At 48.5% G+C, this 144,179-nt stretch overlaps 2 protein-coding genes across 2 annotated transcripts; both read left to right on the forward strand.

The window, feature by feature from the left end:
* Positions 1–9,141: 9,141 nt before the first annotated feature.
* Positions 9,142–75,700, forward strand: AVPR2 (arginine vasopressin receptor 2). The gene is made up of 3 exons (XM_086940239.1): positions 9,142–9,190; positions 51,168–52,068; positions 75,155–75,700. The coding sequence occupies exons 2-3, from the start codon at positions 51,168–51,170 to the stop codon at positions 75,355–75,357; spliced, it is 1,104 nt and encodes a 367-aa protein (XP_086796365.1). The 5' UTR covers positions 9,142–9,190; the 3' UTR covers positions 75,358–75,700.
* Positions 75,701–98,899: 23,199 nt separating this feature from the next.
* On the forward strand, positions 98,900–136,975 carry LOC147684338 (caveolin-2-like). Its single transcript, XM_086942332.1, has 3 exons — positions 98,900–99,488; positions 103,647–103,834; positions 136,543–136,975. Exons 1-3 carry the CDS (start codon positions 99,336–99,338, stop codon positions 136,691–136,693), a joined length of 492 nt encoding a protein of 163 aa, XP_086798458.1. The 5' UTR covers positions 98,900–99,335; the 3' UTR covers positions 136,694–136,975.
* Positions 136,976–144,179: the final 7,204 nt, after the last annotated feature.

Raw genomic sequence — 144,179 nt, forward strand, 5'->3', positions numbered from 1 at the left:
CATAAGTTTGCGAGCGCAAAATGTAAATTCCCGAGCGCGAGCTGCCGCTCGGGTAGTATTTCTACCCGAGCTGTAGGAATACCAACACAAACTTGAGTTCGCACTGCACTCAGCCACTCGCGGAACTTCGTGGCATTTTTTGTAACTTTGCGGAGTTCCGCGTAGCAAAACTCCGTGAACTACGCCCAGGCCTGAAATGCACCCCGATGTGGGGACGTATTTCTCACTACAATACTCGCACAAACACCACAACTGGCGCCAACAACAGCTGCTCGCATTCTGGTTGCTGCGTTGAACCAGGACTCCAATGTTGCCTACACTGTGGCATAATTATGCCACGTGGGGCAATTTGAAAAATTCCGCATAGCAAGATTAATGCAAAATTCGCAAGCCCATGACGGCACATTGAACATTTCATCCCAGTGTAGTTTTTGCGCCTGATTTGTCATTTGAAGTGGTGTGGAATCACATCACATCCAAGATTTTCCCCAAGCAGACAAACCCGCCAGAACTTGCACAGGGATTGCTCGTAAAGAGACAAAATTTAAATTAATCAAGGGCTCCCACCCAAATACCGGGCCACTCGTCATGAGGGCCTGTGACATTATGCACAGGGGAGCCATGCCGGAGAGAGGTTTACATTCATCTCCCCGTTCGGAGGAAATATTATGATGCAGCGTTTCGAAATGGAAATGTTCTTACAATGCAGGTGAAACTGCGCTGGGCTGTAAGGAAAGATTAACCAGTACTCTTCATACCTTCGGTAAAACAAGAAAAACTTCCCAGATCTTTGTACACCTTCATCTCCAAGATGCTTCCTTCCCGCCTCTGCTTTTATTTAACAACCTATTGCATTCTGGGAGTTGTAGTCTTGGTTCCGTTAATTATGTAGTTTGGGATAAACTATCAGATGAGCCCGTGTTGTAAAGTTTACTCCATCACTTCTGAGTCCTCGAGGACATTAAGGGGCGGATTTACAACAAAGTAATGCAGCAGGTAATTTTGCTGCGCCGTGCGGCGTTAGTTTGGAAAGCACAGCGATGCGACATATTTAGAAGAATATGACGCATCTCTGAGCTTCCCCTGCCCTGGCACACAAACTGCAGCCATGCGCCGTCACCCCTGCACTATGGTGCAAGGATGCCTGCGTCATTGGGAGATTGTTTTTGTGCGGGAAGGGGCCCCTTCCAGCACAAAAACAATCTCAAGAGGCGTATTCCTCTTTCAATGCGTTCTGTAGAACGCAGCACGCATTGAAAGAGGAAAAAACAAGGAGAAATGAAAACATTTCTCCTCGTTGCGCCTCACTACGCCACCCCTAGGGCGGCGTAGCATTCAGACCCATCTCCAGATTTATGATTTCTTGTAAATCTGGAGATGTGTCTTGTTCCATGGGTGTTGTGTGGGAACACCCACAGCAACACCCATGGAACGCCCCTTCCACACACAGTGCTGCGTGTGAAGGGGCCATATTTACAAGGAGAGGAAAAGTCACGCAGGGTGGCTTTTCTCTCCTTGTAAATATGGAGGAGCCCCCTGCGCCACCAGTACGTCACAAAAAGTGATGAAGTGGTGGCACAGGGGGCTTGTAAATCTGCCCCTGATTCATCTGAGCGCATTGACTGTGGTGGAGAGCACGGTGCTGTGCGTAAGGGGGGGGGGGGGGTTGTGTCAGTCTGTAGGGCTCAGTCCTTGTACACCTCAGGACTTGGGTCAGCCTGCCTGCCTCCCCCCCCCCCCCATCTCCCCCCAGGATTCTACCACTGCCTGAGGGCAGCTCTGCATATCTCTGATGAACAGCAAAAGAAACTTCTGTGGTTTTCTGTCGCCCAACTCCTGCAAAGTTCCCCCCACCCCCAGGAACAACTTAAGGATTTTGGGGACCCTGAGCCAAACATATTTTGGGGGCCCCTGTTCAGAACAGCTTTGCTTTGAATGTTTGATCCAGTTTCAGCTATTACATGCCATCTTTGACCAGGTCACTGCAGTGCACAGGCACACTTGACCAAATGTAAAATGTGCTAACATTTAGGGTCAGATTTACGTTTCCTGGCGCACGCCTGCAAATCAGCAGGGATGCGCCAGGAAAGATGCGTGACGCAAGTTTACCCTTGCACCACCACAGATGCGCCACATTTACAATGCGGCGCATCATGGCGCATGGATAAACAGATGCGGTCACATCTGCAGGCGTAAGGTTAGCGCCGTGCTTGAGTTGTGTCGCAGGCGCGACGCAACTCCAGCACCGTTCCAACCTGGCCTATCCACAACATGGTGCGTCACTCCTTCAGCCTGCTTCAAGCAGGCGCAGGGTTTTGATGCAACATTGCGGTAAAAGTGACCCAGTGAAATCTTGTAGATTTCACTGCGTCGCTTTTACGTGGCTTTCCGGCGACGGAACGTCCACCCTGCGCCAGAACGCCCACATGAAACCTGACGCAGGCTTCATGTGGCGCAGGGCTTTACAACGTGACGCACCTCCCTAGATGCGTCACGTTGTAAAAAAGGCACAACGTTACGCATGGTTTATGCGCTACTGTGTCACAAAAGTGACGCAACAGCCGTGTAAAAGTGTTGCAAGTGAATCTGCGCCTTAGTATTCCAGGATAGTGGTGTGTGTTCTCAATATTCTAACACAGCAGCAGCTCACTAGCATTACTGCAAATCATCTCTGTGACACCCTCCCATTTCTCATTGTGAGGTCCTGTTTGGATCTAAAATAAACTTTTTTTATGGATGTTTCATGAAACGTAAACACAACATTTCTCTGCAAAATGTCGGCAATAGAAGCTCCCAAATCACCCACATTTAAAATAAATTAAAAGACAATGGTATTTAAAACAATGTGTTCAACAATTATTCAAGGTCATCAGGGTAAAACTTTCTTTAGAACAGAGCGTGCTGTATCAGGGGGCCCCTGAAAAGCCGGGGCCCTGGGGCAGAGCCCACTTTGCCCAGACCTTAAAACGGCTCAAAAACACCACTGTTCTGCACAAATACAGAGGTAAATAGTTGAGACAAGAAACTGCATTTCAAAGTGAATCACAAAAATGTAGGAGTAAAAAATTAGATTTTACGTCCCTTGTCCTTTTTCCTAATTTAGCTAAAGTGCTCCTCCAACCTTCACCCCGACCCCAACTATTTTTGGTGCTCTGCCCCATGAGCGCTCCCGTCTATTCTAATACCAACCAATACCCTAACTCTAATCTTTAACCTAACCTTTAACCCTAACCCGTAACCATTACCACTTCACGTATCTTAATCGCCCCCGTTAACCTTAAAAATAGAAACAAACTTTTTAATAAAACTGAAATTGTGGTTCACTTTATTCTTAAAACATATTTTAATGCTTAAAAGCATTTTTCATTCAAATATTACATTTTTGATCAATAGATCTTAAGCACACTACATTTTTTTGCTTTGAATATTTTGTAAGCCACAACATTTTTATGGGACTTTTATTTTCAATACAGACCTGCGGAGGTCCTGGCGCAGACAGGAATCAACCATCTTGTTACAGTGTCCAGTACAGACAACAGTCCAGGTAAAGAGAGGCCTAGCAATTGGACTTTTATCAGTAAAATCATAGAATAAGCAGAAAAATGGTAAAAAGAAGAAAAATAGATGACAGCCAAGCGTGTCCCTTTTTTGTCCCTGGGGGAGGGGGGTATACCCAGAGGAATATGTGGTCCAGTGAGGTCTATGGGTCACCAGACGGGTGGTGACCAACATTACCCAATGCAGATTCATTGAAGTGTGCGAATCCCTACGGGAGTCCATTGGCATCATCTGGACTCAATGAGGGTTCATTGAAGTCTGTGAATCTCTACGGGAGTCCATTGGAATCAACCGGACTCAATGAGGGTTCATTGAAGTTTGTGAATCCCTACGGGAGTCCATTGGAATCAACTGGACTCAATGGGGGTTCATTGAAGTCTGTGAATCCCTACGGGAGTCTATTGGAATCAACTAAACTTAATGGGAGTTCATTAAAGTCTGTGAATCCCTACGGGAGTCCATTGGAATCAACTGGACTCAATAAGGGTTCATTGAAGTCTGTGAATCCCTACGGGAGTCCATTGGAATCAACTGGAGTCTATGGGGGTTCAGTGGAGTCTGTGAATCCCTACGGAGTCCATTGGCTTCAACTGGACTCAATGAGGGTTCATTGAAGTCTGTGAATCCCTACGGTAGTCCACTGGAATCATCTGGACTCATTGGGGCTTCATTGAAGTCTGTGAATCCCTACGGGAGTCCATTGGAATCAACTCGACTCAATGGGAGTTCATGAAAGTCTGTGAATCCCTACGGGAGTCCATTGGAATCAACTGAACTCAATGGGAGTTCATTAAAGTCTGTGAATCCCTACGGGAGTCCATTGGAATCAACTGGAGTCTACGGGGGTTCAGTGGAGTCTGTGAATCCCTACGGAGTCCATTGGCTTCAACTGGACTCAATGAGGGTTCATTGAAGTCTGTGAATCCCTACGGGAGTCCATTGGAATCAACTGGACTCATTGGGGGTTCATTGAAGTCTGTGAATCCCTATGGGAGTCCATTGGAATCAACTCGACTCAATGGGAGTTCATGAAAGTCTGTGAATCCCTACGGGAGTCCATTGGAATCAACTGAACTCAATGGGAGTTCATTAAAGTCTGTGAATCCGTACGGGAGTCCATTGGAATCAACTGAACTCAATGGGGGTTTATTGAAGTCTGTGAATCTCTACGGGAGTCCATTGGAATCAACTGGACTCAATGAGGGTTCATTAAAGTCTGTGAATCCCTACGGGAGTCCATTAGAATCAACTGGACTCAATGGGGGTTCATTGAAGTCTGTGAATCCCTACTGGAGTCCATTGGAATCAACTGGACTCAATGGGAGTTCGTTAAAGTCTGTGAATCCCTTCGGGAGTCCATTGGAATCAACTGGACTCAATGGGAGTTCATTAAAGTCTGTGAATCCCTACGGGAGTCCATTGGAATCCACTGGAGTCTACGGGGGTTCAGTGGAGTCTACAGGGTTCACTGGGTTCTAAAAGGGGTACACTGAAGTCACTGTCCATATTTTAAAGTTGCAGAAGCCCACCGACGTTCATGGGTGACTGGGGCAGACTTTGGGAGCCCACAGAAGTCTATGGGAGCCAGTGAAGTCTATGGGCCTCCAGAAGTGAGTGGTGACCCACTGGTATCAACAGGGACTCACCGAAGTCTATGAAATCCCACCAGAGCCCCTGGGGGTCCACAGGATTCTGTGGGGGTCCACGGGAGTATATGAGGGTGCACTGGAGTCTATGGGCATCTACTAAAGCGTATGAGGCCCATTGACATCTATGGGTGTCAAGAGAAGTATTTGTTGACCCACTGAAGTCAATGGGAGTGCAATGAAGTCTTAGGATTACGTGAAAAGTTTGGATAAAATGGCAAACAATTCCAACAGCGGCTGAATCATGGATGGATGTGGGTAGCTTGAAGCAGGAATGTTGACCTAATCAGGAACGCTACCACCACACTTAAGTCTGCTCCAGCTGTGACAATCTAAACACGGTATTTAGAAATGGCTCATAAACAAATCTGAATATGCACACCTGAAGCTTGTGGTGGAAGTGCTTTTGCCTGGTCTCAAAGCCCCAGAAGGAGATGGCCAAGCCCAGCTTGTCTGTCTACATCTGCTTGAAGAGACCACTCTCTTCCAGTTCCTCCAAGGGCTCGGAAAGGGTCCAGTCCCTTTTTTAGGGTGGTTCTTTACTGAAAATGTATCTTTCATGCACTCAAGGAATGGTCCTAGTACATGGTACGGTCACCGAATGACCCGCGTCTCCCTACCATGATGGGAGGGTCCCAAACAGTAGTGCAGCATCTTCAACCCTGTATCCAGCGGACAGACCGCCTTGAAAATAGTAAAAACCTGCAACTCATACAGTGTATGCAGAATCCAGACTCATAACCTGTCGGTGGTACTCAATGTCATCAACTAGCACGCAACCAGCAGCGTCATTTGGTCTTCTTGGCCCTGGAAACTCTTCCCTTGGGCTCCTCTTGATACCCCTCAAGGGGTCTGTAGATGCCCCCTTTGCAGATGGGCGGGAAGAGATCATTTCCACTCAGTGGATCCAAAGGAATGTTCCCAGGTGGATCAGTACTGTTGGAGAATCCCTCATGAGGGCAGCAGATGGACGGCTGAGCCTCTGCTGCTGAACACACGAGGGAGCCTGGAGGGGCCAGCGCCAGAATATTGTTGTCAGAATGTTGCTTGATATAAATATTTCATCATAAATCAGCTGACAAAAATATTGCCCCATAGGAGTTAATAGTAGAAAATCTACACTCAATGGGAAGATATTTGTAATTGAAAATGAGGGCAGGATATGTATGTGGGATGCTATTGATGTGGACAGGAGTATGACAAGCAGGCAGCTTGAGGCTGGCTTGGGGCCAAAGCACACTCTGGGGAAAGGAGTTGTGGCAGCCGGGCGCATCGGCCTTCCAAAAAGAACTGGTTCAAAGCACCAACAGTTCAGCAGTCTCTGGGATCAAGGTCCCTCCCTGGCGGTGCGGGTTGGCTCCGCCTCTTCCCCCCCATCTCCTATTGTAATACAACGTGGACGCACATGCAGAAGAGTCCCTCATTTGCATGCTGCGACGCCATCTTACATATTAGCCACACCCCCTCGAGATCACAATCCATGTTACAGAATGGGTGGAGCAAGCATCTGTTTTGACACAAACACCTGTTGCACCCCTGGGACACTATGCTTGTGTGTATGCATGTATGTGTATGCACATGTGTCTATGTATGTGTGTATGTATGTGTATATATGTATGTATGTGTGTATGTATGTGTATGCATGTGTGTATGTATGTCTATGTATATATGTGTATATGTATGTGTATGCATGTGTGTTTATGTATGTGTGTATGTGTGTGTTTATATGTATGTATGTATGTGTGTGTGTGTGTATGCATGTGTGTATATATATATGTATGTATGTATGGGTGTGTATATATATATATATGCATGTGTATGTATGGCAACTCTTCCATATTTGAGACACTCATCTTTATATTCCTGTTGTGCCCTCGTACACGCTCTCAGTGTTGGATCATTTAACTATTAGTAGAACGCATGCTTAATTTGAGACAGTGAATTCCGGTGCTCAGCACTCTGTTATTTTTAACAACAGCACTTATGACAGTCCGGCACTTGGTGGCGCTGTTTGTCTTAATTAGAGTTGAACGCAATAACAGTTGTTTATTAAATAAATATACATTAAAAATGACTCATACCTGCTGTCCAAGCCGCTTTTGCAGTTTGGGGGCCTGGAATAGTCTGAAAGATCACACTTGTAGGGTCTGATGATTAGTAGCTGTGTTGGTACTGTCATTGGCATCGCTGGAAAGGGCAGTGGGGGCTGCAAGCTGCAGTGCCCTCCAATAATGGTCCTGGCAGAGCCCTGGCACTTAGTTTTACAAATTAAGCACTGAGTGGAACAAAAAAATGGTAAAAATCTTGTGCTAAGTTCAGAGAAAAAACTAAGGACCGTCCTGAGCCCAACCTGTCTGTGACACAGTTAAACTAGACACTCCGGGGAGGGGGTAGTGGGTACATGCCAACATTGTAGAAGATGAAAGTGGGAGGTTTTTAATCAATAATCAGGAGAATATATTTATCCCATTTACTTCTATTGAAGCCGGGGCAATTTCGGATGGGAGAGGCCAAATTAAAGACATTGTTGGCAACAAAAATTGGGAGTCTCCTGCCTGAATCGGGTCTATTGGCATGTATGGTGTTGTTATAAATAGCAACTTTTATTATCCTGTATTAATATTACGAGTGTGTGTGTAACAGGAGTCATACCAAGCATTGGCAGAGGCAGGCAGTGCCTGGTAAGAGGGTGTTGCTGCCTGGGAAGAGGGCGGTTCGCCCCGGGAGGAGGTGACGTCTCAAAAGAGCGGTCTGCAGGCCTGCAGTGGGCGGGGCACTTGGCGCGTGTTAACGAGCTATAATTAGTTATATATCTTATGATGTAAGAGCATTGCCTTTAAAAACAAGTACTGAGTAAATGTGTGGCAGTGTGCAAACAGCATCTGTGCATGCCCGCCTTGGCACATTAAATTCAAATTAATAATCCTGGTTTTCCAGGTATAGGGTGAGCTCTAACAGGCACAATGTGGGTCTTGACTAAAACATTAGCCTCCTGCGGTGGGAAAAAAAGGAATGCTTTTCTGTGTGCAACCCAAGCGTGGCCTAAATGCATCAATGGGTGATGATTCTCTGCACTTTTTAAGTGCAAAATAATCCCTCATGCCTTGCAATGCAAACCCCGAAGGGAGAAGCAATAATACACCAAAAACATTATCTTGGGGTGAGAGAGAAATGCTCGTCTTAGTGCACACATGGCCGACTCCATATATATAGGGTTTTCTCATAATGATAGATTCGCTACATTTACCCCACCATCCATCATCTGCCGCATAACCTGCAAACTACAATATATTAAAACAGTTTCTACCTCAAACGGTTCAAATGTTACTAAAAATGCTGCTGCAGTGGAAAGCCCTTGAGCAAAGCTGGACTGGTCACCTTTATGGTGCTTATTACCACAGTTGAGTGTTAAATTGGTACTAATGAGGTGCGCACTAATGCCTAGACAGTGTTACCAAGTTTAAACATGATGAAATAACGAAGCAATACTATTGCAAATTGTGCTGCATTATGCCGTATAATCGGCCTTTTCTTGCAAATTGTAATGTACTCAATCCAGCCGCATAATTTGGCCCTCTCCTGCCGAATAATTCCACTGTCCCTGCATATATTTTAATGAAATGGTAACAGTAGGGCACACAGACAACAGCACTGTCCAGCCAGACCTAACACAGATTCCATGAAAGGGTTAGTCCAAAGGCACTGGAAGTAGGGATGGGGGGGGGGGGGTGCTGAGGCACCCCCAGAATAACCATGCGGGAACTCTAAAGGTGAATGAGCAATAAAGATGCCTTTTAATTTCGTTTTCATCTTGTCACATTTGCTGTGAGTTCAAAAACAGAGGTCAAATGCCAGGCTGTGTCTTCTGACAAATGACTGTTTATTCTTTTAACATGGGGATTGGTGTTTGTTTTTCTTTCTCTAAGTGCGCCAAGACGTACAGCAGGGAAGAGGGCGGCCAGGCAGCGGAGGAGGCAGCCACGCAGGTAAGTGCCTTCTTTTAAAAAAAATTATTAATTTGGGAGGGGGAGGGAGCGGAGCGCTGTAGAACTCCACGCAGAGCCACTACGCCAGCTCTGCCCACCTTTAGTTATCACACTCCTTTCACTTTAGTGATGTAACATTGGTGGCACCCCCAACCCCACCCCCACTCTGGAGATTATTACAGCCCCCTCCCAGAAGGCACCTCTGAGCTGAGCAACTTCAGGGAGGGCTGGAAGGGTTGTCAGAGCAGCTATGTTAAGCCCACCAGGTCTAGATTCTGAGGAGGGCTTACAAGTGAAGCCCAGTTATGAATGTGTCACTCGTTGCTCTAGGGTCAGTCAGTGACCTTTAACCTGCGGCCGGGGACTCAGCACCCCAGGCAGCGAGGAGGAGGAGTCAAAAAATCGTTTTTAAAGGTCCCTGTACTTTTCCAGAGAGGCTCCACAGTTGGGGCAGACAAACCTGCATGGTTTAGTATAGGGAAAGTAAAAAAATATATATATTAAACTAAACAAACATTTATACAAATATTTTATTATGTATATTATTGTAAATTAATTTTATATTATTGCAAATATAGAACAAAGGAAAAAATGCTACTGCACTATTAACTTAATTTTGAAGTAAATCTGTAATTGAAATATTAGTAATAAAAATAGTAAACCGGAGATCCTACTGGTGGGCAAGGACACCCACCTTTGGAACACCCAATGGTGGCCTCGGGCGCTGGGAATTTCACCTACCCCTAAAGGCACTGTGAAAAATCTGCGCGTGTGGCTGGACAACACATTTACTTTTCAAGCCCAGACAAAACTAGTGGCTGGCGGCTGCTTTGGTCTTCTACGCGGCCTGCGGCCTCTACTCGGGTTCTTTGACCTTCAGACCCGCCAAGTTATCGTCCAGTCCACTATCCTCTATAGCCGGGACTATTGTAACTCTTTATATCTGGGTGCCAACAAGGCCAGCACTTCTAGATGGCAGAGGGTGCACAATGACGCAACCTGCGCCATATTTGCCCTTCCACGGTCTTGCTCTACATCTAAGAACCAACAGAAATGACACTGGCTCCCGGTAGAAAAAAGAGTCAAGTTCAAATCTCTGTGCATTGCTCACAGAATTTTTCATGCCAGGCCCCCTCTATTCTAACCAACCTTCTCACTCCCTATGAACCTGAACGTGAGCTCCACTCATCACACCAACTTCTGGTGCAGACTCCCCGTTTTAAAGGATCACGGGCGGTAGGAAGCTCCTTCCGTGTTTTAGCTGCGTCTCTCTGGAATGCTCTGCCTAGTACCATCAGGAACCTACAGGATCTTGGGGTGTTTAGGAAGGCACTGAAGACCTGGCTTTTCCCCTGATTCCCCCCGGATGCTCTCTCCATCCTTTCAATCAATCAATCAATCAGGGAATTGTAAGCGCGCTACTCACCCCTGAGGGTCTTGAAGCGTGGGGGATGCCCCTCCGCTCACCCGAAGAGCCAGGTCTTGAGAGTCTTCCTGAAAGTGTTCAGGGTGGGGGCGCACCTGATGTCTATCCGTAGCTCGTTCCAGGTCTTGGCTGCAATGTGGGAGAACGATCTTCCTCCTGCGCTGGCTCTGTGGATGCGTGGGGTTTCAGCAAGTGCGAGGTTGGAGGATCGGAGGTTTCTTTTGGGTACATGGATGTTTATTCTTTTGTTGAGGTATTTGGGTCCGTTGTTGTGTAGGCATTTGTAGGTGTGAGCGAGGATTTTGAAGGTGATTCTCTTCTCTGCAGCGAGCCAGTGGAGTGTCCGCAGGTGTTGGCTGATGTGTTTGTGCCGGGGGATGCCGAGGACGAGTCTGGTCGCGGTGTTCTGTATCGTTTGGAGTTTGCGGAGAAGGGATTTGTTGATGCCAGCGTAGAGAGCATTTCCGCAGTCCAGTCTTCTGGTGATGAGTGCATGGGTGACTGTCTTCCTTGACTCAGGGGGGATCCATTTGAAAGTCTTGCGAAGGATGCTGAGGGTGTTGAAGCTGCTGGAGGTGATGGTGTTGACCTGTCTGTTCATGGCGAGTGATGAGTCAAATACGATGCCGAGGTTCTTGCCGTGGTCTGAGGGGGTAGGTGGGCATACCGTTGGCAGTGGGCCACCAGGTGTTGTCCCATGCTGAAGGGGTGGTTCTCAGGACGAGGACTTCTTTCTTTTCGGCGTTGTGTTTGAGGCATCTGTTGGTCATCCAGACTGCGACGTCTTGCATTCCTTTCTGGAAGTTGAGTTTAGCGGTGGTGGGATCTCTGGTGAGGGAGAGGATGAGCTGGGTGTCGTCGGCGTAGGATATGATGTTGAGGCCGTGTTGTCGGGCTAAGGCTGCGAGGGGGGCCATGTAGCTGTTAAAGAGGGTCAGGCTCAGAGATGACCCTTATAGGACTCCACAGGTGATGTCTGTGGGGGCGGAGAGGAAAGGCGGTAGTCTGATCCTTTGGTTTCTTCCGGTGAGGAATGATCAGATCCAGTCCAGGACCGTTCCTTGAATGCCGACATCATGTAGTCTAGTGATTAGTGTGCGGTGAGAGACGGTGTCAAAAGCTGTGGATAGATAGAGGGGGATGAGGGCTGCGGTGTGGCCTTGGTCCAGGAGGGTGCGGATATCATCTGTGGCGGTAAGTAGGGCAGTCTCCATGCTGTGGTTGCTTCGGAATTCGGATTGGGACAGGTCGAGGACGGCGTTCTGTTCAATGAATCATGTCAGTTCCCTGTTGACTGCTTTCTCTGCCACTTAGGCTCGAACGAGAGGAGCGAGATGGGCCAGTAGTTCTTGACGTCAGTGGGGTCAGCCATGGGCTTCTTGAGAAGGGGCCTGACTTCTGTGCGCTTCCAGTCATCTGGGAAGGTGTCTGTTGAGAATGTGGTGTTGATGGTATGTTGTAGTTCGGGTGCGATGGTGTCCGCGGCTCTGTGGTAGATATGCGGGGGCAGGGGTCAGTGGGGGCCCCGAGTGGATGCCTTTCATGGTTGTGACGGTGTCCTTGGTTGTGATCGGTGTCCAGTAAGAGATGGTGGACTGGTTGGTGTCTCTGGTGGGCGGGGGGTCGGCTGTAGCATCTTGTGTGTGATTGACGAAGTTGTCATTGTGTCTTTCTCTCTTTTGCCATGGTTTTTAGCGCTGGGACGCCCCGTTGCTGGGGCAGCCGTGTGTTCTACAAATCTGATAACATAAGATAACATTTAAATACAACTTTTTTTTGCAATTTAAAGTAAAACAGAATCTACCTTACGCCTGGACATTTCAGCCCCTGGTGGTCCTTCTAAGCTTCATGCCACCAACTGCAATCCAAGGCACGGCCTAGGGTTTGTTCCGTTAGCTGTGCACAGAGTCACGGTTTATGATTTACATCTCATGTATACTGTTTAACTGCCCTTAGCCACGGGTAAGTTAAAGTTGTACTTTACTGTCTCCGCCACTGTCTCTCGGCCTTCTTCAGGCCATGTCATTCATTCATTGCAATATATTACCATGTGACGGATGTATGACAGAACCACGACTTCCGTTGTAACGCATGCCATTAAAACACAGTCTTTACAACGTATTACCATTACCACGCATGTTTTACAACAAATATGCCTGAACTGTGCTAACGGTCACTAAATATTGTAATCATTACAACTGACATAGAAGAAAGACCATCAAATTGGAAGCTGTATCCCATTAAACCTCAACCCTAATTAACGGAAGTCCCTGGCTCTAATATTGGAATGTTCATCAGAGCTCCTAGATTGCTCTAAGATGCGTAAGAAGCACTACACGAAGCACTGGAGAAATGACACACATTTTAACCCCTCGCTTTTCCTCTTCAGGATTGAGTCCACCAGGAGGGACGTGTTTCAATCTCTAAGTGAATAAGATGTGGTCCTTAGTTGAGATCTAAATTCTGGCTGGTGATAATGTTAAGATTGTAAATATAGGTTACAATGTCAGTTAGTCGGACATGGCCGGATACGAAAAGTCCAGAGGAGTAGGGTTTTAGGAGACGTAGCAGGTGATGGACACTTGAATGTGAAAATGTCTGGTTACAGAGATTTCTGGAGAAAGAATGTCTAAACATTTGTAGTCTGTGTAGAGAGGGGGTATATGGATTGGGTAGTGAGTAGTAAAGGGGTACGCAGCAGGGATCAGCAGGTAAACATAGACCAGACACCATACGCACCATACGGTCCATGTGGGTGGCATGAGTGTTGGCGCGTTGTCCTGTGCGCTGAGTACGAGGTTCAAAGGGTTCTCATGTCTGTTTCCATTGAAGGTGCTTGTAAGGTGAGGGTTGGCAGGATGTCCCAGTTCCTGGGCGTTGCCAGAGAAGCAGCACGTGTTGGTGGTAATTGTCTTGAAACGCTGCACTTCAAGTCATGTTTATGGAAAACAAACATTGTTTTATGCACTTACAAATGGCTCACACCCTGCTCTCCGCTCTACAAACAACAAATCAGTTTGTCTCTCTGGGCTTTAAAGAGCAAGAACTAAAATGTGTCCTCTGCATCCTTCAGCAATAACAGATACGTCAGGCACACCATTGTACCATATTATATAAAATTGTATTATATTATATTATATTATATTATATTATATCAAATTGTATTATATTATATTATATTATATTATATTATATTATATTACATTATATTATGTTATGTAATATGGGATTCTGTAATCACCAGTAACTAATTTCATTATAATCTGTGATTTGTGATACACTCGGTGATCGTTTATAAACAAAATATTTCACAATACCTCCTGCCAGAGCCAGCCGGCGAGATAAAGAGCGTAATTGAAGCAGCTTTTAAACCAAGGACAGTCGAAGGTTGCTTTTCTTTCATTTGCTCTATTTTTTAGCTTACAATGACAAGCAGAAAAGCATGTTCATTTTTTGTACTTCTAGAATCTTTCTGCATGTTTCTACACATTCCGAGCTAGTGCTGTTTTTTTTAAACTGACTTCTGTTTAAAGTGTTTCTACTAAAAAAATAACTAACAGTTTTTTATTGTCTTTAATTTTGCACTAGAGGTTTTATTTTTTTGTCTTCATCTTTGCAAACATGCTCAATCTTTTATATGAAAGAGCTTAAGTGGTTTGTTGGAAAGGTGATGGTGTGACCATATATTATATGGGATAAAGTACCCCCTAGCGCAAATGGTAAGGATGTTGCATGTCACCTCCGAGTTCCATAGCCTTAGGGAGAAACTTGGCCTTCAGCTTCATTCCTCTGTATAGTTGTGGAGCTCCTTGTACTTGTAATGTACGGCAGGGGGTACTTTATCCAAATGATATTACATTACATTATATCATATTATATTATACAAAAATCCTGAATGCTGCTTCTGGTGTAATAGTCAGTGCTCTGTTTCCTGGGGTGCTTTCATACTATGTGATGGCACCTTGTAGCCTTCGGGTCAGTGCTCTGTTTCCTGGGGTCCTTTCATACTCTATGTGATGGCTCCTTGTATCCTTCGGGTCAGTGCTCTGTTTCCTGGGGTGTTTTCGTGCTCTGTGTGATGGCTCCTTGTAGCCTTCGGGTCAGTGCTCTGTTTCCTGGGGTGCTTTCGTACTCTGTGTGATGGCTCCTTGTAGCCTTCGGGTCAGGGCTCTGTTTCCTGGGTGCTTTCGTACTCTGTGTGATGGCTCCTTGTAGCCTTCGGGTCAGTGCTCTGTTTCCTGGGGTGCTTTCGTACTCTGTGTGATGGCTCCTTGTATCCTTCGTGTCAGTGCTCTGTTTCCTGGGGTGCTTTCGTACTCTGTGTGATGACACCTTGTAGCCTTCGGGTCAGTGCTCTGTTTCCTGGGGTGCTTTCATACTCTGTGTGATGGCGCCTTGTAGCCTTCGGGTCAGTGCTCTGTTTCCTGGGGTGCTTTCATACTGTGTGATGGCACCTTGTAGCCTTCGGGTCAGTGCTCTGTTTCCTGGGGTCCTTTCATACTCTATGTGATGGCTCCTTGTATCCTTCGGGTCAGTGCTCTGTTTCCTGGGGTGCTTTCGTACTCTGTGTGATGGCTCCTTGTAGCCTTCGGATCAGTGCTCTGTTTCCTGGGTGCTTTTGTTCTCTGTGTGATGGCACCTTGTAGCCTTCGGGTCAGTGCTCTGTTTCCTGGGGTGCTTTCATACTGTGTGATGGCACCTTGTAGCCTTCGGGTCAGTGCTCTGTTTCCTGGGGTCCTTTCATACTCTATGTGATGGCTCCTTGTATCCTTCGGGTCAGTGCTCTGTTTCCTGGGGTGCTTTCATACTCTCTGTGATGGCGCCTTGTAGCCTTCGGGTCAGTGCTCTGTTTCCTGGGGTGCTTTCATACTCTGTGTGATGGCTCCTTGTAGCCTTCGGGTCAGTGCTCTGTTTCCTGGGGTGCTTTCGAACTCTGTGTGATGGCTCCTTGTAGTCTTCGGGTCAGTGCTCTGTTTCCTGGGGTGCTTTCGTGCTCTGTGTGATGGCTCCTTGTAGCCTTCGGATCAGTGCTCTGTTTCCTGGGTGCTTTTGTTCTCTGTGTGATGGCACCTTGTAGCCTTCGGGTCAGTGCTGTGTTTCCTGGGGTGCTTTCTTACTCTGTGTGATGGCTCCTTTTAGCCTTCGGGTCAGTGCTGTGTTTCCTGGGGTGCTTTCTTACTCTGTGTGATGGCTCCTTGTAGCCTTCGGGTCAGTGCTCTGTTTCCTGGGGTGCTTTCGTACTCTGTGTGATGGCTCCTTGTAGCCTTCGGGTCAGTGCTCTGTTTCCTGGGGTGCTTTCGTACTCTGTGTGATGGCTCCTTGTATCCTTCGTGTCAGTGCTCTGTTTCCTGAGGTGCTTTCGTACTCTGTGTGATGACACCTTGTAGCCTTCGGGTCAGTGCTCTGTTTCCTGGGGTGCTTTCGTACTCTGTGTGATGGCTCCTTGTATCCTTCGTGTCAGTGCTCTGTTTCCTGAGGTGCTTTCGTACTCTGTGTGATGACACCTTGTAGCCTTCGGGTCAGTGCTCTGTTTCCTGGGGTGCTTTCATACTCTGTGTGATGGCGCCTTTTAGCCTTCGGGTCAGTTCTCTGTTTCCTGGGTTGCTTTCATACTGTGTGATGGCACCTTGTAGCCTTCGGGTCTGTGCTCTGTTTCCTGGGGTCCTTTCATACTCTATGTGATGGCTCCTTGTATCCTTCGGGTCAGTGCTCTGTTTCCTGGGGTGCTTTCGTACTCTGTGTGATGACACCTTGTAGCCTTCGGATCAGTGCTCTGTTTCCTGGGTGCTTTTGTTCTCTGTGTGATGGCACCTTGTAGCCTTCGGGTCAGTGCTCTGTTTCCTGGGGTGCTTTCATACTGTGTGATGGCACCTTGTAGCCTTCGGGTCAGTGCTCTGTTTCCTGGGGTGCTTTCGTACTCTGTGTGATGACACCTTGTAGCCTTCGGGTCAGTGCTCTGTTTCCTGGGGTGCTTTCGTACTCTGTGTGATGGCTCCTTGTATCCTTCGGGTCAGTGCTCTGTTTCCTGGGGTGTTTTCGTGCTCTGTGTGATGGCTCCTTGTAGCCTTCGGGTCAGTGCTCTGTTTCCTGGGGTGCTTTCGTACTCTGTGTGATGGCTCCTTGTAGCCTTCGGGTAAGAGCTCTGTTTCCTGGGGTGCTTTTGTACTCTGTGTGATGACACCTTGTAGCCTTCGGGTCAGTGCTCTGTTTCCTGGGGTGCTTTCGTACTCTGTGTGATGGCTTCTTGTATCCTTCGGGTCAGTGCTCTGTTTCCTGGGGTCCTTTCATACTCTGTGTGATGGCTCCTTGTAGCCTTCGGGTCAGTGCTCTGTTTCCTGGGGTGCTTTCGTACTCTGTGTGATGGCTCCTTGTATCCTTCGTGTCAGTGCTCTGTTTCCTGGGGTGCTTTCGTACTCTGTGTGATGACACCTTGTAGCCTTCGGGTCAGTGCTCTGTTTCCTGGGTTGCTTTCATACTGTGTGATGGCACCTTGTAGCCTTCGGGTCAGTGCTCTGTTTCCTGGGGTCCTTTCATACTCTATGTGATGGCTCCTTGTATCCTTCGGGTCAGTGCTCTGTTTCCTGGGGTGTTTTCGTGCTCTGTGTGATGGCTCCTTGTAGCCTTTGGGTCAGTGCTCTGTTTCCTGGGGTGCTTTCGTACTCTATGTGATGGCTCCTTGTATCCTTCGGGTCAGTGCTCTGTTTCCTGGGTGCTTTTGTTCTCTGTGTGATGGCACCTTGTAGCCTTCGGGTCAGTGCTGTGTTTCCTGGGGTGCTTTCTTACTCTGTGTGATGGCTCCTTGTAGCCTTCGGGTCAGTGCTCTGTTTCCTGGGGTGCTTTCGTACTCTGTGTGATGGCTCCTTGTAGCCTTCGGGTCAGTGCTCTGTTTCCTGGGGTGCTTTCGTACTCTGTGTGATGTCACCTTGTAGCCTTCGGTTCCGTGTATCACTAAAATATGGCAGCCATTTTTTTTAAATGGCAGCCATTTGCCACATCATAGTCATCTGCAGCATCTGTAGCCATCCTTGCATCTGGTGGCCGGCCTTTCATGGCTGGTCCATTCCTTGCCCATCGAAGCCCTCCACGGCTTTGAGAGCTCACCCCCACATGAAACAACCCTAAATGCCCACGCCTGGCACTGGCCATCAGATGTCCTCGCCCTTCCTGACATTGGTGGGTATTCCTGCAAGTCGGTGGCCATTCCTGGCACATAGGTACTTTCCCTGCATCTGGTGGGCCTTGTTGGCATGTAATAGCCATCCATGACATATGGGGTTCCATCAATGACGTTTTTTGCACTCAATGAATTTATGGCAAGACAATGTGTGCATTTCCAAAATATGAAGTAGTAATTCTGGCTCTATTCATTGGTTGAATATGTGGTTGAAACATTTCCTTGGTGGCACCATGTCCTAGGGGCACATAGTGGTTCATTCTGGCCTCCTGGAGGCGTGTCATGATCTGCGGTGATATATTTTTACACAGTTTCGCTCTCTGAGGCCTGACTCTAAAGGGCTGCTGTAACCTACAGGACCTGTCTGTCGTTTGACCCTGTAAATAGTTTGTGTTCTGAGATGCTGCCACCTGAGCCTGCAAGAATCTGCATGTGACATGTGAGTGACATGTGTCTGCAGTGGGAACGTGCGAGGTCCCTGTAACCTGAGAGACAGCTCTGCTAGATAAAGCTTGGGGGTTTGGGCAAACATTTCCCTTTTCCATCCTGCCCACTCCACATACATTCTTAGTCATATCTCATGACTGACAGTCTGTCATGAAAGGTTAGGACGGGCGAATCAGAGAAAGGGTGAGGTAGGATGAGGAAAGGTTCTTTATACACCCACGCACACAAGTCTCTCCACGACCTGGGCCCCAAGTACCTCAACGACCGCCTGACCTTCTACACGCCCACCCGCCAGCTACGATTGACCAACCTCGCCTTCGCCGCCGTTCCACGCATCCACAGAGCCACCGCCGGAGGAAGATCCTTCTCCTACCTGGCCGCCAAGACCTGGAACTCCCTCCCCATCCACCTACAGATGACCCAGGACCATCTTTTCTTCAGAAAGCAACTCAAGACCTGGTTTTTCGAGCAGTAACGTACCCCTCTCCCCCAGCGCCTTGAGACCCTTCCGGGTGAGTAGTGCGCTATACAAATGGTATGATGGATTGATTGATTATATGATTGTAAAGGGATGGAATGCCTTTTCAAATTGCCTTCCCGGATTGTATTGAAAAGCTGTGACTTCTAATCAATTTCTAAGTAAAATTGTGCTGCAAAATATATCATTAGTTCAAATTATCTTCAAAATTTTCTTTGGGGGCTAATTCTCTCAAACTTCCCAGGGTACAGGTACATCTGCAGACAATATTACTTTGCAATATGTAATAAGCACCTCTTCAGCAGCACCTAGAAAAGTTGGGTGAACGATTTCTTGCACAAATGTTACAGTAAAATCAACTATTTGCATGTATTTTTGCTCAGTGCCATTTCGGCGTGGGACCTTATCTAGGGCTTGGTGGACAGGTCACTCCAGGGTGACCAGGCGCCCCGGATTCAGGGTCGGACTGGCCGTAGCGGGCACCAGGCGTTTCCCCGGTGAGCCGCCAGGGTGGGGGCTGGTTTGGACCCCTGGGGGCTGTTTTTGTTACCCGAGGCCGGCAATATCGGTCCCCGGTAACAAAAGCAGCAGCGGTGACACGGAAGTGGTGCTTTCCACTAGCACACCCCCCCCCCCCTCCTCCCCCCCTGGGGCTGGTCGAGCTGTTAGAGTTCCAGGGGCCTTATTTATGAAGGCCTTGCGCCACCGGTGCGTGTCTTTTTCCCATTTTAAAAGTCACGTAAAAGTGGCGCAAGTCCTTCATAAATAAGGCCCCAGTTTCGGTTCTCAGTCCGGGGGATTTGGCTCAATGGTTAGAGCGGCAGACCCTGATGCAGAGGTCTAGCCCGGGACCAGGGTTCAATTCCCCGCCTCGGCGGATCTTGGGCTCAAAATTCCACGGACCTGATAATTCTCGCCTCGGTGCCTATTCCATTCATGGAGTCCCACTCTGCAACTCTGGACAATAGCTTGCTTAATCTCCACAACGGCCCCCACAACGCTAAGGATGCCTGGCCTCCACCTTGGGGATGCCCAGGAGTGGACGCCTCACAGGGAAAGCCAGGATGGGTTCCACAGCGATATTCGTACAAGCGCCTTGAGACCCTTGCGGGTGAGTAGTGCGCTATACAAGCATCAATTTACATTTGCCAACAGTCCCCATTTTTCACCAGCTGTCCCGGCAGGTTTGGGGGAAAATTAGCTCATGTCCTAGTGTTTTAGAGAGGGTTGACTGGAAACAGTGGCATGTGCCTTTGAATGTGTTCCAGAGCAGGGGTAGTTTTATTTATTTATTTATTTAGAGTTTTGCATAGCGCCAACATGACCCATTTGGGTATCAGAGCGCTTTACATACAGCTGAGGCATACAAGGGAAAACAGCTCGTGGAAGGAGATCAAGGAAACAATGGGACAAAATACAAAAGGAGGCGAATAATAGTCAGCAGCTGTTTCAAGAAAACAATTTATTGAACAGGCATGATACTGGCTTCAAAAACTGGGCTTCATTTATGCTCTTACTGCCTCTTCTGTAATTCTCTGAGGAGGAGCGCTGTCATTCTGTGCGTCCTGTTGATGTAAAATCGTAGTCCTTCTTCTAGTTTTGCAAAATGTCACAGTTTTTGGCTTTAAAAATCTGGTCGCTCTTGGCTACTCCATCACAAACATGGCGGATATCCTTGTTATGGCCCCGTTACAAGTGTATTCTATCCCATGGCACTGGTAGTAAGTTGCATGTGCGATCCACCACCTTTGTGACGCGTATCCTGACAGCTAGCTCTAATCCAGGCCGGGCTGAAGACGGCTGGAATGCCAGAAACCGGTCCTCGGAAGCTTGTTTCCGGTCCAGGGAAGACATTTATTTATTTATTTATTTATTTTGAGAGTTTTATATAGCGCGAACAAGATCTTCGCAGATATCAGAGCGCTTTACATAGAGGGGTACATGAGGTAACATAGTCAAACAGATAAATCAATAGATCACACAGATGGCTTGGCAGTTCCGGCTGGACTGTTCCCATGAGGCACAGGGTCAGACTGATTTGCATATAGCCATGTCTGAACTAGGGTGGCAGAGTGGGCTAAAGAACGGTGATGGATTAAACCCAGATCTTTTCACTGGGTGTGAGTGTTTGATTGATTCAGATGCTCCGTCCATCACCACCCCCTTTTGCACCGCTTTTGGCCGCCATAAGTGTGGCAGGGTATGCTCAGACGTGAGTCCCTTGCTCACTTTGCCACTGGATTCAAGCAAGCCGGGCTGAAGACGGCTGGAATGCCAGAAACCGGTCCTCGGAAGCTTGTTTCCAGCCCAGGAAAGGCATGGCTTGGCAATTCGGGCTGGACTGTTCCCATGAGGCACAGGGTCAGACTGATTTGCATATGGCCATGTCTGAACTGGGGTGGCAGAGTGGGCTAAAGAACGGTGATGGATTAAACCCAGATCTTTTGACTGGGTGTGAGTGTTTGATTGATTCAGATGCTCCGTCCATCACCACCCCTTTTTGTGTAGCTCTAAACCAGGCCTGTGGTCCTTTGTCCACCTGGCGGCTGTCAGGTCACAGGTACTCCACTGGCAGCTGCTCTGCTGTGATTTGTGAATGGCACCTGCGTGTCACAATGTGTCGGTGGATCGGATTGGAAGGGACAGCCTGGAAGCTCGTGCACTCAGTGCGAGGAGAGTGATTTGTGAGGCATTGTGGGCCTTGACTGTCGAGGCAGGGCATGTTTTTAGGGCATGTGGCCACCTTGCTAGACCATGAAGTGATGGGGTGAGACACGCAGGGTGATGGGTGGTGGGATGGAGACAGGGTGGTATCTGGGAGGGATGAAGAGAGAGTGGCATTGACGGAGCTGTGCCCATCCTCCGGCGCGCCTCACCTGTCGGGGAGGGAACCAATCCCCACATGTTGGTACTTCTAGGGCCAGTTCTGTCCCAGCATACCAGGAGTAGGGCTGCACCTGCCTGCTCTCACTCGGTTTGTTAATTATGCCCTTCCTGTTGTTGGCTCTTGTATGATCTATTTCCATCGCTTTAATTATCACAGGGAATGTTTTACGGTTCTCATTCCTGCCTCGCCCACGGCTGTCACTTATGTTGTCTAATGGAGAGTTGTTCTTTGGAAAAGTAGTCACCAGAAGAGGCGGAGGCAGGAGGCGGGGCAGGTGCATGAAAGGCCAGCTACCTGCTCATCCTTGCCTAACAGGGGCGCAACTAGACCCGAACTTCGGTGGGGGGCTAGCAGGGGTGGCCGTCATGGTGGAGGCGGGTATGAGGAGTCGCGGAGTGTCGCGCAGGGTGGGGGGTCACATGAGGGAACTAATGTTCAACAACAAAAAAACGTACCTTTCCGCCGGCCGGGTCCCGCACCTCTGGCCATGCTCCTGCTCTTCTGCTTCTGATTTCAGGAGCAGGACGCAGGCTGCCAGGCTCCCTCCTCTAAGCCAATCGCAATGCAACGCTGTGATTAATCTGAGCACCATGACAATGCGCGCAGCCAGCGGCTGTAGGGCTGGACATGTTCTCCACGCGGGCTTTAATGCAGCCGGCATGGAGAAGGGGAGAGTGCGCATGACTGTGTGGGCGCCCGAGAGGGCCAACCAAAGAGTCATTGTGCACTTGGGAGTGGGCATACCACTCCTCCCCTGCTCTGCTCCTTGAGCAGAGCAGCCCCGCCCAGCCGCCCGCCTGCAAAGGAAACATAAAATGATAATAACTTATATATATTTTCTTTCCACAGTTTGAAAGCAATGGGGTGACGCTCCTACGCCCTTGCTGTGGAGCCGCCACTGAGGGCTAACACTTCCAGCCAGCGATGGCCCAGCACTGGTCGCGCACGGTGCAACAGTCTTTTTGGCACCCCTCCCCCATTTCCTCCTCCTCCATAAATCCCCTCACTACCACTCACCAACAATGTACCTCATTTCTCTATAGCAACTTTCTGACAAACATTAAAGTTTTTTGTAGCGCTACTTATAGTTTACTCGCACTCAGTTCTGTGATCTGCATGGTACACATTCTTTGTAGCAGGCACATTAACCCTCTGCGCTGTGTGGGTGGCAGGAGAGCGAATGCGAGGGCACGTGAGCGATGCAACAGTGTGAGAGTAGGGTGAGAGGAGTGACTGCAGGGTGAGTGAGTTGACCATATGAATTTGGGCGCAGATGTAAGTGCAGTGGGACGAAAGAATGCATGGTGAGTGATGGGCTTGGTTGAGTGAGATTGCAGATTGAGAAGTGAGGGGGACAGGTGAGTGAAGTGTCACATGAGTGCAGGGTGAGTAGTGTGCTCGTGTGACTGCAGGGTGAGGTACAGGGTGAACCGCACAAGTGCATTGTGGGTGCAGAGTGATCACTGTGAGTGCAGAGTGAGCGGGTGGATGGTGTGAGTGCATGGTGATCAGTGTGAGTGCATTGTTATCGCTGTGAGTGCAGGGTGAGCATAAAAGTGAAGGGCGAGTGGAGTGTGTCTGGGAGTGCACCCTGCACTGAGACAACATTAGAAGTAATTCAGCTTGTTATTAACAGCGGCGTAGGGTTTCAGATATAAATTAAACTATCGCTATTATCGCATTAATCAGGGATCGAGGGTGGAGGAAATAAATAATGTGCTGATCCTGCAACAAACCTCGTCTTATGATTGGGGTTGCCAACTCTTTCTTTTTATGACCCAGACGGTACAAACATAAGCAGTCACCTAAAGCCGTATTTTCAGCACCTGCCTGTGCATACTTCGAACAGCAAATATAGACAGAAAGCACTTTCAATTGTGTTCTAGGGCGGCCTGAATGATCCCTGACTGGTCATTAAGGGAAACAAAGACAGAAAAGTCACATTACAAATGAATACATACTTTTTGATTTAAACCCCTATTTAGTCAAGACGAGATCTTTGCAGGCTCTTTAAACAACACATGGCTGGCATTTTTCCTTTGGTGACCCTACTTCATATTCCTTTTCGTGAAATGCCTCCTCAAACTACATCAAAGAAATAGGCAGAGTTGGAGTTCAGGGGGTATTGGAACCAGAAAAAACAAAGCCGTGTAACCAGTTTACAAAGGCATGTAAATATGCAAATGGTCTTTAAAGACCTGTGAAAACCTCGGGCCTGCTGGAGATGACTCCAGACACTGACCAGCCGAGCCCCCAGCAGCCCGAGCTGCCGCAGCTCGGGCTGAGACACACGGCGTGGGCTGAAGTCTTTTCAGACCAATGGGCTTGCCCGCCTCGCCCTAGGCCAGCCTAGATGACAAAGCTACCCCCTAGGGAGGTAAACTGTGGAACTCCCTTCCCCTTCACATCCGCTGCCTCGACAACCTGTCCGCTTTTCGCAAAGCAATCAAAACTCACCTCTTCCCACCTCTATAAACCTCTCCCCCCCCCCACAGGTTATGCTTTGGTTCCTAGCGCCGGGACGCCCCGTTGCTGGGGCAGCTGTTGCGCTCAACAAACCTATAACATAACATAACATAGTAGTGGCCTGTGGGGGGCTGCAGTGACCATGGACCCCCACAGGTCCTGCTGCTTGCCCAAGGGCACAAATGTCACTCAGCGCTATCTTGAGGGGGCGTTTCCTCATTTGAATGGGAGCGTGCCCCATGCAAATGAGGGAATCCCTTGGCTTCCGCGGCCACACCGTATTACAGATGCGGGCGCGGAGGCAAAGAAGCTCTCAGGAGGCACACTGGCATTGTGCCCCCTGAGAGCACCCATCTGGAGGGGGGGGGGGAAGGGGTCCTATGGACCCTCAGGCAATCCCTTGCATGCTGGTCCAGTCACTAATCCCCCTTCAAAGTGCAGGAGGGTGCCGCCTGCACTGTGAAAACACGGAGCGGCTTTAAAGCAGCCGCTCCGTTTTCACTGCAATGCTCTGGGCAGTGCGGGTTCGCGGCTGCCCTTGGGCAGCACATTCATTGTTTGCGCTGGGCCCTTTAAAGCCGCTCTGTGTTTTCATAGTGCAGGCGGCAACCGCCCAGCACTTTTGAAGGGGATTCGAGATCGCCTTGCAGGCGGGTGTGGTCAGTGACTGCACCCCCCTACAGGGGGATGTCTGGGGGATCCATAGGAACCCCTTTCCCACTCCAGAGGGCTGCTCTCGGGAGGCGCATTGACGGTGCACCATATTTTAGATGGCGCTCTATCAGTGCACCTCCTGAAAGCTTCTTTGCCTCTGCAGCCGCATCTGTAATACGGCGTGGGCACAGAGGCAAAGGGATTCCCGCATTTTAGGTTTAAAGCATTTTATTAAGACAAAACATAGGAGGTAAGGAAACATGGGGAGTAGGGTTACATACATTCAAGTGATGAGCTGAGCATAGATCTACGAGTGCGATAGTGGACAAAGCTACTGCAAAGGAAAGAAAAACAATGGCAAAATGATAAAAGCTGAGTACAGTCGACACCATTCCGCAAACTAGAAAAGGAAGGGCAACAATGCAATAAACCAACCCCACCAACCCCCAGAACCCCTCCCTCCAAACACTCCAACTCGCCCCAACCCCCACCCACCTCCCCCCCGTCCAATGCTCGGCTATAACGCAACCTGCCCGCCCGCCACACCCCCCTCCCCGTGAGCCCAGATCTTGTGTCCCCTTAGTCAGGTGAAAGCACCGGTGGCGTTAATCTCAGAAGTCTGAGGTACCTCGGGCAGGTGAGTTCCCTGAATTCTGTAGTTAAAAGCGCGTGAAAAGGTTGCCATAGCTCATCAAATTGGGCCACGTCCCCCGCCACCATAAGCGATAGTTTCTCCATACCCAGCACATGCCAAAGCCTGTGCAGCCAACCTGTGATGGAGGGAACCGTGGCGGTACGCCAGTGGATCAAAATGTTCTGAATCGCTGAGCCCAGCGCTATCGCAATTTGCCTGCCCCTGCGGGACTTCAGCGGGTACATCAGGCCATTCGGGAGGCCCAGCAATACGTACGCCGGGAAGCGTGGCAATTCAGTTTCAAAATGTACATCAATTTTGTCAAGAACCTCCTTCCAGTAAGCCTCTAACAAGGGACAGTCCCAAAGTATATGTGTAAGGGTCCCCACCCGACCACAACCCCTCCAGCACTCCTTCTCGATATGCCTATTCATCTCGTGTAGCCTCTCCGGGGTGTAATACCAGTACGTGGACACTTTGGTGAGTGTTTCTGTGAGACCTGTGTGATACGCAGAGTGTCTCGCTCGGTGCGCAATCTGATCCCATTCTTTATGACTAAGTGTCCGTCCTAGTTCCCTATTCCAGCGCTCCCTGCCCGGGTTATAGAAATGAAACGGAGGGGGCTGCAGGAACTTGTAAAGATCGGTGATTAGCTTGGCATCAGAGGCGCGGGTCACCAACCACTGCTCGTATGGCGTTATCTGGCGGTCAGCAGAGCCCCGCACCTGAGATTGAAGCGCCCAATGCCTAACCTGCATATATCGCAACCTATCTGACTCGGGCAAGTGGAACTCCTGTTGTAATTGCTGAAAGGGGACCACCCCCTCCGGTCCATATATCTGGAAGAGCGCTCGGCAGCCCGCCGTCCTCCAGTGGGAGAAAGCGCCTGGTTCCATCCCGGGGGAGAAATCAGGATTGTCCGCTATCGGCGTGAAAGGCGAAGGGAACGTGGTGAGTTCGCGAACCTCATTAACTGCGTCCCATACCCTCAAGGGGACTCGCGTGACGAAAGAAGCGTAGAGGTTGGGGGGGCGGTGAATCCGGCGCAAGAATGGAAGCTCCTGGAGGGTGCGTCCCGCCACCGCCTGGTCCTGAAAGAGCCAGTGTTTGTCGGACTCCCACCTGCTCCACTCCACAAGGTAGCGCAACTGCGCCGCCTGGAAGTATTTCCGGAGGTCCGGGATACCAAGGCCCCCTGCCTCCGGGGCCAGCGTGGAAAGAACCCTCTTCATCCTAGGCTTGCGGCCTTGCCAGACGAAGCGAGTGATGTCGGCCTGTGTCTGTCTAATCCAGCCCACAGGAGGCTGGAGCGGCAAGGCCCGAAAGAGATATAGGATCTGGGGCAGGACCGTCAACTTGACCGCCGCAATCCTGCCGAGCCAGGACAGCAGGCTTTTACTCCAGCGGCCCAGCTGTTACTTGCGCAGTGAGGGCTCGCGTGCTGTTACTTGCGCAGAGAGGGCTCACGCACTGTTACTTGCGCAGTGAGGGCTTGCGCGCTGTTACTTGCGCAGTGAGGGCTCGCACGCTGTTACTTGCGCAGTGAGGGCTCGCGTGCTGTTACTTGCGCAGAGAGGGCTCACGCACTGTTACATGCGCAGTGAGGGCTTGCGTGCTGTTACTTGCGCAGAGAGGGCTCACGCACTGTTACTTGCGCAGTGAGGGCTCGCGCGCTGTTACTTGCGCAGTGAGGGCTCGCGTGCTGTTACTTGCGCAGAGAGGGCTCACGCACTGTTACTTGCGCAGTGAGGGCTTGCGCGCTGTTACTTGCGCAGTGAGGGCTCGCACGCTGTTAGTTGCGCAGTGAGGGCTTGCGTGCTGTTACTTGCGCAGAGAGGGCTCACGCACTGTTACATGCGCAGTGAGGGCTTGCGTGCTGTTACTTGGGCAGAGAGGGCTCACGCACTGTTACTTGCGCAGTGAGGGCTCGCGCGCTGTTACTTGCGCAGTGAGGGCTCGCGTGCTGTTACTTGCGCAGAGAGGGCTCACGCACTGTTACTTGCGCAGTGAGGGCTCGCGCGCTGTTACTTGCGCAGTGAGGCCTCGCGCACTCTGCATGTTGCATGTGCAAGGAGGGCTCGTGCACTGTGCATGTTGCATGCACAGTGAGGGCTCGGGCACTGTGCATGTTACATGCACAGTGAGGGGTCATGCAATGTGCATGTTACATGCACAGTGAGGGCTCGTGCACTGCGCATGTTATATGTGCAGAAAGGGCTCACACACTGCATATGTCACATGCATAGACGAGCACGAGTGAAGAGTCTCTGTTTCTTAAGTGTGAGGACAGGAATCCACGTCGGATCTCTTGTGTGTGCACTCGAACAAGATGGAGGTCCGGGAGAGGCTGCCGGACATGGTGTGGAACCTTGCTGGGTCCTCTGAAGAGGACAGGCGCCAGGGGCAGGAAGGGGGGACAGGAGCCCTTCTGGAAGCGTGGGGACAGTTCCTGCCCCCTCCTGCTTTACTCTTTCCCAGGGGTGTTACTGCAGACACTTTTAGCTGAGTCCTTCCTCTGTGTCACTGTCGGGGGACACAGCCTGCTCCACCTCCTCCCCTTGCCATGTTTGAGTGGCAGAGGCTCAGTCTGGCCAGCCTGGGGCTAATAAACAACCTGCCAGGAACTGTCTGAAGCCAGCCCCTGGGAATCCACATCCATGTCTGCAAAGCTAATGTAAACACTGAGTGGTGTCCCAGGTCACTGCGCCAGGATCCCATGTGACACGTGCCAGGACCCGCACAGCATTGTGGGTAAGGAGCACTTGAGGTCTACAACCAGCATCTTTAACAGATGGCTTCCTTCCAAGGTGGAGAAAACATGAACCTGACCCCTTCAAGGAGAGCTCTGGCCTACCTGGACGGAGGGGGGGCTGCCTTCTGGATTCAGGGTATTGTGGACTTCATGCCCCAGGTGAGAGCCTGCCTTGTGGAGCCATCAGACCCACGGCCTGAACCCAAGGGACTGCGTACGGGACCTGGGTCCCAACCTTGCTGGAAGAGCAGCACGTGCCTTGAGGCAACTCCCTGTGAGAGGGGAGCTGGAAGGGCACACCAGGCAGGGGACACTGGCTGGAAGAGAAGATCACAGCTATCCAGGTAGGACAAGGTGCTTGGACCATCTGCGGGGGCTTCTAAGAGAAGACTAGCTCTGCTCAGCAAAACATTTGAAAACACATCAAAAACTGCTTCACGCTTGTGGAGTAAAATTCTAAATACCAGCGCGGGAGTCCTGAGGGACCTGGGCGTCCACACCAACCGCTTGGGATGACCATAAGAAGAGAAGCAGCTCGTCCCAGATGCAGGGAGAACATGTTCCACTCCAAGGGCCTGATTACGGGTTACTCGTTAAATTCCAACTATGCGTAAACCCCAAGTATAATTATCCGATGTGTTACACAACTAAACATTCCTAAAATGTTGGCGGCAGGTCAAACATGATGAAATTTAACAGGGAGAAGCATACAGTATTTACCATATCATGCAGATTGTGAAGCGTCAAACACCAAAATCCTCATGTTATTCCCCAGAAACTCATAATAGGTGCTATTTCTCGCACCGAATAAAGAACGAACCCCGAGTTATCATTATTTACCAGGTGCGATAAATAGCACATTTGCTTCTAATCAGGCCCTAAGCCTCCTAGGAGGGAGCGGGCAGGTGCCCAAGGGCAGGAGGGGGCTTCGGCACAGGGCCGGACTGTCCATAGCGGGCACCAGGCATTTCCCCGGTGGGCTGCCATGGTGGAGGCCGATTTTGGGCCCCTGGGGGCGTTTTTGTTACCGGTGCTGGCAATATCGACCCCAGTAACAAAATTGGCCAAAAACGGCCTTAATAAACAGCTCGGCCGCACCCCCACCAACCCCCAAGGGGGCCCCGAGCAATTTGCCAGGGCCAGTTTCGGTTCCCAGTCCGCCCTGCTTCGGCATCTAACGTTTGCTCGGGCCCTGGGGCAACAAATACCTGCAACTACTGTAGGGTCAGAGGGTTTCCTCAGCAACCTGTAAACAAAGCAAGACACACGAAGGATTCTCATCGCCCTTGGGTGGGAGACTGAGTCCGGCTGTAATGATGCTTTATCGGCTCGAGGGAGAGACTGTATGTTAATGCACCTATATATTTTTAAACTGCCCCGGAACATCTTTATCACTTTTCGTAGTGGACCTTATGTAGATGTTTTATGGAATGTTAGGGCTGCCTAAAGAGTGGTCTGCCTCTATTGTGTGAGACCTAATGTTAATGAGAATGATATTGCCAAAGTCAGCAGGCCTGTTAATATTTGTAGTGAAAGGGTTGGTTTGTTGAATGCTGTAGGTCCTCCTTTTGAATGAAGAAAAATGGAGACAAAGTCAGTAGGCCTAACTTTTGTGGCTGAAAAGCCAAATGCTTATGTCATTACAGCATCCAAGGGGCATTCCTGACTTTTCATGCTAGAGCCACGGGGCTCGTTCACGAGGAATCCCACAGACAGAAGAAACAGCCTGGGGTTGAGGGGTTACCCCCCTCTCTATGTGGAGCACTGAGGGCAGGTGGTTTCCACCCCTGTTATCTTGTGCACCCCCCTTTCAATGAGGAGTTTTAAGTTGACCTTCACACTAAGAACTTGCTCTCAATGTGTTACGCTGTTTAACTAATAGTGTACTCTATAGAATCTTTCTAATCTTACACAGTGTTGAGCTATGTGTACATTAAAGTACATTTATTTTTAAAAACTGAAAGTATCAATTGAGCAATGAGTTATTGAGGCTGGCACACGTTACTGAATCCGAGTTTCTAGGCCACAGACCTTCTCTGAGGTGATGACGCGAACTGGCATGTACGGGGTAGGGGCACAACTCACACCAGGGTGGACATGCACTACACCTACCCCACCTCCCCCAACCCCCCCCCCCCCCCCCGTCACAATTTCCCCCAGCCCCTCCTGCTGCACATTTGGAATAGACACAGGCAGCTCCTATGGGGCCAGTCTGACACCTGCAGAGTTGTATAAGACTAAAACCTGCTGACCTCTGACCCCTGTCGCCTCTCCACTCACTACACTAAGACAAATGTGCACAGGTGACCTTTCGGCCCCTTCCACTGAACTTTGAGCAGGCCTACCACCCACTCACGCCGCACTTAGGGGAATGTGGAAATGCAACCTCTCTTGCTTATTCACAGGCCGCACGCGAGGGGGTGGAAATGCGTCTCAACAGAAGACACCACCTGTCATGTCACAGAAATGAAGGGCTGGTGGCGTTCTGGCGGCAGGACAGCCCTATCTGGGGCATTCGCGCTCATTATATAAAAGAAACACAGGGCAGTGTGCCATCATTACTCAGGTAAGGCCACACCCGTGGTAATGAGCTGCACCGCCCAGAACAGCACTGGAAGTGCCTAGAAAGCGCCACGCCCTCTCCACACCCGCCATGTCCTGAAATAAAGGGCGCAGAGGTCCGACAGGCTTTGGCGGGTTCACACACAGCAGTTGCCTCGCTGCCTCTCGGGACGGATAGCAGCGGCTGCCTCGCCACAGTAAGTTGTTTTGGGAACTGCAGTTTAGAGATGTTTTTTTTTATTTTTTATGTACTTGCAATTTTAATTCTCTTTAGATCCCAGGTGGATTGTTGTTCTTTTTGTAGCGTACAAGATCTAAAGTATTTGGTTAAGCTGTGTTAAAAGTTTTTAAATGTTTTTTGGGGGGTTTTTTTGTTATGAAACCCAGTTTTATTCTCCACGCATGCTGGAACCCCCGCAAAGTCACTTGGCTAAAGTTCCTGCACGGACACGCCTATCACATAGAGCCTTGTTTCAACCCACACTTTACTTGGCGCTTTTATAGCCCTCTCCAGCTGCAGCTTTTGTTCCTACATATAGTTTGCATGGACATCAAGTACCCCAAATCCACAAGAACATGAGCTACCCCCCAAACGTGAGGCAAAAGGGGTGAAACCATTGGGGGTGCCACTGAAAGCCACCACCAAGTGGGCCCCCAAAGAATTGAACATACGTCCAACGCAGCACAGGATCGCTTATCTCAACGTCAAAGAAAGACCCGGGCCTCCCTTAGCTGGCATGTTTATACAGTCGCTGCCATCCGTTGCTTCGCTGCTCCCATTCTAGTTCTAAGTCCGTGCTTAATTTGAGCTGGAGGATTCTGGTGCTCGGCACCGGCACTTCATTGTCAGCGCCGGCAGTTATGACAGTTTGCCACATGGTGGCGCTGTTTGTTTCATTTAGGGTAAAGCACTACAACAATTGTTTATTACTTAAATATATACTATGAATGACTAACAGTTGCTGCCAAATCCATTCTTTTAGCTTTGGGGGCCTGGAATTGTCCCACTTGTAGGAGTGCAATGGTTAGTAGTTATGTTGTTACTGTAACTGGTAGCGCTGACAGCAATAATGGGCGGTGCAAGCAGAAATGGCCCCCTGAATAGGGCCAGGCCAGGGCACAAGTCCTAAAAAAAGAAGTGGGGGACGCTGGCGTCACAACAGGAAGTGGCGTCACGAAAGGTGGTTGCACCATCAGACTCATTACCTCCCCTCACTCACCCCTTAGATGCGAATGCATCAGAGAAGCCAGCGCGTGAGCAGCATTCTGAATGGGCTCCGACCAAGCTCCAGAGAGGCCAAAGAGTGAATGCGTGGCTCCATTTGCTCCAGTTATCGAGCTGCTGGTAAAATAAGTGGGGGGACGCCGTTCACCCGCGTGGTACCCCGACTCGAGCCCTGGGCCAGGCCACGTATCGTTTTTGCAAATTGAACACTGACGTTCTTCCAGGGTCCCCGCAACCATCCCCCCCTTCTGGGACAATCAGATGCCACCTTCTAAGCCTAAAGTCTTTCCAACATGTCTTTTTTTAGTTCAGAAATGTTTTGAGAGAAACAAATACCCTGTATGAGAAGAGTGACGTGCACATGGTCAGCATTAAGATACAGTGGCCATGGCTGACAATTTAATCACTGGCATGTGGAGAAAGTGAGGGGTTATGTCCAGGATGTATTGGAAAGGGGAAGAACAGGCGAGTGGGGAGAAAGAGGGTGTGAACAAGGAAAGAGGTGCTAATACAAGAGTTAATATCTCAATATTTTAGTGTGGGGCAGTAAAGTATCTCCCGGTGCGTGTTTGTTCAGGGGAGTTGGTCTTTTCTAAGTATGTGTCTAGTTTGTTCCTAAGGCTTTGGTAGATTTATAGGAGATGTATTGACTATGGGTCTGGCTGTCACCACCTCATCTGAAACAGACCCATGCCCACCCTGTGTGGTGGGAGATGCTGTTGCATTTTTCCAGCCGGCTAGGATGGGTTTGATCCCAATGGTTAGTTTCAAGTGAAGATAGTGGAGGTCCCATTGACTGAGTATAGATCACAGGTTGAATGCATATAGTCCTAAAATAACCAGTGGATGGTTTTAGGGAGATGCTAGAGTGGAAACTCGCGTTGAGTGTGTGTTCAATGTTATTCCACTCGTCTTTGATGGACTTGCAGTGGATGTATGTAATTACAACGCATGCTTTTACCATGCATGCCTTTACAACGCAGGTTTTACAACGCAAGTCGTTACAACGACTTGCGTTGGGGGGCACTGGATAGTGGAATAGTTTAATTTACTATACCAACTCCAGTCCCCATGGATAGTAGGGAAGGTTTTGGATAGTAAATTAAACTATTCCCTATCCTACAGCGCCCTCCAGCGCAAGTCGTTGTAATGACTTGCGTTGTAAATCCTGCATTGTAATGGTACTGCGTGGTAAAAGTTGCGTCGGAAAGGATGTTTCCCCTTGCAGTGGAACAGAAAGTGATCGACATCTCCTGTGTCATCTGCGCAATGCCAGCATTTGTTGCAGTTTGTTGTTCCCAGTTTGTGGAACATGTCTGGGTCAAGAACGATCTATAAATGGTCCAGGAGTTGCATTGGTGAAGATGTGGGAGATCTTATATGCGAGGAGGGCTTTCCATACCTATTCCCATTCAGTCTCAGCAGGCGGGGTGACATTTTCAGCCGCACAGGATTTTTCCAATTTCCTTGGATGTTACTATTGTTTGGTGTACAGCTTTGGTCCATAAATTTGTATATTCTAGAAGCGAGGTGATGTTTGTATTATAGACTATTCAGAAAATTGATGCAGTCAGCTGTATGAGTGTTCCCACTTTTCCTTTTTTTGCAACTCTGAGTTTGTGGAAGTTCTAGAAGTCAATTGATTGGAGCCGGAATGTCTCACATATAGTAGCAAAGGATCGCGGATTGTCGGGTACCAAAGCCGTTGATCAGAAAGATGCCTGCAGAGGACTAGTTTTCACACAAAACAGAGTGGCGGTCTGTTGTTGTGTGGAAGTTAAACCATAGTCTGGAGCTCTCAGAACTTTTTATTTTGCTTACAAGGTATGTATCTAGGCTTTTAATGGCAGCTGTCATATTTTTTTTTTCATTTCAAAGAAGTTTTTATTGGTTGTTTCAGCATCAACATACAATGAGTAGAACCAGTAGCATAATTAGAGTCAGAATTTCACGGGCGAAAATTACAGTACGCTACTTTACATCAAAAGGAAAATTAATGATCACAAACGAGTGTGGGACTTTACCTGTTTTTGGTGTAAGTTTGCTCATTAAAGAAAGGGGTTCAGTTAAGTCCAATTCAACATCAGCCCATGGGGCGGGATGAATCATTGGTTTTTCACCACCATGTTGCTTTTCTCACCGGAAAGGGTGTTTGGTATTTGTTAAACTCTGGCAGCCCTAGTCCACCTTTAGTTTTGTGGTTTTTGAGTTCCTTAAGAGAAATGCTATCCCTCTGATCTTTTCAAATGACTTTGATAATGCTTTGTTTATGATTTTATGAAAGTTTGAGGAAAGGAGTAGGGGAGAGGAGTTGGCCTTACAGCTAGGGCGGTCGACCTCGAATTTGGGAAACCAGGTTCAAGTCTCGGCAAGGACACGCAAAATCCTGTGATTCTAGGCAAAAATCACGTACCCCCCCCCCCCGCCTAACAAAAAAACAAAAATGCATGTGTCCGTCTGTAACACAACTCGATAAAAAAAGAACATCCTCGTATAATGTTAATTAGTGATGCCACCATCATTTTAACAGTTTCTCTCCAACCCCACCCACCGTGTGATAGGTCCGGGTGACCAGGATTCTAGGAGCTCCGTGACTTTGTTCAATAAGGGGGATTCAATGTGTTCTCTAGAGAACATTGGTTTTGAACTCAATGCATAGATATTTTAGATGGTTAGATTGGTGTTTAAGGTTTGAGCATGAGCCATATGTGGGAGACGGAAGATATCTTTGTTTTTTCTTGGTTAAGGGAGTATCCTGATACGCTACCATATTTGTCTATAATTTTTAAGGTTTTTTGGATCACCAGTACGTCTAGTGAAGAGAATATTAAAACGCCATCTGCATACGTTGCTAGTTTCTGGGCACCAAAAGGAAAGGGAATTCCCTCGATCCTGGCATTATTCCTGAAATCATGAAGTAGAGGTACTATCGTAAGAAGGAACAGAGAAGGGAATAAGGTACACCCTTGCCCGGTGCCTTGAGCTAGAGTGACACTCTTTGAGGACTGTCCGTCAATCTTAAATCTTCACCAAGGGCTGAGAGTTGAGTGACAGGGCCCTGTGGATTAAGGCTGGGGCAAAGTTGAATCTTTTCGAGGATCGCTAGGATGAAATATTATGAAAATTTGTTAAAGGCCTTTTCTGCGTCAAGGGCTGTGACCATCAGAGGTGGATGTGAGTTTGGTTTTTTTAAGATGTGAAAAAATAGCCTAATATTGTCCGCTGCTAATCTATCCTCGATAAAGCCTGTTTGTGTTGGATGAAATAAGATGGGAAAGATACCTTCTGGTCTTAGGGCGAGGATTTGGGCAAATATCTTGAAGTCCGTGTTTAAGAGAGATATGGGCCTGTAGGTTTTGGGGTCTGGGGGGTCTCTGCCCTGTTTGGGGATAACTACAGTGAACGCTTCAGGGGCAGTGGCTGAATTTTCCATGATGCTGAGAAGTGCATAATTAGTTCTTCCAGGCGAAGCAGAAGGGAAATTTGGAAAGTTTTATAGAGGGGTGCTGGAAAGCCGCACGGCCTAGGGGCCTATCTGCATTTGAGCAATTTGATAGACTTAATTATTTCCAAAATATCCATTTTTTAATTTAGATCTTTGTTCGCCTTGCCGGAGAGCACTGAGATATTCAGACCACCGATTTTTTGCAGAGATCAATATGGGCGATCTATTTGGGGTTGTAGAGGTCTGTGTAGAAGGAAAGAATGGAGCCCAACATTTCATTAGACTCTGTATGAGTGGTACCATTTTTACCTTCACAGGAATCTGGTTTGCCGTGTTTTTAGGTCTGAGACAGTGTGCTATAGTTGTATTATGTTCTAACAAGGTTTTTGCAATTAAAGTTAGTTGACGATTTGCGGGGTCTCTGTATTCATATTTGAGAAGTTTTATTTTGGGTGTTATCTGTCTCTCACAGGTAGGAGATCTTTCTAGTTCAGGACGTTTCATTTTGGATTCTAGAACATTCAGTTTGTTGTTCGCCTCTTTGTGTTTTTTGGTCAATATTCCTGTGATTTTGCCTCTGATGGTGGCTTTCATTGCATCCCAGATGATTTCAGGAGATAGACTTTGGATGTATTTTCTTTGGAAAAATGCGAGGATTGGATCATTTATTGATTTTTGGTGCAATTGAGTCATTAGGGTTATCGTCATCTGTTCGCGATGATCTGTTCTTGAGTTCTGGCGTGGACAGAGTGATGTACAGGTGTATGAAGGATGGTCTGAAATAAGTGTGGGTTCTATCTACGGGCTCAGCAATTGTGATGTAAGTGGGCAGCTACACATTAGAGAGCGAATTCTAGAAAAGGTATTGTGTGGGTGAGAAAAAAAGCAAATGTACTACCAGTTGGATTAGGAAGACGCCAAATGTGTGTAATGTTGTTGAATTCACATTGAAGTGTCATTAGCAGTGGCGGCCGGAGCAGATCTGGGTGGTGAGCTCAGGGGGGTGGAGATACTCTTCACTGCGTCTCTTCTCTGTTGTATCTCCGCATCTCTTCCCGACGAGTCTGGCCGGAACAGAAGCAGGAAGCACGCAGGCTCCTTAAGCTAATCACGACACTGCTGGCGGACGCATCTTGATTGGTCTGAGCACTGTGGTTCGGCGCTCAGACGGGGACAGGGAGCCCGTGCATGTTCCCCACCCAGGCTGTGCAATACAGCCTGGTGAAGAACATGCTAAGTGCGCATGACTGTTTGACCAGCCCGAGACGGCCGACCAAACCGCCAAGCGCACTTAAAGTGCAGTAACCACTTCTCCAAGAATTCAAGTGCATTGGGTCCGGATTCAGACACTTTGTTTGTTAAGGTCTATCCACAATTGCGGATCGTCAGCGGGAGCTGCATATATGGGGGCGCGAAGAGGGCTTTTGCATCTTTGTTTAATTTGGAAGCTAATCATCATCGTGGAGGGATTCAATGGGGTTTGTACTCGCCTTTGTGGCGCTAGGCGTGATGACGCCATTTTTTGTTGTGTGCTGGGGAGCAGATGTGATCTTGTATCCAGGAATGTTACGCTCTTCTTGTTTCTGTTGGTCCAATTTTTATCACCGACAGGAGTTTATTGTCCCCTTTGAGTTTGTTGCAATAGTCTAAAATCGTTTTACGTTTGACCGGGTGGTTTAGTCCCTTGGTATTAAGTGACAGAATTATAAGCGATCTATTTGCCACCGTGGAATGAGGCGTTGTGCTTTACGGGGCGTTTGCAGCGTTGGAGTAAGACCAAAGCGATACTATACAGGAGATGAAATATTATCTTTGGGATTGCTGATAAGGGACTGATATGCAGAGACCTCACAAAAATAGAGGCATGAGAAACTGTAGTAGGGAAGGAGGTGGGAAGGAAAGGGAAGATGGTAGACAGGCTTGCGTAGTAGGGTGAGTAGAGCAATGCTAAGGGCACCTTGATGGAGACCCATCTCCACAACTGGAGTGAGCTTGAAAGAAACAAAAGCATAAAGAGAAACCCCCCAGAAAACTACAACGCCCCTCAACCTGGGACAGAGAGGCTATTTAATCAGAGATTAGGTAATCTATTACATATGTAAGCATAGTTACTGAGTTAGGTGATAAGAAGAGAGGGTGTTATTGCCCAGTGAAGGATGGAAGGTCGTATTTGGTGGAGTGCACACAAGAAATGCCCTGGTGACCCTCCGAGGTGAATTGGTGGCCCTCCGAGGTAAGTAGAGTGTTAGTGGCTTAGTTAAGGACTTGGAATGCACAGGTTAGGTACTAGGTAGTTAAGTGTGGCTACCAAGCGGAGGTCAAAGAGAGTTCGGGTAAACCTCTAAGGTTTAGAAGACCCATCGGGTGAAGAGAACAGTCCTGGATGGGTAGGACATTAGTGGCCATCCGAGCGCGTCCATTCTTCATCCAACAGGCAGAAGACGGTAGTGGAAACTCTGCACTGTCGTTGCAAGGAGGGGGAGGGGTTTTACTATTCATCAGTGTCCATAGCACAGCTGTTTCAGCAGCGTCATCGGGATGTCTACACCACATGAGCTCAAGCCTACTGCTGTAAAAAGTAGGCCTCGGCCGAGTTCCTCGTGACTAAAACACTCCACCGCGCTACGCAGAGTTCCACAAGCAGCGGAGTGCGTTTGGTCATGCCGGTTGCATTGATTTTCAGTGCTGGGTGTTTGCACCGCGCTGTAAAATCAGCGCAAACTGCACCATGCGCAGCGCAAGAGGGTGCTGCTTGTTTTCTTGCCGCTTTTGTAGATTGTATACCCGAGCTGCAGCTTTCTCAACGTGAATGGGTTTGTCAACGCTAGGAGGAAGACCATCGGTGACCGTCCGCGTTAAGAAATCTGACCGCCCGCGTTGAGAAATCTCGCCGGGAGGTGGAGTTTCCTTGCTCGCGCTCGCCAACTTGACGTTGGCTGGTGCGGAAAAAACTCTGCTCTGCTCTGCTACGTGGATTGGACTTTTTGGGAAATCCACAAACTCTGCGCACGGAGCGGAGTACACCGTCCAGGCCTAGTAAAAGATCTGGTTGTCACCAGATACAGCGTAGCGCACATCCTCTGACGTCACACATTGCAAGGCTGTGAGACCCGACATCAAAGATTCCCAGGGCTAGTTCAAGGCTGGAACATATCTTCTACTCAGAATCTGTCATCATAAACTGCCCTCCCTGTCGTGAGCCACAAATTCATCCCAACACAGAACCCCTTGTCAAGACTTACAATCCCACCCAGGTTTGGAAAGCCAGCGCCTCCCTTTGCTGCCCTCAGATCATCCGGGCACCACTGCCTACAATGCAGTTTGTTTGTAAATGTAATAATAATGTTAATTAGGAGGTGATACGCTGCCAAACTTGCCAAAATGATAGGTTTTACTGTCCAGCAGCGGCTTGAATTGCTGATTCAAAAGCCCCTCCCAGAGTTATTTCACCCAGTTAGCCACACACTGGGGAACCCCAGTGTCCCTGATATAAGAATAACCACATGTGGGGGTGGGGAGCGGGTTTAGGGGGGATTCCTCATAGCTCCAAATCCCCAATCCTGAACCACCCCTGTCTGCTGATGGAGACGTAAACAAGCATGGCTGCCTTAAATGTGGTAGTGTTTAGAAGGTTCGGGGGAGTTAAACGCTCGCTGCTGATGGAGACGTAAACAAACATGGCTGCCTTAACTGTGGTAGCGCTTTAGATGATTTGGGGGGGGGGGGGGGTTAAACGCTCGCTGCTGATGGAGACGTAAACAAACATGGCTGCCTTAACTGTGGTAGTGCTTAGATGATTGGGGGGGGGGGGGTGAAACGCTCGCTGCTGATGGAGACGTAAACAAACATGGCTGCCTTAACTGTGGTAGTGCTTGAGATGATTTGGGGGGGGGGGGGTTAAACGCTCGCTGCTGATGGAGACGTAAACAAACATGGCTGCCTTAACTGTGGTAGTGCTTAGATGATTGGGGGGGGGGGGGGGGGTGAAACGCTCGCTGCTGATGGAGACGTAAACAAACATGGCTGCCTTAACTGTGGTAGTGCTTTAGATGATTGGGGGGGGGGGTTAAACGCTCGCTGCTGATGGAGACGTAAAGAAACATGGCTGCCTTAACTGTGGTAGTGCTTTAGATGATTGGAGGGGGGGGGGGGGGTTAAACGCTCGCTGCTGATGGAGACGTAAACAAGCATGGCTGCCTTAACTGTGGTAGTGCTTTAGATGATTCGGGGAGGTTAAACGCTCGCTGCTGGTGGAGACGTAAACAAACATGGCTGCCTTAACTGTGGTAGTGCTTTAGATGATTTGGGGGGGGGGGGGGGTTAAACGCTCGCTGCTGATGGAGACGTAAACAAACATGGCTGCCTTAACTGTGGTAGTGCTTAGATGATTGGGGGGGGGGGGGGGGTGAAACGCTCGCTGCTGATGGAGACGTAAACAAACATGGCTGCCTTAACTGTGGTAGTGCTTTAGATGATTTGGGGGGGGTTAAACGCTCGCTGCTGATGGAGACGTAAACAAACATGGCTGCCTTAACTGTGGTAGTGCTTTAGATGATTGGGGGGGGGGGTTAAACGCTCGCTGCTGATGGAGACGTAAACAAGCATGGCTGCCTTAACTGTGGTAGTGCTTTAGATGATTCGGGGAGGTTAAACGCTCGCTGCTGATGGAGACGTACACAAGCATGGCTGCCTTAACTGTGGTAGTGCTTTAGATGATTCGGGGAGGTTAAACGCTCGCTGCTGATGGAGACGTAAACAAGCATGGCTGCCATAACTGTGGTAGTGCTTTAGATGATTCGGGGAGGTTAAACGCTCGCTGCTGATGGAGACGTACACAAACATGGCTGCCTTAGCTGTGATAGTGTTTGGAAGGTTCGGGGGAGTTAAACGCTCGCTGCTGATGGAGACGTACACAACCATGGCTGCGTTATCTGTGCCAGCCTGCTCTCAAAAGAACAGAGCCGCAGTGTCAGCCACATCTGCAGGTATCACCAAGGGATGGAGAGCGGCTGGTGGTGAAACTGGCCACAATATGCTCCATCACATTCCGTCCCCACATCTCAGCCTGCCGCACCGTCACGGTGGGTAGAAGGGGCACGCCCTCTGCTATTACGCATTCCAGGACAAACACGTTTTATTATTTTTAGCCCTCACCAGAAATGTCGGCTGGTGCTGAAAGGGCAGTGAAAGCCACCTTGCTATCTGGAAGGCAGATTTCATCACGACCTTTCACGTGGCCGCCGTGGTGAAGATGTTATTTCACCACCTTAAATTACGGAGAGGTATGTTGCCATTCTGCCAAAGGGAGAATCGAGTGGCAGTGCCAAGGGGCGCGGCTCCTCGCCGCACTCGAAGCACTTCTTTTCTTTTCGCAGGGTGCGCTTAGAAGGCCTCGTCTCTTAAAATAGTGTGACAATAATCGGCCAGGCTTGAAATACATTTGCCAGGGCTCACCCACCAGCCTGCGGCGCCCGCCCTCCCCGTGTGTCCAAAGCTCAACCTTGGAAAGCTGTGTTTCACGATGGGTGCTGCGAGGGGGGGTGCCGAGGGTGGTGTAAAGGCGGTGGTGGGCCCTAGGCCCTCATGCTGCAAGCACTCATGCACTGACGCAGGACACACTGGAGGTATGGTGCAACTGGCCCAGAGCACGTGCGCTCGGCCTCTTTTATTGATGGTGTGTCACATGACCAGTGACATCAGTGGTGGGTGGGTGTTCAGTGTGAATACAGGCTTCAGCACTAGACTGCTGACTTGTGCTGGGCATTACAGGTGGCACTGCTTCGGAGAGGCTGCGCTGGGAGCGCGCTCTCCTAGTGTGAGGCTCGTGTAACTTCAACTATACGCGTGTGCACCCAGCGTCTCCTGCCTAGGGGGCCTGCGAGTGAAGGTGGCGCATAGAAACCAACAGATTCTATAGAGGCGCCCTGGCGTTGCCTCTGCTTCAGTGAAAGGGGGGAAATGCAGCGCCCCCCCCAATATTTGGGTTCAAAATCTCCCTCTCTGCTAGTTAAACTGTTGGCATGTGTGGTGGCACTGCCCCTTCCCCGCAGAGCTGCTCCAAGCTGCCAGGTTACTCAAAACCGTAAACTGCAGGTCTGTCCCTCACACTTCGCCATCCAGCACACTGCTTCTAAGCGCTGTGTCCCACCCATGACGCGATAACCGCACCTCAGAGGTCCACACACTCCATGGAAAGACTTCTCACTCAGACTCAAAAGCAAAGACGGCCTTTCAACATCAGACCCCACGCAGTGCAGCTAGCTATATACAGCGCCTGGATGCACCCGCGGTGAGAAGAGCGCTATACAGATACTGACTGATTCATTCATTGGTTGATAGATAGATGTTGCAAAACACTCCAATAAAATACACTTTGCTGCTGTTTGAGTGGGTGTTAAATAAAATAAAATACACTTCGATGCTGTTTGAGTGGGTGTACAATACATTAAAATACACTTTGCAGCTGTTTGAGGGGTGTGTAGGGCTTCAATGTCCTAAAATGCCAGTGCTATCGGAAGTGACGTCATGTACCCTTTTGACTGCCCCATAAAGACATTACAGGATTGCCCCCCTCCCCACATTCGTAGCCCCCCAACAGCCTCCTATTTGCTCCTCAGAGTTTAGGGGAGGGGCATGGAGTTGAAATGACAGAACTGAAAACGAGGCTGGTGGAATCCTCTTTACTTCCTGTTCCGCTGCTGCCCCCATGACCCCAGGGCAGAGGCGGAAAGGGCAGTGCCAGGAGTAGCAACAAGACGTCCAAAGGGAGCAGCTGAGACCCCTAACTAACCCCAACTACGTCATGACCGAGCGCCTCCATTCCTTCTGGGTGAATCGAAGGGCGGCATCTCGACTCATACTGCTCTGGCGCTAATGTCCCTGTTATTACAGTAATAATATCATGTTGCAGAAACGTTTAAGGTTTAATTATACTTAATGCATGTTTCCTAATCAGTGATTATCATTTCACAAGGCGCTATGAATAGAATTCCTAGGAGTGCACCATGTGAAACCGCACGGAGCCGACTCTGTAGAGAGTCGGTATCAGAAGAGAGCGCCTACCGCCTCGCCGACCCCTCTAGGTGCTATTCTTGTGCTGTGAGCATGATCAGACCACAATACCAGGGGTATGAAAGCTCTTAGAGGGCACCCAGAGCCAGTACTGGCTGAGGCCAGACTGTGACACCTACAATTCTTGGCCTTGTTATATCTAAAGCAGACATGCTTACTATTGCTATCCCTATTCATGTAGATTGGTCCGACCACTTCTACGTCCCCTTCTCTCTTCACCTATCACACTCTATTACTCTTGGCCAACCTAAAAGGACTACTACGTGGTCCGGTAACACTAAAAACATTGACTCGACACTCTCTGTGATTCCGCTATGCTATCACTTCCAAGACTAGACCCGAACTTAGATGTCAACGATCTCACCTCCCAATACCTCTCAGTCTTTGTAGTCGAAATCAATAGCGTCGCTCCTCTCCAAAGCAAAAGGAAAAGGCCTATTCCCTCCACACCTTGGTTCAACAAATCCCTTTATGATGAAAGGAAGAACATGAGAATCCTGGAGAAACAATGGAGACAAGCTCCCTCCACCACTAATCTGACTACGTTACGATCAGCAAGATCCAAATACCACAAACACATCTTCCTTGAAAAAGCATCACACTTCGGAACCCTCCTCAACTCAGCCACAAACATTTCGACTTCATCAAAAATCCAAACTGCTCTCCCCCAACCTCCAAGCAGGAGGATTCTCCAAAGAAGGCAGCGGAATTCGCTATATTCTTTGACGAAAAAGTGAAATCATTGGAGAAGCAGGTCACTCATCCTACCCCTCTAGAGGAGCGTAAATCCTTAGTCATTTGGCAGAACTTTGACCCCATCTCTGAAGATGCCCTCCTCAATTGCATCCGCGAAACAAAGCCCTCCAACCATTCTCTTGACTCCATCCCTAGTAACATTGCTATTGACTTCTACACCCATACTATTTCTTATTGGACCACACTGGTCAACCTCTCCCTCTGTCAAGGCTCCCTTCCTGTTACCTTTAAAACAGGACAGGTTACCCCTCTTCTTAAAAAACCCACCGCTGATGCGAACGACCTCAACAACTTCTGCCCCATCACCAACATCCCTTTTCTTGCGAAAATCACAGAAAGATGTGCAGCAAAACAAATTTCCAGTCATATCAAGGACAATGATCTTCTTGACAATTTCCAGTCCGGCTTCATTCAAAACTGCAGCACGGAAACAGCCCTGCTGCAAGTGATTGATGACGCGCTGCGGATACTCCATTCAAGGGAATCTTGTCTTCTGATTCTTCTTAATCTTTCTGCAGCCTTTGACACTGTCAATCACAACACTCTCCTTAACACTCTTCAACAGAGAATGCGTTTGGAAGCACAGGGCTTAATTGGTTTGCCTCTCTCTTTTCGGACAGATCCCAAATGGCCAAAATAGCGAACAGTCTTTTGTCTTCATTGGCGTCCCTCAAGGTTCTATCCTTGCACCCACATTGTTCAATCTCTATTTAGAACCATTGGGAAATCTCCTAAGTAAATCTGGGATCCTCTACCATCTCTACGCGGATGACACCCAAATCTACCTTAAGATGTCCTCCACACACGATCTCTCCGTCCTCAACTCTACTCTCTACTCTATTCAAAACTGGATGTTAACTCATCAACTCATTCTGAATCCCTCCAAAAGAGAATTCCTCCTCCTCTCAACCTCTCTCTCTCCTCCTCCTGTTCAATCTTGGATGGATCAGCTGAATGTACTTAACAGTAAACCGATCATTGTCGACAGCGCAAAATCCCTTGGTGTCGTACTCGACAAAAGGCTCAATTTACTCTCCCACATCAACTCCATTGCAAAGAATGCTCTATACCAACTTTGCCTTCTTTGGGGGATTCAACGCATCTTCCAGGAGCAAGACCTTAAAACCCTGGTCCAATCGCTGGTTCTCTCTAGATTGGACTACTGCAATTCTCTTCTTACTGGCCTCCCCAAATCCCACCATCCGTTCTCCATTCAGCAGCTCTTTTTATAGTTGGGGCCAAAAGAAGTGATCAAATCACACCCATTTTGTCTTCCCTTCGTTGGCTTCCCATCAAGGCAAGATCAATGTACAAGACGTCTTGTATCACCCACAAAGCCTTGAACACTTCCTCCCCACGCTAGCTGGCAAATAAACTGAATATCTCTGGAGGCTCTAGACCGCCTAGTAATGGGGAAAAATTACTGCTTGAGCCTCCCACTTTCAAAAGGAAAGATCGATGGTGCAATCTTTCTCAGGAAAGGAGGTGAGAATCTGGAACTCGCTTCCGCCGCAGCTCCGCACCACCACCTCTACCCGGACCTTCAAAATTTTCCTCAAATCTCCTCTCCCAAAAACACTTCCAGAACTCATGCATGCCCTTTCAAGACCCTCAAGGAAGTTCTTTCACTATTGTAAATTTGTATTCTATGCCTGTACAAGTGTCATCCCAGTGTGTTTTTGTGTTTTAAGTGACTGTCATCTATTGTTGTTTTGTACCTCTTCTTGTATTTCATTTCATTCTGTAACATGTACATTTGTAACAATCTCCTCATGTAACGTACTTGGTCCTATTGTAAAGCGCTCTGACACCTTTGGGTAAAGTCCGCACTATATAAAAATGCATAAATAAATAAATAAACATAGAGAGTCATTGCTGGGAGGTGACGCGAAGCATTCTAGCGTATGGCGGAAACTGTAAGTCTGTCTGATGACGGAGAACCCTCCGGCCTGTACCCCCGCTTCCTGGCCCAGTGGTGCTCTTAGCTCCACGGACGGAAGCTGAGAGGGTACTTACTAAAGGTTGAGGGTGGACACTGGAGGTGCTGCCCAGTTTTGCACTACCGTCTTTTATGAGGGTCAGTAAATCGATGCAACGCTTTGCATCCGTTGTAAATGCATCTGCTAATTTTCGGTGTTTTGGGTCCAGTCATGAAGTTTGCTGCCGGGAACAAAGTTATCCGCTCTCACTTTCCTGGAAAGATTTTATAGTCGACTGAAGAGAGATGGTCCTCCATGAACTAGGAAGATACCACCGAGCATAGACCCCCTCAAAAGTGAAAGACCTAAAAGGCAAGTGCACTTCCGCTGGAAGACTTTTGTCTCCAAGTGGCAGCCGCACTTAAAACTACCTTTTAAATCAGACACAAAGGCCTTGTCCACGCCTGCGCACAGTCAGTGCACTCCGCTGCTTTTCAGCTAGGTATGCACTATATAAGTAACATATACTTACATAAATACATATATATATATACATAATTGGTGCGCTCCAGTAATCATGGGCAAATTAATATTCAATGCCGGGCAAAAGGGAAGCAGCCAATGGACTAATCAATGGGCAGCACTTCACACCCCTCACCCCCAGGCATGAGTGGGGTGGAATGGACTGTGTCTATCATTTGTTCCCCTAAATACCCGCCTCGGTTGAGATGTTAGGTCTGTTCCCGTAGAAGGCTTTCTTGTAAAAAAAAACTCACAGTTACAGTCATATGAAGAATATCGGGACACATCAATCTACCTAAAAAAGGAGGGAACAAAACTCTCTTTTGAGCATACTCAACCGAATTTATGAGCACCCTCTGGTCATAATCAGGCCTGGTATGGTGCTTAAATTGAGCCAGTGGTGTCCAGTGCTCCGCACAGGCCCTTACTTGTCAACAGAGGCACTTATGACATTCTGCCACATGGTGGCGTTGCTCATCTAATTTAGAGATGAGCACAACAACGGTTGTTTATGAATACAATATATATGAACAATTACGGATGCCTGCCTCCCCAGCCATTCCTATTGCTTTGGGGACCTGGAATAGTCTGAACTGTCACCCTTGCAGGACAGAGGTGGTCAGTAGTTGTTTTAGTGTCGTAATTGGCAGCAAAGACAGGGTAACGGGGGGTGCAAGCGGAAGTGGCCTCCAGACGAGGGCCCTGGCACAAATTATTTTACAAGTTAAGCACTGGCTAGGTAGCTTGTAGTGTTCAATAGAAGAAAAAGAGGGAGAGGGGACACCGAGCACAAAGTTTATATGAATCCCTGATTGACAGGCGGCGGTCAGTGGGTTGAATCCAGTTCTCACTCAATCACATCACTGCTACTCATGAAAAGTTATGTTAGTACTTACACAGCTCTCTGCACTATGGTCACAGCAAAGCATTCACAGCTGTGACCTCTGACCCCTGTTCTTTAAGATCCCCTGATAGCTCATGATGTCAACACACCCTTTGAGAACATCATGAGGCATTCATATGACGCGAAAAATCCCTCAAACTGTTAACATTGGGGGTACTTGCGAAAACGGGGAACTGAATAAGAATCTTGCAATCGATCAGGCTAATCTACGAATTTGGACCCTAATGCTGTTTCTAAAAAAATTAACATTGACTAAGGAGACGGGGTGCCCAAATTATTGCAGCAATAGGATATGTTGTGATTTGGTGCACAATATGTTTGCTGTTGCAGGATCTTTCTTTCTCCTGGAGATGCCTAGTAAATGACTGTGAGAGGCCAAAACATGTCAACATAAAATTCAGACAAAGATTGAAATAAAGGAAGTGATGGAAGAGCACGTGTATTTTAGAGGAACTCTAGCAGACAAACTGAAAGAACTGTTTGAATACTTTTTACATCTACACAGTAATCCAAGCTCGAAGGGTTGAAAGTGCTGGATAAAACATTACAAGGACTATTTTCTCTGTTTTTATACTGCGGATTAAATATGTATTCTTGCAAAAAAGGATGTCAACAGGGTATGAGGATGCAAGTTTAAAATCACAAAGAAATAAAAATAAATTAATTTGTGACAAATGATATGGAGCGTCTACGGATGGCTCCTCAAAATGTACTGCCCGTCTAGACACTGGGGATCCTTGGTTGCGTGTACTGTCAATAAGGCAGTACTGAAGTGTCTAAAGTTAGATCAGTTATGGACACATTCTAAGTCTTTTGGAAAAAATCAGGAAACATTGGATATGATTTGATAGGAAAATACAGGAGACAGGAAGATTCCTCTAAATGTATGGCCCCGTCTGAGATGGTAGAACAGCATCCATGGAGGGGTCCTCTAAATGTACTACCACGGCTCGGGTGGTAGAACAGCGTCCACCGAAGGATCTTCTAAATATACTACCACGGCTGAGATGGTAGAACAGCGTCCACGGAAGGATCTTCTAAATGTACCACCACGGCTGAGATGGTAGAACAGCGTCCACGGAAGGATCTTCTAAATGTACCACCACGGCTGAGATGGTAGAAGAGCGTCCACGGAAGGATCTTCTAAATGTACTACCACGGCTGAGATGGTAGAACAGCATCCACGGAAGGGTCCTCTAAACATACCACCAGGTCTGAGATGAAAAGGACAGCATCCATGGAAGGTGTTAAGAGTAGTAAATCTCTACCTCCCTATATTCTCTTACCTCTCCATATTTTTGTCCTCGATATTTTGGTTACGATATTAAGGTATCACAATATTCCCTACTCAATGGAGCCTCTTCTCAAGCTGCATTTTGTAGTACTTTAGTTGTATCACAATGGTACTACCAACTTACTACATAATGCTGTTTACAAACCTACATGTGGATATTCCCCCTCCACTGCTCCTATTGTTTTCTGTGTCAATATCTCCACCTGACTGTGGAGCCTCCGCACACGTAAGTAAATGTGTTAGTACTAAAAGTGCAAGGACCAGGAAGCAGTGGCTGGAAAATGGGGCATACTTGCTATCAAAGCAGAGAGGCTTAGGAGAGGAGGTGTGATGTGGTGCAAAAACATGTAAAGGACACTAAATGTAGGCGGAATCATATGCCGGGACTCGCATATATGTGCGGTGTAGAAAGTACTATCACTAACTACAGAGAGGACGTGATTCGAAGTTAATGAACTTGAAAGGCACACTTTACACCTCAAATATATGTGCCCTGAAGAAGTCCCAATGTCACACATCGAAACGTGTTAGCTGTGTCCTTGTCCATACTTTTAAAGTTGAAGCAAATAAATAAAGAATTACATATTTTCCATATATGTAGTCTGTGATGTCTATATCCAGTGATTCGAATCCAATGTAACTCTGACTAATTTGATTCATATTTGTAATTTCAGACTTTCATTTTGACCTTCTCTGGTATCTTTTGCGTTAAACGCTTTTAGTAGTGCTTCTCCCTCTTGTCTGTTGAAGGTTAAGAGAGGAACTAGGAGGGATCAATGGAGGGTTAGAGAGGGGTTGAGGGAGAGACTTGCACGGCCCACAAAAGAGTAAGCCCATTCCTATCTACAAACTGCATGTCTCATATGATTACAGCCTAAAAGGGCTCAAAACAGTCGTACACGTGCTCCTGCTCATACTTGGAGTAAAGCCGGCATCACACGTCGCCAACCCCTGGTTCTAGAGGGAGGAACATAAAATAAAACCCAATACGACATAGTGCTAAATTGATTTAAGTTATTTTAAATAATTGCAGATATACAGTTTTGAAATAATGATCTGAAATAAAATATATCTTTTATTTCATTTTACCATACTTTATTAACCTTTTTTATTTAAAAATAAATAATGATCTTTCTATGGTAAAGTATAGAGAAAAGTTAAAAGGAAAAGTATTTTATGCCAAATATGAATGTAAATACATTTTATATATTCATTTAAAATGTGGAACAAAAAACATTTTAAGGGCACATTAATCAATTTAAATTTAAAATGTGATTATATAGAAAATATCAAATTAAATGAATATGAATTTTTCGTAAATTTAAACTATAAAAAAATCCCACCTGGAGTAAAAATAATATATTTGTAATATTTATTAACTACTATTAAACATAGAATATATAATTAATAAATGTAATGTAATTATACTTTAATAAAATAAATTACATTAATTTTTAAATTGAAAAAGGTATTAAAAGATGTTAAAATACAATTAAAGCTATGGTTTATATTTCGATAATTTTTTAAACATTACATTTCATTATATATATATTTTTAACTATTATAAATAATTGCAGTGAATGTTCTATTATTTCCTATGGGTTATTCTTTGAAGCCCCTATGTCCATTATTTTTTATGGAACGATGTTGTAGTATCAGTAGTTTGCTGTGTGTGGTGCTGGACTTACTGCTGCCTTTACACTGATAAATATGACTCTACTCCCTATTTCAGGTGGTGGGACTGCAAATCTACATTTTTGAGTAACTTCACACTAATAAATAATGGAGAGTCAAAAGTAGTAAAGTTACTCCAAAGTGTAATAGTAAATTTACAAATGTGGATTTACCTTTGTGAATGGGCCCCAATGTTGCACACTAGAACCGTTCACCAGAAGTAGTTTGTAAAGGCTCGAACGGATAGGGCAGTCTTCAGGGCCGGCTCCTCAGTGATGATTCAATGTAACAGGGCCCAGTGCAGGTCGCCGCAAGCTCTATGACCGCATGATGTGGTGGCATCCTCTCTGATAATGGAGGATAGGTTGGAAGAATCTGGATTTCTGGAGCCCAATCTAAAAATGTAGCTACCACGCGTCTTCTAATTCAATTTATCTGTTATCTCAGATTGCATGTGTCCTAATGTGTGGCATGGCTGGGGATTAGCAATTCCATATGTTTTCATCTTTGTTTATTTTATTTTTATTTATAATTTTTTTCATTTAGAGAGTTTTATATAGCGCGAATGTGACCCTTGGGCATCAGAGCGCTTCACAGTTACATATACATGAGGTAGGTTTGAGATACAACTCGCAAAACATTACCATATAGTGAATGAGGTAGGTAAGTATAGAGCTATATAGTAAACGTATCACACTGATATGAGGTAGGTTAGGTATACGTCTAAAAGGGATATATCCTAGAATATGTACAATGGTTTGGTAAAATTAAGCTAGTATTAACATCGGGATTACACATTTCTATATAATTTCAGTCTGCGTCTATCTCCCAGGTTATCATATATGTTATTCTACTAGCCTACTATATTGTATGTTTTATTCCTGTACAAATAGTTCCAAATTGTCTTTATCTGTGCAATCTTCCTCCAGGTTCTGGGTAGGTATAGCGCCGCTAGGTTGTTCCCCGTTTAACTAGAGACTTTCTCTTTCTTCCATTCGATGTTCCGTTTTGGCACATCTAAGACGCGGTGACGGTGAAGTCCGTTCTTGTCTATGTAAGGAACTTACTCATTAGGAAGATCTTAGCTTCCTTTTTAAATGTTGCTGTGTTTGTAATTTTCCTGATATTCGGAGGGAGTGAGTTCCAAGTTCTGGGGGCTGCCCCAGAGAAAGCTCTGTCATATGTTTTCTTCTTCCGGAAGATGGGTGGCCTCAACAGCAGCTCCTTGGCACTTGTGGCTGGTCTGCCTCCTCCAGACAGCTAAATCTTCTGGGCCAGGTATCTTGGTGTTTTGTAGTGGAGCGCTTTGTGGGTGATACATGCCATTTTAAATTGTATTCTGGCTTCATATGGTAGCCAGTTTAATGCTTTTAGGTGTGGTGAGATATGGTCGAATTTCCTCGATCCGGTAATGAGCCTTGCTGCTGCATTAAGGCATGCTTTTAGTGGTGCCGTGGAAATTTTTGATAGACCTGCTAAGGTTGTACATCTGTATTCAATCCTTGAGATAACTAATGATTGTATTGCCAGTTTGAGATCTGCCGACGAGATGAATGGTTTCACTTTCCGTATGTAGTTCAAGTGAAAGCGGGCATTTTTTGCCATTGATTTGATGTGGGCTTTCATGTCTAGATTCTTATCCAATGTGATTCCTAATGATCATCTTCTTCTTCTTCTGTCATTTCAGATGATCATGGTCAATCAATCCGGAACCTATACCACCTTCCAGGCTCCCAGCACCCTCCAGAATGCCTCCAATACAACCCTCATATCAGACGACAGAGATGACAATCTTGCCAAGGTACAGATCGCCATCCTGGCCATCCTCTTCGTCTGTGCGACCCTGAGCAACTTCCTCATTCTCTTCGTTCTGCTGAAGCGACGGAAGCACAATGCCTTGATGCACACATTCATGATCAACCTCTGCATCGCCGACCTGGTCGTTGCCTTCTTTCAGGTCCTTCCGCAGTTGGTCTGGGTCATCACCGATAGGTTCAGGGGGCCGGATATCCTCTGCCGCCTCATTAAGTACTTGCAAGTTGTTGGGATGTTTGCCTCATCCTATATGATTGTGGCTATGACCTTCGACAGGCACCAGGCTATTTGTCGACCAATGATGACCTACAAGAAGGGCGTGGCCCGATGGAATGTTCCAGTTTTCGTGGCTTGGGCAGCCTCCCTGATTCTCAGCATCCCTCAAATTTTCATCTTCTCCAAGATCAAACTTCCCACCGGGACATATGAATGCTACGGAGACTTCATCGAGCCATGGGGCACAAAAGCCTATATCACCTGGATGACAACAGCGGTATTTGTCCTGCCCACCCTAGTCATCGCCACATGCCAGGTGCTAATTTTTAAGGAAATTCATGACAGCATCTACTTGAAATCGGAGAGGATCACAGCGATGATAAAGAAGAAGACCCAGCTGGTGAACGGGAAGGACACGCAAAAGTCCGAAGTCACTACCGCCATGACGAAGACGATCAGGATGACCATGGTCATCGTCTTGGTCTATGTTGTGTGCTGGGCGCCATTTTTCCTGATCCAGATGTGGTCAGTCTGGGACCCCAATGCAGAAACAGAACGTAAGTAAACCTTTGCATCTAATTACCAGAGCGAGCAGGTGTTGATAGGTGGACATGCATTGGCAGGGAAGAGGGCACCTTAGAGCTATCCTGGGGCATCGTTGCTTTGTATTCTACCCAGCAAAATAGTGATTTAGTTTTTCTATTGTCACAACAAATCAGTTACAAAAACAGTGGTAAAGCTAATAGGCCTTGGTTTTATCATGAGTGTGCCATACTGTTGGCTTTGCCAATGCTTGTCATTGTTTAAAAAAAGAAAAAGACAAAAAAACTAAATACTGATACATGTAAATGTAAATGCAAATGTAAATGTATTTATATAGCGCAAATCGCCCACATCGCAGGCATCTATGCGCTTGCTTAAGGAACCCGTCCTGGTATTCCCCTGTGAGATACCCCAGCAGGGTATCCACAAGGTGAAAGCCAGGCATCCCGCCGCGAGGGGCCGTTGTGGAGATTAAGCAAGCTATTGCCCAGAGTCGCAGAGTGTGAACCCGTGAGTCGAGTAGGCACCGGAGCGAGAAAATATCGAATCCGTGGAATTATTGAGCCCAACCCCCGTCGGGGCGGGGAATTGAACCCTGGTCCAGGGCCGATCTCAGCTTCCGGGTCTGCCGCCTCTAACCCCTGAGCCACACTTCTCCTGTCTTATAGTAACTCAAAACTGTACATTGAATCACTGTTTGTAATCAATGGCATGGTTAATCTTTCAAATACCTTTCACCCACAAAACTCTGAGCAGCATTTAAGAGTCAGAAGGTAAAGGGAATCTTTTGGCAAGGCCTAATTTACTTGATCTCTGCAGTAGCACCGGGTGCAGATTTATGGGCCTCCAGGTGAAGAGTCATGCTAAGCACACCTTCTGCCTCAGATGCCAGCTAAGGGAGTGAATTAATAGGATTGTACAGAGGCTATGCTCCAGGGGAGGGACAAACACAAGAAGAGGAAGGTAAACCATTGAATAAGAAGCAAGCACACGAGAATGACAATAAAGCCAGCCAATGTACACGTTGGGTGGGATGTGAGCTTGCACTGTCTAAAAAGAGGGTGTGCTGTCTAGCCACCCACCTTCTGAAAGAAGAGACACTCCAGCCACTATTACCAAACTCAGTGGTCTCATGCTCATCCAAGGAGGAGCCTTCCTGGGTGAATCCATGTGTTTCAGGCCCCGTGTCATGCTGCTGTCTTGGAACACCAAGTTAGCGCCTCCCTGGGGATCTCAAGGATAGATCTGCTGTCCCTTGACGCTAAAGTCAGGTCTGCTGACAGCAGAACTCCTGTCCATAGAAACCTGACCTCACTGCGTTGTTCTCCTGGAGAAGGGAAGTAAAGTCTCCTCTCTCCTCTCCTATCTTGTCTGAGTCAAGGGTTTCATGAAGGTAGAAATTATGGGTCTGCAGTGTTTTTAGGTTTGCAGGTCAATATCTTCTGAGGGTACAACCTATGCATGTACACGCTTTCCTAGAACTGAGAGTCAGAACAACCCATGCATGTACACACGCTGCTAGATCTGAGAGTCCGTGGAACCTATGCATGTAAACCCTGTCCTAGATCTAGAAATCAGAATAAGGTATTCATGTACCATGGTGCTAGATCTGGGCGTCAGTAGAACCAATGCATGTACACGCTCTCTTAGATCTAGGAGTCAAGGTCGTCTGAAGGTAGAACCAATGCATGCTATGCTCTCTTCACTGGCGTAACGAAAAGTGAGGGGGCCTCCCTGCACGGTACTTAGAGGGGCCCCCTCCGAGCTCAATTAGGAGCTCTCCGGCCAGGGTGCAGTGCTGAGGGGGCCCCTTGGAGCTAGGGGTCCCCCCGCACTGTTACGTCCATGGCTCTCTTAGTTCTACAAATCAGTAGAACCTATACATATGCACGCTCACTTAGATCTAGGACTCCGTAGAACCTATGTATGTACACGCACAATGATCTGGGAGTCAGTAGAATCTATGCATGCACACACTCTCCTAGATCAGGGAATCAGTAGAACCTATGCATGTACATGCACTCTTAGATCTGGGAGTCAATGGCGCCTATCCATGTACATGCGCTCTTAGATCTGGGAGTCAATGAAGCCTATCCATGTACATGCTCGCTTAGATCTGGGAGTCAATGGAGTCTATCCGTGTACATGCGCTCTTCTGGGAGTCAATGGAGCCTATCCATGTACATGCGCTCTTAGATCTGGGAGTCAATGGAGCCTATCCATGTACATGCGCTCTTAGGTCTGGGAGTCAATGGAGCCTATCCATGGGCATGCTCTCTTAGATCTGGGAGTCAATGGAGCCTATCCATGTACATGTGCTCTTAGATCTGGGAGTCAATGGAGCCTATCCATATACATGCTCTCTTAGATATGGGAGTCAATGGAGCCTATCCATGTACACGCTCTCTTGAATCAGGGAGTCAATGGAGCCTATCCATGTACATGCGCTCTTAGATCTGGGAGTCAATGGAGCCTATCCATGTACATGCTCTCTTAGATCTAGGAGTCAATGGAACCTATCCATGTACATGCTCTCTTAGATCTGGGAGTCAATGGAGCCTATCCATGTACATGCGTTCTTAGATCTGGGAATCAATGGAGCCTATCCATGTACATGCGCTCTTAGATCTGGGAGTCAATGGAACCTATCCATGTACATGCACTCTTAGATCTGGGAGTCAATGGAGCCTATTCATGTACATGCGCTCTTAGATCTGGGAGTCAATGGAGCCTATCCATGTACATGCGCTCTTAGATCTGGGAGTCAATGGAGCCTATCTATATACATGCGCTCTTAGATCTGGGAGTCAATGGAGCCTATCCATGTACATGCGCTCTTAGATCTGGGAGTCAATGGAACCTATCCATGGACATGCGCTCTTAGATCTGGGAGTCAATGGAGCCTCTCCATGTACATGCTCTCTTAGATCAATGGAGCCTATCCATGTACATGCGCTCTTAGATCTGAGAGTCAGTAGAACCTATGCAGGCAATGCTCTCTTAGATCTGAGAGTCAGTAGAACCTATGCATGCAATGCTCTCTTAGATCTGGGAGTCAATGGAGCCTATCCATGTACATGCTCTCTTAGATCGGAGAGTCACTAGAACCTATGCATGCAATGCTCTCTTAGATCTGGGAGTCAATGGAGCCTATCCATGTACATGCGCTCTTAGATCTTGGAGTCAATGGAATCTATCCATGTACATGCGCTCTTAGATCTGAGATTCAATGGAACCTATCCATGTACACACCCTCTTCGATCTGGGAGTCAATGGAGCCTATCCATGTACATGCGCTCTTAGATCTGGGAGTCAATGGAGCCTATCTATGTACATGCGCTCTTAGATATGGGAGTCAATGGAGCCTATCCATGTACACGCTCTCATGAATCAGGGAGTCAATGGAGCCTATCCATGTACATGCGCTCTTAGATCTGGGAGTCAATGGAGCCTATCTATGTACATGCGCTCTTAGATCTGGGAGTCAATTGAGCCTATCCATGTACACGCTCTCTTGAATCATGGAGTCAATGGAACCTATCTATGTACATGCACTCTTAGATCTGGGAGTCAATGGAGCCTATCCATGTACATGCTCTCTTAGATCTGGGAGTCAATGGAGCCTATCCATGTACATGCGCTCTTAGATCTGGGAGTCAATGGAGCCTATCCTTGTACATGCTCTCTTGAATCAGGGAGTCAATGGAACCTATCCATGTACATGCGCGATTAGATATGGGAGTCAATGGAGCCTATCCATTTTTTTTTATCAAACCGTTTTTATTGCAGATCCAATCACAAAGAATGTCAAACAGGAGAAGTATCATTAGTGCAAGATCCCCCCTCTCGTTATCACGTCCCCACCTATTGTACACAGCCTTTCAGCCCACAACCCGGAGGTCGGGCGGCAAAGATCGCGAATCGGTACAATCCTCACAATCGGCAATCACTGTACGGTGCATGTGGGGGGATCCGCTGTCTGCTTTTAAGTTTCGACCCAACTTCCCCCCCACCTTGTAGTGTCTATAACTGAGCATCTCAACTACACTACTGGTAAAAGATTCCCCCCGTTCCCTTCACGTCTTCCCGTCCCCCCCAAGTGTCACCAATCGCTCCCGGTCAGGAATGTGGGTCTATAGGACTGCAAACAGGAGGTCTTAAGTGTCTACTGCGTGAGTGTGACTGGTGCTGGTACTGTCATCCCGTGTTCGTTGGTGGCATCAGTTGTCGCGTCTCTTTCATTCTCCCCCTCATCTAATGTGCCATCTCGCAGCGCTTGCACTAAGAGTTCCCATTCCATAGCCGCCTCCAAGGCCCGCTCGTCTGCTCTTCTACGTGCCAACTGGTACCTAATCGTGCTCTCGCTCGCCACCCATTTAAAGAACTCAGCGAGCCATCTTCGATGTGTCGGGCCTGTTTTCGATTTCCACCCCTTTGTCAATTCCCGTTTGGCCAAGAGGAGGCCCATATCGATGAATCTGCTCGACACCTTATTTTTGGGTGTGTGCGGAAACCAGTGTAAAATGCTGACGGCCGTGGTATATTGAAGGTCCCTGTCTGCAACCTCGTTCAAAGTGTCGCCAATGTCCCTCCAGTATTCCTGTAGGTGGGGGCACTCTCGGAGCATGTGTGTCAGATCCGCTCCCAGTGTATTACAGCGTGGGCAAGCGGCCTCTTCCGCCCCAAAGTATTTCTGTATTTTATTCGGAGTAAGGTAGGCCCTGTGGAGAATATAAAAGTGGATTAGCTGGAAACGTGCGTTCCTCATGCTCTTCCTAGCCCGTCCCACCAGTTGCATCCACGTGGTGTCAGGGATCTCCATATGTAAATCTAATTCCCATTTGGCCTTCAGAGTAGTCCGCGGCTGCAGTGTTTCCCTCAGCATTCTCGAGTATAGGCACGTGACCGCCTTATAGGTGCCTGCCGACATCATAATGTACTGGCAGGCCTGGGCTGTTGGCGGCTCCTCGAGCCCCTTACCCCAGTGCCCCTGCATGGCCCGCACTACTGCCGCATGCAATAAGTAGTCGCCTCGTGGGAGGTCAAAACGCTCCTGCATGCGTCTGATATGGGACCAATGCTCCATCTTCGAACAAGTCTCCCACCACCTGCAACCCTGCCTCCTCCCAGCCCTGCAAGTGCGACCAATCCCCTCCGTGCGGGAGTGCCGTCAGCATGCCCAGAGGGATCTCGGGCGCGTATGGGTGTTTAAACCCCGCACGCCTCGACGAGCGGTTCCAGCACAGGCGGAGAGTTCTCTCCTCTGAGGACAGGCCTCTGAGTGGTAATCTCTGCCGCAGGGCTATGAAGGCTAGCACATGTCGGGGGATGCCGCTGTCTCGGTCGTGCTCTGGACCGCGGTACACTCTCGCAATTTCTTGCGTTAGGGTCTGGAGCTGGGCCGCCAGGTAGTAGAGCTCAAAGTCTGGGACAGCCAGGTCTCCCTCGTCCTTCGGGCGGATCAGCGTGGACAGTGCAACTCTTCGACTGCCCGTGCCCCACAAAAAGGAGATAATCATTGATCGCAGCTGTCGAAAAATCGCAGCCGGGATCCAAACAGGCAAAGTCCGGAAGTAATACAGCAATCGGGGTAAGGCTATCATCTTGAGCAGAGATACGCGGCCCGTTACTGATAGCGGGAGAGTGGCCCAGAAGGACATATTGCCTTTTAAAGAACGGATACAGCGCCCGACGTTTCCACCTAACATGTCTGCCTCTCCATGGTAAATATGTACTCCTAAGTATTCCAAGCAGTCCGGCTCCCATCTAAGTAATGGCCGGAGGAAGGGCTGGATCTCATGCTTACGTAGGGGAAACAGGCAGGTCTTGGCCCAGTTAACCCTCAGGCCAGATATCTCCCCGAAGCGCGTAAGGAGTCTTTCCGCTCCCGAGACCGCCTCATTGGCGTCTTTTAAGAAAAGGAGGGGGTCATCCGCGTATAGCGAGATAAAATGGCGAGTTCCACTGTGAGCCAGGCCCTCATAGTAGTCGCCTCTCCTAGCCATCGCCGCAGGAGGTTCCACCGCCAAGGCAAACAGCAGTGGAGACAGCGCGCAGCCCTGCCTGGTGCCGCGGAGCACTTCAAATTGGTCCGATATCAGGGTGCCCACTCTCACTCTCGCTTTCTCCTCAGTATATAATACTTTCATCCATCGTATGTAGCCCTCCCAGAGCCCAAAGCACCGCAGCACCCTATAGAGGTACGCCCACTCCAGGCTGTCAAAAGCCTTCTCTATATCTACGGCCAATACCAGGGGAGCTCTTGCCTCCGGCGGTGGGCTGCTCAATAGGCGGGTCAATCTCCTGATATTGTGGCTAGTGTTGCACTTGGGAATGAACCCGGATTGGTCTTTATGGACCAGTGTCTGCATGTGTTGCAATAGTCTGTTGGCCAGCACCGTGCTCAGAATCTTATAGTCGGTGGTCAACATTGACAGCGGACGGTAGGACGCAGTGTCGGTACTCTCCCCCCGCCGTTTCAGTAGGGGAATCATTACAGCTTCGCGCATGGAGCATGGTAGTCGTCCCTTAACCTTAGCTTCGGCATAAACGGTTTGAAGCTGCGGGCCTAGTTGATCGATGTAACGCCCATAGAACTCATTCGGTAGTCCGTCCAGACCTGGGGTCTTATTACGGGCCATTCGCTTCACCGCGCCCCTGATTTCCGTTAGCTCTATCGGGCCACCCAAGTCTTTCGCCTGGGCCTGGTCTAAACGCGGCAGTTGTAGGTCCTCTAGGAAATCAGCTATATCCCTCTCTTTGTCACCGAGTTCGCTCTTATATAGTTGTTCATAATAGGTCCTGAAGCTATCTAGGATTGCCGACTGCGTGGTGCGCATGCGGCCTTCCCCCTCTGAAATGGCCAGAATTGGGTGGCTGCGTCTGGCGGGGTTGGCAAGCCAAGCCAGCAGGGTCCCCGCCTTGTCTCCCTCAGCGTGCGTTTTCACTAGATAAGTCTTATAATCATAACTGCGAAGGCGTTCCAGTTCTACCGCCACCGCCTCTCTCGCCACGCAGAGGTCCCCCTGGAGGTCAGGCTGGTCTGGGCGCGCCAGCTCAACCTCCGGCAGCTTGCGTTCTGCTCTATCCAAGTCATCTAACAACGTTTTGCGGGCTCCCACGAATTTTCCAATACAGTGCCCTCGTATTACCACCTTAAGGGCGTCCCATTCCGTGGCTCTGGAGTCGGTGGACCCTTCATTCTCCATAAAATATTGATCGATTCTGTCCGCCAACGCCTCACGGAATGGTGGGTCCTCCAGTGTGTCTGGTTGGAGCTGCCATGTCGGGACCTTAGAGATTTCAGTCATCCAGTCAAGCGATAATAGCAGGGGGTTATGATCCGAAATCGTGCGCGCTAGGTATTCGGTGTGGGCTACTGCAGGGAGCACAAGCGTCGAGCACAAGAAGGTGTCTATACGAACGTGGAGGTCGTGGAGGCTGGAGTGGAATGAATAATCGCGCCCCATTGGGTGCTGTGTGCGACAAGCATCAGTTAATCCCCACTGTTCCTGCCAGTCAAATCTGCACTTCGCCAGTCTGCGTACTGGGGACGAGTGTAAGGGAGGGTGCGACCTATCCATGTCAACATCTACCACCGAATTGAAGTCCCCCCCCAACAGAACGGGGCCTGCAAGGTAGCTAGCCAGTTCCCCAGAAAGCCGCGCAAAGTATGCAGCCTGGTCTACATTGGGCACGTACGCGCTGCAAAGCACTATGTGGCGCCCTCTGAGGGTTCCCTCCACCGCCACAAATCTCCCTTCTGGATCCCCCACCTGCCTAGTGACCTGGAACGGGGTACCCGCCCTTACCCAAATTAAGGCCCCCCTAGCGAGGGCCGAGTATGTAGTATTAAATAAATGTCCCCTCCACCTGCGCTGCAGTGCTATTCCCTCTTGTTTCGTCAGGTGCGTCTCCTGTAGCAGCGCTATATGAATCCCCCTGCGGACTAGATATGCGTGTATCTTGTGGCGTCTGGTCATGGTATGCAGCCCTCTCACATTCCAGGTCACACACTTAATCATTCCTGTATTAGTCATTATCCCATGCAGTGTGGTACAGTGCAATATATCTGCATCTCCGGTCGCTTATGATGACACATCCCTTCCTCCCCGCAAAACCACCCCTCCTCCCCCCTCCCTCAACTGTGCCTCGGGCTACCCCAACTGCCTCGGGCCCCCCTCCCTCCCCCAGAACAGGGCCTAACTGTGCTAGAGTCGCTCCCATCCAAACCAAGTGTGGGCAACTGTGCCCTTTTACTCCCCTAATCCGCAGTCTGCACTGCGGAGGCCTTATGGGCCCTAAGAGGCGCGAACTGGCTACGGGTTCTTGAATCTCAGTCCCATTCCCCCGCCTCCAAAACAGTGTTACTCACAACATTATCGTCCAAGAACTGTCTGCTCCGGCCGCTAAGTCAGCCAAGTTCCATCAGCAAAGGGTAGTACTGGGACGGCAGAGCACTCTTAGCCTTCGACAATCTCCCCCGAAGATTGCGGTGTGATCTCCGGGCCTTTCGTGCTGCCAAATTCTAATAGTTCTGTTTCTGAGTCCGTTGCCCGGGCCTCTGAGCCCGAGGCCTGCTCCGATTGAGGCAGGACGGCACCCGATAAGTCAATAACTGCCTGTAGTGCGGCCTTCCGTTCACTCTCCGTCTGCGAGACCGTTGGTTTCCCAGTCTTCCGTTTGCGTCCCCGCATCCTTCGAGATCTTCTCAATGGTTGTTGCAGCCGCTCTTCTTCCTCTCTCATCCTTGCCCCATCTGTTCCAGCTTTGTATGTGTCCCACCAGGCCCATGCGTCCGCTGAGGTAGAAAAGAACAGGGACTTCTCATCTACCACCACCCTCAGCCTGGCCGGAAAAAGTAGCGAGTACTGCAGGCCCTCCGTCCTCAGTTCTTTTTTGATGGATAAGAAAGAGGCTCGCAATTTTTGGGTCTCGAAGGTGTAATCCGGGAACAACGTCACCCTGCGATTGTCCACTTGGAAGGGGCCTACCATTCTCGCTCTTTGCAGGAGCCAGTCCCTATCTTTGTAGTGTAGTAATTTGATTACTACTGGTCGAGGTGATTGTCCCGGACTGGGTGGTTTGGCTGGTACCCGGTACGCCCTTTCGATGGTGAAGAAAGGAGAGAGTCCCTCCAGTGCCACCTCCATCTGCAGCCAGGTAGTCAGATAGTCCACAATGTTAGGGCCCTCTTTTTTTTCCAGAAGGCCCACGAGGCGTACATTGTTGCGTCTGCTGCGGTTTTCTGCATCCTCCGCCCGCCGCTCGAGGGCTTGTATTCGATCTAGGGCTTCCGTTAAACGGCCTTCCACGGATTTTTGCGCCGGAACCATCTCTTTCAGGGTTACTTCCGTATTCTTGACTCTGTCCGACAATTTCCCGTGGTCCGCTCGCAGTAGACCCAGGCTCGTGGCCACTTGAGCTATGTCCTGGTGCAGGGCGTCTTTTGTGGCGGTGATAGCTTCTAGGATTCGGTCCTGCATCTGTTGTAGGTCTGGCGGGGTCGGTAGTGTATCGTCAGGAGCTTCTGAGCTAGTGCCCCCTTCCCCCTTCGGGCTTTTGGGTTTCCCCATTCTGCACTATTACTCGCGGTCCTGGGCCTGTTCCACACCGAGGGCGGTAGTTGGCACGCGTATCAGCAAGGTAAGCAGCTCGCGGTCAGTAGGGGCCGAAAGGCCGGTGCACGCAGGAGCAGTCGGGGTTCCCACTCAGGGCCTCAGTCCCATCGCAGTCCTCTGATGGCCAGGCCCTAGTATCTTGTCACCCTCCTCTGGGCAGCTCCCCGCGCCCAAGTCGGCGTTCGTGGAGGCAAGGCAGCATTCAAGGTGTGCGCGCAATTGTCCGCTTCCCGGTGGCCGTTGCGTGCAAGCACCAGAGGCTAGCGCCAGAGGGGTCCCCCAGTGTGTCACTCACCAGTGTCGGCTCTCTGCCGCCTCTGCCGACCCGGTCTGGGCCCTCTCAGTGATGGATAACGAGAAGGGGCAGTCCACGGGGGCCCCGGTGCTATGCAGTGTGCGGCACCCCAGGCAGGGCTGACAATCCGGGGGGTTCGCCAGCCGGCGCCGGCCTACCAATTGGGCTTCCTCTCCTCCAAACGGAGACGCGGGGGCCCTTCACGCTGTGTGCGTTCCCCGCTGTGGAGCTCGTGTCTGCTTGGTGGGGTCGCTAGGCTGGTGTCCCCAGCGTCTCTAGTCTCAGGCAATGGCAGTGCTGAGCGGAGCTGAGTCAGCCCGTCCTCGTGGGTCTCGGCTCCAGAGACCCGCGTCGGTGCTCCCCTCTCCAGCCGGTCTCGAGGCTTCCACGTGGCCCCCTCTGCCCCCGGCCGCCCCAGGCCGCCGAAAGCCGGGGCTCCGAGTCAACAGCTGCCCGGGCGGGGAGGAGCAGCACCGGTGTGTTCACAGAGCGCAACGCGCTGCCTTCGATCCGGAGCGTCGCCGCGGGCGAGGGCCTCTGCTTGCTGTTGGCGCCCCTGCAGCCCTCGTAGTTCAATGCACCCAGGCAGCCAGGGAGGCGAAGAGCATGGCTCAGCCCGGTTCGCAGTGCTTCCGGCCACCGCAGGCCCTCCGAAGCCGGGACGTCGATTTGTCCTCCCCTGGGCGGGGAGGAGCCTCGCTGGGGCCGCGAGGTGGTGATGAGCGCAGCTCCAGGTCAGGGGTTCCAGCGGCAGCCGCTCGCTCCTCCGGTCTTCGCCAGGTGCCGGATCAGCTCTTGCTGGCAGGTCTCAGGGGTGGATGAGCCGGTGGAGTAGCGATCGGCACATCACAGTTCACGGGATTGCCGCCATCTTGCGATCTGGTAGTCCGAGTCTCCATCGCCGGTCCGTCCCCTTTCCAGCGCCAATTGCAGCCCGCCGCCTCAACCGTAGCAGGCTCAGGAGTGTCTTCTGGGCTCACCCGGATTTCAGCGGGGATCCCAGAGCTGTGGCAGGAGAAAAGGACGGATTATCGGGCGGGGGGTCGGGAGCCCTGTTAGGCTGCGACCATCTTCGCCAGCTGCAAGCCCCGCCTCTCCCAATGGAGCCTATCCATGTACACGCTCTCTTGAATCAAGGAGTCAATGGAACCTATCTATATACATGCGCTCTTAGATCTGGGAGTCAATGGAGCCTATCCATGTACATGCTCTCTTAGATCTGGGAGTCAATGGAGCCTATCCATGTACATGCGCTCTTAGATCTGGGAGTCAATGGAGCCTATCCATGGACATGCTCTCCTAGATGTGGGAGTCAATGGAGCCTATCCATGTACATGCGCTCTTAGATATGGGAGTCAATGGAGCCTATCCATGTACATGCGCTCTTAGATCTGGGAGTCAATGGAGCCTATCCATGTACATGCGCTCTTAGATCTGGGAGTCAATGGAGCCTATCCATGTACATGCGCTCTTAGATCTGGGAGTCAATGGAGCCTATCCATGGACATGCGCTCTTAGATCTGGGAATCAATGGAGCCTATCCATGTACATGCGCTCTTAGATCTGGGAGTCAATGGAGCCTATCCATGTACATGCGCTCTTAGATCTGGGAGTCAATGGAGCCTATCCATGTACATGCGCTCTTAGATCTGGGAGTCAATGGAGCCTATCCATGTACATGCGCTCTTAGATCTGGGAGTCAATGGAGCCTATCCATGTACATGCGTTCTTAGATCTGGGAATCAATGGAGCCTATCCATGTACATGCGCTCTTAGATCTGGGAGTCAATGGAGCCTATCAATGTACATGCTCTCTTAGATCTCGGAGTCAATGGAGCCTATCCATGTACATGCGCTCTTAGATCTGGGAGTCAGTAGAATCTATGCATGCAATGCTCTCTTAGATCTGAGAGTCAGTAGAACCTATGCAGGCAATGCTCTCTTAGATCGGAGAGTCACTAGAACCTATGCATGCAATGCTCTCTTAGATCTGGGAGTCAATGGAGCCTATCCATGTACATGCGCTCTTAGATCTGGGAGTCAATGGAGCCTATCCATGTACATGCGCTCTTAGATCTGGGAGTCAATGGAGCCTATCCATGTACATGCTCTCTTAGATATGGGAGTCAATGGAGCCTATCCATGTACACGCTCTCTTGAATCAGGGAGTCAATGGAGCCTATCCATGTACACGCTCTCTCGAATCATGGAGTCAATGGAACCTATCTATGTACATGCGCTCTTAGATCTGGGAGGCAATGGAGCCTATCCATGTACATGCCCTCTTAGATCATGGAGTCAATGGAACCTATCCATGTACATGCGCTCTTAGATCTGGGAGTCAATGGAGCCTATCCTTGTACATGCTCTCTTGAATCAGGGAGTCAATGGAACCTATCCATGTACATGCGCTCTTAGATATGGGAGTCAATGGAGCCTATCCATGTACACGCTCTCTTGAATCAGGGAGTCAATGGAACCTATCTATGTACATGCGCTCTTAGATCTGGGAGTCAATGGAGCCTATCAATGTACATGCTCTCTTAGATCTGGGAGTCAATGGAGCCTATCCATGTACATGTGCTCTTAGAACTGGGAGTCAATGGAGCCTATCCATGGACATGCTCTCTTAGATCTGGGAGTCAATGGAGCCTATCCATGTACATGCGCTCTTAGATATGGGAGTCAATGGAGCCTATCCATGTACATGCGCTCTTAGATCTGGGAGTCAATGGAGCCTATCCATGTACATGCGCTCTTAGATCTGGGAGTCAATGGAACCTATCCATGTACATGCGCTCTTAGATCTGGGAATCAATGGAGCCTATCCATGTACATGCGCTCTTAGATCTGGGAGTCAATGGAGCCTATCCATGTACATGCGCTCTTAGATCTGGGAGTCAATGGAGCCTATCCATGTACATGCGCTCTTAGATCTGGGAGTCAATGGAGCCTATCCATGTACATGCGTTCTTAGATCTGGGAATCAATGGAGCCTATCCATGTACATGCGCTCTTAGATCTGGGAGTCAATGGAGCCTATTCATGTACATGCGCTCTTAGATCTGGGAGTCAATGGAGCCTATCCATGTACATGCGCTCTTAGATCTGGGAGTCAATGGAGCCTATCCATGTACATGCGCTCTTAGATCTGGGAGTCAATGGAGCCTATCCATGTACATGCGCTCTTAGATCTGGGAGTCAGTAGAATCTATGCATGCAATGCTCTCTTAGATCTGAGAGTCAGTAGAACCTATGCAGGCAATGCTCTCTTAGATCTGAGAGTCACTAGAACCTATGCATGCAATGCTCTCTTAGATCTGGGAGTCAATGGAGCCTATCCATGTACATGCGCTCTTAGATCTGAGATTCAATGGAACCTATCCATGTACACACCCTCTTAGATCTGGGAGTCAATGGAGCCTATCCATGTACATGCGCTCTTAGATCTTGGAGTCAATGGAGCCTATCCATGTACACGCTCTCTTGAATCATGGAGTCAATGGAACCTATCTATGTACATGCGCTCTTAGATCTGGGAGTCAATGGAGTCTATCCATGTACATGCTCTCTTAGATCTGGGAGTCAATGGAGCCTATCCATGTACATGAACTCTTAGATCTGGGTGTCAATGGAGCCTATCCTTGTACATGCTCTCTTGAATCAGGGAGTCAATGGAACCTATCCATGTACCTGCGCTCTTAGATATGGGAGTTAATGGAGCCTATCCATGTACACGCTCTCTTGAATCAGGGAGTCAATGGAACCTATCTATGTACATGCGCTCTTAGATCTGGGAGTCAATGGAGCCTATCCTTGTACATGCTCTCTTGAATCAGGGCGTCAATGGAACCTATCCATGTACATGCGCTCTTAGATATGGGAGTCAAAGGAGCCTATCCAAGTACACGCTCTCTTGAATCAGGGAGTCAATGGAACCTATCTATGTGCATGCGCTCTTAGATCTGGGAGTCAATGGAGCCTATCCATGTACATGCTCTCTTAGATCTGGGATGCAATGGAGCCTATCCTTGTACATGCTCTCTTGAATCAGGGAGTCAATGGAACCTATCCATGTACATGTGCTCTTAGATATGGGAGTCAATGGAGCCTAGCCATGTACACGCTCTCTTGAATCAGTGAGTCAATGGAACCTATCTATGTACATGCGCTCTTAGATCTGGGAGTCAATGGATCCTATCCATGTACATGCTCTCTTAGATCTGGGAGTCAATGGAGCCTATCCATGTATATGCGCTCTTAGATCTGGGAGCCAATAGAGCCTATCCATGTACATGCTCTCTTAGATCTGGGAGTCAATGGAGCCTATCCATGTACATGCGCTCTCAGATATGGGAGTCAATGGAGCCTATCCATGTACATGCGCTCTTAGATCTGGGAGTCAATGGAGCCTATCCATGTACATGTGCTCTTAGATCTGCGAGTCAATGGAGCCTATCCATGTACATGCTCTCTTAGAACTGGGAGTCAATGGAGCCTATCCATGTACATTCTCTCTTAGATCTGGGAATCAATGGAGCCTATCCATGTACATGCGCTCTTAGATATGGGAGTCAATGGAGCCTATCCATGTACACGCTCTCTTGAATCAGGGAGTCAATGGAACCTATCTATGTACATGCGCTCTTAGATCTGGGAGTCAATGGAGCCTATCCATGTACATGCTCTCTTAGATCTGGGAGTTAATGGAGCCTATCCATGTACATGCGCTCTTAGATCTGGGAGTCAATTGAGCCTATCCATGGACATGCGCTCTTAGATCTGGGAATCAATGGAGCCTATCCATGTACATGCGCTCTTAGATCTAGGAATCAATGGAGCCTATCCATGTACATGCGCTCTTAGATCTGGGAGTCAATGGAGCCTATCCATGTACATGCGCTCTTAGATCTGGGAGTCAATGGAGCCTATCCATGTACATGCGCTCTAAGATCTGGGAGTCAATGGAGCCTATCCATGTACATGCGCTCTTAGATCTGGGAATCAATGGAGCCTATCCATGTACATGCACTCTTAGATCTGGGAGTCAATGGAACCTATCCATGTACATGCGCTCTTAGATTTGGGAGTCAATGGAGCCTATCCATGTACATGCGCTCTTAGATCTGGGAGTCAATGGAGCCTGCCCATGTACATGCGCTCTTAGATCTGGGAGTCAATGGAGCCTATCCATGTACATGCGCTCTTAGATCTGGGAGTCAGTAGAATCTATGCATGCAATGCTCTCTTAGATCTGAGAGTCAGTAGAACCTATGCAGGCAATGCTCTCTTAGATCGGAGAGTCACTAGAACCTATGCAGGCAATACTCTCTTAGATCTGGGAGTCAATGGAGCCTATCCATGTACATGCGCTCTTAGATCTGGGAGTCAATGGAACCTATCCATGTACATGCGCTCTTTGATCTGAGATTCAATGGAGCCTATCCATGTACATGCGCTCTTAGATCTGGGAGTCAATGGAGCCTATTCATGTACATGCGCTCTTAGATCTGGGAGTCAATGGAACCTATCCATGGACATGCGCTCTTAGATCTGGGAGTCAATGGAGCCTCTCCATGTACATGCTCTCTTAGATCTGGGAGTCAATGGAGCCTATCCATGTACATGCTCTCTTAGATCTGGGAGTCAATGAAGCCTATCCATGTACATGCTCTCTTAGATCAATGGAGCCTATCCATGTACATGCGCTCTTAGATCTGGGAGTCAATGGAGCCTATCCATGTACATGCGCTCTTAGATCCGGGAGTCAATGGAACCTATCCATGTACATGCGCTCTTAGATTTGGGAGTCAATTGAGCCTATCCATGTACATGTGCTCTTAGATCTGGGAGTCAATGGAGCCTATCCATGTACATGTGCTCTTAGATATGGGAGTCAATGGAGCCTATCCATGTACATGCTCTCTTAGATCTGGGAGTCAATGGAGCCTATCCATGTACATGCGCTCTTAGATCTGTGAGTCAATGGAGCCTATCCATGTACATGCGCTCTTAGATCTGAGATTCAATGGAACCTATCCATGTACACGCGCTCTTAGATCTGGGAGTCAATGCAGCCTATCCATGTACATGCTCTGTTAGATCTGGGAGTCAATGGAGCCTATCCATGTACATGCACTCTTAGATCTGGGAGTCAATGGAGCCTATCCATGTACATGCACTCTTAGATCTGGGAGTCAATGGAACCTATCCATGGACATGCGCTCTTAGATCTGGGAGTCAATGGAGCCTATCCATGTACATGCGCTCTTAGATCTGGGAGTCAATGGAACCTATCCATGTACATGCGCTCTTAGATTTGGGAGTCAATGGAGCCAATCCATGTACATGCACTCTTAGATCTGGGAGTCAATGGAGCCTATCCATGTACATGCGCTCTCAGATCTGGGAGTCAATGGAACCTATCCATGTACATGCGCTCTTAGATTTGGGAGTCAATGGAGCCAATCCATGTACATGCACTCTTAGATCTGCGAGTCAATAGAGCCTATCCATGTACACACTCTCTTGAATCAGGGAGTCAATGGAACCTATCCATGTACATGCGCTCTCAGATCTGGGAGTCAATGGAGCCTATCCATGTACATGCGCCCTTAGATCTGGGAGTCAATGGAGCCTATCAATGTACATGCTCTGTTAGATCTGGGAGTCAATGGAACCTATCTATGTACATGCGCTCTCAGATCTGGGAGTCAATGGAGCCTATCCATGTACATGCTCTGTTAGATCTGGGAGTCAATGGAACCTATCTATGTACATGCGCTCTTAGATCTGGGAGTCAATGGAGCCTATCCATGTACATGCACTCTTAGACCTGGGAGTCAATGGAGCCTATCCATGTACATGCTCTCTTAGATCTGTTAGTCAATGGAGCCTATCCATGTACATGCGCTCTTAGATATGGGAGTCAATGGAGCCTATCCATGTACACACTCTCTTGAATCAGAGAGTCAATGGAACCTATCTATGTACATGCGCTCTTAGATCTGGGAGTCAATGGAGCCTATCCATGTACACGCTCTCTTGAATCAGGGAGTCAATGGAGCCTATGTATGTACATGCGCTCTTAGATCTGGGAGTCAATAGAGCCTATCCTTGTACATGCTCACTTAGATCTGGGAGTCAATGGAGCCTATCCATGTACATGCGCTCTTAGATCTGGGAGTCAATGGAGCCTATCCATGTACACATTCTCTTGAATCAGGGAGTCAATGGAACCTATCTATGTACATGCGCTCTTAGATCTGGGAGTCAATAGAACCTATCCATGTACATGCGCTCTTTGATCTGAGATTCAATGGAGCCTATCCATGTACATGCGCTCTTAGATCTGGGAGTCAATGGAGCCTATTCATGTACATGCGCTCTTAGATCTGGGAGTCAATGGAACCTATCCATGGACATGCGCTCTTAGATCTGGGAGTCAATGGAGCCTCTCCATGTACATGCTCTCTTAGATCTGGGAGTCAATGGAGCCTATCCATGTACATGCTCTCTTAGATCTGGCAGTCAATGAAGCCTATCCATGTACATGCTCTCTTAGATCAATGGAGCCTATCCATGTACATGCGCTCTTAGATCTGGGAGTCAATGGAGCCTATCCATGTACATGCGCTCTTAGATCCGGGAGTCAATGGAACCTATCCATGTACATGCGCTCTTAGATTTGGGAGTCAATGGAGCCTATCCATGTACATGTGCTCTTAGATCTGGGAGTCAATGGAGCCTATCCATGTACATGTGCTCTTAGATATGGGAGTCAATGGAGCCTATCCATGTACATGCTCTCTTAGATCTGGGAGTCAATGGAGCCTATCCATGTACATGCGCTCTTAGATCTGTGAGTCAATGGAGCCTATCCATGTACATGCGCTCTTAGATCTGAGATTCAATGGAACCTATCCATGTACACGCGCTCTTAGATCTGGGAGTCAATGCAGCCTATCCATGTACATGCTCTGTTAGATCTGGGAGTCAATGGAGCCTATCCATGTACATGCACTCTTAGATCTGGGAGTCAATGGAGCCTATCCATGTACATGCACTCTTAGATCTGGGAGTCAATGGAACCTATCCATGGACATGCGCTCTTAGATCTGGGAGTCAATGGAGCCTATCCATGTACATGCGCTCTTAGATCTGGGAGTCAATGGAACCTATCCATGTACATGCGCTCTTAGATTTGGGAGTCAATGGAGCCAATCCATGTACATGCACTCTTAGATCTGGGAGTCAATGGAGCCTATCCATGTACATGCGCTCTCAGATCTGGGAGTCAATGGAACCTATCCATGTACATGCGCTCTTAGATTTGGGAGTCAATGGAGCCAATCCATGTACATGCACTCTTAGATCTGCGAGTCAATAGAGCCTATCCATGTACACACTCTCTTGAATCAGGGAGTCAATGGAACCTATCCATGTACATGCGCTCTCAGATCTGGGAGTCAATGGAGCCTATCCATGTACATGCGCCCTTAGATCTGGGAGTCAATGGAGCCTATCAATGTACATGCTCTGTTAGATCTGGGAGTCAATGGAACCTATCTATGTACATGCGCTCTTAGATCTGGGAGTCAATGGAGCCTATCCATGTACATGCTCTGTTAGATCTGGGAGTCAATGGAACCTATCTATGTACATGCGCTCTTAGATCTGGGAGTCAATGGAGCCTATCCATGTACATGCACTCTTAGACCTGGGAGTCAATGGAGCCTATCCATGTACATGCTCTCTTAGATCTGTTAGTCAATGGAGCCTATCCATGTACATGCGCTCTTAGATATGGGAGTCAATGGAGCCTATCCATGTACACACTCTCTTGAATCAGAGAGTCAATGGAACCTATCTATGTACATGCGCTCTTAGATCTGGGAGTCAATGGAGCCTATCCATGTACACGCTCTCTTGAATCAGGGAGTCAATGGAGCCTATGTATGTACATGCGCTCTTAGATCTGGGAGTCAATAGAGCCTATCCTTGTACATGCTCACTTAGATCTGGGAGTCAATGGAGCCTATCCATGTACATGCGCTCTTAGATCTGGGAGTCAATGGAGCCTATCCATGTACACATTCTCTTGAATCAGGGAGTCAATGGAACCTATCTATGTACATGCGCTCTTAGATCTGGGAGTCAATGGAGCCTATCAATGTACATGCTCTCTTAGATCTGGGAGTCAATGGAGCCTATCCATGTACATGTGCTCTTAGATCTGGGAGTCAATGGAGCCTATCCATGTACACACTCTCTTGAATCAGGGAGTCAATGGAACCTATCTATGTACATGCGCTCTTAGATCTGGGAGTCAATGGAGCCTATCCATGTACATGCTCTCTTAGATCTGGGAGTCAATGGAGCCTATCCATGTACATGTGCTCCTAGATCTGGGAGTCAATGGAGCCTAACCATGTACATGCGCTCTTAGATCTGGGAGTCAATGGAGCCTATCCATGGACATGCGCTCTTAGAATTGGGAGTCAATGGAGCCTATCCATGTACATGCGCTCTTAGATCTGGGAATCAATGGAGCCTATCCATGGACATGCTCTCTTAGATCTGGGAGTCAATGGAGCCTATCCATGAACATGCGCTCTTAGATCTGGGAGTCAATGGAGCCTATCCATGTACATTTGATCTTAGATCTGGGAGTCAATGGAGCCTATCCATGTAAATGCGATCTTAGATCTGGGAGTCAATGGAGCCTATCCATGTACATGCGCTCTTAGATCTGGGAGTCAGAAGAATCTATGCATGCAAGGCTCTCTTAGAGCTGGAAGTCAGGATCGCCTGAGGGTAGAACCAATACATGTACACGAACTCTTAGGTCTGGGGCCAGCTTAATGCATTCTGGGTGTTGTCATCTCACTTTGCTTTCACTGAAGTCATTAGACTACACACCTGAAGACTATGATATGTAGGTGAAAAGTTCAGGACTGGAGGCACTGTCTGTATTGACTTGGAAGTCGATAATCACCCTCGACTGGAGGCACTGTCTGTATTGACTTGGAAGTCGATAATCACCCTCTCTGGGAGTGAGGGTCTCTCTGGGAGTGAGGGTCTCTCTGGGAGTGAGGGTCGATCTGGGAGTGAGGGTCACTCTGGGAGTGAGGGTCTCTCTGGGAGTGAGGGTCACTCTGGGAGTGAGGATCTCTCTGGGAGTGAGGGTCTCTCTGGGAGTGAGGGTCTCTCTGGGAGTGAGGGTCGATCTGGGAGTGAGGGTCGCTCTGGGAGTGTGGGTCGCTCTGGGCATGAGGGTCTCTCTGGGAGTGAGGGTCGCTCTGGGCGTGAGGGTCGCTCTGGGAGTGAGGGTCTCTCTGGGAGTGAGGGTCTCTCTGGGAGTGAGGGTCGATCTGGGAGTGAGGGTCGCTCTGGGAGTGTGGGTCGCTCTGGGCATGAGGGTCTCTCTGGGAGTGAGGGTCTCTCTGGGAGTGAGAGTCGATTTGGGAGTGAGGGTCGCTCTGGGAGTGTGGGTCGCTCTGGGCGTGAGGGTCGCTCTGGGAGTGAGGGTCGCTCTGGGAGTGAGGGTCGCTCTGGGAGTGAGGGTCTCTCTGGGAGTGAGGGTCGCTCTGGGAGTGAGGGTCTTCTTAGGGTAGAACTAAACAATGAAGAAATCAATTTCTCCTACTGAAAAAAGAGAACAATTCATAAAGCTAATTAACCATTTGAAGGCTCCCTTCTCATAACTGAGTAACAATGAAAAGCATTTCTTCTATTTGAAAGCCGTTAACTAACCTAATAGACAAAACTGACTATCAATGCTTAGGATACAGATGCAAAACACTCCAACTTTACTCCTGCAGAATAAAATATAAACTGCATAACCACACGAGCTGTACATTTGAACAAAGTGGTAACAGTACTTAACAAGCGCCTCAAATAAAGACGAGCAGGAAACTAAATAAAAGATAGTGCCCCAAAACGAACAGATAAGCACCAAAGTGTAAAGATACCAGTATTTCGGCAATGCTTGGGAGAAAACAAATGACAACAAGGAGGGGCAAACAGGAAAGATTAACCACTAGCAAGCAAATCTTTTTAAAGGTCAAAGGAAGTAACGCATAAAAAGGCAACGGGCGAGCTGTAAGCCCACAAAGTTTATACAACATGTCTCGAAGAGACTGTGCCAGCGATGACTTGGCTCGACGTAAAAAATGTACTTGTGAGAAAAATATTGTTGGTTCAAAATTACATGTAGGTTCAAGATGAGAAAAGCCACTTGTAGGTCACAGGGTTAGCTGGTTTTCCTAACGGTGGAGAGAATGTTTCTAAATCTACAAAATAGAGTAGGAAGAAAAAAAGGGATCAGCGTTATATTCATGCAATAAACTACAATGATCGAAATGCACAGTTTCACGGAAAATAGTAAAACTCTACCTCATAGGACAAGGTCGCTAATGTATATTTCAATTAATCTAACCATTGTAGTCAATGGGAAACTATTTAGCCAGGAAAGTTTGAATTTTAGGGGCATTTTTATATGCTATGGTATTTTAGGAAGAACACGGAAAAGAAGACTACAAAAATTAGCGGAAAATTATCTTTTTATAGGTGAATCAAGGGCAGCTTCACTTCACAGGTGAGAAACTTTCTATGTTGTACAAAGAGCACCCCGGATATACCATTCTGATGGGTCGAACAGCTACCAGAAGAACTACAAAACTCCCAGGACACTGGCCAGAAATTTAGGACTTCTACCTAGAGAGAACCTCTGGGGAGGCCTAAAAGGGATTTACAATGTGCATGAAAATATTTCTAAAGACTACATTAATGAGGAAAATAGTTATGGATGATATTAGAACCTTGAACTGCTTTCAGACAGGCCGGAATAAAGGCCTACGCAAAACTCTAGAATGTACTAGTAGATAAAGAAATTGAACAAAGGAAGAAACCTCCCAACTCCAAGACTGCAAAAAGAGAGAATTTAAAAAGAAATACTTCTGCCCTATCCTTTTCAAGCCTACTTTCAAAACATATATTTTATACTGATCATAGGAACCAGATACGTTTATAGATTAATTAAAACTTTGTTAAAAACAGCAGTTTTCAATTAACTGTTTTTAAGTAAATACCATGATTCAATTGTAATCTCCTGGAGAAATTGCAAAGCCTTTTCCTTTTGCGCCGCTGAGGATTCACTCAAAAAAGGAAAGACAAGTACAGGCCATGGACATGTGTTAGCCTCAAAGGGACAATGGGGCTTATTAGCAAGAACCTCGTTAAAATGTCCTGCACATCTAATCACGGCTTCTATTGGAATTCTATAACGCATATTAGCAAGCCCATTATCTCCGTTTTAGCAGCAGTTTCCTGCGGCTAAAACAGCGATCATTTTAACGGGGTTCTTGCCAATATGCCTCAATTTTTTTGCTTAGGGGGCTAAAGCTATTGTATCCGATGGCTGAACCACAGAAGGTTCTGAGACACTTGTGAAGGCAGGGTCCACTTAGGAACCCTGTCTCGAACCCTCTTACACAGGATCTTCACAGACACTCGTAAAGTCATACATTGTGATGGAGGCTGTAAGACAGTGTGCACAGTGGATGAGGACAGCCCCAATTCCCTTTTTTTTAGGTTTAACTAGAGGTTTGTGTAGGGTGTGTGGGGGAAGAGGAGGAAGAAAGAAGGAGGTACCACTGAGGAACATATGGAGAGGAGATGGACCGTGTTGGCCAAGAGGAGCGTGGCGAGGACAAGTGTACTTAGGTCTTTAAGAGTGAGTAAATGGATGGAATGAGAGTGTAGGAGCTGTGTCATGAGTGAAGACCCAGGAAGGAATGAGTTAAATTAAGAGCCTGTTCAGAAAAATAGATAAGGGTTGGAAGAGGAAAAGTACACGGACTTCTCTCTCCCAGATTTCAGATTCAGGATCTGGAAGTGCCCTAAAGTCTTGTACTCTCTCCTCCATGACAAGATTATGTATTGAATATGTCTGATTTCAACTTGGTTAGAGTACCTTATAAAATGTATATTTTACTAAAGTTTAGGTGGAGTCAAAAAGCATCTATCCACTGCTTACTTCGTATAGTGGAACCAAGTCTGCAGAAAAATGTCCTTCTCGCTTTGTTTGTGCGGCAGATATTCGTACCCAGTCCCTGTATAATGCGCTTTGCCCACAAGGCTTGGGTTATCTCAGGCTGACGTTTATCCCTTCTCTTCCCACAGGTCCAGTTTTTGTCATCCTGATGATGCTCGCCAGCCTCAACAGTTGCACCAACCCTTGGATCTACACCACCTTCAGCAGCAGCGTCTCCAACGACCTCCAACAAATGTTCTGCTGCATTCGCAGGGGCCTCAGGAAGAACTCCATCCCTGAAGAATCTTGCTTCACCGGCACCTCCACTGTACCGAAGGACTCGCTGTACTGAGGAAAGACGCAGACGCGTGGAGAACGTTGGCATCAAATGCAAGCGAGCTTCCTCTCCGGAGGACCAGACGGAAAACTGTGCATAAGACTGATCTCAACAGGGCACGGAGAACATTTGAGAGACTGAGGGGAGAGACCTAAAACGTCCAACAATTGGAAGACCATTGGCACTGGGGGTGAGCCTCCAGTGAGTGAGGTCTGCTGGCAGATGAAGATGGCCTCAGACTTCTCTTTCTGTGTTGAGGTTGTGGATTTCTGGTGACTAAGACATGCAAAGACCTCATAAGTGGCACTGATACGTCCACTTGTACCTGAAGAACCTGGGTTTGGCCGAGAGGAACCGCGGACTCCGACATGAGTCATCATAGACCGTTGTGACAATAAGGTTCCTAAGCTGCAATGTGAAATATCTTATCCAATGCTAGGCCATGCACCTTCATCTCTGCTGTCTATTGGAGGTATTCGCTTCCCATCTGTGAATGGAAGACCAGCCACCCACAAGCCAGAGTGCATCTTCTGCGCTTTGGTTTGCTCTTATCTTTTAAGGAGAGTCCCATGAACATGGGGGGCACATTTCCCTCTCTTAAACATTAGATAGTCCTTAAGGGATTGAAGGACAACTGCTGTTCTGGAAGTTTTTGTCAAAGTTGTCCACCAAGTCTATTGTGCAGCACTGAACACAACCAATGAGACATGTGCGTTAGTCCTCGCTTTGGCACGTGGGGCAAATCCCAGCTGAGTAGCCTTAACTGCTTCCACTTATGTTCGCCCAAGATCGACCCACAAACGTAATGAACAGGGCCACTTTGGGAGAGTTAGGTGGACACTGCACACATGAACCCTTTATTTGCCACGCCAACTCCTTACACAGCGGCTGGTGCGACACATGTTCATGGACATGTGCTGCTCGCCTGCCCTGTTTGCGCACTGCCCTCCAGCTCCAAGCTCAGAAAGGTACCATGATGGGTAAAAGTGGACCAGGTCTCTGTCTCCATTGAGTAATGGAGGCTTGGAGTATTTCTCAGAAGACTGATGGACACAACTGAGATTAGCAACTTCTCTTTCACTGCACTAAAATAACGAGCATTCCCCGGTAGAGCAACCGTTGCAATGAGGAGAAAGGGATAAGTATCCGGGGTGACAGGAGTGCGTATCACCTCATCACTGCCCTGCGAGGACACAGAAGGGTGGTTAGTAGAGCTTTACTGACCCTATAAATAAACCTGGTCAATGGATGTACCCTGAGAGGTCTGTGGGCAGAGGTGATCTTGGCATCAGTAGAGATAAAACAGAGGTCAAAGTTAGCTGGGACACCATGAAGCTGTCAGGAGACTAGTGGCAGCTCAGAGAAGATAGGCAATCGGAAGGACATGTCAGTCCCAGAGCCTAATCTAGGGATTTAGAAAACCCTGTCTTATCTACAATCAGTGGTACAAGTGGTTCCGGGATCTGCATGACCGAAGCTCAACCTGCTTAGCTTACCAGCCCATGATGCTTACCAGGTCCGCTGGCGTTATCAGCTTATTGCAAAGATCCATGGCATGGCCGTCTAACGTGGGTCTACTGGCGTATTCCAGACTCTCGCTGTAAGGCCTGGGTAAGAGCAGACGGGGCCTAGGAGAACTGGAGACACTCGAGGCGAAGGCTTCCTTGATGCTGAACATCTCCTCAACCGTCTGGTCCATGATCAATCTCCGGATCATCCCCAGCAGTGTGGAGACAGGAGTGGACCTTCAACTACAAACCTACCTTGAACCCCACCAGTGACTGTTCATCATTCAATCCTTGCTTCACCCAAAGACCTACAGACTGCCCTCTTTGCAGACCCCAGGAGGCATCTGCTAGATCCCTTGATAGACCCCTGCTGGACCCTGCTAGATCCCTTCCAACACCTACCAAGTCCTCTGATTATATCTTTCTTTGGAGTCCTCTAGAGCCCCTGCTTGACTTCTCTCTGCTAGACCCCTGCCAGACCCCTGCTAGAACACCGCTAGACCCCTGAAAGATCACTGCTAGACCCCTGCAAGATCACTGCTAGACCCCTGCCACACCACTTCAAGATCACTGCTAGACCCCTGCTAGACCACTGCCAGATCACTGCTCAAACCCTCTGCTTGACTTCTGTCTGCTAGACCCCTGCACTACCCCTGCTAGACTACTATTAAACCCCTGCTAGATATCTGCCAGACCCCTGCACGATCACTGCTAGACCCCTGCTAGACCACTACTAGACCCCTGCTAGACCTCTGCCAGACCCCTGCACGATCACTGCTAGACCCCTGCTAGACCACTACTAGACCCCTGCTAGACCACTGCCAGACCCCTGCTAGACCACTACTAGACCCCTGCTAGACCACTGCCAGACCCCTGCTAGACCACTACTATACCCCTGCAAGATCACTGCTAGACCCCCTGCTAAACCCCCTGCTTGACTTCTCTCTGCTAGACCTCTGCCAGACCCCTGCACAACCACTGCTAGACCCCTGCTAGACCACTGCTAGACCCCTGCAAGACCACTGCTAGACCCCTGCAAGATCACTCCTAGACCCCTGCTAGACCACTGCCTGACCCCTGCTAGACCCCTGCTAGACCACTGCTAGACCCCTGCTAGACCCCTGCTAGACCCCTGCTAGACCCCTGCAAGATCACTGCTAGACCTCTGCTAGACCACTGCCAGACCCCTGCTAGCTCACTGCTAGACCTCTGCTAGACCTTTGCTAGATCCCTGCTAGACCGCTCCCAGACCCCTGTTAGACCTCTGCTAGATCTCACTAAACCCCAGCAGGAACTATGCTAGACCCCAAAACCATCCATCAGACGCCTACTAGACCTCCACAAGACCCCCGCTAGATATCCGCAATGCCTCCACTGGACCCGTGATAGACTTCTGCTGTGTCACTGCTAAACCCCCACGGGCTTTCTCTAGACCCCCACTAGATCCCCACTATGCCTCTAATAGACTCCAGCTGAACCTCTGCTATATCACCACCAACCCCCTTAGTCTCTAGACTTCCCTGGACCCCACTAGACCCTCACTACCCCTCTACTAGACCTCCACAATAACCCCACTAGATCTTCACCATGCCCCCACTGGATCCCTGCTACACCTCTACTAGACATACACAGACCCTGCTAGACCTCCCCATGACATACACAGACCCTGCTAGACCTCTACTAGACATACACCAGACCCTGCTAGACCTCCACTAGACATACACCAGACCCTGCTAGACATCCACTAGACTTACATCAGACCCTGCTAGACCTCCACTAGACATACACCAGACCCTGCTAGACATCCACTAGACTTACATCAGACCCTGCTAGACCTCCACTAGACATACACCAGACCCTGCTAGACCTCCACTAGACATACACCAGACCCTGCTGGACCTCCCCTAGACATACACTAGACCCTGCTAGACCGCCCCTAGACATACACAGACCCTGCTAGACATCCACTAGTCATACACCAGACCCCGCTAGACCTCCCCATGACATACACAGACCCTGCTAGACCTCCACTAGACATACACAGACCTCTACTAGACATACACCAGACCCCGCTAGACCTCCACTAGACATACACCAGACCTTGCTAGACATCCACTAGACATACACCAGACCCTGCTAGACCTCCACTAGACATACACCAGACCCTGCTGGACCTCCCCTAGACATACACTAGACACTGCTAGACTGCCCCTAGACATACACAGACCCTGCTAGACATCCACTAGTCATACACCAGACCCCGCTAGACCTCCACTAGACAACACAAGACCCTGCTGGACCTCCCCTAGACATACACCAGACCCTGCTGGACCTCCCCTAGACATACACTAGACCCTGCTAGACTGCCCCTAGACATACACAGACCCTGCTAGACCTCCACTAGTCATACACCAGACCCCGCTAGACCTCCACTAGACAACACAAGACCCTGCTGGACCTCCCCTAGACATACACTAGACCCTGCTAGACCGCCCCTAGACATACACAGACCCTGCTAGACCTCCACTAGTCATACACCAGACCCCGCTAGACCTCCACTAGACATACACCAGACCCTGCTAGACCTCCACTAGACATACACCAGACCCTGCTGGACCTCCCCTAGACATACACTAGACCCTGCTATACCGCCCCTAGACATACACAGACCCTGCTAGACCTCCACTAGACATACACAGACCCTGCTAGACCTCCACTAGTCATACACCAGACCCCGCTAGACATCCACTAGACATACACCAGACCCTGCTAGACATCCACTAGACATACATCAGACCCTGCTCAACCTCCATTAGGCATACACCAGACCCTGCTAGACCTCCCCTAGACATACACAGACCCTGCTAGACCTCCACTAGACGTACACAGACCTCTACTAGACATACACCAGACCCTGCTAGATCTCCACTAGACATACACCAGACCCTGCTAGACCTCCACTAGACATACACCAGACCCTGCTAGACATCCACTAGACATACACCAGACCCTGCTAGACCTCCACTAGACATACATCAGACCCGGCTCAACCTCCACTAGACATACACCAGACCCTGCTAGACCGCCCCTAGACATACACAGACCCTGATAGACCTCTACTAAGACCCCATTAGTTTAGATCACCATTAGACCACCTCCTAGACTACTGCTCGACCCCACTGGACGCCGACTAGACTTCCACTTCATCTCTAGATCGCCTGCTAGGCTTCCTCCTAGACCTTCACTAGATGACCACTGGACTCCCACGAGACCCCACTTGACCTTCTCTAGACGTCCACTAGCCCCCTCTAGACCTCTCATAGACCCCTGCAGACCTCCAGACCTCCAGTCCTTTGCTTTTGTGATGAAAACCAAGCCAGACCCTCTTTAAAGCCTTTCTTAGCGCCTAGAGACCGACCAGCACTGTAATGAGCCACATGAGTGCAGTCACTCACGCACTCCTGTTCGCCTGTATGATTGTTTGCACCTTGAGACCCTTACGGGTGAGTAGTCGCACTTTGCAAGACACCTGTTGATTGATTGATTGAGTGAGTGAGTGATTGTATCTGCACTTGAGCCATGTGCACCTTCAGTGCGCTTCACCGTGGGTTCATGAACAGCATCGATTTCTGGAGGGCGGCAGCAGTTCTGCTCATCTTCTTAAGATGGTCATTGGAACAAATATGGAGAAATCTTACATGTTTGCGCGAAGAGAACCGTAGCCCCACCTCACGTCTTTTTAGGCCCTTCCACTGCACACGTGGCTTCCTTCCTCCAATCTCTGCTCGGCATGGTTGCGTCATCAATGTATCTGTCACTCGCAAGTGTCAGATCAGGGAGATGGAAGGGTCCCTCAGGGAGGCGGGGGCAAGGGGCTGCAGCGGTGAAGATCCCTCTGCGGAGGAGACCTTTCCATCACTCCACCAGGAGAGGGCCTGCCTCCCAACAAGACAAGCTCTTCTGTGGTCCAGGCCAGGAGCACCGAGCATCCTTCCACAGGCAGGTTGAACACATGGGGCGTCTGTGGGCTCAGCCCCTCCTCAGCAGTGGAGACCTCTGCATCACTCCACCAGGAGAGGGCCTGCCTCCCAACAAGACACGCTCTTCTGTGGTCCAGGCCAGGAGCACCGAGCATCCTTCCACAGGCAGGTTGAACACAGGGGGCATCTGTGGGCTCAGCCCCTCCTCAGCAGTGGAGACCTCTGCATCACTCCACCAGGACAGGGCCTGCCTCCCAACAAGACAAGCTCTTCTGTGGTCCAGGCCAAGAGCACCGAGCATCCTTCCACAGGCAGGTTGAACACACGGGGCATCTGTGGGCTCAGCCCCTCCTCAGCAGTGGAGACCTCTGCATCACTCCACCAGGAGAGGGCCTGCCTCCCAACAAGACAAGATCTTCTGTGGTCCAGGCCAAGAGCACCGAGCATCCTTCCACAGCCGGGTTGAACACATGGGGGGTCTGTGGGCTCAGCCCCTCCTCAGCAGTGGAGACCTCTGCATCACTCCACCAGGAGAGGGCCTGCCTCCCAACAAGACAAGCTCTTCTGTGGTCCAGGCCAGGAGCACCGAGCATCCTTCCACAGGCAGGTTGAACTCATGGGGCGTCTGTGGGCTCAGCCCCTCCTCAGCAGTGGAGACCTCTGCATCACTCCACCAGGACAGAGCCTGCCTCCCAACAAGACAAGCTCGTCTGTGGTCCAGGCCAGGAGCACGAGCATCCTTCCAGAGGTAGATTGAACACATGGGGCGTCTGTGGGCTCAGCCCCTCCTCAGCAAGGAGACCTCTGCATCACTCCACCAGGAGAGGGCCTGCCTCCCAACAAGACAAGCTCTTCTGTGGCCCAGGCCAGGAGCACGAGCATCCTTCCACAGGCAGGTTGAACTCATGGGGCGTCTCTGGGCTCAGCCCCTCAATATGGATTCAATCTCTAACCTTTGCCGAGTAAATGAAACTGTTTAAAAAAATACTTTTTTATTCAAATGAAATATATTTATTTTGCAGAAAGGATGTGTGTTTTTTTCTTTACTCTTGTCTCTGCCTTGGTATTGTGTAAAGAACGGCTGCAGGCGCTGTGTGCCCTCTGACCTTACTGGGCTCTCGAGAAAGGGCGAGAGTGTTCAGCTGGGCTTCGATAAAGGGGGTGTAATACTAAAAACGACGATGATGCTTATCATAAATAAGGTCAGTGCGTCATGCGTGAACGGGGTCCACATTTAGGAGGGGGGCAGCCTTCTCAGCCACCACCCCAGAGAGGTCCATGGCAGCCGCCACCCTGGGGTGGGTCCTCGGCCTACAGGCAACACAGACGAGCCCAGGCTGCCCTGTGGGACTGTAACCCCATACCCTGCCCCCCTGGCCCAGGTCCTAGCCCCCGTGACCATCACACAATCTGCCTATGACCCCTGGGTTCAGACCTTGGTTTGATGGCTCAGTGGACTAATGCATCCACTGCAGGGGCCTGTGTTCGACCTCATGGTCACAGGTTCAAATTCTGGCGGCTCCACTCAGAATTTCATCCATCTGAGGTCGATAAAATGAGTACCATTGAGTAGGATAACAATGAACATTTGTCATTCAGCGCCAAGAGACCTCTGGGTGAACGTGCACGTTACAAATACACATGTTATGTTATGTTATGTTATGTTATGTTATGGATTCCACGATGCAGGGACTCAAACAAATCACACAAAGTGACACTGTTCTCTTGCACTGACACCTTTCCAATATTTAACACCGTGGCTTTATATTTCCTGTTATCACTGAAATCCTGAAACTGTTGGTGTATTTTTAAAGAAAACAGAATCCTCCAAAAAATGCAAGGTTCAGAGCTGCGCCAGAGCGTCCGTCCCAGTGTACCACCCTCCACCGGGGCCTTTTCAGGCATCTGTGAATTCATGTAGTCTAGACATCCGTTATATGTGTACATTCTGCAAACAATCCTTTCTCAAGGAAATCCTCCCTGAGAAGCAGTGTGATGTTTTAATGTGATTCAAAAATATGTCAGTGACCTACTCTGATGCCTGTCTGCCTACTCAGGTCCTGGAGATGTATATTCACATGATAAACCAAAGTTACAGGGACGCTATAGTTAGGCACAGATTTCACTCATACAAAACTAGTGAAATTCAGAAGTTATAGTTACCTGAGCTAACTATAATTCATGCCCCTATAATGCACTGCTTATGGCCGCCCATATTATATCATTCATGGCATGGTCAGTGACATCACTGATGACATCACTCATGACATCATGCAGTCAGAGTAAGTGTTTTTACGAGTTTATGGGTGTTAAAGATATATACTAGCCTACTACGAAAGTTAGATTACTCTACTACTGATATACTTATATACTACTAATGAGTGATACTGATAGAGCGCGCAGTTCACCCGGGTCACTGGATTTCCTGATTCTCACACGCACTGGGCCCTGGCGTGCACATTCAAACCAATGACTCGCGTTTGGCGTGAACCGGGTGAGATTATACACGCTACTATGAGTAATTTGGGGCTGACTTCTCACCACTGCTAATCATGTACCCGACTTACCACGGGCACATTACTCCAGATAGATCAGGAGCTAGCAGGGAATAGGCGACAGGGGTCCTGAAAGAAATACACTTTATAACCCAAAGTACATTGTCCACATTATAATCCGCAAATGACCACAGACACCTGATGGGGTTAAGAAAGTTTATCTAATGATTCAAAAAATATATGTCAGGATAAGCAAGATACAAAATAGTACATCAAGCATTAGGATCACAACCAAAATATAACTATGAATTAAAGCAAGGACCATTGAGACTAAGGGGACATTGAAAGATATGAGTATTTAGGAAACGTGCAATTCAACATATGCATGAACAGAACAAGGGACCTGAAGTGTATACTTGAACTAAACTACTTATACTATTCTTACTACATCCACTGCAACCATGCTAAAGGGGGGGAAAAACGGGGACACACTAATAAAATACGACAGTTCGTTACTTTCCTAAAGGTGGGGAGACAAGTGGAACAATTCTAATAAACAATTGCATATAATTTGTATTTCAAGGAGATAGGGCAATATCATAGGCAAAAGTGCTTTATTTAAGAAAGGAGAGAAAGTGAGAGAAAGATTGGAAGACGCAAACCCACAGGTTGATAATTACCTAATTTAGAGTGAAGACTAACCCTGGCCACGGGTCAGTTGGGAAGGACGGGGACAAGGACCCTCAGAAAAGGAATGCCAGAATGCGAGCAGGTACAGCTCACGGACAGTCAGGACAGGATACCCCTCAGGATTAGGTTCAGGACTGGGCTCACCAAGGCACGACCAACACCCACAGCTTCGGAAGCAACACCTGCGTTACCCCTTTCTGCAAGTAATCCGCCAGTACCCCGATTGGGTTTTCGAATTTCCCAGCAAAGTGCTCCGCCAGCACTTAAGACTATTTCCACCCCTAGGAGTTTGTGGAAAGTATGGACAGAGTGCTCCGCAGCACTCAAGATTGGATCACCTATAGAGTTCGTAGGGTCAGTGACAGGTCTGCTACTCGGACAAGTCGGACAATTTTCCTAAGCTAAACTAGGGCAGTTATACTGTTTGGGGACCCTTAGACCACCCACCAATGTTGCAAGTGACAGTTTCGCACGTTATGATTGGTCAGAAGAGGTGACTTGGACATTGTCGCCTCCTAGAATTCAGAGTTCACATCATTACTATTTAATTTTGCTCATCCGCCCCTTGGGTTTCACGTTCCCATCCATAGGAATACAGTAAGACAATGCAGTTCATAGTAGGTAGCAACAGTGTTGCTTCGCTCCAAGGTAAGATCCCTTCTCCTGGAGATGCTTCCCAGGCGCATTGGGCTTCAGGAGCCAGCTGGCTTGTTTCAGCTTCTGCGCAGTAGGGTTTCTCCCTGGTCACATGACGGTGCCCAGCAGAGCCTCAAGTATGGCTCCACTCCCGATTTTCCCAGCCCCAGAGACGTGATACATGAAAAGTAAGCAAGAACAAATTAGAATCACATATAAAATTATCACACTGTATACCATGCTAAAATTAAACACACCCCTTACTTTATAACTTCTATAGTATTAAAGTTTAGTGCGAAAAGACAGATAGGCTAAAGCAGCAGTGGCAAGCGTAGAGCGTGATGAGAGACAAGCGGCCATGTTTGCAACAGTGCGCATGAGCACAGATTCCCTCCAGAATGCGAGTGCGTCACATCACATGGGTATGACCGACGCATGCGCAGACTGAATTTCAGCGAAGCAGCCATTTCTTCTAGTGCAAGCTTTGTTAGTATGAAAAGACACACAGGCAAGCCTCTTGGGGACACCCACGTGTTGGGGAAAATGCAAAAATAAATGACGAACAGTTGGATTAATATGATTATACATTAAACGAGATTCATGAGTGTGAGCAAGTCGCTTTACGTGCGAATCCTTGCTCCATCAGTGATACTATCTCTAATGTGTGATCTGAGTGGGTGTATAACTGTCTGTATTTGTGTCTGAGTAAGTGTTTGGCTGTATGGTTGTGTGAATGCATGCATGAAGGACTGTATGGGTAAGTGAATAGATTTCTGAGTAGGTCTGTAGGTGTGTTAGTGGTTGTGTCAGGGTTTGTATGTTGAGTGAGTGGTGGTTTGATTGCTCCATGGGAGTGGTAAGTGAGTGTGTAGTAACTGTACGGGTGAGTGAGTGGGTGTCTGAATGGCTATATGAGTGAGTGACTCGGTGTGTAATTGGCTGTATAGGTGAGTGAGTGGCTGTTTGAGTGCCTGTTTGGTTAAGTTAGTTGGCATGTGAGTTGTTATATTGGAGAGTACGTGTCAGTGTGAATGGCTGTATGGGTGAGTAAACTGATGTATTTGCATGTGTGAATGGGTAAGTGGTTGTGTTGGTGTGTACGTGAGTGTGTGAATGCTTGTATAGGTTAGTGAGTGGCTGTTTTGAGAGACTATGGGTGAGTGGGTGGGTGTGTAAGTGACTGTGTACATAAATAACTGGGTGTGTGAGTAGCTGTATGGGTGAGTGTGTAGCAATGTGAGTGGCTGTTTGGGTGAATGACTGGTTGTATGAGTGGTTTTATGGGTGAGTGAATGTGAGTGGCTGCACAAGTGAATGAGTGGGTGTGTGAGTGCCTCTATGGAGGAGTGAGTGGGTATGTGAGTACTGGTATGGATCTATGAATGGGTATGTGAGTGGTTGTGTGGGTGGGTGAGTGGGCATACAAGAGGTTGTATGGGGTGTGAGTAGTTCTGTGGATGTCCATCAGTGATGTCATCAGAGATGTAACTGACCATATCATGAGTAATGTAATATGTGTGGTCATAAGCAGAATATTGTGGAGGCGTAAATTATAGTCAGCTCTAGTAACTTTAACTAATGAGTTTCACTGGTTTTGTATGAGTGAAATCTGAGCCTAGCTATAACGTCACCGTAACCTTTGGTTTTGTAAGTGAATTTCTAAGGTTTTGCAAATTCTACTTCCTAACTATAACCTTTGGTTCTTTAAGTGAATTTATATGTTTTCTAACTAGTAGCCCTCCTTTTACCACCAGTGAGTTCCACCCGGGGCACCCACGCACAACTGTTGGGGCCCCCGGGGGAGCCTCTAGGTTCCTGTGGTCCCTGCCTTCTCCCCTCCTCCTGCGGAGCCGGCATTGCTTTCTCAGAAAGGGAGCTGCTAAACATTTCTCTGTGAAAGCAATTCTGCTCTGCTTCCAACAACCGAGAGCTCTCACTTGCTGGTGGGGGAACGTTTGCTGTGGCTTGGCAGGATCGGTAAAATTCCCACCAAGCCACAGCAAACAGCTATGTCCAAGGGGTGGGCATCCCAGGATATAGCAGGTGTCGGCCCTGGTGGATGGTGGTCCCCTGGGCCATCTATGGCTCCAGGAGGGGTGCCGTGCAGCCCTCTCCTTTCTTCTATATATGGCCTACCCCCGGGAGGTGGCAGTCTCTGGGGCCAAAAACAACCAGGGAACCTTCTCTCAACTATTTTAAAAGAAAAAGGCCCTGGGGAGCTGGTGGTCCCTTGGGCAATAATAAGCCCCAGGAGATGGGGGCCCGTGTGCCCCCCCTCCCTTATTACCAAAATGCCCCCAGGACCTGGCCCACCTGGAGGCCGATAACTAACGATTCCCAGGAGCCTGTTACTCATTTTGTTTTATTTTTGGCGGGAACCAAAATTTGTTTAAAAGAAAGCCTTTTTGGCCCTGCAGGGTCCTTTTACGACCCCCCAAGAGACCTAGGGGGTCAGGGTATTTCTACCCCACCCCCTTTTCTTTATTTCAATTTTTTTCTGGGACTAAAAAAGAATCCCAAGATGGCTGCCAACACTTCCTGGTTTGAAATGTTGGCAGCCAATCAGATCTCAGCACCTCGTCCCTATATATACACATTTTGATTTCAGTTAATATTTCCAAAACCACTGAACAGATTGACACCAAATCACAAAAAGGCACTTCCCTGGACCAACATTTACCTTCCTGCCAAATTTGGTGTAATTCCATTTAGCAGCTCAGCTGTAGCCATGTCTACAGATCCTATAGGAATGTTAACCCCCCCTCTTTTTCTCGGCCCCTGCTTCACAGATCACCCCTAAACTTTCCATACACCACAAAAATTCAGGAGGGCACTTTCGGGGGAACTTTTGTGAAGATTCGTCAAACGACACCAAATGTATAGGCAAGTCAGAAACACTTTTCCTATGGAAAGTAGGTCCTAACTATCTACCTACTGGCGGTCCATATATTTTACAAAAATATATATATATATAATCTGAAAAAAATAGTTAAAGGCTAGTTATGGTTCAGCAAGCATAAAGCCAAAAAGCTCTGAAATGATACAGGTATGATCTGTAGTGTACAATGCACACCATAACTTATGCCCCCACCATGTTTTTCGCTTAGTAGACAGAATTTGCTGAGCACGGTGGGCGTGAGATATTTAGGGGCTTACTTATGAGCCCCGTGCGACACAATGTTGCGCGCTGTTGCGTCACTTTTCGTGATGCAGTGATGGCGAAAACAATGAGCCATGTTGCGACATATTTACAAAGTAATGTATCTAGGCAGATGCATCACCTTGTAACCCCCTGCGCCACATTATACCTGCGTCAGGTATAATGTATGGATTGTGGTCGTTCCCCCGCAAGCTATGACACCAATGCGTCAAAACCTTACGCATGCCTCATAGCAGGCATAAGGGTGATGCAGTGCAATGTGTATAGGCCTCCCCCATGCATTGCTGGAGTTGCGTCATGCTTACGACACAACACCACCAATGCTTCATTACTGCGCTGACAGATACGTCAGCAGTCCTGACGTATCTGTCAATCCTTGCGGCATGGAGCGCAGTACAGTAATTACGGCGCGTCCATGGTGTCGCAAGGAGGGTGCACTGAAATGTGTTGCATCGCTGTTTTATCGCAGTGATGCAACACTTTTCATAAATGAGGCCCGACATTTCTATTGACCGCTTTAACTTTCCACCCCTTGATGGCCTGCCATAAAAACTTGGCATACCAATAGGAAATTATCCCTACAAACCTCTTCTAAATTATGTTGTGGAAATTCATCACACGGTGTCAAATTTATTAGAAAATTGATACTTTTGCCCTCCCCTTTTCATTAGCCCTCTCCCCCACCAAAGAATTAAAAATTTTAAAAATACTAATAGAAATCTGAACATGGTAATTGTCTGCCAAATTTCTGGCCTATTCATCAAACTGTACCAAAGTTCTAAGTAAATCAACTAACTGCTTTTGAAGTGACAAGATGTGCAAAAGTGTCACCGCTTTGTAGCCACATAGCATCTCTTTCAGATGCCAACACCTTAAAACCCCCAGAGCAGATTTACAACAAAACAACACAAGTGCACTTTCTGAGTAAAGTGCTGCTTTCAAATGTCTATGATGTAAAACAGTTTGGCTGCAGGTACGAGCAAAAATTCTTACAGGAGTTAAAATGTGAAAACACATCTCTTTTTCCTGCTCCCTCGTAGCTTTTTCCCCTGCACAGAACCGCACGAAATGTGGCATGCCGAGCCTTTACATGACTCTGCTAAGAAGGAGGCAGATTCGCTACAGATCTGTTGACGGGGCCAAAGTTTTAAGCAAATAAAATCTGTCTGTCTGTCTATCTATTATAGTGCGCTAGGAAAATAAAATGACTGCCGAAAAAAAGCAATTGGTAGAAATTGTGGGGCATATTATCAAGGCGGGCGATATGAGATTATCGCTGTTTTTTCAGCCGTTTTCGCCCGAAAAGTGGTGATAATTTTATCGCCCTATTAGCAAGCTTTCGCTAACAGCAGTTAGCGACAGCTTGTAGGCGATAGCGAGCGGTTTGGGGCCCGCTTTGCATGTCAGCAAAATTTATCGCTTAATGACATGCAAAGTGGACGTACCCAACCTTTTAGCGACTGAAAGCAGTTGCTAACATCGCTATCGCCTATTATCAACGCAGGCATAGCGATGAAAAAATGTGCGCTAAGCACGAATATCGCCAAAACCTAACGCTTGCTCTGACCACTTTTTAACCTGTTTATCCAATGGGAGTTGGATATTCAGGTTAGGACCCTATTGGCGTTAATGGCTGAATATCACTGGATTCCCAGCGATATTCACGCATTTCGCCACCATCGCCGGATATTTTGTCGCTTTAGAGATAAAAGTTGCAAATAGCACGTTATCTCTGCGATAAAATCCGGCGATGCACGGCGATAAAAAAATATCGCTAAGCCCATTTTACGATAAATATCGCTAGTTGTTGATAATATGCCCCCATATTTCTCCAGGCCTTAAAAACGAATAGAAAATTAAGGAAGAATTATTTCTAAAAATGCAATGGTACACACTCACGAGCCTTCCCATTTCTTTGTCTAGAAATACTTACGTCTCCACTTTGAATTTACAAAACGGGGTGAATCAGAAACTGCACAACATCATGGAGTATTTATTTATTTGCACATTTTCTTTTTTGGGTGAATGAGGACGTGCAAGGTAATTCATGAAACTCCAAATTATTTTAGATATGTGATATTGTGGAAACCCAGCTTCAAGGAGCAGCAGGGGGCTGAGAACATAGACGTGCATCAATCACGAGTGGAGTCTGGTGCAGCCCACCAAACCCTGGATCCATTCCTCACTTTGACGTCACGTAGAAGCAGTGATGCAACAGCTGCCCCCCTCAGTCGTCTTACCCTTCTTACCCCTGGTTTGAAGGGTAAGGAATGGTTTAGCAGGATCAGAGAGTAAGGCTGCTCTAAGAGCTGTGGGGGCATATTTACAAGGACGATGTTAAACTTATTGCCGCTTTAGCGGCAGGAAACTGCTGCTAAAGCGGCGATAATGGGCTTGATAATCGGCTCTTGAGAATTCCATAGAAGCCCATGTTCTGGTGTAAACCTGGGCTTCTATTGGAATTCTCTGGAATTCTCAAGAGCCTAATTTCAAACCCATTATCGCCGCTTTAGCGGCAGTTTCCTGCCGCTAAAGTGGCGATAATTTTAACGCCATCCTTGTAAATATGCCCGGGTTTACTTTCTGCAGTTTCCTCTCTTCGCCTCACCCCTAACCCTCTGCTATGGAGACTGTTGGAGGGCTAGGAACGGATTCACCACCAGAACATCAAGGGCAACATAATAATGTATGCTCCACACATGTGTGGTATATAAATAAATATATGAAAATAATAATATGGAATGATGCACCCAATCATGGAAAAGTTCACAGTTTCGTATATTTCGACACTTCCTTTATTCGATTTCGATATATTCCATACCAACAGCCAAGAAAACAGCCAACACGTTTCGCTCAAAACAAATTGAACTTACTCAGGGTTCCTAATTGTGCAAAAGGTTGTTCATCAGTGAATTGTTTTTAGAAAAAATCCCATGGTTCAATTGCCAGATATATCATGGTACAACACAATAGTCGTCCATATCAAGGTTGGGTAGTAGTGTACCCCAATGTCGACACCTAAATCATCGGTCAATACTGCATCCCATCCCACTAACATCTTTTGTAAAAAATAAATGTATATATATGTCTTGGAGCACAGTGAATGTAGAGGTAAGAATAGTAACTCCATACTTTCCTAAAAACACTCGCCTTCACAATACTTTGGTAGTCAATATGCAAGCGATTATATTTTCACATATTGATATTTTGCTCACAATATACTGACATATAACCTGATACTGTGTGATGTCATCAGAGGTGAGAGGATGTGTAATTTCTGTCCTGTTACCCCTGGAGTCTGGCCGTTGATGGGGGTGCATTACTTTGGGGATTGCTTTATCCTCAGGGACATTGTGAGGTCTTGCACGTGCATGGTACCTGGTTCGTCCCGCCACTCTCACCTTTTTTTTTAATCCATTGTTGACTTCTGCCATAGTCATATGCTCCAGTGGCCCTGCTAGCTCTTAGCTAATTGGACATTACCCAACTTGAAATGAGAACCAGTTGGTGTGATGGTCAAAGAGCCGCTTAAACACCAGCTCAAGCTCACCTCTATCGCAGCATCCTCGGTCGTGTCGCGGCGTGGCCCGCAGACGCGGTATCTCAAACCAGATCACTTTAGGTACAGTCAATATTTGGCTACGCAAAGTGATGCACATGCAGATAGCATTGATGCTGGTTGCTATGGCAATTATTTCCATCTCTGCGAGCAGCTTCCTGAAGCGACCTGGCAACCCAAGAATTGGGCCACAGACAGCAGCTCCCCCTCCACCAGGCCTGATCCTTACCGGAGGTTCCTGAGCACCAGAGATCCAGCCAGATTCACAAGATTGTCATGCAACGCAGTGCAGCAGCCGCAAATGCTGCCTGTGCTGCGTGCGAAGGAGAGCAAGAGAGTACCATATTTACAGAAACATGGCACTCTCTTCCCCTCTCCCTAGCACTGATGCAGAAATGTGCTGCCATGCGCGAGTCACACACCGATGTGCATAGTGCAAAGGTGTCTGCGTGAGTCCAGCATAGGTTTTGTACTGGAAGGGACCCATCCAGTACAAAATACTATACTTAGACTAACCTTAAACCGTTTCCCACTTTGTGTGTGTGCTGCACAGTGCAGCATACAGACAGAGTCAGAAAAGAAAGGAGAAATGAAAGCATTTCTCGTTCATAGCACCTATTTGAAATGGGTGCACTTTTTTGCTGCAAAACCCTGTCTACGTTTTTAAATAAATAGGGTTTGCTGTAAGGAAATAAGAGTGGTTTTATGGAAATGCCAAAGCACCAACCATTGAAGGCCCCTTGGTGCTAAGTAATGCAAAGCAAGCCGGGCTGAAGACCGCTGAAATGCCAGAAACCGGTCCTCGGAAGCTTGTTTCCGGTCCAGGGAAGACATGGCTTGGCAGTTCGGGCTGGACGGTTCCCATGAGGCACAGGGTCAGACTGATTTGCATATGACCATGTCTGAACTGGGGTGGCAGAGTGGGCTAAAGAACGGTGATAGATTAAACCCAGATCTTTTGACTGGGTGTGAGTGTTTGATTGGTTCAGATGCTCCGCCCATTACCACCCCCTTTTGTAGCAAGTAATGCAAAGCTGCGCTGTGCACCGCATACTTTCAAGTGATTTTGCAGCACAGGTTTAGCACTGGAAAGTAAAGAAGTAAAAAAAAGATTTAGTGTTGGTTTGCGTCGATTTTGTGATGCAAACACGGCATAAAATCTCAGTAAATATGACCCCTTTCAAAGAGGTTGTAAAGCAGGTGAAATGTGGGTGCGTGACACAGCACAAGACTCAGCAAGACAAAAAAGAAGGGCGTAGAGAAGAAAGAGTAGCAACTCATTCCAGCCCTGCCCTGATCATTTGGTAATCTTTGCAAACACCAGGGAGCAGAAACAAGCCCCTCACTTAGGTGGAAATGAAGCTGGGATGAAGGGGGCGAGCCTTCTTCAGGACGTCTCAAAAGTATCTTGAGAAGGCTCCAGGAGTGGGACAAAGTGACCCCCTTTACATGATGCCCAGGCTAGGTGTATTCAGTAAAAAACCCACATAGCACCTCTCCTACTGGTTGCCATTACCTAGACGTCACTTGCCCATCTTGTGAGTCTTGGTGGACCTCCTGGCAGGCGAGATCAGGCTCACGTTGGCCACCATTGTTTCAAAGAAGCAAATTACCGGGAAGAGAAATGAGAACACATTCCCGCATTCACGCTGGTCCGACAGGTGGACCCGTTCAAGGGCCTCCGGCACCTTCTGAAGTCAGGGTGCCCTGAGCAGCCATTCAATGTGCACCCCTTCCTGATGGAGGGGGCTACCACCGTGGCTGTACCTCTGGTGGACACGGTGGCTGCTGAGATCAACAGAGGACCATTTAGCACTGGTACTGGACACCATCCATCGCGAGTCTTCTGTAGATGCTCTGCGGGACCCAAACCAGGATGCAGAACCAGGCGTCGTCGTGGTGGGATGTACACAGCTGATCACCCATCTCGCAGTTGAGTTGACGGGTCCCAGGGCCCTCCACTCTGAAGGACTCGATCCACAGGAGAAGACTGAAGAGCTGGAGGTCTGGGGTGGTGCACACGCCTCGTGTCTTTGTGTTGATATGAGACAATCTGGGATTAAACTCCTCAGCTCCGCAGTAGTCATTGTGTTTCAGGAGGACACTTTTATCGCTTAGCTTGATGGAAGCAGATGCTGCATCTAAAGCCTTGAACACTTCCGCTGCTTGTTCCACCGGGCGCTGCGAGCCCAGATCTGGAGGACATAACACGCACCCGTAGTCCCGGAGGGGCTCTGGGAGCACAGACTCAGCCTCTTTAGAGGCGACATACCTGAGGGAGAGTAGTTGTGCTGGGGGTGGTGCAAACCTCAAGGGCCACTCACAATATATTGCTTGGGAGCCCATCATTTGGCATTCCTCCCTTGCTGGTGAAGCCTTGCTGGTGAGCATGGACAACAGACTGCCCAAGAAGGTCGAGGTCTTTGGAACGTTCTAGAAGGAAGGGAGCTGGATGAGAATCACAGAAGACACTGAGTCCTGAGGACTCCGACGTCGATTGCGGGAAGTGGTCATTGATAGTGGAGGGAAGAAGTATTTACCCACTAGAAGGTCCACCATCCATCGAGAAAACTTCACTCCACCTCCCTTGCAGTGCCCATACTCCCCGCATCTACCGAAGGAGAAGCTCCTTCACACACATCACAGCAAAGACCTGGAACCGCCTCCCCACGCACCTCCAGACCATCACCTCGCTTCCGGAATCCAGAAGGGCCCTCAAGTCCAGCCTGAGCGAATGAACCTCCGAGACCTGCAAGCGTCTGGATACCTCGCTTATAAATCCTGATCGATTGATTGATGATGGAAGGTCGGGCATGGTTTCTTGGACCTTTTGGGAGAGGTTGGGCAGTGGCTCTGATCCTCATGACACATGTCCATTCCAAGTGTGTACCTCTGACAGCCATGTTGATGTTCACCCAGATCAAGCCTAGCATGAAAGATCTGGTGAATGCCGCTGCCGACTGCAGCCTGGCGCCCAGGTCCGCGACCCTTAGGAATATCGGCGAAGCCTGACACACGTTCACATTTTGATGTTGGTACCCTACTAGGGTTGCATCAGCATTATTCTGCCGCAGGTGCAAGGACGTTTCCTGGCAGGGGTTATTCCCAATGGAGTCAAGGAGGTACTTTGTCTTCTGCAGACGTGAGTGGAGGAGGGACCCCACTGCTGATAGGCTGATAGGTACTGTACCTGAGGACTGGTGGTGGCTCGGACCCTTTCCCTGGACCCCTTCAGGGCGAGAAGGGGGAGCAAAGTGGTCCCAAACCCTTACTGGCCGTATTATTGAGTGTAGTACACATGAGGTATTTGTCCTTGACAGTGGATGACCCCCATCCCTCTGGCGATAAGAAAGCTCCAAAAGTGTGTCAGGACAAATTGAGAAAGTAATATTTCAGAAACTGAAAAAATTCCAAGAGTCGATTGATCATATGCAGTGTTTTATATACAGTTTTTGAAGTTAAGACTCCCTCTCAGGAGAGTAGCAAGAGGTGACAGCCAACACGTGTTTCGCCCCCTTACATGGCCATCCGGCCTGGGGCTTCCTCAGGGCGTTAGTAATTGGGCATAGGACACAAATCTTCCAAGAAGGTCCGGTTCTCGGTCACGTAATCTAATAGGTAGTGGCGAAATGCCTCGGAGCAGTCTATCTCAGCAGTCAGCGTCAGCAGACCTTTCCCCTGGACCCACCTGAGCTTCCTCTGTTCCCTGCCTACTAAAGGGTGAAGTGGGACATTTCTGGTTATTGTCTAGAAGGGTTCTTATTCTTAAAGTAATGACCAACCGTGGTGGTGGTGGGTGTTGTAAACGGTTTGTTGGTTACATCAATCAAGCATCCACCAGGACCCCAGATTCACTGGCACAGAAGGTTCCATCACAACCCGTGCGTGGTCCGGTCCAATCAGAAATCAATAAGCTGCAGTCTTTGCCTGAGCAGGTGTTGACATGCACCAATCGATAAGCAGTTATCGATTACCTTCTGAACCAGTCTCCTTAGGCTAAGGTGCAGTTCTCTTCATGGTCCTTGGATGAGCCTGCAGTGGGTGTCTGGGGCACAGTATGGTCTCAGTCAAGTAATCACGCTTTAACCAATTATCTTTCGGTTATCATTTGTGATATGACAGTTAACAAACAGCATCTCATTGCTGGGCCTTTTCCAACCTAAGATATTACATTTCCTGCTCCAGGTGAGTGTTGCTAAACTGCAATCCCCACCACCTTCATTACCAGTAATTAAAACCATACAGGGGTCAGGGTTTTATTATCATGCGTCTTGAACTCAATTTCCTCGAGGTGATCTCTGATCCAGCGCTCAGTTACACGAGGAGCAATGAAATCAAGTGATTTGCACAGAATCACACAATTTGGTCAATTGGATAAGCTGGGATTTGAGCTCAGATTTCCTGGTTACAAATCGTGATATTCAGCCATTGGAGGGCCATCTCCTTCCCCATGAACTAAAGGAAATGCCTTGTGTTCGACTCTTTCGTACCTAAGTTAGTGCATACGCTTAATAAATGCAAGTGGCGCGTGTGGATTTAACCTTCTTCAACAGTATTAAGCGTAAAGGAAGACATGAGACTAGAAACGAAACAATATATAGAGATGTATGTCTTTAGTATTAAGAATAGTATAGACCTACCTATACCTACTTGCCTTGTTGATATTTTTGTCAAGATATTTTAGTAGCACAATATTTAAAACTCGAAAGTCTGTCACACAACGGTAAAGAGGATCGGTACCTCCACGGCGGGAATTCATAAAGACACAAACCTGAGTTCTTAAATAATATAATTTAATGGACAAAACAGGCGGACAGATAAAGTAAAAGGTACCTAGAGGCAGGCGGGATTTCTCCTTTATTAGTGGCGTCCTATGGTACATCTAAAAGCAACTACAGAGACTGGGCCCGATTCACAGAATTAACTTAAGACAAAATCCTAAACTTACTACTTTTGGTATTCACAGAAGTTCGGATTTTGTCTTAAGTTTGTCTTAAGACAGACTTAAGTTACGATTTTGTCTTAAGTCTGTCTTAAGTCTGTCTTAAGACAAACTTAAGACAAAATCCTAACTTCTGTGAATACCATAAGTAGTAAGTTTAGGATTTTGTCTTAAGTTAGTTCTGTGAATCGGGCCCACAGACATTATCGAAAGTAAAGTTACAGACATGTTCTATGGGACAGTGACAGACATGTTCTATGGGACAGTGACAAACATGTTCTATGGGACAGTGACAGACATGTTCTATGGGACAGTGAGACATGTTCTATGGGACAGTGACAGACATGTTCTATGGGACAGTGACAGACATGTTCTATGGGACAGTGACAGACATGTTCTATGGGACAGTGACAGACATGTTCTAGGGGACAGTGACAGACATGTTCTAGGGGGACAGTGACGGACATGTTCTAGGGGACAGTGACAGACAGGTTCTATGGGACAGTGACAGACATGTTCTAGAGGACAGTGACAGACATATTCTAGGGGACAGTGACAGACATGTTCTATGGGACAGTGACAGACATGTTCCATGGGACTGTGGCAGCCATTTTCTACAGTACAGAGACAGCCATGATCTAAAGTACAGTTACAGGCGTGTTCTATGGGACAGTGACAGACATGTCCTTCCCTGCAGTGACTCAACAATGTTCTACAGTAGAGTGACATACATGTTCTACAGTACAGTGACAGACATGTTCTACAGTAGAGTGTCAGACAGGTTCTACAGTACAGTGACAGACAGGTTGTATGGGACAATGACCGACATGTTCTATGGGACAGTGACAGACATGTCCTTCTCTGCAGTGACTCAACAATGTTCTACAGTAGAGTGACAGACAGGTTCTACAGTACAGTGACAGACATGTTCTATGGGACAGTGACAGACATGTTCTATGGTCCAGTGACAGACATGTTCTATGGTACAGTGACAGACATGTTCTACAGTAGAGTGACAGACATGTTCTACAGTAGAGTGACAGACATGTTCTACAGTACAGTGACAGACATGTTCTATGGGACAGTGCCAGACATGTTCTATGATCCAGTGACAGACATGTTCTATGGGACAGTTACAGACATGTTATATGGCAGAGTGACAGACATGTTCTATGGGACAGTGACAGACATGTTCTATAGGACAATGACAGACATGTTCTATGGGACAGTGACAGACCTGTCCTTCTCTGCAGTGACTCAACAATGTTCTACAGTAGAGTGACAGACATGTTCTACAGTACAGTGACAGACATGTTCTACAGTACAGTGACAGACATGTTCTATGGGACAGTGACAGACATGTTCTATGGTCCAGTGACAGACATGTTATATGGGACAGTGACAGACATGTTCTATGGGACAGTGACAGACATGTTCTATGGGACAATGACAGACATGTTCTATGGGACAGTGACAGACATCTCCTTCTCTGCAGTGACTCAACAATGTTCTACAGTAGAGTGACAGACATGTTCTACAGTAGAGTGCAAGACATGTTCTACAGTAGAGTGACAGACATGTTCTACAGTACAGTGACAGACATGTTCTGCAGTAGAGTGACCGACATGTTCTATGGTACAGTGACAGACATGTTCTATGGGACAATGACAGGCATATTCTATGGTCCAGTGACAGACATGTTATATGGGACAGTGACAGACATGTTCTATGGGACAGTGACAGACATGTTCTATGGGACAATGACAGACATGTTCTATGGGACAGTGACAGACATCTCCTTCTCTGCAGTGACTCAACAATGTTCTACAGTAGAGTGACAGACATGTTCTACAGTAGAGTGCAAGACATGTTCTATGGTACAGTGACAGACATGTTCTATGGGACAATGGGACTGTGGCAGCCATTTTCTGCAATACAGAGACAGCCATGATCTAAAGTACAGTTACAGGCATGTTCTATGGAACAGTTACAGACAGGTTCTATGGGACAGTGACAGACATGTTCTAAGGAACAGTGACAGACATGATCTAAAGTACAGTGTCACCCATGTTCTATGGTACAGTGACTGCCATGGTCTACTGTACAGGGGCAGCCATGTTCTATTGTACAGTGTCAGCCATGTTCTATGGTACAGGGACAGCCATGTTCTATGGTACAGGGACAGCCATGTTCTACAGTACAGGTACAGCCATGTTCTATGTTAGAGTGACAGCCATGTTCTACGGTACAGGTACAGCCATGTTCTATGTTAGAGTGACAGCCATGTTCTACGGTACAGGTACAGCCATGTTCTATATTAGAGTGACAGCTATGCTCTACGGTACAGGGAAGGACCCGCTCCAGACATGTACTGGTACCTGGACAGAGTCCAGCCGAGGAGCCCCCCCCATCCCCCCCCCCCCCCCCCCCCCCATCCCCCGAGCCGGGGCCATATTTAACCCAGGGCTCTGACAGCTGGCCTGGCATGTCTAAGAGAAGTGTCAGGCCCGGGACTCGAAGAGACAGGGAGAACCTGCAGCCGCACTCACTCTCAGAATAGAACCCAAATCAGGTTACTAACAGGAGAGACAGAGGGAGGAAAGAGAAAGAGACAGGCAGATAGAGAGAAAGAGAGAGAGAGAGAGAGAGAGAGATAGAAAGAGAGAGAAGGGAACGAGAGAGAGAGAAATAGAGAAGAAAGAGATTGAGAAAGAGACAGCGAGAGACAAGAGAGAGGGAGAGAGAAAGAGAAAGAGAGAGAGAAGAGACTGCCTAGACAAGTCATATTGGCCGAAGTCAGAGACAGGCTCCTGTCAGAGGTTACGGCCAGACAGAGAGACGAGGGCGGTGGTGACCTGGGACCCCCTTCTTATAACCCCCTTGTGTGCCATCACCTGGACACACCCCTCCCGGGGCCCCGCGTTCAGGGGTCTCTTGTGGGGCCAGAGAGCTGAGACCCGGGGCTGTGAGTGCCACCCAGCGGCTGCCCCCCACCTTCTTCCTCTGGACCCCCCAGACCGACGATGATGAGCGGGGACCCCTTCACCGAGTACAGGATTGACGCGGACGACCAGGACCTGAAGCCTCAGCGCCCTGCGCCCCCGCCCCCCGCAAGCGCCGAGAAGCCCCCGCTGCAGGAGAACAGGGATCCCCGGGGCATCAACGAGTACCTCAAGGTAAGAGGAGCTCGGAGGCGGGTGGGGGGGGGGCAGGGGGTCTGTAGGATGGGGTCTCCACCAACCCTCAACCCCCCAGCAGTCGGAAGGGGTTGGAACAGACACGGTTTATTTTTTACACTTCCACAATTATATTAATTATAAAGGATTCTGCTAACATTCTCCCAAAGGAGTGTATTTTGGTATTTTGCTGCTTCTGTCCCTGCATCCAGATATATAACGCAACAAGGAACATCACACCTATACCAAGCCTGGACTATTGGCTTTGTCGATGGTTGTTTGTTGCAAAAGGTAACTAAGCAACAACTATGGCTTCCGTCAGGGCTTTAAGTAGGATGAAAAAACTGGGGGTGTCTCGCAAAGAGGCGTGGTCGATGTAATTAGGGTGTGGCTTAAAAAGGAAGCTTAACATCTGAGCTTGGCATAGTGCCCCCCCCCCACTTCCAACTGGAGTCACTGAAAGGTTTGGCTGCAGTGTGCCTGGAGTCACTGAAAGGTTTGGTTGCAGTGTGCCTGGAGTCACTGAAATGTTTGGTTGTAGTGTCCTGGAATCACTGAAAGGTTTGGCTGCAGTGAGCCTGGAATCACTGAAAGTTTTGGCTGCAGTGTGCCTGGAGTCACTGAAATGTTTGGTTGTAGTGTCCTGGAATCACTGAAAGGTTTGGCTGCAGTGAGCCTGGAATCACTGAAAGGTTTGGCTGCAGTGTGCCTGGAGTCACTGAAAGGTTTGGTTGCAGTGTGCCTGGAGTCACTGAAAGGTTTGGTTGCAGTGTGCCTGGAGTCACTGAAAGGTTTGGATGCAGTGTCCTCGAGTCACTGAAAGGTTTGGCTGCAGTGTGCCTGGAGTCACTGAAAGGTTTGGTTGCAGTGTGCCTGGAGTCACTGAAAGGTTTGGATGCAATGTGCCTGGAGTCACTGAAAGGTTTGTGTTAGAAATGGGGGTCTCTAGTTGGCAATGGCTGACGCCAATGTCCAAATAGGGACCCTTTTTCCTAAGTCAGGGCAAGTGGGCTACCCTCTTTGACAACCCCTGCTCAACCCGGTGGTAACGTATCACGAGCAGTCAGGCCTATCGCAGAGGCAGTGTGTGAAGCATTCATGACCATGCACAATAAGGCAGTAACGACACCACAAAAGGACACAACTCAAGTAGGTATAGAAAAATAGCATCTTTATCTAAAGTTTAGCTCAAGACTCTCAAAGCGTTTTAACCAACTACAAGGCACGTAAATCAGTAGGGACTTAAAAATGCAATAACGTATTCACCAGAACGTGCCACTGACTGAGTTCAAGGCTGGGGTCTACGCGACCTGATGCGCACCAGATACCTGCCATTGGAAGGGGACTCAGCACGCAGCTTCAGTGGTCCGCAGCGTGCACCCACAATGATTCGGACACTCAGGGACAGGCGGGCTCTCAGCGGCAGCAGCACGCGGCTGTGGCGGCCTGGGCTGATGATGGCGATGACTCATCGTGCGGCTCCATGGTGGGCTCGCAGCAGCTCTCTCTTAGCTGTCGCGGCCCACGAGATGATACCGACGACCTCCGACAATGGTGAACAAGATGCGGGCACACAGCAGCGGAAGCTCTCCCTTAGCTGTGACGGCCCACAGGACAAATTACGATGATGCAAAGTTGGCTAAGGTGCGGGCATTCAGCGGAATCAGCTCTCTTAGCTGCGGCAGCCCACAGGACAAATCACGATGATGCAAAGGTGGCAAAGGTGCGGGCACTCAGCAGCAGCAGCTCTCTCTTAGCTGTGGCCATCGACAGGACAAATCACGATTCTGCAATGTTGGCAAAGGTGCGGGCACTCAGCGGCAGCAGCTCTCTCTTAGCGGCGGCGGCCCACAGGATAAATCACAATGCTGCAAAGTTGGCAAAGGTGCGGGCACTCAGCCGCAGCAGCTCTCTCTTAGCTGAGGCGGCCCACGGGACAAATCACGATGCTGCAAAGTTGGCCAAGGTGCGGGCACTCAGCGGCAGCAGCTCTCTCTTAGCTGCGGCGGCCCATGGGACAAATCACGATGCTGCAAAGTTGGCAAAGGTGCGGGCACTCAGCGGCAGCAGCTCACTCTTAGCTGTTGCGGCCCACAGGACAAAGGATAATCTCGACCAGGCTGGCACAACGGTAGGCACTCAGCGGCTGCAGCTCTCTCTTACCTGCAGCGGCCCACAGGACGAAGGATGATCTCGACCAGGCTGGCACAACGGTAGGCACTCAGCGGCTGCAGCTCTCTCTTACCTGCAGCGGCCCACAGGACGAAGGATGATCTCGACCAGGCTGGCACAACGGTGGGCATTCAGCGGCTACAGCTCTCTCTTAGCTGCGGTGACCCACACAGGTTCAGCGAAGGTTTCGAAGGTTCAAACCAAGGCGGGCTCTCAGCAGCGGCAACTCTCGCTTAGCTGCAGCGGCCTACATAGATTCAGTGAAGGTTACAAAGGTTCAAATTAAGGTGGGCTCTCAGCGGGGGCAACTCTCTTAGCTGCAGCGGCCCACACAGATCCAGTGAAGGTTCCGAAGGTTCAAATTAAGGCGGGCTCTCAGCGGCGGCAACTCTCTCTTAGCTGCTGCGGCCCACACAGATCCAGTGAAGGTTCCGAAGGGTCAAATTTAGGCGGGCTCTCAGCTGCGGAAACTCTCTCTTAGCTTCAGCAGCTCACACACAGCTTTAACAAGGGTTACCAGTCCGTGCTCCTCGCAGTAGAACTAGAGGCTCCGGATTACTCGACCGAGGCCTCACCTGCAAGTAGAACTCCTCGCACAGGGATTCCGATGGCTGACGGGGTGAAGTCTAATGTCCCTGAGACTTCAGCAGGAGGCGCTTTGATTCAGACCCTCGGGTAGTTTCTTCCGCAAGCTAGGTGAAAGTTTCAAAGTCATTTCCTCTGTTCACTCGGACAGAGTTTCGTCTTGACATCCAGAAGGAACACACTTGAACAAAATTCCAGTGTAGCGTTTTATACATAAAAAGTCTTTGTTCTCTAAAGTCACAAATCATTGAATCCAGTCAGAGCTAGTTTGGTGGGGTCGGGGAGCACTTGGTTTACGAGGCGACATACTCCCCTTTCAGAATGAGGGGTTCTGCTATCAGACGCCAACTGGGAGGTGGAGCCTTCATTCACCTTGCCAGGCACGGCCCTGCTCAGATCAAAGAGTCTTCCCTGCCCATGCGCTGAATGCCGATCTCTCTCTCCAGCCAGGTCTGACCCAGCTGCCCTGCTGCTCCAAAACCAGACGGCCAATGCACATACTAGCGAAGCCTACAGGAAAGCTTAAGCAAGAAAATACTGTGTTTCCAGAAGAGGCATTTTCGAACATGGGATATATAAAGGGTCCTTACTAAAAGGTGTACCTCAATGTCCTGAGCATAAACATATCAAACTCGAATTTCCTTTCAGTTTCCTGGGGTCTGATAAGATTATGGAAGGTAATCCTCAGCCTGCCTATTGTGGCCAATGAGAACAGATAACTTCACAATGGTAAACAGTGAAATGGAGGGGAACTCGCTACTAGAACATGCTACACAGACCTTGGCATTATGGTTATCCCAATTCACACAGTCATCTTTACACAGGAAGCATTTGCACTGTGGCACTGATTAGCAGTGGCACGGCGCCCAGAGCATCTAAATCCAGCCAACATAAAAGATAGGAAGCAAACAGAGGAAGGGAGACCCATGCCAATGATGTCTGGTCTAGCAGTTTGGCTGCGGTGTGCCTTGAGTCACTGAAAGGTTTGGTTGCAGCGGGCCTGAAGTCACTGGAAGGTTTGTTGCAGTGTGCCTGACGTCATTGAAAGGTTTGGCTGCAGTATTCCTTATGTCACTGAAAGGTTTTGTTGCAGTATGCCCGAAGTCACGGAAAGGGTTGGCTGCAGTGTTCCTGACGTCACTGAAAGGTTTGTCTGCAGTGTGCCCGAAGTCACTGAAAGGTTAGGCTGCAGTGTGCCTGGCGTCACTGAAAGGTTTGGCTGCGGTGTGCCCGAAGTCACTGAAAGGTTAGGCTGCAGTGTGCCTGGCGTCACTGAAAGGTTTGGCTGCAGTGTTCCTGATGTCACTGGCTGCAGTGTTCCTGATGTCACTGCGGTGGTTCTATAATGATGTTCCTGGCTCAGCTGGGCTCACGGTCACTATCCCCTTCTGCCGCACACAGGTGGACTTTTCCGATGTGCTGGCCGAGCCCGGCTCCTTCCACAGCTTCGACAAGGTCTGGACGTGGAGTGACATCCTCTTCGAGGCCTCCAAGCTCTGGTGCTACCGGCTCATCTCGCTGGTCTGCGCCGTGCCCGTCTCCCTGCTAAGCGGCTTCCTCTTCGCCTTGGTGGGCTGCCTGCACATCTGGTGAGTCTCTCCCCCCCACCCTTCATTAAAGGCCACTTTTCACAACTTCAGGGCTGCAGCGCTGGTTAAGGATGTTTTAAATGTAAATGTAAATGTAAATGTAAATTGATACTTGTATAGCGCACTACTCACCCACAAGGGTCTCAAGGCGCTTGTACGAATACCGCTGTGGAACCCATCCTGGCTTTCCCTGTGAGGCGTCCACTTCTGGGCACCCCCAAGGTGGAGGCCAGGCATCCTTAGCGTTGTGGGGGCCGTTGTGGAGATTAAGCAAGCTATTGCCCAGAGTTGCAGAGTGGGACTCCATGATTGGAATAGGCACCAAGGCGAGAATTATCAGGTCCGTGGAATTTTGAGCCCAAGACCCGCCAAGGCGGGGAATTGAACCCTGGTCCCGGGCTAGACCTCTGCATCAGGGTCTGCCGCTCTAACCATTGAGCCACACTTCTCAAACAGATTCTTTTTTAGCTTTTATAAAGGTGAGGGACAAGCCCACTCTTTTGCCAACCATTGTGTCCCTGTCCCTGGTGAAACAAGCATTTGCAATGCAATAGTAATTGTAAATGACTGTACTAATCGCTTAAACTCTCGTAAATGCGAGACCTATTGCATTACAAATGCAATTTTTAGAAAAGCACCCCAAACAGCTTTCACGTTGACTGCCCTTTTACAAGAAAATGCACCTGTTTGTCACGTTGACAAACAAATGCTTTTTTGGGTAAAAGTGCCCCATACCGCCGTTTCACTTTTAAAGCGGCTGCGCACCTTTCTTAAGGCGTGGTTCGTCTAAAGACAGGGGCATGGCCGACATTAAAGTGAAAGCGCAGTATGGGGCGCTTTTCCCAAAAAATATTTGCAATAGGTCTCGCATTTGCGAGAGTTTAAGCTATGGTCATTTATAATGGAAATAGCTCAACCTCTCGTAAATGTGAGACCTATTTCAATACAACACAGCAAGCACGATTGTCCCAGGCTGCTTTGTAAGTGAAAGTGTGTATGGCGCACTGCACGTCGTGCCTGCAGGACCAGAAACTCATTAAAGAAAATAGTGCTTACAGAATAAAATAAAGATACAGTTTAACAACAGAAGTGAAAGGGCCAGTCCTCCTGGGAGGTTACAAATGAAGAAAAGGCGGTACTAAAGAGGGACTAACAAGCTTAATAATGAACCAGAAGCCAGCATTTACAAAGGACAAGGACACAAGCCAATAAAAAATATGGGCAGAGAGTGGGCGGGGCTTCAAGCCCATACTCTAATACAGCATGCTTCCCAGAGCAGCAAATGCACTGCTGAGGTTTGACCTAAAAACGGTCCCCGACCCTTGCTCCCCTGCCATAGACTCCGCGAGGAGACAACACAGTGTTTTTTTAAAACCACAGAGTAGACTGAGCACTTGAGAAGGGATTTTGGATATATTTCTCAGAAACGTATTCTGAGAGGTTGACAATTGTCACCGTGCTCCAGCCTCTGCCGAGAAACATTGGGGCATATTACCAAGGGGGTTTATCTCCGCTTTTTTGGCTTTAAAAGCCAAGAAAGCGGAGATACAATTATCTCCCTATTACCTTAGCGACAGCTAGTAGGAGATAGCGACCATCTTGGGCCCCGCTTTGCATGTCAGTGATATTTATCACTAATGACATGCAAAGTGGGTGTGCCAAGATGTTAGCGACTGGAAACAGTCGCTAACATCGCTATCTCCTATTACTAACTTTTGGAGATATTCACGATTATCTCCAAAAGCTAACACCTGCCCCTGAGCAGTTCTTAGCCATGTTATCCAATGGTAGGTGGATAACATGGATAAGAGCATTAGCTCGGTAATGCATGAATATTGCTGACTTTTCAGCGATATTCATGCATTTCGGCTGATTTTTATCGCTTACGAGATAAACCTTCATAATAGCAAGGTTCCTAAGCGATAAAAATCGCCGCAGCTCGGCGATAAAAATATTGCCGCTAAGCCAACATAGCTATAATTATCGCTAGTTGTTGGTAATATGCCCCATTATTTTCCTCTAGCAAATAAAGGTGGCAAAACACTTGCGAAATTTCCAGCAGGAGAACCTGCAGTGGCAGCTCTGATTCCACAAGATGGCGCTGGTGCTATGGAGAACCAGCAGTGGGCCAATGGCCCAAAATGGGTCCACTGGGTCTTTTCCCTTTGAGTCCCTGGTCACTAAGCCCTTTCACCAAACCTACCAGAGAGACACAAAAAAGAAGACAGGACCCATTTTAGAAGAAAGGGGGCGTTACTAAGGGGCATATGCACAAGGGGATGGTACCTCGAGAACGTCACTTTTACTGATGATTGGGTGGCGCAGTGCCCTGCTCCATATTTACAAAGTGCAATTTAACCACTTTTTGTGGCTTAATGCCGCTTTGTAAATATGGCACCCTTTCACCCAGTTTTCTACGCGAAAGGGGCGTGCACCGGGTGTTGCTGGGGGCGTTCCACCACAGAATCCATTGCTTTTTTACACTGCCCCAGATTTACAACACTGTGTGAACCTGAGGCAGCGACAAAAATTAAATCAATGCAAAAGCAGGCGTTCGAATGGTGCAACATGGATAAATGCTTTCATGTCTCCTCGTATTTGCTTTTTCTGTGTGCTGCCTTCAGCAGCACCCAGAGAAAGAGCAAACCACCATTAGCGATATTTTTTGGGCATGAAGGCGTCCCTCCTGCGCATGAACAATCATTGAATGATGGTGATTTGCTGCTTCTTTGTGCCGCAGCACACATAGAAGGGGCTCATCGCCATTATTGATTGTTTATGTGCAGGAAGGAACGCCTTACGGCGCATAAACAATAATTCCAGGCAACCTGGCACTATGGGGCAAGTGTGTCTGTGTTGGCGCTAGGCAGCTGTTTTTAACAACAGCACGGGGTGGGCCGTATTCATGTAAATACTCCACATCCCTGCGTTTTGGAAATGGCGCAGCGTGGCACTGCAAAATTTGCCACTGCGCCATTTCCTCTTAAATATGCCCCTAAATCTCCAGATGGTTGGGAATGCCACACCACTGAAAAAGAACTACTAATACCAATAGGTCTGGCTTTAAAGAATGTTACTTGGTAATGTGAAGCATCACAGGCCAATAGCATGGGAATGGGTATATGTTTGAGTTAAAGCAAAGAACTGAAGAATAATATTGGTGTAGGTTAAAAAGTCATGTGAAAGTTGCCCTGTCATGCCAGATCTAAACAATCAAGCAGGTGAATGACGACCCTTCTTCCATCGGTGTTGCTGCCAGACAAAAACGCCATAAACTATTTAGTTATCTGAGACACTTTAATAGCATTACAATGTCATGTGTGTGCCCCTGAAACTTCAAGTTCAGGCAGCTGGATAAATAAACAAGCAATGACAAAGCCAATAGGTCTGGGCAATGACTGAGCTACTGGCCTTGTCGAATTGGAATGTCTATTAGCCATGTTGTCGAGCAGCACATCTGCTGTTCACAATGGCTGAAATCTCTGAAAGCCCAGAAAACACAGGATGTTGAGCCAACGCCGATTCTGTTCATCCCCCATGTTACGTTTATTGTCCTGCCCCTCCTAACAAAAAAAGCGCTATGAAATGGCCTGCGCGGGCTGCATCATAGCACTTTTTTCAGTAGCTTTCAGCCATCCTGAACAGCAGCTGTGCTGCTAGACAACATGGCTCAAAGACATTCACATAGACAAGGTCAATAGCTCGTGCACTGCCGAGAATTATTGGCTTTGTCAATGCTTGTTTGGTGTTGACGGGATCTTGCTGAATAAATGTGTAAGAAATAGTGAGAAACAGTTGTGGGGCTTTGAAGTTAAGTGAGGATGTGGCATAACGGCCGGAGCTGTCCACATGGGAACTGGGGAACCAGGTTCGAATCTCAGGGTGGGCGGAACAGTTTGTGATTCTGGGCACATTACTTAATGTTCCCCCTGCGTACAACAATGAATGTGTCATTGTGTAATGTAGCAGGTGAGCACTTAAAGCACTCCAATACCATTGGCTGGTGTTAGCAGTATGGCAAGATGGAGGACAGAACAAACAATCCAATACCATCAGATCGTACAAGAAAAATAATAAAAGCAGCAGAGACGTCAAGCAGGAGGGTGTGGGGAGACGGGCAAGCAATGACGGGCGAGGACAGGAGGTAGCAGCAATGAAGGGGGACAAAAATACCTTAATTGAAGCAGGATCAGCAAAAAGAAATCAATGTGTCATTGTGGAATGTAGCTGGTGAGCACTTAAATCGCCCCAATACCATTGGCTCATGTTCGCGCTATGGCAGGACGGAGGATGGTGCACGAGCTCCAATACTATCGGATAGTGCAAAAAAAAAAGTGCTATTCGTGTTACAACAGCTTTTTAAGAAATGCATTTGTTTATGTTCTCGCACATGCATTTTAGTGGTATGTGTGTATGTGTACAAGGGAGACGGATTGAAAACACAAGTACTCCTAGGTAGTGCTTGAAAACAAAGAAAAAAATAGCTCCACAACCCGGGAGCAGTGTAAGGAGACATGTGAATTGCCCATGCGATATGAGAGGGCCAAACACAAGAAGAGGGCATGACGCTCGCATGCCATGACAGATGGCATCAAAGAAAACTAACGCAACGCTGAAGTTTACCACTGGTAGGAGATGAGTGGCCTGTGAGCCCACAGATAGAACACAACACGCCACCTCAAGACTGCGCATGTGCTGTCTAGCCGAGACCTAACAAAAAAGACCTCTGCTGTTTGGTGAGCAAGAAGTTATTTTGAGAAGCACACAACTTCTACCCAATCCAAACATTCACTCCTGGCTCCCAACATGTGGGCGGAGCCAAAGCCCCTCTCCTGACGATTCTCACATAATTGTCTGACAACAGCTATGCTGTCAAGCCAGGCCATGGAAAGGCAGTGTTGCCGCCTTACAGAAAAGCTAGAGCTGGTGCTGAAAAGACTTGAAAGCTGCACAAATAAGGTGAAGGGGTACCTTGGATTGGCTCTTTACAAATGAGAGTACCAGTATCAAAAGCAGAAGCAGGGCAGACTCAGTGGCAGAAGCATGAGGACGGGTTTGTTAAAATGAGGAAAATACATGAGTGCCACTCCGATAGCCAAGATTCAGCGCTACACTGAGCGCGCTGTGGACAAAAAGGGCCCTCTGCAGGTTTCAGCTTTAGAGCCATGCTGACGGGACACCCCAAAGCTGTGAGTCTCCGAACCAGGGCTACTGCCACTGCCAATCAATCAATCAATCAAAGACATGCCAGAGAGAGACAAGCAGTGGGGCAGGCAGAGACCACAAGTATACTTGGCCCCTCAGACATATATTGCAGCTTTTGAACCATTCAGAGAGAATTAATTGGGCAGGTATTAGATTTGCCTTGTGTAAGAAATGCTTGGAGTTAATCGTTCCATGGTGGTACGGTATAATGCAGTTTTGACTTAATGTGTAGGTCAAAGCCTAGAAGACAATGCAGCAGTCTGGTTGACCCACAACTTCTTGTGGGCATCCTGAAAACTTCCCTGGGAAAGCATTTCTCCCATTCATTACTGAGGGCATTGTGGTTTGTGACTCACAATTGCTTACTTACTACTTGCTGGCTTCATTTGCTTCAAACTGTTCCGCTTGAGTGTGTCCCTCCCGGGATCGAGTACCCGCTTTCCGTGATCTTGTTCTTACCTTGTCACTTTTGCTTGGCTTCAAAGACAGAGGTCAAGCGTGAGGCTTCGTCCAAGGGAGCTTGGTGTTTACTTTTCTTTCTCCGACTTCGAAGTGAGAGATTTTATGTGACAATCCTGTGGAGTTCCCATGTGAGAGAAGAGGGTGTAGGATGGTATTTCTAGCGCACAACAGACCTTAACTGTGCTGATGTTTCAGAATATATCAGAAATATGGAAGTACAAACGAAGTACATTTCTTTCGTATTTCTGAACAGTGGTGGAAACAAATGTTTTAATAGGATCAAAACACATCCATACACCAGGTGACAACATTTCCACATATCATCGTTTGTGCGCAGTTACTGTGTCTCTGTGCAAATGTAACAGTCATTTCAATTGAAATGTGTTGTCTGTAATGGCAGTGTGATACTACAACATGCATACTCCACACTAAGCCACTGCACTCTACACTACTCCACTATACAACACGCTGCTCCGATGTATGCCACTTTACTCCATCTATGCCCCTCCGCTCTATGGCATGACAATATATTCTACAACACTCCACGACATGCCACTCCATTCTACAACACTCCACAACACACCACTCCATTGTACGAAATGCAACTCCACTTCACACTCCTGCACTCTTAGACACTCTACGCCTCTCCACTCAACGATACGATACTCTATGCCCCTTCACTCCATCCCCCGCTACCCCAATCTACCCCACTCCACCTTACTCCACGTCACTACAATCAATCTACTCCACTCTAATCTCCCCCACTACAATCTGTTTACCCCAATCCACACCACTCCAACTCCAATCTACCCTACTCCACACTCCACTCCAATCTATCCCACTCCAGTCCAATCTCAACTGCACCCCAATATATCCCGCTCCACTCCCCTCTACTCTAATCTTCACCACTCCAATCTACCACACTATACCCCACTACAGTCTACCCCAGCATACCCCACTGCAATCCAACCCTATCTACTTCACTCTACCTGTCTACCCCACTCCACTCTCCAACAATCTAACCCACTCCACTCCAATCTAACACACTCCACCCAATCAAACCCACCCACTCCAATCTAACCCACCCCACTCCAATCTAACACACTCCACCCAATCAAACCCACCCACTCCAATCTAACACACTCCACCCAATCAAACCCACCCACTCCAATCTAACCCACCCCACTCCAATCTAACACACTCCACCCAATCAAACCCACCCACTCCAATCTAACCCACCCCACTCCAATCTAACACACTCCACCCAATCAAACCCACCCACTCCAATCTAACCCACCCCACTCCAATCTAACTCAACACACTCCAATCGAATCCACTTCACCCAATCAAACCCACCCACTCCAATCTAACCCACCCCACTCCAATCTAACACACTCCACCCAATCAAACCCACCCACTCCAATCTAACCCAACACACTCCAATCTAACACACTCCACCCAATCAAACCCACCCACTCCAATCTAACCCACCCCACTCCAATCTAACACACTCCACCCAATCAAACCCACCCACTCCAATCTAACCCACCCCACTCCAATCTAACACACTCCACCCAATCAAACCCACCCACTCCAATCTAACCCAACACACTCCAATCTAACACACTCCACCCAATCAAACCCACCCACTCCAATCTAACCCACCCCACTCCAATCTAACACACTCCACCCAATCAAACCCACCCACTCCAATCTAACCCACCCCACTCCAATCTAACTCAACACACTCCAATCTAATCCACTTCACCCAATCAAACCCACCCACTCCAATCTAACCCAACACACTCCAATCTAACACACTCCACCCAATCAAACCCACCCACTCCAATCTAACCCAACACACTCCAATCTAACACACTCCACCCAATCAAACCCACCCACTCCAATCTAACCCACCCCACTCCAATCTAACACACTCCACCCAATCAAACCCACCCACTCCAATCTAACCCACCCCACTCCAATCTAACACACTCCACCCAATCAAACCCACCCACTCCAATCTAACCCACCCCACTCCAATCTAACTCAACACACTCCAATCTAATCCACTTCACCCAATCAAACCCACCCACTCCAATCTAACCCAACACACTCCAATCTAACACACTCCACCCAATCAAACCCACCCACTCCAATCTAACCCAACACACTCCAATCTAACACACTCCACCCAATCAAACCCACCCACTCCAATCTAACCCACCCCACTCCAATCTAACACACTCCACCCAATCAAACCCACCCACTCCAATCTAACCCACCCCACTCCAATCTAACACACTCCACCCAATCAAACCCACCCACTCCAATCTAACCCAACACACTCCAATCTAACACACTCCACCCAATCTAACCCACCCCACTCCAATCTAATCCACTTCACCCAATCCAACCTAATCTCTCCTGCCCAAATGTAGAATGTCTCTAAACCATCATGCACATGTGAACCCAGAGGAAAGCTCGAGCCATTAAAAGCTTGACTCCTGTCCCCTCCTCTGTCCCTCCTCAAACTCCACCCCTCACCAACACTTCCATTTTTGGGGTACCTGCAGTTATTTGTCCCCATTTAAAGCACTTTGATTATGTATATTTGTGAGATGGGAGTCTCAAGGTCCCTCACCACATTCTGTCGAGGATCACATCTTGTGACCAGGCATTAGCACCTTGACACCGTCGGGCATTTGTTAGCGCTCTATAAAATGCGAAATCAAATCATTGTATGGGTTAATGCCAAAATGTGAGCCTGAGGAAGGTCACTCTTAATGAGCTCAAGCTGAATGCATTGTAGGAGACGTCTGGCAGCTGAAATTTAGAGAGAAAGAACTTTTGGAGTGGGGTGGTACCTTTCTCAATTCTTAGGTAGTCTTAGGTACTTTCCTGTAGACATAAAGGGGTGTGGGAGGTAAAGAGGTGCTATGGCCTGCAGAGGGCTCGTATTTACCATCCAAGGCCCGGCGTGGATGATGTCACCGCCTGAGGTCTCAAAGTGCCCGATCTCAATATACAGGCTGAATATAAAGAATAATTTGTGGGGCGCACCCCCACACCCTCCTGAGGGAATTTCTACACCAGATGCTTGAGGGCTCTCAACTTAGGGTGCTCTGCCTTGCTTGTGCCCTGGGATTTTTACATCATGGTCCATATGAAGGTCTAATTCAGGTGACGTGTGGACTGAAACGTGTAACATCCTCTGTGAGATGTAGGAGCCACCCACAGTCCTTGGAACCTGGAGTATCAGTGCTTTTTCACTGCTCTAGTGTCTACCGTGATGAAACTATGGCTGCAGGAAGTGCGTTGTGTCTAGGGGTACAGAGACGGAAGGCTGCACTTGATACTAGGTTATGGGGTCTCTAAGGTCTTCCAGGTTTGCGGACTTTGTGCAGCGTTTATCTTGCCAACAGATATTTCCCTGCCACACTGTGGTGCAAAATTAAACAGTACCGCAGTTGGAGGTGGCAAAATGCCCACGGGAAGGATGGGGAGAGCAGTAAAGCAGAGGGCACCCCCATATAATTAAAAAAACTGAAACAGCAATCACCGCTGGGTAAATACCAGCATTAAGAGTGTTTTGTTGTTTGCCCGGTGGTGAAATGTCCGCAGATCCTCCTGGGGTCCTTGAAAACAGAGCACTGACTCCTGGCGGAGGCCAGGCCAAAATTAAAAGTGGGTCGAACTGTGCCAGGGTGATCTGGGGAAAGAGCACCAGGATCCGAGCAGAAACCGACAGGTATTACATCCCAAGAGGCAGCCGGGAGCCCCGGTGCTCAAACTTTCAGAGCCTCTAGCAAAGCGGCATTTTGCTATTGGAGCACCCCGCCTCCCTCGGCTAGAACACCTTTTTTGCACATGTTTTACTGCAGTCTGGCCAGGGGCGGCTGGTGACATTTGAAAGTGGTGCGGCGTAAAAGTTCAGGATGAGCGGCATGTAGCGAGCGAGCGGAGCATACCTTCTAATTACACTTCCACCACATCCATCCATCCTGAATCCATGACATTCATCCATCCTGCATCAATTACATTCATCCATCCATCCTGCATCCATGATTCATCCATCCATCCTGCATCTATGACATTCATCCATCCATCCTGAATCAATGACATTCATCCATCCATCCATCCTGCATCAATGACATTCATCCATCCATCCATCCATCCTACATCAATAACATTCATCCATCCATCCTGAATCAATGACATTCATCCATCCATCCATCCATCCTGCATCAATGACATTCATCCATCCATCCTGAATCCATGACATTCATTCATCCATCCATCCTGCATCCATGATTCATCCATCCATCTATCCATCCTGAATCAATGAAATTCGTCCATCCATCCTGCATCCATGACATTCATTCATCAATCCATCCTGCATCCATGATTCATCCATCCATCTATCCATCCTGAATCAATGAAATTCATCCATCCATCCATCCATCCATCCTGCATCAATGACATTCATCCATCCATCCTGCATCAATGACATTCATTCATCCATCCATCCTGCATCCATGATTCATCCATCAATCTATCCATCCTGAATCAATCACATTCATCCATCCATCCATCCTGCATCAATGACATTTATCCATCCATCCTGCATCCATGATTCATCCATCCATCTATCCATCCTGAATCAATGTATTTTTCATGTCATAAAAATAAGCTATGGTCACTTTAAAACCAAACAGTGGCCCTAACATTCCGTGCCCCCACCTTCCTACTTGCCCCAATGTATCATTATATTTGAGACTACTCGCTTTGCATATCTCTGCTTTCATTATGTAAAGCGATTCGCCGCACATCAGGCCAGGTTTATGTCTTGCAAATGCCTAAAAGATACTTATTGTATAGGTGGACACTTCAGTTCGTGGATTTATTACTGAAACAATAGCCCTGGTACCAGCCAATCAAACCGCACAGAGAACAGCTCGCCAGCTGTGAAACCCCAGGTGCAGATAGTTCTTGCCAGTACAGAAACACAGCCTTCCGCGCTCTGATGTTAAGGCAATAAACAATTATGGTTATACATGAACCTTCTTTACCCTTAACCCTCCTCCTCGCAGTGGGACACTTTGTGTGATGAGGGAGCGCAGCGCCTCCACACACAGACGGGAGGCAGGATCACCACCAAAGGTACAGCCCCTCTAAGCCAATCCTGGCAGCGCCAGGGCATGGCTATTCTTCGCCCGTAGCACGCCCATTAGGAGCCCAAAGGGCTCCTAATGGGCATGCGCAAACAGGTCAAAACAGGTCAAAACACAAGTGCGCATGCGTGGGCACGGTGCCCTCCGTCCCTACTCATGCGCACTTTTGTTGTGCTGATGCCTGTTGCCCCCCACTGGTCTGACAATCATGTTAGTCAACATGACGCGGACCGGGCGGTCCGGCGTCATGTTGACTGACATGATTGTCAGTTCAACCTCGGCCTCTTTAAACTTAAGTAAACTGAGAGTTTACTTAAGTTCAAAGACGCCGAGGGAGCTGCGGGCGGGGGGGCTACGCCCCAATGGACGCACCGCGCCTGAGTCTGGCACCCTAGGCAGGTCCCTACAGCGGGCTGATTGTAGCGCCACTCCTTATACCCAGTGGTGTAACATTAGTCCTTGCAGCCCAGGGCCGAAGAGGGGCCACCGAGCTCCATGGGGCCCCTCCGGCACTATGCACAGGCAGAAGGCCCCTGGCCTCCGAGCTCCTAACGGGGTACTTGTACTTTGGAGGAGGGGGGGGGGGGGCTCAAGTGTCCTCACGCCACTACTCAACCCAAGAAAGCGCTCATGAGTCCAGTGCCGATGGGTTTCTGTCCTAATGGGAGTTGGTCAACTGATGCTTTATCTTCTGCATTGAAAGGTTTACTGTCGCCGCAGTTGTCTTTGTCTAACTATTTAATAAAAATCACTCCGAAGGACAGATGCAGACCCCTTCCAAGAAAAGCTCAAAAGACCGAAACACGGGGGCAGTTTTCCAACTCATTAATGCCCGCTCGAGTGTCAGGAGACAAACCAAACTATCCGCTCTTCAGGAAGCAATTAAAATGCTCTAATGCATGTGCTGACCCCCCTCATACAGCAGCGTGAGGGCCGGAAGGCATCGCTCCAGCTGTGGACTCCACCCCTGGCGCCTCCCCGGGTGAAACGTCCGCCCGGCACGTGCTCTTTCCATGACGCCATGGCTCGTTCCATTGACAGACAAGTCATTCTCTGGCCGTCACTAAATGTCAAATACAACATGGTGAGAAATCCCTATTCACACTGGGTCGTATGTATGCAGGGGCGCTAATGCATCACGCAACATGCGCGCTGCACTGAAAAATGAGATTTATTTCTCCTCTTTACTTCCTCTTTCTATGCGTGCTGCAGAATTAGACGAATATGCCTCTTGCAATTGTTTCTGTGCAGGAAGGGGCCCAGTGACAATCCTGCCTGCAACGGAGGCAGCCGTGCACCATGGTGCAAGGAATCACAGGCACCCGTGCACCATGGTGCAAGGGATCACAGGCACTGGTGCACCATGGTGCAAGGGATCACAGGCACCCGTACACCATGGTGCAAGGGATCACAGGCACCCATGCACCATGGTGCAAGGGATCACAGGCACTGGTGCACCATGGTGCAAGGGATCACAGGCACCCGTGCACCATGGTGCAAGGGATCACAGGCACCCATGCACCATGGTGCAAGGGATCACAGGCACTGGTGCACCATGGTGCAAGGGATCACAGGCACCCGTGCACCATGGTGCAAGGGATCAGAGGCACCCATGCACCATGGTGCAAGGGATCACAGGCACCCGTGCACCATGGTGCAAGGGATCACAGGCACTGGTGCACCATGGTGCAAGGGATCACAGGCACCCGTGCACCATGGTGCAAGGGATCACAGGCACCCATGCACCATGGTGCAAGGGATCACAGGCACTGGTGCACCATGGTGCAAGGGATCACAGGCACCCGTGCACCATGGTGCAAGGGATCACAGGCACCCGTGCACCATGGTGCAAAGGATCACAGGCACCCGTGCACCATGGTGCAAGGGATCACAGGCACCCGTGCACCATGGTGCAAAGGATCACAGGCACCCATGCACCATGGTGCAAGGGATCACAGGCACCCGTGCACCATGGTGCAAAGGATCACAGGCACCCGTGCACCATGGTGCAAAGGATCACAGGCACCCGTGCACCATGGTGCAAGGGACCACAGGCACCCGTGCACCATGGTGCAAGGGATCACAGGCACCCGTGCACCATGGTGCAAAGGATCACAGGCACCCGTGCACCATGGTGCAAAGGATCACAGGCACCCGTGCACCATGGTGCAAGGGACCACAGGCACTGGTGCACCATGGTGCAAGGGATCACAGGCACCCGTACACCATGGTGCAAAGGATCACAGGCACCCATGCACCATGGTGCAAGGGATCACAGGCACTGGTGCACCATGGTGCAAGGGATCACAGGCACCCGTGCACCATGGTGCAAGGGATCACAGGCACCCATGCACCATGGTGCAAGGGATCACAGGCACCCATGCACCATGGTGCAAGGGATCACAGGCACCCGTGCACCATGGTGCAAGGGATCAGAGGCACCCATGCACCATGGTGCAAGGGATCACAGGCACCCGTGCACCATGGTGCAAGGGATCACAGGCACTGGTGCACCATGGTGCAAGGGATCACAGGCACCCGTGCACCATGGTGCAAGGGATCACAGGCACCCATGCACCATGGTGCAAGGGATCACAGGCACTGGTGCACCATGGTGCAAGGGATCACAGGCACCCGTGCACCATGGTGCAAAGGATCACAGGCACCCGTGCACCATGGTGCAAGGGATCACAGGCACCCGTGCACCATGGTGCAAAGGATCACAGGCACCCGTGCACCATGGTGCAAGGGATCACAGGCACCCGTGCACCATGGTGCAAAGGATCACAGGCACCCGTGCACCATGGTGCAAAGGATCACAGGCACCCGTGCACCATGGTGCAAGGGACCACAGGCACCCGTGCACCATGGTGCAAGGGATCACAGGCACCCGTGCACCATGGTGCAAAGGATCACAGGCACCCGTGCACCATGGTGCAAAGGATCACAGGCACCCGTGCACCATGGTGCAAGGGACCACAGGCACCCGTGCACCATGGTGCAAGGGATCACAGGCACCCGTGCACCATGGTGCAAAGGATCACAGGCACCCGTGCACCATGGTGCAAAGGATCACAGGCACCCGTGCACCATGGTGCAAGGAACCACAGGCACTGGTGCACCATGGTGCAAGGGATCACAGGCACCCATACACCATGGTGCAAAGGATCACAGGCACCCATGCACCATGGTGCAAGGGATCACAGGCACTGGTGCACCATGGTGCAAGGGATCACAGGCACCCGTGCACCATGGTGCAAGGGATCACAGGCACCCATGCACCATGGTGCAAGGGATCACAGGCACCCATGCACCATGGTGCAAGGGATCACAGGCAACCATGCACCATGGTGCAAGGGATCAGAGGCACCCATGCACCATGGTGCAAGGGATCACAGGCACTGGTGCACCATGGTGCAAGGGATCACAGTCACCCGTGCACCATGGTGCAAGGGATCACAGGCACCCATGCACCATGGTGCAAGGGATCACAGGCACTGGTGCACCATGGTGCAAGGGATCACAGGCACCCGTGCACCATGGTGCAAAGGATCACAGGCACCCGTGCACCATGGTGCAAGGGATCACAGGCACCCGTGCACCATGGTGCAAAGGATCACAGGCACCCGTGCACCATGGTGCAAGGGATCACAGGCACCCGTGCACCATGGTGCAAAGGATCACAGGCACCCGTGCACCATGGTGCAAAGGATCACAGGCACCCGTGCACCATGGTGCAAGGGACCACAGGCACCCGTGCACCATGGTGCAAGGGATCACAGGCACCCGTGCACCATGGTGCAAAGGATCACAGGCACCCGTGCACCATGGTGCAAGGGACCACAGGCACCCGTGCACCATGGTGCAAGGGATCACAGGCACCCGTGCACCATGGTGCAAGGGACCACAGGCACCCGTGCACCATGGTGCAAGGGACCACAGGCACCCGTGCACCATGGTGCAAGGGATCACAGGCACCCATGCACCATGGTGCAAAGGATCACAGGCACCCGTGCACCATGGTGCAAGGGATCACAGGCACCCATGCACCATGGTGCAAGGGATCACAGGCACTGGTGCACCATGGTGCAAGGGATCACAGGCACCCGTGCACCATGGTGCAAGGGATCACAGGCACCCGTGCACCATGGTGCAAAGGATCACAGGCACCCGTGCACCATGGTGCAAGGGATCACAGGCACCCGTGCACCATGATGCAAAGGATCACAGGCACCCATGCACCATGGTGCAAGGGATCACAGGCACCCGTGCACCATGCTGCAAAGGATCACAGGCACCCGTGCACCATGGTGCAAAGGATCACAGGCACCATGGTGCAAGGGACCACAGGCACCCGTGCACCATGGTGCAAGGGATCACAGGCACCCGTGCACCATGGTGCAAAGGATCACAGGCACCCGTGCACCATGGTGCAAAGGATCACAGGCACCCGTGCACCATGGTGCAAAGGATCACAGGCACCCGTGCACCATGGTGCAAGGGACCACAGGCACCCGTGCACCATGGTGCAAGGGATCACAGGCACCCGTGCACCATGGTGCAAAGGATCACAGGTACCCGTGCACCATGGTGCAAGGGACCACAGGCACCCGTGCACCATGGTGCAAGGGATCACAGGCACCCATGCACCATGGTGCAAAGGATCACAGGCACCCGTGCACCATGGTGCAAAGGATCACAGGCACCCGTGCACCATGGTGCAAGGGATCACAGGCACCCGTGCAGCATGGTGCAAGGGATCACAGGCACCCGTGCACCATGGTGCAAGGGATCACAGGCACCCGTGCACCATGGTGCAAAGGATCACAGGTACCCGTGCACCAGGGTGCAAAGGTGGCTACAGTGGCTCCTGGCAGCCAGAACGGTGCCAGCGCAGGGGAAAAGGCAGGACTGCGCTGTATTCTTTTAAATACAGTGCCTTCCTGCCCTTCCACTGTCACACAGTGCAATGAGCCAGGTGACTCGCTGCTCTGCGCTGCACTGCACTGCACTGCGCTGCACTGCGCTGCGCTGTGCTGTATGACAATTCTGATAAACAACGCATCAAGTTTTACTTCAATTAAAGGATACAGCGGCCTCGATTTACGAAGCACCAGAGCAAAGTGACGCAAAGTTTCACACGTGTATTTACTGTCTCAGAACAAAAGCTCCTTTGTGCTGTTTTGTGTCACTTTAAATCATGGGGGGCTTCACTGTGGCGAATTAGCATAAACCCCCAAGGGTTCGACCCAAAGCCCAATCTACTGAAATAGCCAGACAGGGATTTGCACCAAAAAGTACCATCTCCATGAAGCAGGTGCTATTAACAAGAGAAAATGTGTTCATTCCTCAAACACCCATGGATTGCACGTGTGCCGCGGTGCACGGCGTTCATCCTGTGCACGGGTCCTTGTGAGCTTGTCGAGGCACCAGAACTGGTACTGGAACTGTATTCATCCAGTACAAACCCTATGCCAGACATCACCTACTCACCTCTGCACCATGGTGCAAGGCCGTGCGTCACACAGGGCAGCGCGTGTCTGCACCCCCGCAGGGGAGGGCGCCATCAGCAGGACAGTTTTGGAAGATACGGCTCTTTGCTGTTTTCTCCCACTTGAGAAACTCAGCAGCAAAATCCATCTATTGCTGTGTCCTGTCCCATCCTGTCCTGTCCTGTCCTGTCCGGCACTGCATTGGAAAATTCATAAATCCGGCCCTGTGAACCCTGCAGCAGCAGCAGCTCAACCCTGTGGGGTGGCTGGGAGGGCGGCGCGAGGCCGTTGGTAAATAGTCAATAAACGTTGTCAAATCCACCAAATCATGTCTGTTCTCATAGTATTGGGTTTTTCCAATATGTTTAAAGTACACAGGGGATTATTATCAAGGACGGCGTTAAAAATGATCGCTGCTTTAGCGGCAGAAAACTGCTGCTAAAGCGGCGATAACGGGCCTGATAATACGCCCTGGAGAATTCCAGTAGAAGCCCATGTTCTAGTGTCAACCTGGGCTTCGATTGGAATTCTCAAGGGCATATTATCAGGCCCATTATCGCCGCTTTAGCAGCAGTTTCCTGCCACTAAAGCGGAAATAATTATTAACGCAGTCCTTGATAATATGCCCCACAGTTTGTGGCTGTTTCGCTGTATCGGCTCCGAGGATAAGTCCGCTCTTAATTGTTTGAAGTCTTAGCTCCGCCTCCATTGCTCGGCTTGTCAGCGGACTGCGGTGACAGCGGCACATGGATGTGTGCTGCTCGCACTGCTCACCTCTCACTAGTGGAGAACTTACGGCATGACGTCATGCCAGGCGAGCGTTGTAGGGGAGGAAAATCCTTCAAAGAGTCATTTTCTCTCTGGATGTCCCTTCTCTTTTTGAAACTCAGGCGCAGCAACATTGTCGTGGTGTCACCAGGGCTTTAAGTGGAAGCTTTTTCAATAATATTCAAGTCGTAGTTGCTGCTTATTTATCGTATGCAACTAACAACCACTGGCAAAGCCAATTGTATTGACTTGTAGGTATGATGTTACCTGTATCATATATCTGGAGGCAATGACAGAGACAGCAGAATACCAGTTGGGGGCACACTATGCTAAGCACAGATTTTTAGCTTACATTTTTGTAAGCCACGCCCTTAATTGCATCGGCCACGCCCCTTTGAGAGATGCCACACCCCCCCCCCCAGTTTTTACATCCCACTTAAAGCCCTGAGTACCACCCACCTCTCCCTGGGGCCTGGGCCCCTCGATCAGTCCTCCGCCGGACCGCGGCTGCATCACTTGCGCATTGAAATGAAATGAAATAAAATTGGATTTGTAAAGCGCATGGCTGCCCGGAAGCGTCCCAACGCTGCCTAACAAATAACAGAAAACTCAAAAGGAACAGGAAGTTTTTAAAGAAATTTTAGGGAAGAGAAAAAATTTAAGAAGCTTTCGAAACTTAAGAAGGGAGGGTTCAGTGCGAATGGGCCTCGGGAGGGCGTTCCAGTTTTTTGCCGCATTTACAGAAAAACGGTGGCCTCCCGTGCGGGCCTTCCTTACTCTGGGAACTATGGCAACATTTTCAAGGTCCGATCGGAGGGCCCGAGGGGGTCTATAGGGACAGATCAGGCTTCTCAGGGCTTGGGGGCCTTTGCCTTGGAGTGTTTTATGGACCATACAGGATGATTTAAAGGATATTTGCTCGCGTACTGGGAGCCAGTGAAGGGCTCTCAGCAATGGTTTGGCGGACGCTCTTCTTGGGGCGCCCATGAGCATCCTGGCAGCGGCATTTTGCACCCGTTGTAAGGTGTTAATGGTGGCTTCTGGTGCTGCCAGGAGTAGCGCGTTGCTGAAGTCCAATCTGGACAAGATCAATACCTGGATCAGTAATTTCCTGGACTGAAAGGGTAACAGAGGGAGAACTTTCCGCACTGTTCGGAGCAGGCCGAAGCATACGCCCGTGACTTTCTGGGCATGTGACCTAAAGGTTAGTTTGGGCATTGCACGAGGACCCCTGGTCCCTTGGGTGATGTCTAGAGTGCACAATATATTCACTGTGGCCCTCTTGTGTCCTCACCCGCACAGCCCGAGTGTGCGAGAGGAGCGGTGCCCCTGCCTGTGTTCTGATAGAGCGGCCCAGTGTGGTGTGCTATTCTTAGAAGTGGCATTACACCCCTGGTGACATGAGGACACACACATGGAATGAATGACATGCCTGGGAGCAGGCCATGGTCCAAGAATACACGCACAGGGCGCTGAGGCGTGGTGCAACGCTCCCAACACTGTGATTATGGATTCACTTCTAGTTTAATGGTGCAGGACCGCGCGCCGCACAATTAGGAGTGCCGCACAATTAGGAGTGCCGCACAATTAGGAGTGCCGCACGTTCACAAGAGCGCGCTTGAGGGGTGGCCTGGGGTCAGTGTGTGGTGGGGGCGCCTTGGGGTGTCAGGGGAGGGTCGCAGGGTCTTCGGTTTGTGACTTTCAGTTTCTCCAGGAGGGTCCTTTCTTCAGGCCTCTACTTTAAGAATTTTTCTGGCGACCAGAGTGGTGTCACACGGAAGGGCACAGGTACAGAGGGGGCGTTCAGGGAAGACCCGGCCCACCTAAATATCTGTCATGAAACCCGGTGACAGGCAGAGACCACTCCCTTGCAACGCCCCATGGGCACCACTGGAGCCCTGTACCCACTGCATGTACCCAGGCTGGAACACAGCCCACATTGCTTCAGTATATCGGGGGCACCAACTCTGTGCCCACCTGACTGATGGCAGCGCCCTCTGCCCGCCCAATCACAACTGAACACTTCTCCACTTTGTTATTGGTTAGATTTACAGCATATCCCCTCCGTCCTGTGCCCAGTCTGCTATGGGTGGGTAAAAGTAATCGAAAACTGTGTGCTCTGCCACCCCTCCATGACAAGCTGCTGGCACCGTGCCACCGTGCCAGTCATCCCTCGGCGGAGGCCGCAGCCCTGGCTGGAAATGCAGCTGCTGAAATTCTGGACGACATTGGCTGCGTGCTGGATAATGACAAACCCGGGTCTGTGCCCCGGATCGATCGGAAGCAATCAATGCTATTGATCACCCTCATTATTGTCCTCGAGACCCGCACGTGCTCCCCAGGTGTGGGCCTTTTCGGCGCTTCCTGTTTATCAGCCAATCACAAGCAGCGGGGAGGTCGCGCCCCGCCCCCTCTGACCCCTCCCCCCAAGGTCTGGTCTAGCGCCTGTGCCGTTTGATTGATATACCTGACAGTTAATATTGATGCCTGAAGCAGAGATTGCTGCTGCTGAAGCTATTTTTCAAGTGGGGGTGCTGTTCGGTGACGTCACCTCATTAAAGGCATAGGAGATATTGACAATGTTTCTTTTAGAACACAACAACGCCGCCAGAAGAAACGCCTTTGAAGGGCCCCTGTATTGCTCCGTCCTCATATAAACTCGTCCAAGTGTTAAGGGGGTGCTGCCCCCCTCCCCCACAACCCTAGTTCCAGGGTCACTCTATGCTCTCAAATAGTTGTTAAACAGATGTGCCAAAACATATCCTAATTCCATGACATTTAGACACTATACATTGGAAATTCCCCTGCTCCTCATTTCAACATCCCGACAGTCTCAACATATTTTCACATACAGCGCACTCATGTCTCGAGTCTCCTACACAGTGCTGTGTGTGTCTATGAAGATTTGCTCCACAGCACAGTGCAAGACTCTGCTAGAGATTTGGGGTCCACCCAAAGTGGTACTCCTTTTATTGTGGGTGATTACTGTCCCCATGCCCAGGCTATGGCACTACTTAAAGGTGTTCGCACCCACTTCAAGTATACGGGCACAGGTGGCCTAGGCGGAGTTTGCGGAGTTCGACTATGCAGAACTCTGCGAAGTGACCAAAAAATTCCACCACGGTGTGCGAAGTTCTGCAAGCGGTGGAGTGTGTTAGGTTGCGCCGTTCACGCTTATTTTGCGGGGTGTTTGTCCCGCGCTGGAAAATCAGCGCCAACTGCACCATGAGCGGCGCAAGAGCTCTTATCCCGCCCATTACAATCACTCTTCTTTGCTGCCTTCTAATTCGTCAGTGCTCGTGACACTTCACTTCCTGTATCACTTCCGACTCTTTCTGTGGAGCATGGACCAAGTACTGCTTGATTAGACTTTACTAAAGTCCCTCCGCTGCTGGTGCAGTGATTGAAATATTATTTCTTCTTTTTTGGTCATTTTTAGTAGGTCAAACTCAACCAGACGTGACCCCTGCTCTCCTGCTGCTTCCCTTGTCAGCGCCTCCACCTCCCTTTTGTCCCTATTGTTCTCCTGCCTATGCCAACCCCCTTCTCCATTATTTTTATCGACTCCCTTTGTTTATTTTTGCATTTTTATACAGCTGGGACGCGACCCAAGTGCTTTTACATGAGCAGCAGTAACACCACCTAAAGTCACATTTATGTTTTTAGGAACGACATATTACAGGGATTTGTCCAGAATCACAGGATGTTGAGCCGGCACCGAGATCCGCATGGCTTAAAACATTGAGAAATCCGATAGATCTCAGATTATTGAGACCTATTGGCTTTCCCAATGCTTGTTTATCTTTGAGAAATAACCTTTCTATTTTGGGGCACATGTTTCTGGGTAAAAAAACAGCAGGTCACCATGACAGACTAACTCAGTGGGTATTGCAATTTTTCCAAAATGGCTCCTTTTTCGTGAAAATTCCCAGCAGACAACTCTCAGTTTGGGAGGCGCGCTGCCACCGGAGGGCAGGGACTTTGCCACCCAAGTGGCTTGCAAGACTTCTGCCAGCTGAAAAGGACCCTCTATGTCTTTTAAGAACCAAAAAACTGGTAAGGCTATAAGTCAACCCTCTCCTGGGGCGCCCCCTCTCGTCCAGCTGACCAGGGACGGTCAGAGGATCTTATCTTATTTTGTAAAATATCAAACACTTGGGGGCATATTTACAAAAAGTCTACGCAATGCTGTGGAGCAAGTAAAGTTGCTGAGCTGTGTTGCATAAACAGGAGAGAGCAGAACTGCGCCATAACTACTGAGAAGTTGTGCAGTTGTGCTCTCTCCCCGCTCCGGAGCATTTGTGGCTGCCGTGCGCCAACCCAGGTGTTGTTGTACCATAGTGCAAGGGTGTCTGCGTTACAGTCAGCGTAGCTTTTGTTCAGGAAGGGGTCCCTTCCTTCACATATACCTTGCTTTAGGGCAGTTTCCTCTTTGTATGCATTCTGCGGCACACAAACAAAGAGGGGAAACAAGTAGACATTAGAAGTTTCTCCTCATTACACCTTCCTCAGGGAAGCGCTGGATGTAAATCCATCTGCTCACATCTTTGTAGATATGGGTTTGCATCAAAGACCGTGGGCGGGTGCACGGGAACGTCCATGCATCACACTGGAATGAAGTTGCAACAGAGAGTCCCTAAATCTGGGCCGTCGTCTGGATTAGTACCGCGCCTTCTGTACGGATGAACTCCCGGTTAGTTTCTGTATGCCTCTCTCTCCGGCTCCTGGGACCTCTGGGGGTTCTCACCTTTCCCTGCGTTTCCTGTACCTCAGCTCCTGTACCCACCTCTTTGAGGCTTTTTTCTTTCTTACGCTACCCACCCTCCTCAGGCCTTCTCTCTCTTCCCTCCTTCTCTAGCGCTTCCTGTCCTCTCGCTGCTTCTAGCTGATTTTCACCTCACTTGCTGTTTCTCATTCTTCCCTCATGCTTTAACCCTATTTGTCTGAAGATGACAAATATCGCGAGATGTTACCTGCTCTTTTACTAGGACGCGATCTGCGAAAGGTCTCTCTATTGAACGCTCAACAGGCCAATTGTTGTCGCTGTGCACAGCACGCTGACAGTAGCGCTCTACAAAAAAATTGAGAAAAAAACTATCAAACTATATATATAAACTATAAAAAAATACAAACCATAATATGAAACATACATTTATAATCAATATGTTGGATTTGGTCAACATGATCCTAATATCCCACTTCAGCACCCTAGCAGCCGTCGTTAGATCTGAGATTGTAGTATCATTAACAGACACCCCAAAAGGTTGAATCCCAAAAGTGGCTTGAAGAACGCGTATACGATGGGACTGAGGCCACATCACAGCACCTACAAACCCTCTTGTCACAAGGGACGCCCACCCAATCCCCATTCTTTCAAACATCTTAAGATGTCTTCATTGACCAGTGAATACTGCGAGAGCGTTTGCATATTAGTAGGGTAACCAGTCAAGCCTTCCCTTCCAATGAATGAAGCCGGTAGGGTAATGGATCACTGGACCGTGATGGTGCGGTCTCCGGCTAGCATGGCAAAGGCGAGAAGTTTTTCTTTTAAATTTATGGTTAGTTAAGGAAGGATCCAGAGATGTTGCCTCCTAATGCAGTACGGCAATCCAATCCCTGCAGAGCGACGCACGAACACCACCTTTTGTCGAGCACCTCTTGAAGAGCTCTTCGTAAGTCCACCTATGAGCGGTAGGGCCTTAGCCCCGGGGGCTTCAAAGAAGAATGTAAGAACTTGCACCAGCAGCGCATTGATCTAACCTTAATTTCATAATATTTATGATTCCCAGGAGTGCAGGATATTACACCCCATATCATCAATTGAATACATTCAATGGATTCACTACAGTCACAGCTCTGTGAAGTGTGTCCTGGTGAACCAAAAACAAAGATGCAGTGTGCAGAAGACATACATCTTACAAATTCACAGCCTCCTTTAGATGAAAAGAGGCGTCCATTAGACTCATCGGACATATCAAAAATGTACAAACTAAATAAAGAGTACCACGCATACACATCATTCTCTTAGTCCCTACTGCACACTACTACATGGTTCCGGATGCCCCAGGGTGTCATTCACCTGATACAACCACTGGTTCTCTGGGACTCACCATTTTGCCTCTCTATAAATTTTGATGTGAATGTTGAATGTTGTGGAGTTGTCCACCTATGCACACTACGATGGAGCATAGCGCCACCAAGAAGACTAATTCTCACTAATATGACCAGGGCCGTTGCACCGTGCAAAACGGACATATCACGGCGGAATCTGATTGGTTAAGAGGTCTCAGGTATCCCTTTGTTCAATGATTTAAGGAGAATCCTAACACACATCTTAGCCAGGAGATTCGACATGGCCGGGGACTGATAACAACCCGCAAAGATCACTGCCTTATACGTACGGAGGAGTAACGCATTGTTATGCAGCTCAGCATAGAGTGGTGCTGCATCGCACAGCTCTGGATATCGTAATGCACCACAGCTCAAGATACAGTAATGCTCCATTGAGCAGCTCAGGGTATTGATCAGTTGCTAATGTAAATTGAAAAAAATGGAAATAACATTTGCCCCCACCCGGATGGATCGATCTTTTATATGTTATTCGCCCAACCATCTGGGCCCAGAGCATTAGATCCTTTCCTACCCTCAGTTTGCTTTTAATAACAAGGACACACCTTGTCATGGAAATGTTACCTGCCCTATAATTTGTAGGAATTGATATGTCAGGATTGTGGTAAGCAATTTCATACAGCGTTCCGGCCCTTGTTCCGCAATCATTCGTATAGCGTGACGAGCAGCACGCCTCGCAGCCGGCTGCCAGAAGCCTTCCAACCCCAGGCTCAAAGTGATACCCAACATCTCACGCCAGGACTCTTCAGTGAAGAGAGCTTCCTTTGTACGTATTTGCATTTAAAAAGTTTGTTTTTGGTATTTCAAGCCTATGGAGGAGGTTATATCATTTTGAAGATGCCCATCTGGAGAAGGCGGTGATGCTTTGAACTTAATTCCTGGTTAAACCACTAACTAAAGTGACCTCTCTTTGTCTAGTGTACACCGTGTAGAGGTAGTACTAAAAGTTACCTGTTGGATCCACTCACACCATTCAAGGTATCCTGATATTGGATGCCTGATGGAGGTTATAGTCACAAATCCCGCCATAAAGTGTGGTTGACCAGACAATATGTACTTTTTCAACATTTCTAGGGCGTACTTCCTTCCCTTGTTTGATTCACTTCTAGGCTTCTCCAAGGCTGCTACGTTGTTCTAAAATAAAACCATCTTACGCAGTAGTTTTAATCTTCGCACAAATGACCCAGTAATTAACGCTACTCCTGATCTGATCGACCATTCGATATTATTTTTCTTCATTATTTGTTCACTGTTCCTCCCTAAATCTTGGGATCTATTCTAGATTCAATCTTCTCTACCCCTGATGTTGTACCCATCCTTTGGGTGGTCCCAGCAGCCTTGTCCCATTCCTTCGCTAAAAGGTTTAACGCTTAAGGTTCGATTCTGTAACCAAAGGCTCTTATCAGAAACACCACAAGATGTGCTTGGGCCAAAGTTCTCCCTGAGATAAATACAGTAAATTGAAAGTAGGAGTTGCCAATCAACCGTATGGCAGCCAGAGGGATTAATGTTTACAACGGCTTACAGCTGTATTATTGATCATCAAATGTAGGCATATAAGAGATCAGCAGCATTATCTCAGCTGTAGAATTGATCAACAGTCTCTGCCATTACTTAAATAAGTTAATAAATACTTTCAGGAAGGTAAACTGATAAAGCGGAGGTCCTCAGCTGATCCCCGGATATGATTGCTAAACTGAAAAAATGTGTATATACAAGAAAACAGAAAAATAATAATATTTACATTAAACAGGAAACTTGCTAGTAAACTATCCTCAGATCTTTGACATACATTATCTTCCAGTTCACCTCATGTGTCAAGGGAGTTTCAATGAAAAATAAGAAATAACGCGATCATCTTCAGGACACAAGTAATCAGAGTCCGAGCACCAGGGCTGAAAACAACAAGATGTTTGAAAGCCGAATACACGCTTTACATTTTTTTTCACCCCACACATTGTAGCATATCTCCAATCAACAGAGGGCATCGCAAAGCCTTCGCAAATAGTTTTGGACCCGATGCCCTGAAGTAAACTCTAATTGAACCATGGACAAATGAATCTTTAAAAGGGATGTCTAGGGTCTAAATTGGTTACATCTCTTTCCAACCCTTAGGCAGCCATTAACTAACTTTCCTAACCAATCTCTTATTCAAGGTGTAGTTATCAAATCAAATGCACTTGTAAAGCGCACAGCTACTCTACAGTGTCCCGGCCCCCACTTAGGGGGCACTGGTGGTAGCTTCAATCAAGAAACCAGTCTTGGACCCCGAGCCAGCATATTTTCTGCCCGTGTCGCTCATCACTCTAGTAGCCGAGACCATAGGTTCTCGCAGTAGACGCAGCTGTGGTGTCACTTAGAAGCCCACATCTTGCTCAAGACTCAGATGGATTCCCATCATGGTTGTAGCAGAGAGTCAAGTCAGCCCTAATGGCAGCTCCCATGATATCCGCTTGCTGGTGGGCGGAGGCTGGTGCAGTATCGGACTTCTCAAATCTGTGTCCACATTATCTACACCTTAAGGCAGTGAATATTAACAGTTTTGACTACTGTGGACCCCACACTTGAAAATTATCCCCGTCCAGAATCACTATTGGAATTTTGGGACTCGCACTAAATTATTATTAGAATCTGGTGACCCCTTCCTACATAATTTTGTTGATTTGATTGAATTTCAAAACAATACACAAGAATATGGAAATAAGGATTGTTCAAACAAATACACAAATAATGAAATATATAATTCACAAATAAATATAAAAAATAAATCAAAATGTTAATTTTAATTTGAAGGTTGGCGCTTTTCTAAATTCATATGAGGGCAACCATTGGCCTTACTGAATTCTGTTTGATTAACTTCCAGTGCTCCCACGAGTCAACGGAGCACACCAACTTAACGTTTAGACTCCAATTTCAAATTCCATCACATTTGTAGAACGTTTACAAATTTTCAGTTTAACATTTTGCCTCCTTATTTATATATACTTTATTAATCTGTTATTATTATTTCATTTTCAAAGCAGGCGCAGACCCCCTGAGTAGGAGTCGCAGATCCCCAAGGTTCCCCAGACCACAGGTTCAGAACGCTTCCTTAGGGTTAAAATTTGATATCAACCTTAATTTCAAATCCCAAATTAACAAAGTCATTCCAGCCTGCATTTTCATTGTACACATCTGAAATCCATCATATCAGGTCATACAATAAACGGCAAGAGAACAGTCGCCCTGGCCCCAATAGGGTGGAGGCGAGATGACAACAACCTGCTCTATCTGGGCTCCCTTAACACCTTCGCTGCGGCGGCTATTCCGCCGCAGCGCTAAGGGGGCGTGGCGGCCGCGTGGCGCGCCCAAGCTGGTGACGGGACCGCTGCGTCACCAGCCTCGGTTGAGCTGAGCTCATGACGGAGCGGTTCCGTCATGGCCCTGCCCGCTCAATGGAACGCCCAGCGCAGGCACGGAATCCACGCCGCGCAGGCGCGGCGAGCGGGCCATGACAGAACAGCTCCATCATCAGCACAGCACCACCGCAGCTGATGACGGAGTGGTTCCGTCATCAGCATCGAAAAGGTTAAATGTTGTTAAAGCAGTCAGTTCTAAATGCTGCCGCAGGGCTCTCCTTCAGTTCTCCCAAATGCCACGTGCCCCTCCCTTTTGAGGACTCTCCGCTGTCTCAAAACAGACCGAAGGATCTATTTGAAGACTTTTCTTCAAGTCCTGCGGAGGGTTTTGTTTCAATCCCGCCTTTTTTGCAGAAATGAATCAGATGAAACGCACCCACAAGTTGGTTACGCCCAGTAGATGTGGGTGAGCCAATGAAAGCTCGACACAAAGACCGGGCTCTGGCTCGGCTCGAGGTCCTCTTGTACCCAAGAGCCCAAAAGAAGCCGAGCCTCCATGTGGCTTCTTCCGTACACTTGCCTTCTAACCTCATGCGTCAAGAATTAAAGACAAAACATTATCTTTGATGTAAAACAGGAGAACGAAAACGATCTAGTGGCTGAATTTCGAAATTGAAACTGGAAAACCTGGGATGAATCCCTGCTTCCCCGCTTCACACGATTGTGTGATCCTTGGCAAATATTTTATTTCACTGTGCCTCCCTTTCTTCCTTATTGCATATGAGAGAGCATTGAAGTACATGCTCGGAATGTGCGCTATACCAAAAGCTCTCTTGAATTTGATTTGATAGACTAGAATATTGCTCCATGTACAATAACTAAACCATGAAGGGTGCAGAGGTCAGCTGACTTGAACCTTAGCTCATTAATGCCACTGTTGCCATGTTGGGGGAAGGCATGAATGTTTCTAAATTCATTTTTAAATACCTCTCAATGTGATGATTTAATCAGACGTGCTAAGGTGAAACGCTTCCGCTTGTTAAAGAAAGACACTTTTTCACATATTGAGGAGACTTTTATTTTTGTGCAATGCCAAAGTTGTCATGGCTCGGCTCGTTTGTGGACTCTAAGAGCCAAACCAGACTCTTGGCTCGGCTCTAACTGGTTGGCTATCTCACCTCTACGCTCTATTAGAACATTAGCATTTGGGGAGCTCCATTGTAGACAATGGAGTGGTCCATGCTACTAAGGTCTGGTAAAGGCCCGCAGAGCAACATTCCAATGTTTTAAAAAGGCCTCTCGGAGCTCGAGGGGATTTAAACCCCCTCGGGCTTTGCGAGGCCTTTGTTTTATTTGTTAGAACATTCTGCCCTCTAGTGGCAGAGTGTTCTAATAGCCTTATAGCCCTTCGTACATGGCTATACTGGCTATTAAAGTCCCGGTCCCTTGTTAAATTCCCTCGCCTTTGGCTCAGGTCTTTAACACAGGAGCAGGCCTTTAAAAGGTGATATAGCCCGCTACGGCGGGCTATAAGGCTATAGTACGTCACACCTTCTCTTAGTAACTTATCATAGCATGAAACCATGGTCTCTCCCATTCTCAGTGGCAGAACCAACTCTCTGGAACTCTCTCACTTCCAGTCTCTTAACATGAAGGATCTCCTCTTTCCGGAAGCCACCAAGACCTGGCTTCTCCCCAAGTGCACTGTGCTCTTCTAAACAGTAACTGATCTGTGCTTTCAGAAATCAAGAGCATCCCTTGATTCGGCACACCTTTGGTTCTTAATAAAAAGACTCCATTATGCTTTAGTTTAGCTTCATTTGTTTATTTTATTGTTTCATGTATTCTTTCATCAAATCAATTTTTTTTTCAGGGAATTATTATCATTCCATGTTTAGTATATAACAATTCACAGCTTTACACATGATTTTATACATACTCCAATGCATTTCGGACCATTCGGTCCTTCTTCCGGTAGCTGATCTGTAGAGAATAGAGAACATAGCGATTTGCGATTTTTGCGCACAAAATTCTGACATAAATTATACATGCCTAGTGTTGTAAATGTTTGCATATATTGGTGCCGCGCAATTCCACATGGATGTGCCGGAGAGTTGGAGATACCAGTTGTTGTCATACTCGAAGTAGCTCTGATACAAGGTGAAAAATACTAGTTCCATGAGGAACTTTTGCATGGATGGTTCAATATCTATATTCAGTTTGGCTTTTCTCCTGTGACACGGATACCTGTCGACAAACCGATACCAAATACACTGACACTGAAACTTAGACAGCGCATTACGGTAAGACGCATTTCTTTAATAATTGGAGCCTTGAGCCATAGCAGCCGTTGGACGCTGCTCGACATGTTGTGACCCTGTTTTTTGAAACACGTTGATATCTTTTTTTCACAACAACCTATGCCGGTGAGAACATCTGCAACGTACACGTGAGTGTAAATGCATCTCATTTCCTCCCACCTTTCATTTTTATTTTTTTCTCGTTTGCACAATACACGCATGGGCACAATCACAATTAAGCACTGAGTTGAACTATTTATTTAGATCGCATGTAACACTAGGCATGTATAATTTATGTCAGAATTTTGTGCACAAAAATCGCAAATCGCTATGTTCTCTATTCTCTATAGATCAGCTACCGGAAGAAGGACCGAATGGTCCGAAATGCATTGGAGCATGTATAAAGTCATGTGTAAAGCTGTGAATTGTTATATACTAAACATGGAATTATAATAATTCCCTGAAAAAAAAATTGATTTGACGAAAGAATACATCAAACAATAAAATAAACAAACGAAGCTAAACTAAAGCATAATGGAGTCTTTTTATTAAGAAGCAAAGGTGTGCCGAATCAAGGGATGCTCTCGATTTCTGAAAGCACAGATCAGTTATATTAATTAGACATGATACGGACGGACACGCCCCCTTGCGAGCACCCAATCACGGATAAAACCACGACTAAACAGAAGTTTTAAAAATAACAAAGTATCAAAATAGGTTGTGCACCAACCGTGTTTCTTGATATTCTTCTAAACAGTGGCAGACTTTCTCTGTCGGTTCCGAGAAACGTCTTAGGGCACTCGAGCGCTTTAAAAAAAGCTCTTAACGTACTATGGGCCAGATGTGCGACCCCTTCCATTTTGCAACCCGCAAATTGTGTCGGTTTGCGACTCGCAAAAATGGAATTTACAACTGTGTCTCAGACACGGTTTGCGATTCCAAATGGGGTCGCAAATTGCCTGCCTCATTAATATTCATGAGGCAGGTCGCAAATGCGACCCATTGGGAATGGCTAGCACTCCCAGAGACGGTGGCCTGCTGGAGTCAGCAGACCACCATGCCTGTGACAGCTTTTTCAATAAAACAATTTTTTTTTAATGTTGCCCGTTTTCCTTAAGGGAAAACGGGATGCATTTAAAAACAGAAAAGTGAAACGTTTCTGATTCATTTTTTAAAAGTAAACAGTAGTCCCTGGGACAACTGCCTGCTCTTAAAAAATATTTTCGATGTCAGTCACAAAGGGGAAGGGGTTCCCTGGGGACCCCTTCCAGTTTGCGAGTGGCTTACCACCTTTTTGAAATGGGTGGTAAACTGCAAGTGTTATGCAGCCTCAATTGCAGCCGTGAAACAATTGTACATTGAAGTATGACTCGCTATTAGAAGAGACACGCTTGGAATGCGCCCTTCCCAATAGCAAGTTGCAAACACTATTTTGCAAGTCAGTAATAGGTTACCGATTCGCAAAATACGATTTGTACATAGGGCAGACCTATTTTGCGGGCGCAAATGGGCAATTTTCCCATTTGCGTCTGCAAAACAAAGGTTGTACATCGAGCCCGGTAACCTTTATTCCTAGACACTCTCTGTGGTTTTAGCTACAACTCTTGAGGGGAGCTGGCAGAGGAAGTCTTTGAAGCTGGTGGTCAAGGAGTGCCCATGCACAGGGAAGGAACTGTATGCGTTGCATGGGACGTGGGCATTGCCCGTTAGAGCCCTGCGCCTACCTGTGCGCTGCTCCTTCACGCACCCCGTGGTACTGCGCACGCACGCACTTTGTAACATCTTTCCCCATCATTGAAACAGTGCAGTGACTCTGGGAAAACCACAAGATATGAAGTGTATTTAAAACTCCATCAAGTAAAAAAGACCATTAAGTGTAAGTATTGTTAATGTATATAAATTCCCGGATGTACATTAGCTTCCCCTCTTAGGACGAGCACATAAAAGCTGGTATCTTGGAATGCTTTCAAGAGACCCTTGCCTCTGACCCCACATTAACCTCCATCTTCTCCCTGTTCTTTTAACTGTGTGATCCTGGACAAATCAGTTAATCTCCCCATGCATATGTTCTGACTGTTCTGAGAAACTAGGAATGATTAGAAACAGGTCACATTAAGATATAAGAGGCATTGCAAAGAATTTGGCATTTAGAAATGCAGTTGTTGTCGCGTCAGCCCTTGCACGCATTTCCACTTTTCTGTAAATACTTGAATCCGATGGAGTTGGCTTCTAGGCTGCCCAGCTGTGTGTGACGAGTGGGCCTGGTGCCAGCCCCTAAAGGCAGCTCAGACCCACTGACTAAGGGCAGGACATGCAGCTTCTTAAGTTATGCCATATACTCATCCGGGGTCTGAAGAAATATGACCACATCACCCCCATCCCGGTGGAACTCTGTGGGTCCCTCTGTGGGTCCCTCTTTGGGTCCCTCTGTGGGTCCCTCTGTGGGTCCCTCTGTGGGTCCTTCTGTGGGTCCCTCTGTGGGTCCCTCTGTGGGTCCCTCTGTGGGTCCCTCTGTGGGTCCCCTGCCGGCCCACAGCATCTTCAAAGCCAGCTGCACCTTTCACAAAGCCACCAGGACCAGCCCTGCCTATCTGGCTGACCAGCTCAGGATCTCTGGCGGCCCTCGGTACACCCGCAGCCAGGATCTATACAGGCCCTGTACTGCACCCCGATATGACAGAACGTAAACTGGTTCGTAATCCATTTATGCATGTGGACTAGGCCTGTGCGGTAAATTGCGTTCCGCTCACGGAATTAGCAGAATTTGGGTAATTACGCGTTCCGCAGAGAACACGGAATTGCCAAAAATCTGCGATATGCGGCGTCGTTTTTTTTTTTTGCTTGTTCGAGCTTTTAAAATTCGTGTTTGCAAGATATTTCTCCCTGAGCACGCAAACAACATTTGCAAACAGGCAAAAAGCATCGTAAACGGGCTGAACAAGCAATTCCGCGTGTTTGTGGAACTTTTGTGTGCTCGCAGAGATTTTTTGCTGTTTGGCGGAGCTTTGCGTAGCGTGACTACGCAATTTCCGCCCACCCCTAGTGTGGACCATGGTGTGTGCTCCGTCCCTGTGCACAAAGAAAATGTCCAAACACAGCTGTTCTCAATTATGGGTACTCGCATGGGACACAAGCCTTCGTGTAGCCACCTATGATTAGTTGAATGCGAATCGTCCCTTTTTGAATGTACAGAACCCTATTTTGCGATTCGGTAACCTATTAACGAATTGAAAAATGGGTTTGAGATTCGGTATTCAAAAGGGGTGTGTTAAGGGCATCCCTTCCTAATAGCGACTAGCAGTGGTATGTGTGAATGTTTTGCAACCGAAATGCGGTTTGACGATTAATGACGAGTCTGAATGTAAAAACTGCTTGAACAACACAATTGACTAAGACGAAAGAGGATTGCAGGGGAATTATTCTAAAAAAGTTTAGAAAAACAATCCTTTGGTAGTAATGTGAAGGAGACAGGCCTGGTCCTGGCCAGTCACATGAGGAGCTCTTTGCCACATGAGCTGCTTTGCTCATGTTTGTCCATTAGCTCCTCTCACTGCCCCCCCACCTCTTCCTCTACTGAATGAACCCTCTCAGCATCTCCCCCTTGACTGACAGGGCTGCCTTTGGCTCTTCTGGGTGCATCTGCTGTTGTTACTGCCCTGGACAGTGTTATGTCTGGATCACAACAGTAAACTGCGGCCTCCATCTCCTGATCCCAAATGTGTATCCAGCCAATGGTGCATTGGCCCAGATGTTGTTCATAAAACCTTTGCTGTCTCTCCTGAATGTTCACAAACCTCTGAGTGCCCCCTCTTCCATTAACACTCTTCTTTCTCTCCACAGGTGTGCCATGCCCTGTATCCAGCTCTGCAGCATGTGCATGCCCCCCGTGCGCACACTGTGGGCGAGCGTCCTGGACATCGTCATCGCGCCGCTGTGCACGAGCATGGGGCGCTGCTTTAGCCTCGTCTACCTGAGGGTCTCCAGAGCATGAACCCCTGGCCCAGAGGAACAAACTCTACAAGATCTGTGGCCCTGGACCCTCCTTGACCAGCCTTGGACAGGGCACTAACTATCTCCTCGAAATGTATCTTCAGAATGGAAAACTACTATACACAATTTTAATAATGAACTTTCATGAACCAAACTCCAGCTTCAATGTGGACTAATGACAGGGAAATCGACACTCGCAAAAAGATTTACGCCTGCCAGGAATCCCTTTGTGAATGTGTGAATACACGAGCCCTTCTACAAATAAAGTCAGGTTTGGTTTCACAATGGTGGCCACTTCTTCTTGAGAGGAGGGGTGGTCTCCAGGAGAGTCACTGACTCACAAAATGTTAGGAGAGGTTTAACTCCAGAGAGTTCGAAATACTGACCATAATCTCACTTGGCACCATCAGCTCCTTGCGAGGACCGTCCCCCGCCCTAGCGAGAGGCGCTTCCAGACATGTATGCACCGGCACCAGATTTTAGTCTTGAAGCCTTCCACAGGGATGTCAATTTGAAAGTCCAAGAGTACCAATGAAGGACAAGAGACTAATGCTCCATGAGTACCGATGAAGGACGAGAAACAGCTTCTCAAAGACTACCAACGAAGGACAAGAAACAAATGCTTCAAGAGTACCAATGAACGACTAGAAACTGATACCCCAAAAGAACCAACGTAGGACAAGAAACTGATTCTCCAAGAGCACCAACGAAGGACGAGAAACTGATACTCCAAGAGCAGCAACAAAGTTTGAGAAACGAATACTCTAAGAGTACCAACGAAGGACGAGAAACTGATACTCCAAGAGCACCAAACGAAGGACGAGAAACTGATACTCCAAGAGCACCAACGAAGGACGAGAAACTGATACTCCAAGAGCAGCAACAAAGTTTGAGAAACAAATACTTTAAGAGTACCAAAGAAGGACGAAAAATGGATGCTCCATGAGCACCAACAAAGGATGAGAAACTGATACTCCAAAAGTACCAACGAAGGATGAGAAACAGACGCTCTAAGAGTACCAATGAAGGACAAGAAACTGATTCTCCAAGAGCGCCAATGAAGGACGAGAAATGGTCGCTCTAAGAGTACCAACGAAGGACGAGAAATGGATGCTCCATGAGTACCAATGAAGGACGAGAAACTGATTCTCCAAGAGCGCCAACGAAGGACGAGAAACGGTCACTCTAAGAGTACCAACGAAGGATGAGAAATGGATGCTCCATGAGTACCAATGAAGGAGATGAAATTGATACTCTAAGAGCACCAACAAAACTAGAAGCTGATGCTCCAAGAGTACCAATGAATGATGAGGAGCACAACCCCAAGAGTACCAATGGAGGACTAGAAACGGATGCTCCAAGAGTACCAGCAAAAGACAAGAAACGGATGCTCCGAGAGTACCGAGGGAGGAAGAGCCCATTTTACGGATCCGTCAGAGGTCGCTGTTGGTGAAACTGTGTAGTTTAAAGCAAAATGTTACATCAGCATGTTCGTGCAATGAATGGTGCACCTAAACTCTGGGTGAGCCGGGGGAGGTCTGGAAGTGCAGACGAGTAATTCAAGGAATGCACAGGTAGCCACAGAGTAAGGGATGGACTTGGTACACTGGCCAGTCCAACAGGAACCTAGTGGGACGGAGCGCACTGAAACCACCACAACCAGCAAGAAGCACCTCCCAAAACCCATACATTTATGAACAGATGAACATGTACCCAGCCTGCCTGTAGGAGGAGAGCTTTTGTGCATTATTTGAGTATAAGTTAAAACAACTGCACACCTGTAGAGTTGCACCTGTAGAATGACAGTAAATTAGATAAAGATGTATGTAAGGCTAGTGCACTTTTTACTTACAGCTTTTACTTTTATTTTAGGTCTAATGACTTCAAATCATGCTTCTTAATCCTTACTTTGCGTGATCACGTATACGTGTGATATTACTTCTTATTCAAGGCAAACGTAAACGAAATGAGACAACAAATGTTATCAATGTTTGACCCGGTACTCTAACCGCGTGGAAGCTGAACAAAAGTTCTCCTCGCAAGTGGAAAAACAAGTGCCTTCACTAGAACAGCCTGGATTTTCTTAAAAAACTCCTTGATATTTTAAAGTTTTATCTTATCAATTAAATTCTGTGTCTACAAATATGCAAGTGAGGAGTGAGAGACAATGTCACTCGCTTCATTCTGTGTTCTTGGGGTCAGTCAGGGGTGTGGGACGTGGCAGCCAACGCTTAAAGGTGAGCTTGGGAATTGTGGAAGAAAAGTATCTCACCAAGACCCCTGGGAGACTAAAACCTGCCTGTCAGGCACAACCCAGCACAAATAATGAGATAAAGCTGCCTGGTGAGACAAAGCTTCACCTCAGCCAGCAGCTGTTTCCCCAACATATATTCACGTTCTTCACATAGTCAGTTGAAGCAGCCTACACGTGGCAGACACTGAAACTTTAAAAAACCACACCAAAAGCTGCTGGGTTTCTCACAAGAAAAATAAACAAGCATTTGCAAAGCAATCGGTCTCACATTTGCAAGAGTTTAAGCCATTAGCATTGTAAATGACAATGCCTTTTATTTATCTGTTTTAAAACAGCACATAAATAAAAGGGTTAGCTCAAACTCTCGCAAATGCAAGACCTATTGCATTGCAAATGCTTGTTTGTGCTTACAATCCAGTCTTCAGAGTGAGTGTGTGTGTGTGCATGCGTGTGCTTGTACAGTTCAACAGAAACATAATTTGTGCGTACACATAATAAACATTTGTTTTTGTATTTCTGCTTTTTATACATGTTTTAAAGCATCTTTAAAAGGCTGTTCAAAAGCTACTACAGCCATTGGCAAAGTCAATCGGTTTCGCCTTTTGGCATTGCCACTACCGACCTACTCGCTTTGCTTACACTTTTCGCTGATTCTGTTCAACATTGTTAATAAAATGCATAATGCTGATGCTGTTCAGTATTATTCAAATAAACGCTCAAGTGTGATGGTTTCTACATCATGTATTATGACCAGGGCACAAGGCCCAGAAAAAGAAGTGGGAGACTGACAATATGCAAATGACCTCATGACGTCAGGTGCTGAACGTGTCCCGGTGTCTGAAAATGACACTGGGACAAGTTCAGCATATTTCTGTGGGGGCCAACTTCTTGGCAGGGTGGACGGCGTCCACCCTGTGGAAAGAGTGGGGGGCGCCGTGTATCTGCGTGTACTCCCGACTCGAGCCCTGATTACGACGCTAAGGCGGCTGAGCGTGATGACGTATACCTGCAAATGCCTCACCACACCTGACATTCTTCAAGATGCGGCAGCCATTCTGTGTGTATTTATTGTTCCAAGTTGGCTGAACGGCCATTGTGAGCATTAAATGAAAAGAAATAATATGTGCAGCAAAGCGCATTTACAAAATGGAGTGGCGAAGAAGCAAACTGCAGCGGCGGCGCACTGCTAAAGTCTGAAAAAAAACGCGTAAAAATGGGAGGTGAAAGCACTGGAGTAGTCGTGGAGTGCAGGGAGCAGCTAAGCAGTGACTAGAGGAGGAAGCAAGGAGGAATGGGGGGCAATGTATTGGGGGAAGTTTTCGTTTAAAAAAGCTGAGCGGAACGGGGAGCGGTAAAGAAAGCAATATGAAGGCTGCCGGATGGGAGAGGGTGCGAAGCGAGAAGCAGCACACAGGATAGAGAGGGAGAGAATGAATGAATGAACTAGTGGATATTAGTCTTGTTAAGCGCGAACTTTGCCCAGGGGCATCAAGAAGAGAGCGGGGAAACAAGGCATGTCCATTGAGTGCTGAACGACAAAGAAACAAGGCACGCATTGGAGCCACTGAAAACACAGGCACGTGTGTGAAGAGCTATTTTCAATTTACAACAGGAAGATATGGAGCTTGTAAAAGTGAAAGCGCACATGGCGCGCTGAAAATGAAACTGAAAGCATGCATGGGCGCGCTGAAAATAACAAGAGTACACGAAAGCAAAAAAAACTGTGGTGCAAGCAAACGGGGCGTCGTTGCAGAAAAGCATGTCACGCCTGCAGTAAGAGAAACTCATTAAATAAATGCTCACAGACAGTAGATAAAACAGACTGTGTAACAACACATCTAAAAAGTCCAGTGCTCATGGGAGTTACAAATGCAGACAAGGCAGTACTAAGGAGGGACTACAATGCCTATTCATGAATCAAAAGCAACGATTTCGAAAGGACAGTAACAGGAGCCAATGGAAAGGATGGGTGGAGCTGCAAGTCCATACTCGAATACAGCATGTCTCACAGAGCAGCGCATGCCCAGGCTCGACCTAAAAAGGGCATTGAGAAGAGATACAGAGGTGACCCCAGACCCTGAGACAGCTTAATTAAGAATCCTCGCTTCATAGGGGCCAGGTACGCGGGTACCTGGAGGCGAGAGAACATAAGCACATTAGTATAACATGTGCATACAAAATGGCCGCAGGTTACTCAACATGGCATGCTAGCAAATGTGTTATGAAACCATTAAGAAAATAGCAGAAACAATTTCACAGATGACTGATCCCCGTCCTCGCAGTGGCCATCAATTCTCCTGGTGTAAGTGTCTCCTTCGCTGCCCCCACACCACGGACGGAATGTGGGCGCAGGCGTATTAGTGCTCCGTAAACAATATAGGGGGGCTATTGATACCTTGGTGGAAGAGAAGCGCCGCCATCCCTGCCCGATGCAGATCTTTAAATATGAAGGGTGAACCCCCACCTTGGAACTGGAAACGCAAGGTTCCGGCGGTCTGGTGGGTCAGCAGGCCGCCCGCCGGGCTCTAAACCAACCCCCCAGTCTTTCATTCTCATGGAGTTGGGAATCACTGGCAGGGAGGTTTGGAGAAAATAATATTGCTCAAATAGAGTACAGTATAATAACCAACCCATAATCAATAAACCATATCCACACGTTTTATTTGACTTTAGGTTCACAGTAAGGAAAACACAATAATCCAGAAATCCCCCCTCACTGACTGGCATCACTCACTCTAATGCAATCTCTTGCTCTTACCCTCACACCTATCCAACCCTAACGTAAGACATTACGCTTTCTACAGCTTTAACCCCATCCCCAACTCTAATCTTAAATCCTATTATTAATCCTTAAACAATACCGAAAGTAATTTTTTACTTAACATTACATTTTTGTTTTTTTGATTTAGAAACCTTTCGTTACCACAATTCTCTTATATATTCTTAATTATTGCCTTTCTTCTTTGTGGCACTTCTTCCTTTATATTTAGTTGTTTTGTATTTTGTTTAAGTTGTATTAGTTGCTCTTCTATTTAATTAAAGTGATTTCTTTATATTCACTTATTGCTTCCATCGTATTCTAAGAGTGGCAGCAAAAGCCAGGTTAAAATTGTATGCGTGTGATGGGAGCAGCAGCCGCCCGACCCCCCAAAACTGTGTAGTAATGATGACACGCTGGTAAGTTGTAATCCAAGTAGGTTTATTTACTGGTAACATCAGTAAGTCCTTATCAACAGGTAGGTCATCATTAACAGGTATATACGTTCTGTAGGTAAGCCTGTAAGCTGATGTCAACAGCCCCACCGGGAGCAGCCTGCCTAGCCGCTCAGCCCCTCTCACCAACTGTCCCTCCTCATCCAGTCACCCAGGCATTCTACACAAGGCCCACTCACCAGATATTCCACTCAGACCACTCACACAGGCTGCGCAGCTAGAGCGGAGAAACACAGGGGATAAAACAGCATACAAGAAAACCACAAACTGCACGGATCATTCTGTTTACATAGTATGTGCACCAAGTCCTGTGTGCAGGGTTGGGGGTTGAAACCGCAACCCTGAGTCTATGGCAGGACACTGCAATTACTACCTACAGGGCAGCTGGCTAATGAAATGGCATCACACAGGAATGTATAGAAATCCATTTTAGGGGCAGCAACTTTGCTTCATAAAAAGCTGCTTCGGGAGCCCAGACGTAGGTGAATATATTTTAGTGAGTCTGCCTGGCAGCAGGTGCAGAAGAGCGCCTCGGATACAGGGTGCCTTCTGTTCCTAACTGTGAGCTGCAGGCGTAAAATCCAGAATACGCCCCTCCTGGCGCAGGCGCAGTGTGGAGGTGGCTGGAATAATGGGGCGAGGGGCACAATATGTACTAAGGATGTGTGAAATTACTTATTCCCCAAAATACCCCTTAGCCCCCACACAGATATTTAGGAAGCACCCCAGTTTTTTGCCCGTCTAGCCCCAACGCTCCTGCTGGGGTGCCCTGGGCATGCGGTAGCCCCAGGCCCTGGCACGCTACTGTTGGCAGCAGCCCCCAGTGGCTTGTCCCGATTTCACACAGGGCTCGGATCAGACGCAGAAATACCAACGGATTAAAGGTTGGCACAAGCTGCCCGCCCTACAAATACCTCTGCCTGAGAGCGCCTCGGTACAGGGTGCCTTCTCTCTGCCCGAGAGCGCCTTGGTACAGGGTGCCTTCTCTGCCCGAGAGCGCCTCGGGTACAGGGTGCCTTCTCTCTGCCCAAGAGTGCCTCGGATACAGGGTGCCTTCTCTCTGCCCAAGAGTGCCTCGGTACAGGGTGCCTTCTCTCTGCCCGAGAGCGCCTTGGTACAGGGTGCCTTCTCTGCCCGAGAGCGCCTCGGGTACAGGGTGCCTTCTCTCTGCCCAAGAGCGTCTCGGGTACAGGGTGCCTTCTCTGCCCGAGAGTGCCTCAGGTACAGGGTGCCTTCTCTCTGACCGAGAGTGCCTCAGGTACAGGGTGCCTTCTCTCTGTCCAAGAGCGCCTCGGGTACAGGGTGCCTTCCCTCTGCCCGAGAGCGCCTCGGGTACAGTGTGCCTTCTCACTTGCCGAGAGCACCTCGGTACAGGGTGCCTTCTCTCTGCCCGAGAGCGCCTCGGGTACAGGGTGCCTTCTCTCTGCCCGAGAGCGCCTCGGGTACAGGGTGCCTTCTCTCTGACCGAGAGTGCCTCAGGTACAGGGTGCCTTCTCTCTGTCCAAGAGCGCCTCGGGTACAGGGTGCCTTCCCTCTGCCCGAGAGCGCCTTGGGTACAGGGTGCCTTCTCACTTGCCGAGAGCACCTCGGTACAGGGTGCCTTCTCTCTGCCCGAGAGCGCCTCGGGTACAGGGCGACTTCTCTCTGCTCGAGAGCGCCTCGGTACAGGGTCCCTTCTCTCTGCCCAAGAGCGCCTCGGATACAGGGTGCCTTCTCTCTGCCCGAGAGCGCTTCGGGTACAGGGTGCCTTCTCTCTGCCCGAAAGCGCCTCTGGTACAGGGTGCCTTCTCTCTGCCCGAGAGTGCCTCGGTGCAGGGTGCCTTCTCTCTGCCTGAGAGCACCTCGGTACAGGGTGACTTCTCTGCCCGAGAGCGCCTCGGGTACAGGGTGACTTCTCTCTGCCCGAGAGCGCCTCGGTACAGAGGTCCTTCTCTCTGCCCGAAAGTGCCTCGGGTACAGAGTGCCTTCTCTCTGCCCGAGAGCGCCTCGGTACAGGGTGCCTTTTCACTGCCCGAGAGCG

This window comes from Lissotriton vulgaris, chromosome 10 (genome assembly GCF_964263255.1).
Source record: "Lissotriton vulgaris chromosome 10, aLisVul1.2, whole genome shotgun sequence".
In the NCBI taxonomy this organism is placed as follows: domain Eukaryota; kingdom Metazoa; phylum Chordata; class Amphibia; order Caudata; family Salamandridae; genus Lissotriton; species Lissotriton vulgaris.

Coding starts and splice junctions, on each gene's coding strand:
- AVPR2 (XM_086940239.1), top strand. CDS start 51,168: ATGATCATGGTCAATCAATCCGGAACCTATACCACCTTCCAGGCTCCC. Junction 52,069..75,154: donor CCCCAATGCAGAAACAGAAC/GTAAGTAAACCT, acceptor CTCTTCCCACAG/GTCCAGTTTTTGTCATCCTG.
- LOC147684338 (XM_086942332.1), top strand. CDS start 99,336: ATGATGAGCGGGGACCCCTTCACCGAGTACAGGATTGACGCGGACGAC. Junction 99,489..103,646: donor GCATCAACGAGTACCTCAAG/GTAAGAGGAGCT, acceptor TGCCGCACACAG/GTGGACTTTTCCGATGTGCT. Junction 103,835..136,542: donor GTGGGCTGCCTGCACATCTG/GTGAGTCTCTCC, acceptor TTCTCTCCACAG/GTGTGCCATGCCCTGTATCC.